A 121,896-nucleotide genomic window follows, 5' to 3' on the forward strand; every position below is an offset into this window, starting at 1 on the left:
ACTGCCACTTTGGAAGGGAGATTTTTCTGTATACAGATAATCTCTCCTCAGTAGAAGCCTTTCTGCTCTCACATCCATAGTGCAGTGTGACAAGTTTTTATTTTGCTCTCTGTAACAACAAAATATAGTCACAACATACTTCAGAATGTAGTTTTCTGGAGATGATACCTGTGGAGGGAAAAAACTACAAATGAAACAGAAGGAGCATCAGTTGTGAACAAACAAACAAACAAACAAAAAACCAGTGTGAGACCTGCAAAACACATATTAAAATATTAATAAGGGAAATTGAAAGAGGAAGGGAGCTGAAGGTGTAGTTTTGTCAGTATCTACATTGCCTGATATCATTCATCTAATTCTCAGGGTGTTTTACACCATTATGTGAAAGATGGACTGGACCAGTGATAGGAAGGTGGTTGTGGGAATTCATGTTGGGGAGACTTGAAGTTTTGGGTATTTTTTCCCCCCTTACACATTTTTTTCTTCCAAAATTATGAAACATTGGAAGAATTGTAGTCATAGAATTATAGAATTGTAGAGTTGGAAGGGACCTCAGGGTCATCTAGTCCAACCCCCTGCAATGCAGGAATCTCAACTAGATCATACATGGCAGGTGGCCATCCAGCCTTTACTTAAAAACTTCCAAGGAAGGGGAGTCCACCACCTCCCAAGGGAGTCCATTTCACTGTCAAGAGCCCTTACTGTCAATAATCCATATGCTTAGTTGGAATCTCTTTTCTTGTATCTTGAAGCCATTGGTTCGGGCCCTAGCCTCTGCAGCAGAAGAAAACAAGCCTGCTCCATCTTGCCTGTGGTAGCCCTTTAGATATTTGAAGATGGTTATTGTATTTTCTTTCAGTCTCCTCTTTTCCAAGCTAAACCTACCCAACTCCCTCAACTGTTCCTCATAAGGCTTGATCTTCAGATCATCTTGGTTGCCCTCCTCTTCACAGTGGTGAGAGCCAGTGTGGTGTAGTGGTTAAGAGTGGTGGACTCGTAATCTGGTGAACCGGGTTCGCGTCTCCGCTCCTCCACATGCAGCTGCTGGGTGACCTTGGGCTAGTCACACTTCTCTGAAGTCTCTCAGCATCACTCACCTCACAGAGTGTTTGTTGTGGGGGAGGAAGGGAAAGGAGAATGTTAGCCGCTTTGAGACTCCTTCGGGTAGTGATAAAGCGGGATATCAAATCCAAACTCCTCCTCCTCTTGTTCTTCACACGTTCCAACTTTAGATTCCTCCCCCCCCTTCATATTGTTAGCTTTCTGAGTCTTTGGAATGGGCTAAAATTAAAGTCTATATCAATAGATAAAGGGTGGTAGTCAGCTAAGTTGAAGACCAACCATAATTTTTACTTTTATACCTACATCTGAAATCTTCACGTCATCTGGGAGTAAGCCTTGTTTTATTTGGCAGGGCTTTCCTCTCAGTAGACATGATTAGAATTGCACTGTAAGTCTGTGATTGATGTTGATCAAGCAAAGCACCAGACAGTTGACTGCAAGCCAGGATACACTATTATTGCATGTGCCCAGTAGAATTTATGAATCTCTTCCTTCACTTGCAGCAACCTATCCCCATTCCAGCTCCCATGTTGCAAACAAGCTCTGTAAGCCAGGAAACAAAAGGAAAAGTCAAATCATGCCAGCCTTCAGAAAGGATAGACATGAATGAGCTCTTAGCATTCTGGCCTGTGGCTTTGAAGCACATAGGTGTGGGGGTGTATGAGTGTGAGTGACAGACATGTTTATTGATATATATATTTTTTCATTTCCCTCCCATTTCCTCCCTCGTCTCTTCCCCTCCTCCTCTCAATAAATTCTACAGATTAAAACAAAGACTGTGGCTCAGTGTGTGGAGTTCTATTATACATACAAAAAGCAAGTAAAAATAGGCCGGAACGGGGCGTTGATCTTTGGGGATGTTGATGGAGCCAGCGAAAAAGCGGTTAAAGATGAAGTGGAAGTAGATATCAAGGTAATTGTGATGGGACGATGAGCTGCTTGTGTGTAAAATCCTAGTCCCTCAGAGTTTGGTCAAGTTTGCAAACCTCTGTCTGTAACGGAGCCCCTTAAACATGGCTCCGTCAGTCGCTGGCAGATTCCGACAGTGGTTGCTCTCGGAATCGCTTCCAACATAAAAGCTCCTTAACGGAAACACGTCTTCTGGACTCTCTGCGTGACAGTTTCCGGCGAGGAGTGGGTGTCCCTACAGGAGGTCCTGAAACCTCCCCACTGTTTTCGCTGGAAGTGTCTCTGAGCCATCCCTCCAGCTCCCTTTCCCTCAGCTCAGCTCCTCTCCCCCTACTGGTTCCCTCTTCAGCTGCTGAGTCTCTCCCAACCTGTGTGAGCCCTTTCACTTCCCTTCCTTCCGATGGCAGTTCCCTGACATCCACCTCCCCTCCAGGGCCCCCTTCATCCCCTCTCGCCCCCTCCTCTACGGGCGGTGAGGAGGCAAAACCCCGGAATGAACTTCCTTCATCTTCCGATGTCCCGAACACTTCTCTCCACCTGTTGCGGTTCCTGGTCTCGAAGTACTCCTCCTCCTCAGAGTCCATCTCCCCTTCCCCTTCCGATTCCGAGAATCCTTCCAACTCCTCCTCCTCATCGGTGGTCCCAAAGTATTCCCTCCGGAACCTCTCCACAGGCTGAGGTTTCCTTGGGAACCTTTGATGGAACGTTTCTATCAATACCTCGTCATTGATATCTTCTGCCATTACCCAAGTGTTTTCTGACTCCGGTTCTCCTTCCCACGCTACCAAATACTCCACCTGATCCCCCTTCCATCTGGCGTCGAGGATTTCTGCCACATGGCTGCTGCATTCCCTTTCTTCTATGACCGGTCCCCGAGTGGCCATCCCTTCTCGTCCCCCCTCATACGGTGACAGTAACGACCTGTGAAATACTGGGTGCAGTTTCATGTGGTTGGGTAACCGGAGCCTGAAAGCCACTGGGTTGACCTGTTGAATGACCTCAAAGGGACCCAATCTCCTGGGTCTTAATTTCTTACAACCTCCTTTGAACGGCAACCCTTGGGTTGACAGCCACACCCTATCTCCCACCCTTATGGTTTCACCTTCCCTTCGGTTCTTGTCTGCCTGCCTCTTGTATTCTTCCTTCGCCCTTTCTAAGTTGAGTTGGAGCTGACGATGGATTGCTTCCATTTCTTCTACAAAATGCTCGGCTGCCGGGACACCCCATCTCTCCCCTTCTCCCCCTGGGAAAGCCCTGGGATGACACCCATAATTAGCCAAGAAGGGGCTCATCCCTGTGGACACATTCTCGGCATTGTTGTAGGCAAATTCCGCCAGCGCCAACTTTTCTACCCAGTCATTCTCTCTGTCATTGACATAACACCTCAGGTATTGCTGGAGGACCCCGTTTGCTCTTTCCGCCTGCCCGTTGGTTTCAGGGTGCCGGGCAGTCGAAAAGTTGACCTCCACCTGCAGTAAGCTCATGAGCTTCCTCCAGAACCTGGAAGTAAATTGTTTTCCTCGGTCTGAGACCACCCTCAATGGCACTCCGTGCAACCTAAAAATGTGTTCTACAAATAACTTCGCTGTCTCTTCCGCCGTGACTGCATGCGAGCAGGCTACAAAGTGGCACATCTTTGTTAGTAGGTCTACCACCACCATGATGGCTGTTTTCCCCTTGGACTTCGGCAGATCAGTCATAAAATCTATCGACACTGCCTCCCAAGGTCGTTCTGGGGTTGGTAAGGGTTCTAATAGCCCCGCCGGTGCCCGCCTCTCCCCTTTGGCTCGCTGGCATTGCTCACACCCTCTTACATACTCCCGTACATCTTCCCTCACCTTAGGCCACCAAAATTCCCTGGTGACCAACCACATGGTTTTGTGTTGTCCAAAATGCCCCGCCGTGGGGCTGTCGTGCAACTGCTTGAGTACCCTCCCCCTTAAGTCTCCTTCAGGGATATACAGTGCCCCTTTGTAATACAAAGCTCCATTTCTTTCCTCGAAACCCCCTGGTTCCTCTCCCTCACCCCTAAGACCTCTGAGCTTATTCTGGGCGTATTCATCATTCTCTGTTTCCTCTACCAGTTCTCTTTGTCCCACCAATGCCGCCCCACACACCCAGCGGTCCTCTGGAATGACATGTCTCTCTTCGGGTGCTCCCTCCCCCTCCAAATATTCAGGTTTGCGTGAGAGAGCGTCCGCCCTAATGTTCTCTGGGCCTGGCACGTAACAAATCTCAAAGTTAAATTTGGAGAACTCCTGGGCCCATCTCACTTGCCGTTGGTTGAGCACTCGTGCCGTCCTCCAATACTCTAGGTTCTTGTGGTCAGTGCACACTTGCACCTTATGTTGTGCGCCAATTAGCAGGTGCCTCCATCTCCGGAACGCCTCATGAATGGCTAGTAGTTCTCGGTCATACACCGTGTAGTTCCTCTCGGATTTGTTCAGCTTTCGCGAAAAAAAGGCACACGGTCTCCACTCTGACTCCTCCTTCCCTGGCTGCAGAAGCACCGCCCCAATAGCTCTGTCTGATGCGTCAGTTTCCACTCTCATCGGTTTTTGTAAATCCACATGCAGGAGTTGTTGTTCCGAGGCGAAGGCCCCTTTTAGTTCCTCAAATGCTCGCTCCGCCTCCTCAGTCCAAACGAACTTCTTCTTACTGCTGAGACAGTCCGTAATGGGCGCCGTCAGGTGGGCAAAGTTTCGGATGAACTTACGATAGAAGTTCCCAAATCCTAGGAACCTCTGCACATCCTTCCTTGTTTTGGGTGTTTTCCATTCCAGCACCGCCTGGACCTTGCCGGGATCCATGGCCAATCCCTTGTCTGACAGGCGATACCCCAGGAATTCCACCTCCTTGGTATGAAACTGACACTTCTCCAGTTTCACCCACAGCTGGTTGGCTTGCAGCCTGCTCAACACTTCTCTGACGTCTCTCACATGCTGCTCCTCATTCTCAGAATACACCAACACGTCGTCTAAGAAGGCCACACAATTCTTGTAAAGCAAAGGCCCCAGGACGTGGTTCATAAACGATTGAAAGCACGCGGAGCCTCCTTGTAGGCCGAAGGGCATAACTAAATATTCAAATGCCCCCAAAGGGGTGAACATGGTGGTTTTCCATTCATCCCCCTTCCTTATTCGTATCAGGTTGTACGCCCCCCTTAGGTCCAGTTTAGTAAAAATCTTTCCCTTCCTGACCCTTGTCAAAATGTCGTCAATCCTGGGCATAGGGAAAGCCACTGGTTCTGACACTGCATTTAAGGCCCTGAAGTCACACACAAGCCTCGGCTTGTTCGTGTTTTTTTTATCCACAAAAAACACTGGGCTGCCCCCCACCGCCCTGGACTCTCTGATGAACCCTCTCTTCAGGTTCTTGTCAATGAACTCTCTTAGCTCCTGCATCTCTCTGTCTGACATGGCGTACAGCTTGCCTACAGGGAGCTGTGCCCCAGGGAGTAAATTGATTTGACAGTCAAAGGGTCTATGCGGGGGTAGTTGGTCAGCTTCCCTTTCGCTGAAGACGTCGCGGAGATCTGCGTATTGTCGTGGTACCTTCACGTTCTCCGTTACTTCAGTCCCTGCTAGGGTGGCTTGGGCCCCTGCCAAACCCTTTCCCTCTTTGCAGTGTTCTAAGCAATGTGCTGAACCAAAAGAAACCACTCTCTGATGCCAGCCCACCAGCGGATCATGTAACGCTAGCCAGCTCATCCCCAATATAATGGGAGCTCCTCCCAAGGTGGCCACATTAAACGCTATCAGTTCGGTGTGCCTTGCCACCTTCATTATCATTGGGACGGTCTGCAAGCTGACTTCTCCTCCCAACAGCTCCCTGCCATCGATCGTGGTCACCTGCAGGGGGTTGCTTAAAGGGATCGTCTGTATCTGGTGTTCAGCTGCAAACTCTTTGCTCATGAAATTGCAGGAGCTGCCTGAGTCCAACAGCGCCTTTATCTTTAGAGGGTGTCCGTTTGGCAGCTCTAGCGCCACTTCTATCACTAGGGCGGGTTTAGGAGGTTCTGGCGTGGGCACTTTCACTGCTCTTTGGCCTGGCTGCTGTGCCCCGACGGTGGCAGCCAGGCGTTGGCTTTTACTTGCTTCGGTATTTCTTCCTCTCTTCCCTCCACAGCTCCTACCATCCCTTGCCATTCCTTCCTCTGGGGGCAGACTCTGGCAAAGTGACCTGGCTGTTGGCAGAGATAGCATTTCCGGGCGCCTTTTCCCTCCTTCTTTCCCCCCTCACTGGGCTTTGAAACTGCGCGCGCGCGCGCTGTTCCGATTTCCATCGGCTCTGCCGGCGGGAAAGTTGGCTCTGGAATGTCTGGAATGCGGAACTCCTTCCAACGTTCCCCCTTCCCTTCCCGCCTCTCCAATGCTCTCGCCTCCTGGCGCGCTCCTATGGTCAGCGCTGATTTGGTCAGCTGGTCCATAGACTCCGCCCTGGGCGCCCGGGAAAGTTCGTCTTTCACAGCCGAAGAAAGCCCTTCTTCAAAGAGCATTTGAATGGGTTCCGCCGATAGATCCCACCCCAATTTATGGATCAACATGGTGAACTCAGTCCAGTACTCACGGACAGATCGGCTCCCCTGTTTGCAAGCCATTAACTGTCTGCGGACCACTCCCTGTTCAATATCGCTGGAAAACATCAGATCCATGGCGCGAAAGAACTTCATCGTGTCCTTTAGGACGTCACTATTCGCTGCCATCAGGGGTCTAACCCAGTCTCTCGCCCCCTTTTCAAGATGCCCAATCACGAAAGCCACTCGTGATTCCTCGTCAGGGAATTCATCAAACTGCAGATTGAGGGCATATTGCATCTCTGTCCGAAAGCCATGATAGTCTTTGGGCTCCCCCCCAAACTTCTGCACCAATCCTGGTACCTTTCTGACGAGCTGGGTGTCTTTCCCCTTTTTGTCTGCATCCTGAGCCCTCCTCTCCTCAAGCCTCGCCGTCTGCAGCGCTAGCTGGACCTCCAACACCCGGTACCTTTCTTCCAGGCTTGGACCCGCTCCAGCTCCTGCTTCTCCGGTTCCGGCTGGGTTGCTCATGATGCCTTCTCCTGCACAAGCTGCTCACGAAGACTGTCGGAATGCTGTGATGGGACGATGAGCTGCTTGTGTGTAAAATCCTAGTCCCTCAGAGTTTGGTCAAGTTTGCAAACCTCTGTCTGTAACGGAGCCCCTTAAACATGGCTCCGTCAGTCGCTGGCAGATTCCGACAGTGGTTGCTCTCGGAATCGCTTCCAACATAAAAGCTCCTTAACGGAAACACGTCTTCTGGACTCTCTGCGTGACAGTTTCCGGCGAGGAGTGGGTGTCCCTACAGGAGGTCCTGAAACCTCCCCACTGTTTTCGCTGGAAGTGTCTCTGAGCCATCCCTCCAGCTCCCTTTCCCTCAGCTCAGCTCCTCTCCCCCTACTGGTTCCCTCTTCAGCTGCTGAGTCTCTCCCAACCTGTGTGAGCCCTTTCACTTCCCTTCCTTCCGATGGCAGTTCCCTGACAGTAATGTTCGGAATGTCAGCTTCACCCCACAAAATTATGCTGCCTACAGCTGTAACATTTTGTGTAAAATTGCACGAGATGACTATGCAGCCTGAGCACACAAGTAGTCTGTTGGGTTCTTTTGTTCATAATTTTTATTATTTTCATTAAACTTCGCAAACAACAAATATAACCACAAAAATCATGTCAGTCACAAGCTTCTGCTTAGCAAAGCACAGTAGAGAAGCAAGGAAGGTATCCAACAATGTAATTTATGAGCACTCCTGTCTTGTACATTCATTTTATCTTCAGGTAGGTGGCCGTGTTGGTCTGATGCAGTCGAAATAAATAAATTCTAAAATTGTCCAGTAGCACCTTAGAGACCAACTAAGTTTGTTCTGGGTGTAAGCTTTCGTGTGCATGCACACAAAATACCTGAAGAAGTGTGTCTGAAGAAGTGTGCATGCGCACGAGAGCTTATACCCAAAACAAACTTAGTTACTCTCTAAGGTGCTACTGGACAATTTTTAATTTTTTAAATTCATTTTATCCCAATGATTCTTTGCCTCATGTATTACCCCACTTTCAAATGAGCATTGCACGTAAGAATACAATTTAGTACAAGTAAAATATACAGCATCAACAAATTTAATGTACTTTTATACAAATCAAGTATAAGGAGCCTTTGCCAGTTTCCCAACACATTTATTAAAACTTGACGTGTTCTGTTGGAATGGTGCCGACTGGACTCCATTGGACTTCTTAAGATCCCCTTCCTGGATTCTGCCTTTGCATTGATTTTTCTTTTAAAAAACTAACTTGCTTCCCTTTTCCGCTTTTTTTTTTTTTTACTCTTATGAAGAGCTCCCATAGGCTTACGCGAACTCTTCCTCCCAGAACGTATAACGAAGACTATGAAAACACTGACGAAGAGGACGAGGAAGTAGAGGATCGGTTGGTTATAAAAGAGGAAGAAGTAGACACATATGAGTTTCATGAGAAGAACAGCAACACCGCATACCCCAAACCCACACAGACGCTACACACTGAGGACCAGGTAAGTGTAGAATGACTTGTTGCATGACATCTAGAGGGATCCTGTGTTACAACATGTTTTCCTATATTATTTGAAACTTTCTATTTTGTAATTTGTTTTTAAAAACCCCAAACTGTTAATACATTTAATTTTATATTTACATATTTAACCTCCTTGCCTTAGTCACTGGATTCATCCCACTGCCATATAGATTTGATTGGTAAAATCCTCATCTCAGGCCATTGTCCAGCATCCACTCCCATAGGATTCCTAGTTGTTCCATCTTGCAATAGTTTTTCCTTCCTCCGAAGGTTGGTAGTCTCCTCGTGGAAAAACAGCAGGAACCTGGTGCTCCAAGAGCAGCAGAAGCCAGAGGCAGAACTTCAAGGAGGACAAAGGAGACGCCCATTAAATATCGGAAGACTTCTCCACCTGCCCAAAAGAGAAAAAGAAAACCAAAGCCCAAACAGGACACCGTCAACAAAGCCCAGAACCAAGAGGAGGAATTTCCATGTAAAAAATGTGGAAGGTAAGAGTGGGAAAACTCAGAAACGAAAACAAGGGTTCCATTGTATCTTCTGTACAGGAGGAAGTAAAAAAAATTGTAGAACTAAAGAAGTGGTAGCCTATTTTCTGGGGTGGAGGCAGTGTTAATCAGAGTTTTAACAGCTCTGATAATTATGTTATTGTAGTTTTTCATTCAGTCTTGTTAACTTTTGAAATAAAATAACTTCCTTTTTTAAAAAAAACAAAAAAAGGCGCTTCCTGCAGTTGTAGAGATTCCTTAGTGTACATGTGCATCTTGCCAGAAAAATGCCATGGTCCATTTCAGAAGTTATGTACATTTTGCCGATATGAATGGTGTGATTCCTGCAGAGATGAGATGCTTCAGGGAGTGTTTTAGAGGAGCCTTTCAGTCGACACTGAAGTCGTCATATTTTCCTGTAACAACAGATGCTAGTTCAGGATTGAACATGTAGGCTTCTACTGGAGGTAGACTAAGAAAGAGAATGTTTGTTGCCTGCAGGCTTCATTGTGCTAGAAAGTGTTGTTCTCTGCCAGGTTTGCATAAACCCAGTGAACTGTGAGCCTTACCTAGCACAGTGGTACCTCGGGTTACATACACTTCAGTTTACATACGCTTCAGGTTACAGACTCCACTAACCCAGAAATAGTACCTCGGGTTAAGAACATGGCTTCAGGATGAGAACAGAAATTGTGCTCCGGCGGCGCGGCGGCGGCAGGAGGCCCCATTAGCTAAAGTGGTGCTTCAGGTTAAGAACAGTTTCAGGTTAAGAACGGACCTCCAGAACGAATTAAGTACTTAACCCGAGGTACCACTGTACTTAAAATGATGAAATGAAGAGAGTGAAATCACTATCCTTCTTTGGCGAGCACTATCCCTTATATTCACAATTGTGTTGGCTGGTGGTCAACACTGTTTTCCAGTCATTTCCCCAGATTCAAAAGAGGTGAAGGCTCACTAGCATTCCAAGTTCTGTCTTCTTGCACTTATTTCTGAAAGTGCCGTAGACATAATATTGAGGGTCAGCTGCGTCTATTTTAAGGATGATACCCTCCAGATGTTGTTGGACTGCAATTCTCATCATCCCTAGTTAGGGGCCGTGCTAGCTGGGACTCTGCAACAGCTGGAGGGCCACAGGTTCCCCAACCCTGAGGTGGATAGAAGATAGTCATGATTCTTGGATTTTCAAAAAGGGTTAGCCAAATCTCTTGTTGAAGCTTGCTAAGAAAATGAGCATCAAGTAAGTAACTAGAAGATCAGAAATGGAAGGACGTAAACCAACTATGAAGAGAGAAATCAGTGATTTTAAGATCAAATTACAATAGGGAACAAGGTGCAGATGATTTCTACCTACATTGGAGTAATGGTGTTACTTTCACTTTTTTGTAGCTTGTAAACTTGCAGGCACATTTGCATATGAGTAAAGCATCTAGCTGAAGCCTATTCAGTGCGTTAATCTGCTAGCAAGAGATTTTCTTTTTTAAAAAAATAGCTGCTCATATCAAGTTAAGGACCAGTTGGATGTTTCAAAAAAAATTTGACCCATGGGGAAGACCTATACAAAGGCGCCTGACCCTTTCTGTGTCCCAGCTAGGTTCCCATTGCTGTTTTCAGCATAGAGCTCATTTCTAGAAAGCAGGCAGCCACACAATCTAGACAATGTTTGGTGTAAAACCAGAGTGAAAATCGTAACAGTTCAACAGAGCTCTTACTAAGTGCCATGCTTTATGAGAGGCAGCTGGCATGTCTCACCTTGCTTATAAGATTAAATTTTCATTAGTCACCTTCATGACTTTTTATATTTCTGTAATGATGTTTCATACTGTACGCCACCTTGCTATTTGCTACGGTGGCATAGAAAATGCTTTCATAGACAAATAAGATCATAGTCTGTTTTGTGGGCCTGTTAAACCTAGGCCAGTCATGGATGATGATGTACACTGGTCCCAGGTGACAGGAGGGTTAGGCTGACTAGACAGTTAAAGAGCTACTATAGGTAGAGTCAGTGTCTTAAACATGCACCATGGAATTATTCAAGATGCCTATGCCATTGCATAAATTGCTTTTGAAACTTCATTTGGTGTTAGGCAGGAGGAAGTTGCTGTGCAAAAGATTTTTTTTTTTTTTAAGGCAAGTCCAAAGTTTCCTTGGGCATATGGAGCTAATTATGTGGTTGTTTGGATCCAGACCAGAACTCACATGCATATGCCCCCCCAACACACTTACCTCTTTCCTAGGAAGCCCTGGACAAGAGACAGGCCCTGTTCAGCAGACAGGATTAAACAAGGAGAGTGCAACATACATATATATTTATTTTGCTTGGTCTTGGAATGGAGTTCGGGCTTTGCAGAATGACAGGAGGCATGTCAGTCAAGCCAGGATAATCACAGAAGCAACTGGGTGTACTATTATTGGATATGATATACCTTGAGTGATTTCTCCCCTTATTGTATTTCGGTAACTGTGCATCTTATTCAGGGTTTGTTTTAGGTCTTAAGTTGTGCCTTTTTCTCTTTAAAGGCAGCTTACTGTAACAAAGATACATCAATAGTGGCTATTAGCATAAAGCTAAGATTGGAAACAACCATGTTTGTTGATCAGCAGGTGCCAGGGACAAACGGGAAAGCTCTTTCCACCAGGCCCTGTTTTTTTGTTATCCTTTTAGGGGCATCTGAGCAGCCCCTGCTGGAGACAGAATGCTGGACTAGACTCACCATTAATCTGTGTCCACAGCTGCCTGTACCTCAGATTAAGTTAGTATGTTGGCTAAGTACAAACACATAGCTAAAGGAAATCACAAGGGTTGAGTCCACAATCACTTCACAGAATCTGCGCTACAAGCACAATATGGTTTGCTACAGATATTGCAGCACATAATCATGGAAGACTCAAGTTTTTATCTAGGCCTCCCAGTTCACTTATCCTTCCCAATGGCCAACACTGAGCATACATTAAGAAAAACACGGGAGCAGTTTTGTTTACTGCAGTGCAGTTTCACTGGTGACCTTGCCCGGGCAAGTTAGCATCTTTTGGGGAGGATGTTGAATCTCTCAGATTCACGAGAGAAACCAAGGTGAGCTAGAGTAAGTAACGGCGCTGTTATGTGCTTTCCTCCAGAATCTTCTACAAGGTGAAAAGCCGCAGCGCTCACATGAAAAGTCACGCTGAGCAGGAGAAAAAGGCGGCGGCTCAGAAGCAGCGAGAGAAGGAAGAAGCAGAGGCGGCGGCGGCCGAGGCGGCGGCTCGCAGCCGAGCTCAGCAGGTGGAAAGCAGCGACAGCGGGAGCAGCAGTGGCAGTAGTAGCAGCGGCAGCAGTAGCTCAGATGAAGACGGAGAGGTGTAGCAGAGGGTCATGGGTGGAGGCTGCTGGAGCTGGGCTGGCCCTTTGAACCTGGGAAGAACTTTTCCACTTGCTGCACCTGTGTAGCTCCACATCTGAACAGACACCCAGCCCTCTTGCTTCCACTTCCTTCCTCGCCTCACCAGCACAGACTGGTGGATTTTGAAAAGAAAAGGAAACCATCACCTTGGAAGTTTCTACTTTTTAAAGAAAACCAAAATTTTATGAATCACTTTATTTATAAATTAACTGTTTCGGTACCTATTTGAACAAATGATCATGGCATGGAATTCAGGTTTCCTTCAGTTCAAATTACCCTTCCATGGGATCTCTGGGAGTCATGAGAGCAGTGCCGGGGTGAGGGTGGGGCGTCAGGGTGAGAAATCTGCTGGGGCATCAGTTCTTGTTCCCATACTGTTTTGTCCTTTTCCAACCTCCAAGTTTTACCTGCAGTACCACACTCATTAACTTTTTTCATCTACCTGGTTAGGGCTCCAGCCAATACATGTTTTACCTCCTCCATCCTTTGTTACGAGAATTTCTTTTCCAAAGATGTCCAGAAAAATCTGGTAGGGAGCAGCCTCTGTGGGATGACCTTTGAGAGTAAAAGACTTGTCTTTTCAAGCACAGGAAGCCACATATGTTGCTAGCATTAATTCAACCTCGCCCTTGGCTGTTGAATTTAGAAATGGCATGCAGGATTGACCATATATTTTGCACACACTTCTGGCGACTGGAGGCAGGGGCTGTTGCTGACACCTAAACTATTGGAATGGTCAGTAGTTTTGAGGGCAGAACACAGGCTTTTCTTACAGCTTCTGTCCCTGGGATTATGGATAAAAGGAGCTCAGGTTAATAGGATTGGGGATAGAGAATCTTAGAGAACCACTGACAATCTGAATAGATGAGATTGAGTTAGATGAACCAATGGTCTGATTTGGTGTAAGGCAGGTAAATAATACATTGCAGCTACTGTGGTATTTTTGCCAAAAAGTGGCAGAGAGGAAGCCTTTGGATTTCACCCTGAAGCTGCCTAATTAGATTGGGGATCATGTTGTTTATTTACCTGTTCAGTCCTTTTTCAATACCTCCACAAAAGACAAGCTACTATAAGAAAAAGATTAAGCATTGTATGTTTTCCTTCCTTCCTTTTAAAAAAGGCTTTGAAAATACCCTTATGAGAACACTTGACTGATATATTCATTCATTCCTAAGCATTTTGCAACCCACACTGCTGTGCTTATCATTTGCCAACCAAAGAAGAACCTTCATTCAGAACTTGCACAACTAGCACTCCATGGACCCAATACTTTAAAAAAAATAAAAATGCAAGATATCCAGCATATTGGGAGGGGGGAAACTAGACTTGCAGTGATAGTGTCCCAGGATCTCTCTCTTTGGAAGAAAACATTAGTAAAAGTGGTACCTCTAGTTGTGAACGTAATTTGTTCCAGAGGTCCATTCTTAACCTGAAACTGTTCTTAACTAGAGGCGTACTTTTGCTAATGGGGCCTCTTGCTGCCGCTGCACCGCCGGCACACGATTTCCGTTCTCATCCTGGGGCAAAGTTCTCAACTTGAGGTAACTCTTCCAGGTTAGCGTAGTTTGTAACCTGAGGTGTTTGTAACTCGAGATACCACTGTACTTTAATTGGTACCTGTGCTATCATTAACTGCAGTGTTTGCAGTTGTCATCTTACACTGTGCAGAGAGCTATCGCCACATATCAGCAGGTGAAAGTGTACTAGTTTTCCATCTTGCAGTGGAGGGAGAAGCAAAGCAGAAGGCATTTCTTTCCACCAAAAAAGATGCCCTGTCAAGAATTGGTATAGATATACGTAGAGCACTTTAACTGAAAGTGTTTAAGAACACTTAAACTGAAATGTTGCTGTCAGTAGTAGGGCTGGTTTATTTATTATAATGCTGAGGGACAGCTATGATGTGTGGCCACTGGGTAGCCCGAGGATTATGACTTTTTAGTGACTATATCTGTAAATTATATTCGGGAAGGTCTGGGACTCGGCACTAAAATTCCTGACTTCACAGATCTATAACCTCCTAGTTATGCAAATAAGAATTAATTTATTTGCCAGTTTCAGTTGTCAAACTTGGTGTTTTATTTGCTCCTAAAATAATGTTGATCTAAAATAAAGGGCTGTTAACTGTGGTGGAGGAGGAGGAAGTAAATCTTCATTAGCTGTTAGCAGATGCAAGCCACACAAATAGATTTTTTTTAGCCCTCTAAAACCGTGAGGAAAGTGAAAGCTAAGATGTTGAGAATTTTGTAAACTGCATTATTAACATTGTGCATCGGAAGTTGTGAGTGTGTCACAATGGGATTGTGTCTTTGTGGTTTTCTGGATCTCCTGAAAACTGCTGAAATCACAACTCTCTAGAAGTGTACATAGAAGTGATGGAAAAGGTTGCTATAAACTTCAGCTTTAAATCCTTATTTCCCATTGCCAGTGGCAATCTGATTGACAAGTGATTATTGAAATACTTCATCCCTCTGAATAAATTGGTTAATTTGATTAAAGCATAATAAGTTTCAATCTAACTCAGCTAGATTGCTGTTGACATTCTGAGAGTTGAGCTGCATGACCAGAGGAATCGTATATATTGTAGTTTTTACTGGATTAAAAGTGTAGCCTCATGATTGCATATTTTAATGCTGTCATCCATATTTTTTAAAAAATGCACAGACAGAGCAAATACCCTTTACTTCCAACTTGGAAAATGGTGGCCTTGGTTTTGCAAGCAGGAGCTCCCAGCTTTAACCCCTGGTATCTCCATTTAAGAGTTTACAAAGGCAGACCTAAGAAATGCATCTGCCTGAAGATTTTGGAGAACTGCTGCTAGTCAAAGGATACAGTAGTGTGCTAGATGGACCAATAGGCTTGATTCTGTATAAGGCAACTTAAAATGTGTTTAGTGCTTCATAATGGAAAAACTCGCAAGCACATAAAAATTACTGTCTGAACATTTTTCAACTAGTATAATGCAAATTCCACTAGATTTCTTATAGGAGTCCTTCCAGCACATCATAAAAACAGTCTTCAATGAGATGGGCCAAGTTTTGTGTTTCTTCCTTTTACTCTTTCTTTTCTTTTTTCTTTTTTGTCCCCTCCCCTTTTTTTTGGCAGTTTCAGAAATTTGTCAATGCAATCAGACTATTTTCTTCACTCCTTTGTTTTGATTTGAACCTTTGGCATTCAGATTATAAAAATTTGCACAATCATTTGTGATACACCATAGTAAAGAAGTATATTTTCCCCCTTTTAAACCTGGCTCATTCTGAGGTGTGTAGCTTTTAATTGCATCTTCTAGAAATGTCTTGTCTCAACTCTTATTTTCTTTTCTTTCTGCACTTAACCTAAGACTTATTCCTGCCCCGAGGCGCAAAAAGCTTTGTTAAGATATTCACTAGAAAACTGGACAGAAATCTGCCCCTTGGCCATGCATTAATGCTCTGGAAAAGAGGTCTAGATAAGAAACTGATATTTTTAATTTTTTAAAAAAATTGATGCTTTAAATGTGGGAATGAAATTAAAACAATGTTTTATGCTGAGAGAGACTATATTTTATAGAAGTGAACAAAGTAGCCAGTGGGCATTTTCTTGAAAGAAAAAGGTGGTGTGTGTGAATCGAAGTAGCAAATCTCTCTTCTTTGGGGTGGGGAATGTACATGTGATTGATCTGCTTCCTTCCCAAATACAATTTGCACAATCTAGCACAGAGCAGTTCGGACTTCCTTGTGTCCTGTCTTGTAGCTATGAAAGAAGAGGCTCCACAGATATGACTTCCAAATCTTATTTATAGTATATGCATAAGAAAGATCACGAGTCAGTCTGGAAAAAAAGTTAATTATCCCCATCTGTTAAACTTTGCAGGAGATAAATTTTTAATGGTCTATTTTTTATTGTAACAAAATGGAAAACACGTTTATATGGGAGTGGATTCTGCGTCATGTCTGTTTCAAAGGCATGGGACATAATCCAGTAGATTAGCCATGACTAAATCCAATTGAAATAAATGGCAATTCATAGCAAGCTCTGATTTTTATTTCCCATTCCATTGTTTTTGGATGGCCTTAGGCCAGGGGTAGGCAACCTAAGGCCCGGGGGCCGGATGCGGCCCAATCGCTTTCTAAATCCGGCCCACAGACAGTCCGGGAATCAGTATGTTTTTACATGAGTAGAATGTGTGCTTTTATTTAAAATGCATCTCTGGGTTATTTGTGGGGCATAGGAATTTGTTCATCCCCCCCCCCCCAAATATAGTCCGGCCCACCACATGGTCTGAGGGACGGTGGACTGGTCCACGGCTGAAAAAGGTTGCTGACCCCTGATTTGGCTATGGATGCAATTCAACAAATTAATATTGACTGTGCTCCTTTAAGCAAAAGCAGAACTGAATTGTCTTTATCCCCTGTTCTTAGCTTCCTTTTGATGTACATGGAGGGGCAGAGCACAATTATGCCAACTGATGCTAAACTCTGCATTTTTTTGCCTCAATCCTGTGGGAGCATCTTAAAATGAAAACAGTGGATGTACAAATGTATGTATGCAGGAGAAGTATGTGCAGAGGCATCTTTAGTGTGATCAGAGATCCACACATGCAAATTGTGGGAGGAGTTAGCAAATGCTGTCCCCTCCTTTATGAAACAGAGGCGAGAACAAAGTTCTTGTGTTCTATAACACTGGATTTCAAGTATTGGGTCACAGTCTAGCCTAAGGTGGATCTAAACAGCACCACTTCCATAAATCAAAATACACACTAAAAATTAAGTAGTTGTTCCCCAAATATGGCTCCCCCAAATTAACTAGTGTGTCCCAAATCCCAAAAGGTTGCTAACTGCTGTCTGAAAATGAATTTGCTTCAACACTGGGTGGGAAATCAGTGGTTATAAATGCTGGGTTTAGTGTGCTTGGTTCCAAAATGCTCAACGCCATCTTTAAATCATTGCAACTGTTACTCGCCTTGGATACCTGCTTCCATTATCTTGATTTTTCCCATATTACAGTGCATCTATAATTGACATTATTTTATGGCCAGTGGTCTTCATTTGGAGTTTGAGGTTATTTTAGAAACTAGCAATATCTCTGTTTTATGTCTTAGCCTGGTCAGTGGAAGTATTTTATAGTCCATAGCTATCAACTTTTTCCTTTTTTTAAGGGAAATCCTATTCGGAATAAGGGAATTTCCCTTTAAAAAAGGGAAACGTTGACAGCTATGTTATAGTTAGGTCCTAATAAACGAGAAAATCCTTACAAACAAGTTCACAAAATGTAGTTCCCACAATTTTTGACCAGTCCACTTACCCAGCCATCTTTGTTAATAATTTGTGGCTCCTTTTAATGACCTGAAGGGGTATGGGAAATCTTCCTGTTTCCAAATCCTTCCCTGCCTGGTTACCTTGCAGCTGTTTCCCTTCACCACAGACAGTCAAGTGTGTGGCTATCTACAAACCTGGATGTATGGCTCTTGATAACCACTCCTGCTATTGAGCTGCCAATGGTATGTGGAGAATCTGGCAGACTCCCCACTTGGTGCCTTTCTGTTGAGTAATAGTCAACATCCTGTGAGAGAGGATGTTTATGAAGACGCTTTCTTGAGGATTAGCTGCAGCTCTACAGTATGATGCAGTTTCACATTCAGCACAGCACTTTAAAAAGTTATTTTCAAGGCGGTCAGTGAATTTGGGAAACTGGCTTGGTGCTGCAGCAGACATTTCTGATTGCTGCGCATCCTTTTTTAATTGAAAAGGAACTGGACAGGCAAATAGTTTCCTGGCTGAACTGCATTCCTGTAATACCACTTTAGTCAAAATATGCATGTCTACTCAGTAGCCAGCCTTACTGAAGTGCAGATAAGTTGCTTAAGGCTGCAAGTCTAAGCCCAGTTATTAGGGAGTCAGACCTACTGGATTTTGTGGCATTCTTAGAAAACATGCTGCATATCCCAATTAACATAAGATGGTTGAAGCTTCAAATTAATGCCCTCTCACTCGCTGGGAAAACACCAGCTTGCCAGTCCATGCCCATGTTTTGTGGTAGCATAACCAAGCAAATCACTGGTGTAGAGAACCATAATTTCAGTTATCTCTTGCATTTAAGACAGTGAAGAGGTGGTGGGGTGTTTATCTGTATCCACCTGGCTTTGCTTCCATTTTTCCACCTGCTAGCAAGGGATCTTAAAAGTGTATCTCAAAGGGTATATTTTTAAGGCTTTTTCTGTTTGTCAGTCAATACTTGTGTCCCAAGACTTGCCCAAGCACTTACTTCCTCTACTGCAAGTTCACACAAATGGTCTTCTAGTGAGCACTTTCATAGGAGTTAATTCAGTATTTTTGGAGGATAGGGAAACAGCACAAACGCTTCTGCTTCCTTGGCTATGTCTCTTCCCCCACGCACCCCCCCCCAAGAACCCCAGATCTTAAACCCATCCACTGGGTTCAGCTGTTCCTTTAATCCCTTCTATATGCCGCTATGCTGGAGCTGAAATCCCCCCAGAACAGTGACTGTGCAACTTCGTTCATTTGAGGGGCTGCTCAGAATTCCTGCCCCAAGCTGTGTTGAAATGAGTGAAGGTTGCGCGACTGGCTGTGGTGCATGATAGGCTATGCCTCTAATCTCCAGCTGCTTACATTTTCTTTCTCTTCTGCCCCGACCCACCCCCTTTCTGGAATATGGGATATATATCAACAGCTGAACCTATAAAGATGCCCAGCTGCTTATCATGAGAAAGAGGTGAATATATATTTTTGTAAAATATAATTGTGGCTTTTGTTTTTAATACCACCTCTTTTTTTGCATCTTCCAAGTTTTATGGTTGTTCTGAAGCTCAGATTTGGTACAAATTCGCTTTCCTGAGTCTATGTTTTAATTCGTAATGCTAGAGTTTTTGTGGTGTACAGAAATAGTCTGTCTTTGTGTAATTATTGTATAAATGCTTTTTATCAAAAAATATAGAGCTTTTATTTTAACAAACATGCAGGAACTGCCTTTTGTGTATTTACTGCACCTTTTAAAAGACTGTTACATATTAAAATATTGTACATACAAAAATACTATATACCTCTTATGTACAGATGTGATAGACAATTTATTTTTGTGCTTTTGTTTTTTTACAAAACATTAATACACTAAGTCTTGCTGATGTGATTTAATGTACTCATGTAACTTATTTACTTCTGAATGTTCCATTGTATCTTTTCAAACCTTTTATTAAATAAGGTTTAAAAGCAACTTTTGTAACCCAAGTTTTTATTATTATTATTAAATGATCTGAGAGAGGGTGGTAAGCTCTCTCCAGCTACTAAGGTGCTTTTGGTTTGTTTTGACATAATTAAATATGATCCGTGTGCGCCAAGGAGTAGGTGTTGTTTTCCTGCTGGCAGTTTTGATTTTTGTGTATGATTATTGGCTCAGTCTGTCCTCATGTCAATAATAATAATAATAATAATATTCATTTCTTACATTTTGCCCTTCTCATGAGAGTTCAGGGCAGCTATCAGTAAGAGTACAGCATTAAACAAAAGTAGAACCAAAGTGCTAAATAGAACACACTTTCTGGAATAGGGCTGAAGCTGTTGGCTGTATTAACAGCATGGGGGGAATCTCACCTCTACAGGAAGAGTGCCTGTACAGAAGAATGTCCTGTCTCTTGTGGTTAAGCCCCTGGGCCATAATGATCAAGGGAAGTACAAGCACAATCCTTATAGATCAGTCTGCTGCTACTGGGAAAGGCGATCTTTCTCAATGTGTGGATCCTAACTTGTTTAGGGCTTTCTATGATAGTAACAAGACCTTCAGTTGTGCCCAGTCACTCACTGTTAGCCAGTGCAGTCCTTTGAAGATAGGTGGTGTTTGATCCCCTCCCTGCTTATGTTGGAAAAGGGTCTAGGGCAAGGTTGAAAACTCCACATAAGCTACCTTTATGGCAGTTTGCAGTAATCATGCTGGCTCTTTTAGACCTGTACACCTGTCAGTCAGATGACAGCCAGCTTTGCCAGCATTAATCAAGTTTCCTGTGCAATGGATAATGCATTGTCAAATATTGCCTCACTACATGTTTTGAGCATACATGTGCAGCCTGTGGGTTATGTGAACCTTTGTTCAGGTGCTTTTTTTTTATTCTGCTCTATAAGTGAATCTTATTTCAGGTTTCACAGACACTGGCTTTAATGTTAAAAGGTTTCTCCCCTGGGTATTGGAGCAATGATATTTATTCTGAGTAATTTCTTGCAGGGCACTGAAGTCATATTGTTTTTTGTTTTTAATAAATTTTTATTAACTTTCTTTTCTATCATTGCAAACATCTCATATCAATAACATATATATTATACTTCTTCACCCCTTCCCTCCCGGGCTTCCCTCAGCTTCCATTTCTGGTTTGTTACCCCCTTATTACATACATCAGAAAGTCGGCGGTTCGAATCCCTGCGATGGGGTGAGCTCCCGTTGCTCGATCCCTGCTCCTGCCAACCTAGCAGTTCAAAAGCACATAAAAGTGCAAGTAGATAAATACATAGATAAATACCTTCCGGCGGGAAGGTAAACGGCGTTTCCATGCGCTGCTCTGGTTCGCCAGAAGCGGCTTAGTCATGCTGGCCACATGACCCGGAAGCTGGGCGCCGGCTCCCTCGGCCGATAAAGCGAGTTGAGCGCCGCAACCCCAGAGTCAGTCACGACTGGACCTAATGGTCAGGGGTCCCTTTACCTTACTACCTTCAGCCTCACACCTCCAATACTCCTTTTCATTTTTATACATTTTTGCTAATTTGACCGGTGACAGATACCATCTATACATCATCTTCAAATAGTTCTCTCTCAGCAATATACAATCCATAAATTTCAAATTTATTTTCCAGTTTTGTCCAGTCTTCAAATTGTATATTGTGGCCTATATCTTGTGCCCATTTTATCAACACCGACTTTACTTCTTTACCGGGCTTGTTTCCCATTCCAAAAGGATATATGCCTTTTTAAATAATTTAGAATTTTCTTCTATCACTTCCTTTTGGAATTTAGAAACTGAATATGAAAAACCTCTCTTATTGTCCTCTTTAAAAATATCCTTTAGCTGTCTATGGTGCAACCAGCTTTGAAGATGTTCTTTTATTTCTTCATATTCTTTCAGTTTTAGTTTTCCTTCCAGTTCTACCAATAATTCTCTATATGTTGGCCATTCTCCCTTTCCCCCCAATGTTTTAAGTGACAATGCCTCAATAGGTGATAGCCACCAATGTGTCTTAGATTCTAATAAATCTTTATATTTTCCCCACACTTTGAACAGTGATCTTCTTATTATATGATTATGAAACCCTTTATGTATTTTCGCCTTTCCATACCATAGATAAGCATGCCATCCAAACCTGTTGTCATGTCCTTCCAGTTCTGTTATTTCCTCCTTATGTAATTTGATCCAATCCCGGATCCATATTAGGCATGCAGCTTCATAGTACAATTTTAAATCTGGAAGTGAGAATCTGCCTCTTTCTTTCACATCTGTAAGTATCTTATTTTATATCCTTGGCCTTTTCCCATTCCTGATAAAATCTTGAGATCTCTCTTTGCCATTCTTTTAAAGCATGCATGCCCTGTTATTACTGGAATGAAGTCATATTGCTGATGTGGAACAGGGGTCAGCAACCTAAGGTCCATGGGCCACAAGCGGCCCATGGGGGTCATTTAACCGGCCCATGGCCCCTGCTGCCCGCTCAGGGACCCCCCACCGCCCGCTTGGTTGGCTCCCATGCGCTGCGCTAAACCGGTGCGGAGCAGAGCGGTAACAGGCTTCCGCAATGCTGGCCAGCTTCCCATTGGTTGCAGGAAGCTCCTGCAGCCAATAGGAAGCTGTGCACGCCTCCTCTGCACCGGAAGTGGTGTTGGAAATAGCGTTTGCGCATGCATGCGCGCACGCACACTCCAGCCCACTGCAGCGTCTGCAGGACCGTGAACTGGCCCAAGCCACAAAAACTTTGCCGATCCCTGATGCGGAATATATTTTTATAATCATTTATACAAGAGGAGATGAAGCTAAAATGTATATTTTCCCTTTTCAGTTTTCAATAACTCAGTTTTAGGGATATTCTGGAATGCACCTCTCTTTATACTGGCTCCCTCACTGCAGAGTTATTACTGAACAATTTCACTGGTACAAATGAGAGCCAAGATCGTCCTTTGTATAAAACATTTATTTCTATTTTAAACAAGTTTCACAAACAGTTAAAACCAGATCTAAATAACTTGACAAAAAAGTTTGATAATATGATCATGCTATATAATTATACTGTATAAAAACCAATTATCATCATGGTAGGTGCTTAAAAATTGCTCTCCATAGAGTTTATTTTAGAAGCAGAGTCTTCTAATGGAGCCATAATGGTCAACAAGTGAGAGCTGCCAACTTCAAATGCCCTTTGACATGTTTGCATAAATGATTGTACACAGTAGCTAGACAGACTGGGAAGCAAATGAGCCCCTTTCCAGTTGATGCCAATATGTTTTATATTTGTATAAACCCCCATTAAATAAGATTAATGTATTAACCCCTATTTCCAATGAAGTTGGGGATTCAACATAGCTTACAGGTTTTCACATGGGTGCTCCTTTCATCCATGTTCAGTAACATAGGCTAAATAATCACAGGAAAGGCAAGATAGTTCAAGCAATGAAGGAAGGAAGCACTTTTAATTCTTTGCTGTACCACACAGCCCTTTTCTCTGAGCAACCACATACCTGCTAACCATTTGCTTTGCTTTTCACCAAAATCCAGTGCATAAATTTAAAGTGCAATTTTTTTTCAGAAACACTCATTTCAATTTTGGCAATTTGACTTTTGATTTGTTCCACAATAGTAAAGTAATCCATTCACCAAGACAAGAAATGGCAGCTATTTCTCACCAACACGTGACCTCTTTCAACCAGTAAAGATTCTTACATTAAATTAATTCCTTTGGAATAATTTGACAGCAATGTCAAATCAACCTGATGCTTGGACTTATGTAGAAAGGATCTTAAGACTACTTTCCTAACTCTGCCTATTAGATGATAATACCACCACCATCCTCTGCCGGACGATGTAGCTTTAATGGGTCTATGACCTTCATGAGATTGCAGACCACTATTGACACTCATTGTAAGGGCTGCTCCAGTCATTTGTCAAGATAGGAGTCCCGTCCTGGATTTCCACACCATGCTGGCCATGTTGTTTGTAAAGTTTAAGTAGTAGATGAGTGCATGCAGTTGGGAAATGAGGCTCCAGGCCACATTCTCTGGGTGCTTGCATGCATATGTCTCCCATTCAAGTGCTGTAGAAAAAAAGGCACAGGTGACAGACACACTGTGGAAACATGAGGGTCTATCTGTCTTGTTCTGCAATGTGGAACAGCCCTAAGGAAGCCAGGAAGCATGGGAAAGCTTTTTCTGCAAAACTGCTGATATTAAATGGCATGGCTACAATAGTGTTTCTCTGCCAGTTCTATGCTTATGCCTAACAGCTTTCCTTATGAAGGATATTAAACACTTGGCAAATTTCAGAAAAGTGCAGCACCCAAGTAACTTAAGAGTGACCTTTCATTGACCTTCTAGCCTTTAAATGAAAACCAGAAAACCCAAAATTCCTCCTGTTAAAATTCTCTAACCCCTCCTCCTGAAGGAAGTTGAACTGGTGTGCTTGACATTGATTAAATTTACCGTATTTTTCGCTCTATAAGACGCACCAGACCACAAGACGCACCTAGTTTTGGGAGGAGGAAAACAAGAAAAAAAATATTCTGAATCTCAGAAGACAGAACAGCAAGAGGGATCACTGTGCAGTGAAAGCAGCAATCCCTCTTGCTTTTCTGGCTTCTGTGATAGCTGTGCAGCCTGCATTCGCTCCATAAGACGCACACACATTTCCCCTTACTTTTTAGGAGGGAAAAAGTGAGTCTTATAGAGCAAAAAATACGGTAAATCACATTTGCACACAAGAAATTTCAACAGCAAGATGAAGGACAGGCAACTACTGTTTGCTGGCAACCTTGGGAACAGATTTCCATAGGGACAGATACTACTGATAACTGCTTACATTAAAAGAGCTGCTGCCATTTACACCACATGCTGTATTCTCAAACAGTTTCATGCACTACTTCCCACACATCCACTCACAAAAAGTTTGGATCTCTTTAGAAACCTTGCTTGACTTGAAGAAAAACCTCTTATCTGCCCCTCATCTTGCACTGTCAGTCTTTTCTGTCTTACTGCATGCTGAACTTGTGCCATCATCAAATGTCTTGCTAACTCCTGACAATTTTTAAGTAGCAGCTAATTGTGACACCATCTTTTGGGTTCTCCAATATTCCACCTTTTCCAACACATTGCACCAAATTGATGGTGATGTTTATACATGCATGAGCACAGCAGTGCAAATTCAGGACGAAGAATAATGTGCATAGAAATGCATTACAATTTTCTGCTTGAACAAAACTAAAATCAAGTAAAACGGGAGCTCCAGTTTGGATGTCCTAGCATCATTATTACTTAATTTTTCAGAATTATTAATGATGTTTCATAAATATCAATATACGGTAATCCATGATTTTTAACCCGAGTTACAAAACTGATCAATGGGAGTGAAAAAACCTTTTCTGCTCATTGTTTCAACCATGACCAAATGAGTAAAAAAAGGCATGTTTTTCTTAAAAGTTATATAAAAATAATGTAAACAGTTTTGGATTTCTATTTTTCCTCTCTTAAACCCCCTTGGCTTTTTTTCTAAATCCTTTATGTAAAAGTACACTGCAACAGTATTAAATTAACAGACCAGATGCAGACAGCTGGGCACTATGGACATCTTTTCTATAAACAACTGTAGCTTGAGCTTGAGCAATAATAATATGTGGACTGAGAACTAATCCATCCAGCTAATCTCTAGTGAGAAACAACACCAGCTGCTAGTAGGAGTTTAAGAATGTGTTACTTTGGGAAAGCTTAGCACCAAGACTTAAGAAACTCATTTTGCTAATTAAAGAGCAGATCTATTTGTTGGTCATCTGTTCCGCTTCTAGACCAAAAACTTACATCACACCACAAGATGTGCGTAAAGGTTTATCCAAAAGATTATTCCTTTGTAACTATTTTGTTTCTAATAACATTTGCAGAGGAACTTAAAGCAAAACACTGGCTTCAGAACAATCATATCTAAGGACATCACAGCTATTAACCCTATTGGCTTTAGCAAGAGCATATGATCTAAATGCTACCCATTATCCAAAATGTATTGCGTCTCATTCCTGAGTATATTTATGCACATTTAACAGTGCATATAATAACAACTGTGTAGTTTCAGGATGGCAGAAAATGTAGAATTCTGTAGCAGAGAGGATTGCTTACTAAAATATTTTATTTTAGAAAAAGGGTATTTTGGCTGCTAAGATTACCGTGTTCCCTGCATAGCTAGCACCACACCAGACAAAGTTTAAGCATCCTGCAGTTTCCTCACCTTAAAAATAGATCCATAAAGTTACTAGTCCACAAATCTTACTAACTACCCTGTTCACGTGGTCATCTAGGGCACACTGGTGATTTCAAAGGGGGGGGGGAGAGAGAACAGCCTCCTTTCCAATATACAAAAACTAGCCTGCCTGATCACCTGAAGGAAATTCTTACTTTGCCACAGGCTACCTGACAAGTGGCTTCTAACAGGCCTGCAGGATTTATTGCCAGCCCTGAATCCTGAGAGTGCACCCATGACATTGTGCAGAAATAGCATCTCCCACTCCAGTTTTGCAACACCCATTAGCCCACCACCTTCTTCTGTCTCCTTACCAGCAGAACCTGTTTGTGGGCTTCTCACAGGCATCTGGTTGGCCATTGTGAGTACAGATTGTTGGTCTACTACTCATGAGTTTAATCCAGCAGGGCTGTCCTTATGTTAGAACCAATCCTGGATTGCTACAGCGGCAAGGAGAGCAAGTAGGCAAATGAGCTATTCAAGCACAAGGGCGGAGAATGCTATCCCCACACAGTGCTTCACTGCTCTACGCTGTTAAAGAAACATGCGCTAGACTGGGAACTATCAACTTCACCCATCCATTCACAGAAGACTAACTGGTTTGTCCACCACTGGCCTGGGTCACTAAGCTGATGTACAGTCAAAAGTTTAGAACGAGGTCCGTACTGGGAAAAACAATGCCAATTAAGTCTGATTGGTGAATATGCATATTTTTAAAAATAATTTATTTGCTTACAAAGATTTATAGAAATAATTAGCATGAAATATAAATATACACTATGGAAATAAAAATGCTATGCTTCTTAGAAAAGAAAAATGTGTTTCTGGGGGAAAGGTTTTATTTATTGGTATAGTATATTGCAACTTTATTTTTATTTATTTTTAATCCCACCAATTATTATTCCAAATATCCTTATAGGGAACTAACTAATGTAACAATAGTAAAAAAAAATGATTCCATCACAACACTAATCAAATTCTAGATTGTTGAGGCTAACTGTTCTAGTATTATTATTTTAACTGAGAGCTGCATCCACTCTTTGCCAACACTTCAGGAGCCACAGGTCAGCAGCAGGTATGGCCAAACCTTTGTCATACACACAAATAATGCATAGTCTACACCTCCCCCCATGCAAATCAACTGAGGAGGGGGGTGTTATTGTCCCCTCTCCACCCATCAAATTATCAATCTGATGATAAGGGAGGAAACTATTTTAATCCTCACCAGGGCACTAGATTCCATTGACACTGTTGCCATCAACATTGGAGGGGGTGGGGAGGAGACAAATTTTGGTTTAGGGTGGATCAGGCCCCCCCACCAATTGAGCGTTAGCCACCTCTGTTCTACATTAAGAATCTAAATGGGATTACTTTTACAAGCCCAAAACTGGAGGAGCATTCTCTCACTTCAAAGGATGGTTAAAATCAGACATACTGTCTAATAAATCAGAGGACAGTGTAATAATTGGTTAATGCCTAATAAAAAACAGACAGATTTGGGACAGTTGGTAGAGTACCATATGATTAACCAGGTGCTATACAACTGCCATGTTCTACAGTTTGTTATGATCCAAAGGCTAAAGTGGCTGTTAAAATATATAACTGTTCTAGCTAATCCAACAAACAAGTTAGTTCTGGGGCAAATTTGCAGCCCATAGTAATGTCTGGAATTTACCAATCATACAAATCTAACATGGGACCGTATCTCTTTTCTATACACAGACTGAATGGACCTGCACTTATGAATGTATAAATGTGGCTTCTCCTTAACATCAGATGGTGATTTATGGACTACAAATATTACCAGACCTTTTACTTGTTTATTTCTTTTTAAAATAACCTGCATGTACGGCTTTGCTTGAAATCATTGGTTGATTTCAAAGAACACCCTTTGAGGTTGAACCACATTCGGGCATTTGATATATTTTCTTATATACATGCATCATACATCTTATCAGGTTTATCAGTGTTATTTATTGTATACTGATATGACAGCTTAGCATATATATTTAGTTTATTAAATTATTATTTTTTAAATCCTTTCTCCCTTCTTTGTTCATCTAGTTTGGTTACTGGTTAAGACTAGATTAGATTGGTTAATGGTTAAGACTAGACTAGATTATTTTTTATTTTACATATCCAAAGGCTAAATTATAGATATTATTGGGCTGGGGATTAGAGTATGTGGGAAATGATGATGTAATATGGACCACATTTTATGCTCCTATATCACATGTTAACAATGAAATTGATTGTCAGAGTCAAAATCATTTAGTAAGAAGAACTGGAGCAAGGGAAGAACAGACTGCAACATGCTATTACAGGTTAATCTCTGCATTCAGGTTAACTACTGTACTGCCTACAACAAACTGAAACACCCAGTTGCTCTCCTTTAAATCTTTTAGGACTGACTTTAGAAGTCCAATGGTATAAGCAAAATATCTATTGGTGAGGGAAGAAAGGAGTTCAGGGCTTTCTTGTTTCATGTAAAAATAGAGCGCATTTGAGCACATAGACTACATACAGCCTCATTCCCTTTCCCTTCTTTCCTCCTACAATTTCTTCAGCTGTCATTCACCATTGATTGAACCCTGAAACTGAAGCTTATTTTCAAATAAGCTGCAAGATTTGGGCCTCTTTAAACAGCTGCTGCCCCTCCTTACATTACTAAAATTCCAGACTGATGAATGATTCTGCCATTCAGTAACACACCAGCAGCCCAAGTCTTTAAACAAAGGATGCAAAATTCAGCCCATGAATCAAATCAAAGTGATGGTCAGGAAATTAGTGGTTCATCTACAACCACATATATTGCCTTCACTCTTCCAACTAATACGGTACATAAAAACAGTAAGTGGCTTCCAGAAACATTGACAATTAAGGTACCAACACAGCTCAATATGTTAAGTACTGGGCTCCTAGCAGCAACAAATTTTGTTTTTTTATCTACACCATCAGTTTCATTTTGTAAGAGGCAAAACCAACATTGTCACCAGTGTCCATATGACTATAATTAGCATAGCAAATAGGAAGAAAAAGATGAGACACTGTGACAAACATGTAGAGTTTCAGGTGCTTGCTTTTTAAAAAAGCAGATGGTATAAATAGTCTAATAAATGGTATAAATAGTCTAATAAAAAATGCTGCTTCTCCCCCCACCCCCAATTTTAAAATGATTAAAAACTCTGCTGAACAAACACATTAAACAAATGTGCCCATTACTAGGAAGACTGAATTGTGGTCCACCCCCCCCCAAAAAAAAACGTACTTGCAAGAATTACATTTAAATTAAACAAACAGTAAACGCTCATAGTAAAAATAAATTGAAAAAAGACAAATGCTTCACATAATTGGCATCCCCAGTTTTGGTAAATAAGTCTTTGGGTGAGAAAGGAGAACACAGAGATAAGCCAGTTTAAAATGTTGCCCAAGATTTTCTTCAAAGACATATTTATACAAAAGTTTCACATACTGTATAGAGCTGGAGCTACAGCAATAATTTAATAGGGAACAAGAAAAAAGTCACGCTGGGTTTTCCCCTTCTTCCCCTTCTTCTTGCTTAATAACTGGAATACCTAAAAACGAGAGTGGAGAACCGTTAAACATGTTTTTAACTAAAACTTGAGAGAAAAACAGTACAAACAGGAAAACTAACTAAAACTGCTGCCCAAGCCTGACTTAATAACATGCCAGCAATTAAGCACCTAGGAAAATGGACTGATCAATGCACCTGTGGAATATCATAGTACTCTAGGAGCACAGATATTAAAGGACTGAAGTGAAAGAATACAAGTGAGAAAGAGTTTCCAATGAGAAAGCTTCAATTCCACCATCACCATCTAATGGAAGAAAAACACAGTGATTCTAGCATGCTTAATAACTGCCTCCTTTCCCTGGGCTGACTACAAATTGTTCCAGAAGCCCAGAAAAGCCTTTTCCAAGGGATTTTCTATTGTCTGAGCAATACACCATAGTCCACCTACAATTTGTTGCCTGAACCCAATATTTGTATCTGATTGGAAAATGGAAATATGTGAACAATATAATTTTTCAAGGTGATGTATTAACTGCCAATCTCTAGGGAATACTGGATAATTTGGGCTACGTAGCAAAATAGATATTTTAAAGCACTAACTGACAGAAAAAATATATATGGGTCTGTTTTCTTAAAAAATTAAGATACCATTACATTAACCACCCAATATACAGAAATTCTGAACAGGAAAGAATTCAAATCTTTACCAAAATATATTTAATGGGGAAATGATGAGTTAATACTTTGCTTGTTTAACTGATGAAGCTATTCTTGCTGAAGAGCAAGCACGATTTAGACAAGGCAGATCCGCTATAGACCATTGCTTTGTCCTAGCCCATTTTATAGATAAGTATGTTAAGAAACCAAGTGGTGTGCTATATGCAGCTTTCATTGATTTAAAAGCTGCATTTGATTCAATCTCTCGAGTAAGATGAACTCTTCAAGTATAGATAAAAGATTATTGTTCTTGATTAAATGTCTATATAAAAACACTGTGCTGAAATTGCGTTGCCCTACAAATGGGTAGTTCACAGGATGCATACCAGCCACAAAGGGAGTTAAGCAGGGTTGTATCCTAGCTCCCGCACTGTTTAATTTCTATATAAATGATATTGTCCAGAGGTTAACATCCCCAGAGTATCATGCCCCTAAACTGGCCAAAAAAGCCATCTCTATATTATTATACGCAGATGATACGATACTTCTATCTCAAATAAAAGTGGACCTAAAAAGATTGATGAGAACATTCTCAGGATACTGCCAAAGAGAACATCTGGCTGTGAATTACAAGAAAACTAAAGTCATGGTGTTTTCAAGAAACTATAGGCCCGTAGATGGTGTATGGGTAATCAGTTGATTGAACAAGTTAAAAGTATTTAAATACCTTGGCCTTATTTTTCAGTCAACAGGGTCATGGGGAGCACATTAGAAATATACAAAGGAAAAAGCTTCTCAAAGTGCCAAAATTCTGACACGCTTTTTCCATACAAAAGGTGGCAATCACATACCATCAGCACTTGAAGTGTTTACAGGTAAACCTTTAGCACAGTTATTATATGGGGCTCAGATTTGGACAGGTGAACACCTTGGATCTACAGAAGCTGTTCAATCTAAGCTCCTAAGGCAATTCTTTTTCGGTTCCATTCTGTGTTCCAAATGCTTCACTGTGCTTGGATGCTAATCTCCCCTCTGTTGAATTACAGACTTGGTGTAGGACATTTAATTATTGGCTTTGGCTAAATTTAAACCCCACCGGTCTACTACCCTTAGTATCGCAAGATTGTCATGTTTTTAACACTGAGCTTCAGTAAAGCAAATAATAATGATATCGAGCGACAGAATAATTTGGCCACGATAAGGAAATTTTGTCCATGGTATGATTATTTTCTACCTAGTCATTTTGACACAATGGCACCCTATTTGCAAACCTATCTTCAGTTCACTTTATTTTATTTTATTTTATTTTATTTTATTCCTATGGCTAGTGGCTGATGCAACTAAAGATTCTTCTTCTACTTTGCTTTTTTCATCTGCTAAATGCCACCCTGCTCCTACCCAGCTCTCACCATCAAGTTTCTTGAGTTTGGGCACTCGTTTTGTTGCTTCCTCAACCCAGGCACTCTGCGAATCAGCGGAATATTTCTCTTCCAGTGGATTACCTACAAACACCAGATCCTCCAGTAATGGCAACTCTGCCAGCCTCTGAAACTCTGCTGCAACCACAGAAGGAAACAAAGTTGTATTATGAAGAACACAGAAACCTCAGAGTTGTATGAAGACTCCTCTCAAGACCAGAAGACTGCAGATGTGGGACCCAAACTGCCAGGTCCCACATAAACCTGCCTGCATGCTAAGGCCATCCTTGAAAGCTCTTCTTCAGGTGCCCAGTCCTTCATAGGTCAGATGGGTGGCTACCAGAGAAAGGGCCTTTCCATTGTGATCACCTGCCTTGGTGGAAATTCACCTGCCACCCAGTTGTATGTCTTTTCAGCACCAGGCAAAGTTTGTTCCCCAACACGTCTTTTAAAATCTTAGCTGAATTTGAACTTATTTTATTGTGATTTTATGCCTTTACTGTTCTGCTGTTTTCATCAATGCATGATTTCATTCCCCACCCCCTAATATAATTTAATATGATTTGTTAACTACCTTGGGAATAGAATTGCTGAAAGGCAGGCTATATACATTGTTGAAAATAACTACACATAGACACACATACTTACAACTTTAGGAATCAACTCATTTACCAACCTAAGTTACCTGCTATGAACTCATTATAAATTACCAATATATTTATTGAGAAACAACTCTGGCTTACCCCAGTCTTTTACCAGATTATTTGACATGTAGAGAATCTTCAGCTTCTTCATCACATGGAGCCCTTTCAATTTCTCAATCAGGTTGTATGAGATCCACAGCTCCTCTAAAGTATCCCCAACTGCCTCCTGAAAGATGATATTGCTTCAGAAAAGAATGCTCTGCATTCTCCTATTATCATGTATGTATGTATGAGCACATCAAAGAAATAAAAGTTTTCCTCTGGAGTCCCTACTTCCCCACTAGCAGGCTGAAAGTTGAGACAAGCCAACGAGAGGACAACATCGTAATTCAGAGAGAAACCAAGACCTTCAGCCTTGACATCAAGACAGAGGAGAATTGTATTCCAGACATCTGGACATGAAAGAAGACACAGAACTGTTTGCAGATACCTGCACATTAGATGACTAGTTTCTTAGTCAGCTCATTAAGTATAAAAGTAAGTCTTGCAGAGAACACGCAACATCCATCAAGAGGATAAATTGAATATACATCCACAGATTCCTACTGCAATATGTAACCACTGGGCTAGATCATTCAACTGTTGTCATTCCTCATCAATGAAAACTGGTCATGATCTGGGAAATGGAATGGGTGGAGTGTTGGCAGAAGGCTGTGCCTGCTTTATCTACACAGTTACTAGGGGAGTTTTCATTATTGGTGGGGAATTTGCACAGTTGCTACAAGTATTGATGATGTTCCTGCATCTACTATATTTTTGAACAGTGTTAGCATCATATCCTTGCACAGTAACATATGGCGAACTACTCTGCATTAGTATAAGCAGCAGTCGTCTTAAGAGGGTTACTTACCAGTCCATTCAGATTCTTTACGTTGTTTCTTCCCAGTGACAATATCCGTAAGTTTTCTGCAACGGAAACAAAGCAGGTATTTTTCTACAGTGCTATTTATTTAAGTAATGTGGAAACTTCATACAAGCCAATGCCAAGGAGCTATCTTTCATTGATCCAGCTGTGTCAAAGGGGAAAGTGTGTAGTCAAAGAATGGAAACAGATAGCCACTCACTGAATGGACACAGTTTAAAACTATCCTGCATGGATGCTCTAACCCAGGACTGAGGAATCTGTGGCCATCCAAAGGTATTTTGGATTATAACTCTCATCATCCCTAACCACTGCCCATGATAGATGGGGCTAATGGGTACTGGATTGGAACAGAATTTGCAGTGACACAAGTTCCTTAATCCTGCTCTAACCATATGGAGAGTCAGTCATCTATACAGTCTGGTCATTCAGGGAGCTGAGTTTCACTGCACCCCTCCCCTACTTCTGCACAGTAACATAAGAAAACAATAATCAGTTATTCATATGGATGGAGCTTATAGGCATCCAGCATCTCACCCATGCGTTTAGAATCACTATGTGAGATGTTTTCCAAAGCAACCATAATAGCCGGACATCTTTCCCAGCAAAAAGCATAATGAATGAGGTGTCTGAATATATTGGAAACAACCGCTTAATAGTGTCTCCCTTCCTCAATGCTCCTGGCAATATTACTGTCTTAATCTGCGGTTGCTGATCAGATACAAATGGATGCAACAGCGTTGATGAATTTTGCTCATAGAACTAAAAAAGCAGCAGCTTACAAGTATAACATGAACCTAGAATATACCTGCCCATGTGTTTGAGATATCCACACACATTCCTCAGTGGGACCTATACCAAGGAAGTGGTTCCCTTCTCTGGTGTGTATATGCATACACATGCATGCGTGTTAAGGGGGCTTAGAAGTCACTCACAACCCAAATCATGGCATGCAGATTTTCATCATCAAATCGGCAGTCAAACATAATTATTCAGTGCTTCCTAACACTCTACTGCTTATATTAATTTTCAAGTGAAATATTGATTTTCAAATTATCTGTTTTCTGCTGTAGTCAATGAGAAAAATTAATGCCAAATTCCTCTTTTTTAAAGATGGTATCAATTATTTAAAATCAGTCAGTAAATGTAAACTTAGTGTCTGTTCAAATGCTATTTTGAAAAAAAATATGATCTCCCTGATCCTACAATATATACTATACAGAGGATATCCTGATACAGATGTAACCTTCTAGGAAGGTGGGTGGCGAACTCAAAGCTGACTCCTGCTCCCAATTCCAGTGCTCATAAAAATTTGCAGCAGGAGAAGGATCTGAACAGACTCAAAGTATGAAATAAGTGAAGGTACATATAATGAAGCAGCTTCAAAAAACACATATTACTTACTTAACCCATTCAAGTTGGCAATTTTTTCAATGCAGTTTGTAGATAAGGACAGCTTTCTAAAATGGGGGACAAATCCAGAAATTGTACATGAAGAACACTAAAATTACCAAAGTAGTGGTTCTTTTACAAATAACAATTGCTCAGAATACTACATTTTGGCTTCCCAGAAGGAAGAACACCCCCACCCTCATTCTCTGTTCAAGGTGTTCTCCTGAATCCCACAAAGCCTATTTCTGGGGCATTGGGGGAAGAGAAGAGGAACATTGACCATTGTGCAAGCAGAAGTCCTTGATTAGGGCTTCCGCTGATGTGGAATCTTGGCCTATGTTTTTATATGTGCTTTTTTTACTGTCTATATTACAGATGGAGAACTCATGGTCCTCCCGGTATTCAAATTTGGTTTCAACTTCTGGTTAACCAGTTTCTAGTGTCATGCAACTAAAGTGACTATCAAATATTGTCAGTACTGTATCCTGTTAGAGAAGAATGTGGGAGAGTTGCTACAGATGTTAAATGCTGCATAATATTTTGTGCTGCATAACAATATTTATATTGTGTCTTTGTTACTATTTGTTAAAATAATATGGGTTAAAAAAAGAATTATGGTTAATTTAAAACAAGCCAACATCAATTCCTGATTTCTGAAGCTGAGTTGTTTAAAAACTAACAATTGTTAATGTTAATCAAAGTTTAGATGCCATAATGTTTAGACAAACACAGTAGTTAGAATGACACAAGCTGTGGTTAACCAAAAGCAAAAGTAAAATTTCCAAACTCCTCTTCCCAGCCACATAGGAGGAAGCACCTGGGAAGAGAGGGTGTCATAGTTTTGTGTGACATCCAAACATAACAATTAACAAGTCAAGAAATATGAAAATTGCTTTAAAAAAATGAACACTAAATTAAAACAAAAAAGCAGACGCAAAGAAGGCAGAAATAACTTAAAGTGGCTCCCACCAATATACAGAACGTACTCGCAGCTAACTAGAGTGGAAAGAGATGCATCCATTTTCTCTATAGGGGGAATCTGGGCATAAAGTTTCACTTCTTTGGCCTCCGACGGCTTCTGACCATTTTTTTCTTCCTAATTAAAAGAGAAACAGATAGAGGAAGACATCCTATTCAGTATATAATTATGAATGTTCAATTTAGTCTATTGTGGCTATTCAGCTGCATAATAACTTGCACTAAAGCTATAGTTAATGTTGACTGAGAATTGTTCATGCAACCTTGAATATGTGGTAAAATGCTTTTTTCTCAGTCTGGAATGCTGCTTCTTTACACAATCGATGACAAATTGATTGCACTGAGTTGGGGACATCACTGATGCAAAATATGGCTGTGTGTATTGCCACTACTAATTCATTACTGTTTAAGGTAGTGCACTCAAGAGCAATCAGGGCCTTGGTTGAACCCCAACAGAACCAGATTGTCATGAGCAAATTACATTCGGATAGGAATGAAAAGCTTCCTGGCCTTGTATTCAGTGATTGTATGAACTCCTCTGACTAAATTGTGAATTTACAAAGGAGTATCACAAAAAGTTTTAACAGAAGGGGCAACATTTTCTTAATATAAAACTGTAATCATTTCTTCTCAAAATGATACCGGAGCTTCTATATTCCACCTAGTCTATTTTTTTGCCTATCCATTCAGAGAAGACATTATTCTAATCATTTTATCTTCAACTCAGACATTTAAATATGCACTTCACTTAATGTAAGAACATGATCATACTCATGGTAGTTCAGTGGTACATACAACCCAGTGCCCCATGTCTGATTTGTGTCATGTTCCGTTACAACAGTAATTTGAAGACAACAAACAAACTACTCCATTTCCTGACAGCCCTTTCTACTCACCAGCCATTTAATATCAGGAAAAACTAGATCTTTACATTGTTAACTGGCATCCTGCATAATGGTGAATGAGTGTATATCAAGCATCTTCCAAATCTAGTTGTAATACTGATTGTTACTATTCTGTCTGTACTGAATAAATGCTAAATTGTACTAACAAGCAAATACTTTCAAAATGTGAAAAAAATTGTAGTAGTTAATTTAAAAGGGAAAATAAGTAAGAGAAATAATTGATAAAATTAATTTAAATCTACAAATTTAGAACATTTTCTTTATGAAGTGTAGTTGCACATGTCCTGTTTGTTTACTTGAAAAAGGGAATGACTTCCTGGTAATTAGACTGAAAGGCTAATTGTATGAGAAAGGCAGGACAGCTGGCAGAAGATCCATCAAATACCTAAGTAGGGGACTGAAGCAAACATATCTTCCCTAATTACATCAGCCTTTACACCCTGCACCAACCACAAGCTTGTAATCCCTGCTTTTAAAGCTTTCTACCTCTCTGCCCTTGACTAAGTCTCATCTCATTCCCTTGTCTCCCTTCTCTTCTCCCCCACTATTCTTCACCAGCTCATGTAGCTCCCTGCAGACTATAATTTTCAGCAAAGGGACAAATCAAACAACTATACAGTATGACAATAAACCTTAGGTGTTCTGGAGCATGCTGTAGTAACACTGTGTAATAATGTAACCTTTTGATTAAAATAATACTTAAAAATAAATTGAGGGTTAATTTTATAAACATTTCTACTATGCTCTACTAACTTATCAAAAGTTAAGAGTTTAATACTGAGATCCCAATAATAACTAGGTAGGCTGAGACCATCCTTTAAAAATAAAGCTGGCTAGGGGGGGCCGCTAGGGGCGCATTGGAAGATGGCCGACAATAACATCTCTCCGGCTCACACGAGGTAATTAAGAGTCTGATATGGGAGTATGCAGCCTCCCTTGTTCCTCAATGATATGGGGAACACTGCTTTGCCTGCTGTGGCCATAAATCACCCCCGGATTCGAAAGAAGGGGGTGAGGGCACTAGGCACAAAGCCCTTGTGTGGGTCCTGGCTCTTCCGGACGCTGTCTCTGATCGCGCACTAGTTGCAGCAACTCGAAATAAACAATGAGAGAGAGAAGCAAATGCACATATTTCAAGTGAAGAACGGGAGTGAAGACTGCTAATTAAAGTGACCTCTGTGAAAGTAGAGCGACGGGTTGGATTTAACAGGAATATATCTGAAGAAGATACATCAAAGATACATCAAAGGTTTGGTATGTCAGAGCGGGACTGGATGGGGGGGGGGACTTTTTTCTTTTCTTCTATGTGATTAACCAATAACCCCTCCCCAAGAAAGAACCGTCGCATAACTGACCTAAGCAGGATGATTAAAAACTGTGTGGAAATGAATTACGAACCAAAAGTTTGGTTTTATGGAGATTGAGAAAAGAACAAGGGCTCTTGGAATGACGCAGTAATAAAAAGGGAGTCGCCATCTTGGCAGGTTCTGTCAAAAGATTTATGATGATGATCGGGAGGAGGAAGAGTGACTAGTGGGGTGCCACAGAGTTCTGTCTTTTTCAACATCTTTATCAACGACTTGGATGATGGACTCAAGGGCATCCTGATCAAATTTGCAGATGACACCAAACTGGGAGGGGTGGCTAACATCCCAGAGGACAGGATCACACTTCAAAACTACCTTGACAGATTAGAGAACTGGGCCAAAACAAACAAGATGAATTTTAACAGGGAGAAATGTAAAGTATTGCACTTGGGCAAAAAAAATGAGAGGCACAAATACAAGATGGGGGACACCTGGCTTGAGAGCAGTACATGTGAAAAGGATCTAGGAGTCTTGGTTGACCACAAACTTGACATGAGCCAAAAGTGTGACGCGGCAGCTAAAAAAGCCAATGCAATTCTGGGCTGCATCAATAGGAGTATAGCATCTAGATCAAGGGAAGTAATAGTGCCACTGTATTCTGCTCTGGTCAGACCTCACCTGGAGTACTGTGTCCAGTTCTGGGCACCACAGTTCAAGAAGGACACTGACAAACTGGAACGTGTCCAGAGGAGGGCAACCAAAATGGCCAAAGGCCTGGAAACGATGCCTTATGAGGAACGGCTAAGGGAGCTGGGCATGTTTAGCCTGGAGAAGAGGAGGTTAAGGGGTGATATGATAGCCATGTTCAAATATATAAAAGGATGTCACATAGAGGAGGGAGAAAGGTTGTTTTCTGCTGCTCCAGAGAAGCGGACACGGTGCAATGGATCCAAACTACAAGAAAGAAGATTCCACCTAAACATTAGGAAGAACTTCCTGACAGTAAGAGCTGTTCAACAGTGGAATTTGCTGCCAAGGAGTGTGGTGGAGTCTCCTTCTTTGGAGGTCTTTAAGCAGAGGCTTGACAACCATATGTCAGGAGTGCTCTGATGGTGTTTCCTGCTTGGCAGGGGGTTGGACTCGATGGCCCTTGTGGTCTCTTCCAACTCTATGATTCTATGATTCTAGGAAGCTATGGACTGGCAGAATCTCAAAGGACTGAGAAAGAGAGGGACAGATCTGTGAAGATTAACGAGCAAAAACCCACAAAGGATTACAATTTGTTTTAACCCGCTTGTGGAGACTATCAGAGGTCACAAAGAGAAAGGAAAAATATATGAAAATAACAAGAAGAGATGTGGAAAATAACAAGAAAGGATTGGATAGAAGGGTGAACACTATTTGGACAGATTTGTGGACATTAAAGCAGCAGCAACAACAAGAGGATTGGATCCCTTTCGGAACAAAAAAATTTAAATTTCGGCTTTGTAATTTGGAATTTATGTGATTTGATTTGATTTGATTGGTCTGTTAATAAAAATTATTTTAAAAAAATAAATAATAAAGCTGGCTAGGCCTATCAAGCACTTTCATTCAATCCTGCCTTTGACCTCCTTCAATGCTTTTTATCATGTTGTGTCTTATCCTTGGATATGCATGCCCCTATTAATCAAACAGCTTTCATTTCCTCCTTCAGCAAAACCTTTCCCAAACCTACCTATCACTCTTAGCTTTTCCTCTGTTGGGTCATTCCATGTCATGTGATCCAATGACTATTACCGTACCATTTTATATTGCTTTCAGTTTCCTAAACACAGTATTAAAGAAGATCCCTGATCTCAGATTTTATTTTATCTCATCCTGTTTTTCACTTTGAGGGCTTGAAATTTCAAAAAATAGACAATTTTGGCTACACGAAACCTTAAAAGTTCAGCCCAGAATTAAGATACAGTATTTCAAAACTAAAAATACAAATCTCTTCAGAACTTCATCGGTTTTAATGTGACATGGCACATTATGAACTTACTTTAAAATTTAAAGTTAAGCTACAAAGTTTAAAAATGTTAAACGTGATTTTAAAAAAATCAATGATATAAATTCTCCTAAAGTCGTATTTATGATTTCATATTTCTAAGAACATCCTGCAAAATTTTATCTTGGGATCTCAACGTGATTACATTTTAAAAAACTATTTTGTACATACATGGGTTACTGGGTTCTATTTAGGATAAATGGGTTTTCTTGGAGTAAAATGTAACAGAATAAACAAGACTTCAAACCATAATATCAGTTACTTCAGGGATTTCTTTTAAAAGTTATTCAATTAAAAGGTACCAGTATCTGAAGCGGAAGTTGGATATCTATCATGAACGCATTAGCTGAGATTTCTGCACTGTAGAAGGATGGACTAGATGACCCTTGGGGTCCCTTCCAACCCTACAATTCTATGAAATCTTGATTTCTATCCTGCTTCTGCATCTTGCCCATCTAATGTAGATACTAAGCTCTCAAGCACTGACTATGTAAAGTTTGTGCACACATCAGTGTCTGCACATTGCTGAAGTTATATAAATATTAACTAGCATTAGTAGTAGCAGTATATATAGCAGCTGAAATAAATAAATAAAAAGAACTTCAGTGAGCTAAAAATATAAAGCTTTTTCTACAGAGGTATTCCAATCATGTATTCCTTGCAAAATGCTATTTCTACATCATTGCAAGAAAAATGACAAAAACTTATTCTTAACAGAGGAAATCCACACAACTACATAAGCACAACAAATCTACTTACCCATCTGGCTAGAGCTTCCTTAATAGTTGTTGCTTTTGCCTAACAAAAAAAAGGGTATGGAAATACATTTTAATTAATTTAGGAAGTCAACTAGTTAATTTTGTTTTGCTTTGATCAGTTATATTTAAATACATAGACATACTGTACAATATTATAAAGACATCCTTGTCAAGGCATGAGGGAAATTCAATGACTGATTTAATATGTAATCAAAGTAAGAGAACGTGTTAAGACAACACAAATTTTCATCTTATTTGGGAATATTGGCTATTCCTCAGTATATCAAAGCAAAAAGGGAAGAACCAGATTTAAAGGACACAGTAGCAGTAATTGCAGCTGACAATTCCATTTGCTTATTATTGGATTTGAAGTAATAGGTTAAACTTTGGTAACTTGGATATAAACTGGAAGGAAAGTACTACTTTAAATTTGTCAACAACTTTCGTACACGAAGGAAAGTATCAGTACAACTGTACACCCTGTACCATAGCAAATGAAATGGTATTTCCCATTTAAACACATTTCACATTAGTACTGTATTACAGTATTAGTTAATTCATTTCACTAGTCTATTAAAGTCTGCATATTTTGTTCAGCATTAGCTGAATCTCAAGATTATAAAAAGGGTGGGGTAGAAAACTGGATTCTAAAATATTTAATCCCCCCATTTGAAGATTAAAAAAACTTCTTTGGTTTTAAAATGACTTTAAAAGTACTGTACAATTATTTCTGTACCAGCATTAAAATAAAGCAATCCGGATTGTGTTATAATCTTCAGTCACATATATTCTTAGATATTTTTATACCAAACATAGAAAAGTCTCATTAGCAACATAACACCAAATATTAGTTCAGTAATTTAAAAAAAAACCTTATGTCCCAGTTGTCACATAATCAGTAAATTCAAATGCTACCAACTGATAGGATCAGCACAGCTATGTGTGTCACGTCTTCTCTATAAAACATGAGCATTGTTTTTCTTACATTGAAGCTTTAAGCAGGGCAGTGCTGCATGAAAGGGGCTTATGAGGCTTTTAAAGGCTCTGCTTTGCTTTGGATGCAGTTTTAGGTATTTTGCTTTTATTTTTAAACCCAAGACAGAGTCAGGCTCTTAGTTGCCTGAAAGAATACCCAACCAAAAGGGATACTTTACAGCTTTACAGAGATAGGCAGAGCACAGACGTAACAGATCTAATTTGTTTCTTTCTTATATCCTAAAATCTACCAACCAGATCCAGGTGCAAAAGACACACAGTAAGAATCAAGGGTGCCTCTGAATCTGGGAATTTGTTATCAGTATTTATTTATTTTTTTGAATAATCTTTATTAAAGTTTCAAAAGGTTACAAAAAAACAAAACAAAAACACACACAAAAATAACACAAAACACAACATAAAAAAAAAGAAAGAAAAAATTCCACCTTTTAAGTCTCATTTTCAATAACTTCTTTTCATGGCTTCCCCACGCCTCCCCTTATTGTATTCCAACTCCGATTGTTTATTCAAGCAAGTTTTTATCCTTAATGTCCTAATCATAATTTATTAATTTACTTAGCCATAAATTATTAATGTGATTCTTTATAATAATTTTAAACCTTAATTCATTATTATCCATTAATTTAGATTATTTAGCAATTTTTAGAATATATACCTTAATCATACATAAAAAGAGATAAAAAAAAAGAGATATAAAAACAAATAATAAAATACCTTCCCTAAGATTGTCCCTAATTCCCATCCACAGATTCCCCATTCTTATAATAATAAAGAGCATATAGTTTTACACTGTAAAATAAAAATCAGGCCCCCTTTGGACTTCTAAACCCCACCCTTCTCTTCCCGGTTTCAATCCCAAACCAAAGTCCAATTAGTCCATCTTTTTAGCCTGGTGACCTTACGTCCGAGGCTCTCGGATCTCTCTCAGTCCCTTTCCGCCGGCTTCTTCGAAAATCTTTCATATTGAACACCCCAGGTCGGGGAAGTACCTTCTCCATGTTAACCATATTTCTTCCAGCAAGGCCTACTTGTTTAGAGGTGGAGCTCCAACTCTTTTTCTTAAGTCTATATGTCCCAAATAATCCAGTTTTCATCTTAGTCAAATTGGAATTCTTCTTGGCAGGTCTCCGGCTCTCTTTTATCTTCTGTAACTTTTCAGCCACCCCTTCTTTCTGCTCCTCCTGTTCAGCTGATGTCTTAGTCTTTGGTTTCTTTTCTTGTCCAGCTGCCTGTGTTTTGAGCATCAAGTCCCTTTCCAACTCAGTAGGTATATTTTCTGTTGACTTCGGTTTCGTAGGACTTGTAGACAAAACATGGCCTTGCTCTATCCTCTCTTGCAGCTTTCCCATGAGAAAAATAAGCTCTTGCAAGTCAGCTCGTATTTCCCGACCTAGTTCCATTCTTGTAATATCCAAGAATCCCCTCTAGAGGGATTCTAGTTACTTAGTATTTCTTTTCCCTTCCGATCCAAAAATCAAGTTTATTTGTATCAGTCTTTCTTTACTTTCAATATTTTGTAGCAGTATAGCCGGTTAGAATTTAAGCTTTGATTTTTCCAGCTTTGACAGCTAATTTGACAGCTGTCAAAAGTTTTCTATAAATCCTCTGCAGGCTCTTTTCACGGGTTACTCCCGGGCTTGAGAAAGGTGGTACTTAGTCCAAATAATTAAACTTTTGTCCTCCGGCACATTAGCTTAGTCCTTTAAATCTGTGGAATTTATATCTTTTATCGAATTACCCCAATTCTTCACGCAACCTTAGTTGACAGCTCCTTGCTTCAAACTGTTTACAATAAGGGGGGGGCGGACTTCCCTTTTTTTCACCTCCCCCGCTCGTGCCAAATTCATAATCAAATTATTTGTAATCCAATTTCCCAATTACTCACGGGTTGTTGTTCTTGATTTTAAGTCCAAATTTTAATAGGAAGAAGTCAGCGCTCTCCGACAAATGGCATGCGGCTTCGCTCGGCAGGGGAAGCAGAAGACTCACAGCACCACGCCACTCCCCGGCACCCGTTCCGTAGCCTTTAAAAAGGCTCCTTCGCGAGTCGGGAGGGCGCTTAACGATGCCCGCCGAGTCACCATGTCCACGGGCTCCTATGCCCGTGGTTTTTGAGGGTCCCCGTGTCGCCGGCACGGCAAGACCCAGCCCCTGTCAAGCCGATTCCCTCCGGAGCTCGGAGGGAATCCGCCATTAGCCGATCGCGCTAACCCGGAAGTCCCGAATTTGTTATCAGTATTAACACTAAACTGAGTTCACAGTCTTTCCACACCTAGATAAGATAAGATAATACTTTATTCGGCTATAAGCCCACAAGGTAAAACAAATCAATAGATAAAAATCAATAGATAAAATCAATAGCATTTTACAATCTAAAATATCAACTAAAATATTTCAACGCATAATCTCTAAATGTATCGTGTTATGGCCTTGAAGATAAAGATGGTGCATAGAGTTTACTGAATTTTTAATAGTCATGCAGCATTCCATGAAGTCTTTTATATGACAGAACTGAGATCAGGAATCTAGCAACCTGTAAAGTTCTATAAGAGTCAATGTCCTGGAGTAGATAGGCTAGATGTAATTCAGGTGGTTTAGCAGCAATTTCCAGAATGATTGAACTCAGGATCCTTGATCGGGGAACATTGTATAAGGGGCAATTAAACAAGATATGATAAAGGGATTCTATCGATTTGTTGTCACATGCGCACAAAACAGAGATTTTACCGTTAGAAAATCTATTGCTCAGCACATTTGAGGGGAACACATTAAATCTGGCTCTAACAAATGCGAATCTATGCGACGCAGCCGATAAAGTAGACAGATATCGAGGTATCTGGGACATAGATGTAATGCCCTGATATATCGGGGAACATGTACCTCCACCTGTGGTAAGATTTTGTTGTAAATCTACCTCCTCCAGTCTTTGTTTGATGACCTTTTTAGCTGTAATTAGATCTAAATTAAGTATATCGGAAGGAGAGATTCCATAAGACAACAGTTTGGAATGGATTTTTGTTGCCCATGGGCTGGTGAATTCATCTCTCCAAAGGCACTGAATAAGATGGTAGTTTGGCAATTTATGCCAAAGGGACAGCCAATAATTAAAGGCATGTCTCCACATCAGAATCTCAAGGGAGGGGGTCTTAAGTTCTAAGCGAATGGCAGAGTTGCTTACACAGGAGGGTAGTTTCAAAAGGCGTCTTAGAAAAAGATTTTGCAATGTCACCAGAGGCAAGAGGTTTACAAAGGCGCCCCATAAAGGGACCGCATAGGCCATAGTTGCAACCACTTTTGCACTATAAACTTTTAAGGCGGATGGAACATGCATAGCCCCCTCAGTAAAGAAGAAGCGTATTAGAGCGTAGATAAGGGCTTTCACCTTGTTTTGTAAATATGTGATATGCGCTTTCCATCCCATATTATACTGGAAGTAAATTCCTAGATATTGAAATTTGTAAACTTGTTCAATTGGCTTCCCCTCAAGTTCCCATCTATACAGTTTACGACTCCTGGAAAAAATTAGGACTTTAGATTTGGAATGGTTGATAGTAAGTAAATTTGTTTGGCAATATGATGCAAAAATCTTAAGGGCCCTCCTCAAACCGATTCGAGAATAAGAGAGGATCACCGCATCGTCAGCGTACAATAATAAGGGGCAGCGATAGTCTGCAAGCCTGGGTGCATGAATGGAGGTTTGGGCCTCAGCTAGGGGCGTCCTCATGTCACTAATATAAAGGTTAAAAAGATAGGGGGCAAGGATACACCCTTGTCGTACCCCCTTGTTTATTGGAACTGAGTTTGTGAGATTGCCCTCAGGTGTTAACCTCACCCTAGCGGCCGTCCCTTCATGTAATTTAATCAATAGCCACAACAGCCTTTTTTCTATGCCCCACTTTGCCAGTTTTTCCCATAACAGCTCTCTAGAGATACTGTCAAAAGCCGCCTTCAGGTCTATAAAAGCGGCACATAGAAGACCATGAGTAGGGGAAGAATACTTCCGCGCCAAATGATATAGAATTATAGCATGGTCAATAGAAGCGCGATTTGGTCTAAACCCGACCTGTTCATGGCCTATCAGATTGGAATCTTCGGCCCATTGGGTTAGTCTGGTTAGCAAGAAGCGAGTGTAGATTTTTCCGATGATTGATAATAAACTGATATTACGATAGTTTCCTGGGTCCTCTGGTGGTCCTTTTTTATATATAGGAATTATGATGGACTCCTTCCATGATGTAGGTATCTGGCCCGTGGCATTGATTGCATCAAAGATTTTTGCAAGAATTTTAGCCCACCATATTGGGTGTTGTTTAATAGCTTCCGCCGGGATCAGATCGGGCCCTGGGGCTTTATCAGTTTTCAGTTTAGCAATTAAATCTACTATTTCCTCCGGGTCAGTATCTGGCCATATGGGCAAGTGACTTGAGAGAGTATCAGATTGGATGTTAGAGATGTCTGTCTGGGAGAAATATTTTCTTAGAAATTGTTCCCATGTCGGGGCTGGGATAACCGTCAATGGGTATTTCCTCGATCTTTTGTTGATTAAATTCCAAAAACCGCGAGAGCTGCGAAGCTTAGAGGCAGCAATCAGCGCTTGCCAACGTCTTAGCTGCCACTCGTGCTTGGCTGACTTCTGTGCCTGTTTGTAAGCAATTTTGGCCTGCAAGTACTCTGGGGGGAGAGTTTCAGCTCCAGAGGCTTTATATCTGTTGTAGATACAACAGAGAGAGAGTCTAGCTTGCTTACATTTGGCATCAAACCAAGGTGCACCGAACCTGGGTTGATCTCGGTTAGCCAGGTGAGCCGGCATTGTAAAGAAGCTAGTTAAATCTGCAGAGAAGTGGAAGAACCACTCCAGTATCCTATTTGGTTCAGACAGCTCCGCCAATGAAACAATAAGGGATTCGGAGCTATTCCTCTGGAAGAATTCTGCATATTTTTGGGCCTGTTTCATGGACCATTTAATGCCTCTTACTTGAGCTGTGGCATTTAAACCTACATGAATTGGGTGTGTTCCGCTAACCGGGTGCCAGTCAAGCGTTAGCTTGGCCGCTAGAGGTAGGTGATCACTGGATTGTACATTATCTACTTTGAGATAAAAGAAGTTTGAAAATAGGTCTTCTGAGACTAGAAGATAATCTAGGACACTATTTGATGTTGTGCCCAAATGAGTGAATTCACCTGGCACGTCCGGAGGGCAGTTGCCATTTAGAATGTTCAAATTCATACGAATGGCCAATTGATAAAGAAGGACTCCCGCCTCATTCACTCTGTTGTCCTTAGATCTTCTTGATGTGAAAGAGATTAAATCAGATTTTGGGTAGGGGGGAGATACCCACCACTTGGCCTTAATTATCCCATTCCAGTTGGCAGCTGTACGTGCATTGAAGTCACCACCCATTATCGATGGAATATTAGGGTACTTAACATAGCATGCCAATAAATGATCTTCCAGAGAATCCCATCTATAATGAAGGTCTGATATCAGACCACCTGGAGGAAGATAAACATTGGTGATTAATAGTGAGAATTTTTCACTTGAAATCAGACCAGTAAAAGCAAAAGGAGGAAAGGTATGAACTAGCGAGAGTTTAGCTCTCATTTTAAGCGATATGGCGATTGCAAGACCGCCTCTGGACCGGCCACCTTTCTGGGAGGGGATAGCTGGAAGTGATATCAGTTCAAAGCCATTTATATCTATTTTATCTTCTTCCCATGTTTCTTGCAAAAGGATTATCTGGAAAGAGTTTATATAGGACAGAAATTCGGGATCTAATCTTTTCCTTTTCCAGCCAGCAATGTTCCAACTTAGGACTGCTAGCTGGGGACTTCTATGTTGTTCTTTTAACAGTCAAAGCGGAGGGGGAGCAGACTCTCTGTTAAAGACAGAAGATGTAACAAAAAAGTCAGTTATTTTACTTTGGGAAGATGGTAACTGTGAGGCGCCCTGCAAATTAAAGTTTTTAACAATTTGGTTCGACTGTTGGCACACCGTGGATGATCCACTGAAAGTAGATCTCTGAACAGGAAGTCTCTTCATTTCGAAATTCTTGGTACAACTTGACAGAGAAATACCCAGGTAGGGGGAAATTGAGTCCGTCGGGGTAAACCCTCTCGCAGATTTATCATCCGACATTCGGATTATTTTATTGATGCGTCCCATCGGGTCTTCAATCGTTTCTGACGGCGGGTCCCGAGGTGTAACATTCGCAGTTTCCTTTGAAGGAGGTAATTGAGGGGGCATCACGGGGGTGGAAATTGCGGAAGACTCTCTCAGGGGCATCACTTGTGGACTACTTCTATATCTGGACGAAACTGGAGAAGACTCTAGCTCTGGCATAGATGAGTGAGTTAAAGAGGGATTTGAGTCAAGCAGGGAAATCAGAATTTCGTCCTTAGGTATGTTGGTTGATGAATATAGATGAAGGTTCAGTGAGGATGGCAGAGCCTGGTCGTCTCGTAATGTAGCGCACGCTGCAGAAGCAACTTGAAGATTTGAGTCTTGTCGGATGGTTTTTGAATTCAGAGTGGGACTGAGCTGAAGAAGGTCAACCACTTCTGTCCGGTGAGCCCAAGTGGGATTATTTGAGACATCGTTAGTATCTTCCCCTCTATGTTGGACTTGCAAAAGCTGAGATTTAAGCGTGTCAAATCTTTGCATCATCACCGACTGTTCTTTCGGAGGGAGGGCTCTGAATGAATCAATAAGTTCCCTTTCGTCGAGGGCAGTCTGCAGATTATCATCCTCATATATAGCAGTTTGAGAGGGTATCGAGTTTGGTCGCGGATGGCACGCTGCAGAGTCATCGCGGTTGGGCCTGACAGTATTTTGAAGTAAGGCAGAGTCTCTTGTCCTAATGTCCTCACCGCCAGGGCACCTATTTAGAAGGGGTTTGATCTTGCTGTCTGTAAAAACCCTCGTTGCTACAATGTCGGCCATGGACAAAAGCGTTTTCCTCCTAACAATAATAGATGGTATCTTTTCAGAGTGGAACGCAAGTATCACCTTCAAGAAGTTGGTCTGCCGGGGAAGGGGCATCACAGCATATAGGTCAATCTGATGTTTCTTAATTTTTAAAAGTTTGCTTAAGCAGTCTTTAGCTCCTTCTAGCGTTGACCATCTTCCTATTTCCGACCTGACAGAAAGGCAACTTTTCTTGGGTTGCAAAGTTAATATCTGATTGTTCAATTGGGAATTTAAGACGTATTTAGTTTTAGTCTCCAGTATTTTATCTGAATGGGGGTGAGGCAATAAGTTTTTGACCTCACAAACTGAAGATTGTGTTGTTGATTCAAGTTTTCCGATTTTCAGCAGGATATTGGATAATTGTGAAGATACCTCGTCCAGCCTTTTAAAAATACAGTGAAGGGTCTTAATTACTAAGTGTAACTGCTCACAACTGGGGAACTCCCCCATAACAGATGCCAAACCATCTTCCTGCGATGAGAGTTTTTCTTTCGTATTCTCCTTTACAGGCTTTACATTTGAAACATTTTGAGTCATCGGAATCGGAGTAGCTTCTAAATCAATTAGAGGTTGGAAGCGATTTTGGGTTTCCACTGCAAAGCATTGCTCGGCATGGTCACTCCCTCCTCCATTCCGGTGTGGCACCAACCTTGATAGTTTTGGTTTAGGGGATGATAGGGGCTCGTCAAAGTCTCTCAAGCGTTTTTTCTGACCCATGCTTTCCTCAGGCCAGAGATTGTACGATTCTTAAAATAACATAACACTTGACACGCAATTAAGATAATGGCGTTCTCAACTCCTTTAGCAGCTAAAACCAGCCCGCTGATACGAGAGAAACAAAGAGCAGCTTGCAGCAGTCTGGAGCAGGGCCAAATCTCTCAAAGAGTTTCCATAGTATGCGGCTGCAGCAATTATAAAATACTTCAAAAACTGACTGAGTCAGTTGAGATAAAAGTATAAAAGATTAAAAGAAGATTAAAAGAAGTCCGAAGAGCACCGGTAAGCGCGTCTTACCTCGGCGCCATGTTGGCTCCTCCTCCTTTTGGCTAAGATCAATGGCAACTCTTCCACACCTAGTTACTTTCCTTCATTTCAGCATTTAGATGGGATAAGTCATTTGGTTGTTGCTATTGTTGTGATATATGGGAATTAGAAACAAAAAAAAGCCCCTTGCTGCAAATTACTCAGAGATACTCCAGTAGATCCTGATCTTCCTTATGTCCACAACCACTTTACAGTAAAATGAAAAACTCCACAGCCGAAAGCAGAAAATTTAAGTATAAACAAATGCATTATGTCATGGAATTTATCATACTGAAAATTCTTTTAAAAATTCACGTGAATGTCAACTTTTAGCTCATTAATGCAGATTCAATTTGTACCAATCTCAAAAGTATTTATTTACCATTTTACTGAAGGCGACTTCCGATACTCAGACAACTCCTTGATGAAGAACAATTTATGTTGATCTCTCTTCAAATGAGCAGCCTTCCTATAAAAAAACCAAAAAAAACCCCGAAGTGTTAGGATGAGCTTCAATCACCATAGGGATAATCTCCAAATGAAAGACAAATGAAAAAGGTTCTATGTTGGCTTTATGGTTCTTTTATAAACAACAGCTAACATTTATATAGATTTTTTAAAGTGATTACAGCAATTCAAACACATTGTCTCTCATCTACTCCTAAGTAAAACTCGCCTTAATCTGTGCTGTGTGATGCAACAGTTATCCCTTGCACTCAAAAAAAACTTTTGACCCTCGCAGTATTTCTTTCTATACTCACTATATACCGTATATATTTTTTTCTGTCGAGACCACCACTTCATGCATCAGATGAACCAAGTGAGCGCTGGCTCATGAAACTTTATTGCACGCTGCAGATGAGGGGCTGGAACTGGTTTGCCTGACATACAACGTGAGCAAGCTCTAGGGGGGGTGAAAACACTGAAGGAAATAACCATTTCTCCGTGACACACACACCCCGGCCTCCCTGTTTCAATTTGCACGAAGGCTGAAGAACCATTCCCTCCCCTGAACTTTTCAAGGCACATCCTCGAGCATCCCCTGCTCCACAGACCCGTCTCACACCACGCACAGGTCCCTCTGGCATCCGCAAAAGGCTCCTCTCTCCAGCACCCGAGCCAAGAACTCTGTTCCCTCAGGTCGGGCACGTTCCTCCTCCCTCTCTCCCCTGCCTCGACAGCCACCGTCCCTTCTCCTCCTCCCAAAAACCGCGGCCAGCATTTCTCTCCCCGCCATACACAAACAGAGACGGGGGGGGGGGGGAGAGAGAGCCTGTCCCCGTTGTCCTCCGGCCCGTCCCCCGCGGGGGTCTTCCCTGCGCAAAACCATGGCGCTTCCCTCCGCCTCAGTCCAACTACCGCGCGTCCAGTCGCCTCCCCCCCCCAACTCCCCGCCGGCCTCCTTTCCTACTCCGGTTGCAGCCCTCGAGCCGACTTACCATTATTATGATTCTGGTTGCTACCGTCTGCCGCTCCGGTTGCTATGGCACGCCAAGCCCGTGCGCATGCTCACCTGCAGGGAGGGAGGGAGAAGAGGGCCGGGGCGGACGCCTCTGGGAAGAAGGGTGAAGTCAACAGTTGGGATCATAGAGACTCACCTGAAAAAAATAGAACGGCTTCGATTCCGGAACTCTTCACCATGACCATAGAAACGGGGAGGAGGTAGAAAGGTCGCTGCGAGACAGATCCGACGCCCCCTGGTTTCCGGTGTTGTTTGCTGTGTGCCCACGCCTGTCTGTACAAGGGAGGTTGGATGCTGCGTTTGGAGGGGTCGGTTTAAAGTAGTGTAATGCAACTTTTCTGAAAACCGAGGACGTATCTCAAGTGGTGTGTTCCTTTCCCTGACAGCCAAAAGAGTCGGCAACAGAAAGTGACCACAGGCAGGCAAAGGGGGCTCCCGTTGCAGCATTTTTAAAAGTACCCTTCCAACAGCCATGGGTCGCTTGCACAAAAGAGTGGCAATATATATATATTTGATGTTTCCAACTAATCTTCAGTGTTGTCTTGAATAGTCGTCACCTTCTGTGTCATGGCCCCATCGCTTCCATTATTTCATGTTGGCTAGATCATCATCACCATCCATTCATTTTAACTGTTATTGTTAACATAACCAGTCAACCCTGATTAATGCTCAAGAGACCTGCGCTTCAGATGGCCAGCAATGGAAACGTCTTTACAGCATTCAGAATGGATTATGTTAAAGCCAGTGCTTTTTCTCTCTAGGGTTACTCAAGGGTACTGTACGCAGTACTGGCACCCTTTTGTCTATAAGAAAAGCACTGGTTAAAGTTGTCATTATTCTCCAGTTGTTGTTTTTTAAATAAACCCTGTCCAGTGTTTACTATATTTTGGAAAGTCCTGCAGATATTACTAGATATTATAGTACCACATAAATGTAAGGTTGTATTGTTAAGTCATTTGTAAAATCTTATTCTGGCAGAAGATACAGGTTTCAAACCGTCAGCGAGTTCAGAACTTCTCTTGCATGCGAAGACAGGCTCCAGTGGATTGAGCAGATGAGACCAATAGTGAGTCCACTGGTCAAGGCAGTTACTGCACATTCTGTAGAGGGAAATGAGGGGCAGATGGGGCTTGTTAAACTGGGAAGGTAGCCCATCTAGAAGAAGGAAAACTCTTCAGGCGCTGTGATTCTTCAGAGGTTTGATGTCACCCCCGAAGTACACACCACTGACTCCTGAGACAGACAGGTGCCAACAACAGAGGCTATACACTCTTTTATATATATTATATAATATATTGAGTAAATTAAACAACAGTGGGTTGCGTCTATTGTTAGTGGTAAGCCAATGGATATGCAGTGGCGGAGGAAGGGGGGTGCAGTGGGTGTGGGTCACCCCAGGTGTCATTACTGAGGGGGGTGACAAAAATATGAGTTTGTTCAAAAACATTGGGCTCACGAAACTTTTTAGTTCAGTCAAGAAACGTATGGAATGCGTCTGGCACTGGGCGCCACACCACGGGGGCTGGCACTTACCACAGGGCCTGCAGTGTGCCTGAGCCACGCATCTCTCCTGGGCATGATGTGGTGGTTTCGGCGCCTACAGGCTCCATGCTGCTTGAAACAGGAGCGTGGGGCTTGTGTCTGCCCACCGCCTCTTCCTCAGCCACCCTATAGCTGAGGGGGAGGCATCGGAGAGGCTTCATGCAGCTCGCCCCACCCCCAGCTGCAGGACGCATGCTCGCACCCGAGCAGCTAGCTATGCCGTTGTGGATATGCCCAACTTAGTGAGTTTACTTACTGAACTTAATTGAATACAACCCTATATGTGTGTACATATACAGGCGATTCCCCATTTATGCAGGGGTTATGTTACATATGGTAATTTTACAAATCCAACATTTAAATACATAATACTTTATAAAAGAAAAATACCCAGGCGATGTATTTTTAAACTCAATGAACTACAGACAACAGACTAAGATCAAGACAAATTATTTATGTGTATATGTCAGACGAATGGCTGTCTGATCTCTCTCTGTTGTTACTATTATTATTGTTATAATTACCATGATTTGCATTTATGAGACAGTGTCTCAAGTGACTTGCTTATGTTTTTATAGTTGTAAAACAATTTTTGCATGACTTAGCATACATTTTAGTGTTACTTTTCTTTTGTTAACACAATACTTCCATTCCGTACATTTATAATATCAAAGAAAATAATTAAATCTGTGACATCACAAGGAGTAACATTAATCATAACCAAGTGCACAACAAAACTCTAGACATGAATCTGATAATTATAATACTAATATAAGGAAATTGTTGATCTATTCCTACTCAAAAAAGAAATCAAAGGAAAGAAAACTGACTTCACATTTCCAAATTTGAGTAATAGTCTTATAATAAAACAGACATACATATTTTTTCCAAAAATTCACTTCCCAAAATATAAATACATTGTAAAACCATCGGTCTTTATTGGTTTTAAACAATCTCTTAGTATAATCAACAATTTTCTCACATTTTGCTAAAACTTTATTTTGTCTCTGTCCTTTTTTTAAAAAAGGTCAGTTTAGCCATAATTGCTAAAGCCCATGATTTTCTGACTCATCATTTGATTTTTGTTATGGTTGGCAATCTCCAGTACTTTGTGTAAAGAATTCTGCCTGTTGTAATAATATAGGAAACTAATTAGCTGTAATTCCTGCACAGCGGAGCTTTTGACTAGATGACCGTTGGATCCCTTCCAACTCTACAATTCTGTGATTCTATGATTCTAATTATTTGTCTTCTGACTTCACTGATAGTTTAATGTAATGTAAAAAAACAACACAGGATGGAGTAGGACAAAAATAAAAATACATCAGAAAAATAAAAACATTATTGACTAAAGAGGTTCATGAAGCAGTAACATTAATGGACAAATCCATTAGGTAGAAAAATGTGGTGTTTAAGACAAGGAGTGTACAGTCCCATTGCAATCCTCATTTGCATAACTTTATGCTAGTCTCATTTTGCTTCATATCAAGGAGAGAGTAATACCACACCACATCCAAGAAAATTATGGCCAGGTATGGTTTTCGTTTTAAAATTAGAAGGTCAGGCTATGTGTGACTCTAGTCTTTTTATATCCATATGTTTTAAAGACCTCCTGGCTTTGTCTTCAAGTAGTAACATTGGCTGTGTTTGCTAAAGGTAGACTTATTCCAGAAATTTCAAGATAGCAGAAAGTAGTCATATTCTGGATATTTGATTTCAAAATGGCAGATTTTTTTTGCTGGTTTTGAAGAACAAGTTTGTTTGTTTACCTTTAAATTCATTATGGTTTGCTGCCTTTGATCTTTTAAGAGCTGGCCAGGGTTTACAGCTTCATATTTACACCCTCAACCAACTCATATACCTGCATGTTTTTATCGTTAGAGTTCTTCTTCCCAAACATATTTTATCATATACACTTTTGGATGTTCCGCTCTGAATCAGTCCAATCTTAACTTGTCATCAGTTTGGATAATAATTTACTCCAGCTAGGTCCATACAACACGTTTCATGTCTTTCCTTCCTCCTCAGGCCCTTTGGCACATTTACCCACAACTTCGGTTGCCGGTGTGCAGCTATTTGAGTGATCATCTCAAGTGGAACTGCAGAAACTCCAAAATCTTCCCCCAAGAATGTTCTTGGGCATGGGCATGAGCTCTCTTCTCTCCACCACCCAAAATAGGCACCCCTAAAACACGGTCTAAGGCTACCAGACAAACTGGGGTAAATACTGGATTAATTTGATGGCCTGCTCCAGAGTAACTCAAGAGTGTAAAGTTGTCCTTCCCGTGTTGGCACAGGCACCCAGTGGCTATCTCAGCATATAAAGAACTCTTCCAAATGCGGTCTTCTTCCCCGACTACAAAAAGGAAGTGCCCTTCTGCTTTTTCTATGGGGATGCGACTACGTGAATTAGCTGGGTCCATTGGGTCGTCCAAGGCTTCGTAAATGTCGAAAACACCATTCTCTGAAATACTGACTCTGCTCATATTAAAGCAAAGCCCAGGCAATGTAAGTTTGCCATAATGGAGGGCAGTGGCTGTGATGGAGCTGCAACCAGAAATGCAGACGGCAGCCACTACTTCTGGCAAGAAAGTCATCATTGAAGATGCCAATTCTGCTCCTTTGCCAGTCCCAATAACACCAATTCCTGGCCCTTTAACCTTCGGGATGAATGAAACAGCACGAGTGAGAATTGTAGAGGGGAAGAGAAGAAAGAACACATGTTAGAAGTCTGTGTTGTGGAGCATCCCTGATATATAGAGAAACCTGCCAAATTATTAACTTATTCTGTGAAAACAACACACATCAAACCTAAAAGCTGATACCAAAATATCAATTCAAATAGTCTAACCCATTAAAAAAATGTTATTTTATTAGCATGGAAAACTAGGTTTACAATATATTCACAATAAAACTATTTGTTAATTTCTTAAAATTACACAAAGTTTTTTAAATCCCTTCTCCAAAGCATATCCCAATAGAACCAGTCTTCTTCCAGAAAGGCAGATGATTTGATCTGACCTGATCCCATGATTTCTTCAGCTAGTAAGTACAAGATCTAAAAACAAACATTGGTATTTCCTCAAGGGATGAAGTGCCGTTTTTTCTCAAAACTGTCGTCCATACAGACTCTTTCAACTGCAGGAGAGCAAGGAGCTGTATGTATAGGTAAACAATCCTTACCATACTCACCTTTGGATGGCGCAGTAGAAACCTAGCTGCCTCTTCAAAGTATTCAAGGTGGAAATCCTCCATGGTTTTGGGAAGATCCTCAAAATTAAAATATGGCAGGGAAAGAGCAGCAAAGCCATGAGTAGCCAGAAGGCTGGATCGGTATTCAATTAACCCACCTTCATCACCAAACATATCTATCACTCCTGGAAAGGGGCCATTTCCTAATGAAAGCAGAGAGAAATGTTGTTAGGGCACAGAACATTGAAAGAAACGTTCATAAAATGCTAACCAGAATGACACTATTAAAACTACATTATTATCAAAATACAACAAAACACTGATACCACATTTTCAGCAAAGAAGAAGAGAAAATGCTTTGAATGACTTGCAGTGCAATTCTAGACATGTATACTCAGAAGTGGGATGCGGGTGGCGCTGTGGGTTAAACCACAGAGCCTAGGACTTGCTGATCAGAAGGTCGGCGGTTCGAATCCCCGCGACAGGGTGAGCTCCCGTTGCTCAGTCCCTGCTCCTGCCAACCTAGCAGTTCGAAAGAATGCCAAAGTGCAAGTAGATAAATAGGTACCACTCCGGTGGGAAGGTAAACGGCGTTTCCATGCGCTGCTCTGGCTCGCCAGAAGCAGCTTAGTCATGCTGGCCACATGACCTGGAAGCTGTACGCCGGCTCCCTTGGCCAATAAAGCGAGATGAGCGCCGCAACCCCAGAGTCGGCCACGACTGGACCTAATGGTCAGGGGTCCCTTTACCTTTACCTTATACTCAGAAGTAAGCCCCATTTAATTTGGTGGGACAGTGTGATGCAAGTTTTCCACTCTTTGACCTCTGTGTTAAAATAACCATATCTCTTTAATAACAGTATTATATTTTCATCCTATGATAGTATTATTTTATGTTGTATTTCTTTCCTTATTCAGTGGCCTCCTGTCTGTATTTAAAAACTGCAAATACCAACCACTAGGTTAGTACAGTGGTGCCTCGCAAGACGAAAAGAATCCGTTCCGCGAGTCTCTTCGTCTTGCGGTTTTTTCGTCTTGCGAAGCAAGCCCATTAGAGGTTTAGCGGCTTAGCGCTACAGTATTAGCGGCTTAGCCGGCTTAAAGATCAGCTGATAAGCGGCTTAACGATCAGCTGATAAGCGGCTTAGCATCAGCTGTTAAGCGGCTTAAAGATCAGCTGATAAGCGGCTTAGCATCAGCTGTTAAGCGGCTTAAAGATCAGCTGATAAGCGGCTTAGCCATCAGCTGATAAGCGGTTTAGCGGCTTGGGAAAAAGGGGGGGGGGGAAAGGGAAAAAACCCTGCAGGAACTCGCAAGACATTTTCGTCTTGCGAAGCAAGCACATAGGAAATTCGTTTTGCGAAGCACCTCCAAAACGGAAAACCCTTTCGTCTAGCGGGTTTTCCGTCTTGTGAGGCATTCGTCTTGCGGGGCACCACTGTAGATAGTTAAAAATTTGTATTCTTTATTACAGCACTCATTTTAGCAAAATTGAGACATTATACTGTAGTCATACCAGTATTGTTCAGGCCAGTATATATTGGACTCTTCTCTTTTTTATGTTTAATTTTCTATTTTCAATAGTTTAACAATTTAACATCCAAATTACTTACTTATTCATCCCTTCTAGACTTTCCCTCACCCCACCCCTGATTTCCAATTTCTCCCCTTTATTACCTTACACATCTTTGGTTTTCCATTCAGTTACAAGGCCATTGATAACCCTAATTCACATAGTGACCCCCAAAGATTTCAAACAAAGGATATTACAGTTTTGGTACGAATGCTAAGTACCTCACACAGAGAATCATGCATTTTCCTCTAAATCGTCAGGACAGCTCTGTTGCTCCCCTGAAAGGCAGTGCTGTGGTCCTCAAGCTGTAGAAAGGATATTAAGGCCGTCGTCCCATTGACACTTACCTGAGTAAATTCTATTGAACACACTGAAGCTTACATGCATAGGATCAGGTTGTTAAGGGAAATCTCAGGCATATGATAGGATTTAAGAACTCCTTTTGTACACCAGTGGTACATTAAAACATCACATCTGGGCTTGATCATTCAGCTCTAGCAGCTACTTATACCACTGTGTTCAAGGTTCAATCTTCAGCATCTTCAGGGATCTCAGGCAGCTGTGCTGGGAAAGACATCTGCTTGAGACTTTGGAGAACAGCCATTTCCATGGTGTCCTCCAGATGTTATGGACTACAATTCCCATCAGCTCCAACCACCATGGTTATGTTAGCTGGAGCTGCTAGGAGTTATAGTCCAAAACATTTGGAAGGCCACAGTTGATGAATGCTGACACAGCTACTAGATGGGCCAATTATATGATGTGGTATAAGGCAGTCTTGTAGGTTCACATAATGTACTGTGTTAAATATAACTTGTTTAATTATTTTATATTTTATAAAATCCCCAGTAATTGAAGGGATAAATAAACAAAATGAATATAAGTTTTAAGTTTTAAGCCCACTGAGTTGTGTCCAACTAACCTCAACTCAGAGTAGACATATTGAGATTAATGGAACCAAGTTATTCATTAATTTCAATGGGTCTACTCTATGAAGAAAACTTAGTTGGACATAACCCATTGTTGATACTAAATAAATGCAAGTAGTAAGTATTCCCCATCAAGCCAGGTTTTTTAAATTATTGAACTAACATGCAGCACTGAGGTGCCAAGTCAACCTGGTATCTTGGACATCACTGAGGCAGATGAATTAAAGAAGTCAAGCTCCTTCATCTCACTCAGTCACTCCTCCAGGTACATGCAATGTAAACAATTATTAAATTATGTTAGTATTATTATTATTATTAAATGTAAAATTCAGGAGGCGTGGCTAGCTGGAAAGCTAAACCGCGAAGTAATTCTGTGTCTCCATCACCCCAGGGCAAAATCTAAGCAGAGTGGATCCTACTAATATCTAAACACAAACTTTTGTACAGCCCCAGCGAGGTAATGATCCGGGGACTACAGGGACCAAAAAGCAAATCTGTGAGGTTAGATCTTCAGGAAGAAATAGCAGGAACCCTGTCTGAGGCTTCAGAGGAGGCGTCAGACACTGGTATGACCAAAGGCAACATGAGGGCACCAAAAGGCGGGAAAGTATCTGCCACAGTGGGAGAGGACAGAGACTCAGATGAGTACATTAATAAAAGAAGGTAGACACCAATCTTGGACAGGGGAGCAGCCCTAGTTCTTTCTGAGCAGAAATTAGAGATGCTATCTAAACAACTGTCAGATATTTCTAAAACAGCAAACGATGCGCACAATCTTGCTGTAACCAATCAGTCTGAGATGCAACTCTTACAAACAACGACTGAAGATTTATCTATGAAACTGGAGGAACAATCAGACAAGGAGGGAAGGAAAAAATTCTTCTCCATTATATCCACAGTTAAAAGCCAACCTTTCTCCAAATCCTGCCTTAGCCCTACTATCTTTAGACATAGACTTGGGCTTCACCCTGCAACACAGAGAATTAGTAGCCTTCTTACTGACTGCAGCATAATTAGTGATAGCTCAACAACAGACAAACCAGTCTGAAAGACCCCTGAATATATGGGGGGAAATATTTGGGATACAGCAATATTTGAGCATCTCACTGGACGCAGGAGAGCAAGTAAAGGCATAACAAAAAGAGGCAGCTTCCAAGAAATGTGGACCCCTTTCTATGTTAATGACCAAAATCAATAACTTGTTATACCAACCACTCTATTGTCTCAGTGGAGAGGTTACATTAAGTAATATATTTGAACACTGAATGTGTAAGCTTATGTGTAAAGTCAATGGATAGAACAAATACCATTAGAGGTAATGCTGAGCAAGTGTTAAAAGGTTATTGTTTTTGCATTTGTTTAAAAACCAATGTATAGACTCATGCGTCTTATAACTAAATCTTCCCATATGGCAAACATGTACAGTATTCATATTTGTGGACTGGTGGCTCTGGCTGAATTCAGTGCAGATACACTATGATTATTGCCAAAGTTTAAATCTGGCTTGTTAAGTACCGTATTTTTTGCACCATAACACTCACTTTTTTCCTCCTAGAAAGTAAGGGGAAATGTCTGTGCGTGTTATGGAGCGAATGCCTGCGGGTGGCGGGGGGGATCGGCTGCAGTCGTGAGCAGAGGATCCATGGTTCCCCTTCCTTCCCTCCTCCGTGGTTACAAAGCATGGATCCACATGGATCCTCAGGATTTTTGCATTGGGCTAATCCAAACTCACTGTCAGATCACATGTCTGTGGCCACAGCATGAACCACAAAAATCATATATCCACTATTTCGTTTAGAATATTTTTTTTCTTGTTTTCCTCCTCTAAAAACTATGTGCGTGTTATGGTCTGGTGCGTGTTATAGAGCGAAAAATATGGTATTTGTTTCTGAAATTACTTGCTGGTAAATGAGTGATGGCTACTCTTTGGGGAAAGTGTGCTAGTTGCAACCCTTATTGTTTTGGAATATTATCATTTGGATATTATCATCTCTACTGAAGGCCTGTCCTATTTGTGCCCTACCAAGCTGAACACAGCCCACCAGCCTTGCATAGCTGCCCACTAAGGATCTGAGCGTTACCCTGTTTTGCTGCCTGTCTGGGACTGCAAAAGCAAGGTGACTGTCAACTTTTGAGTTAACTAGGTTCCCTCAGGACAAATAAGCAGCCTGAGCCCCGTCCCACTGCCAAGTCTACCCAACTCACCTGGGGGAAGGAACAAGCTCCCTCTCACCGCACCGTCCTTCACTCTGATCCTTCTCACTTCGGGAAGAATGAACCGCCTTTCCACGTTCGTTTTGGCAAGCACCTGTCCAGGGATAGCACCGGGCTGGCTGTAACCCTGGTGCACTGACATCTCCAGTTTCATGGGACCCTTCACTTTTCTGGGCTCCAGCCTTTGGTAGGGGTTCTCCATTGCAGCAGGCGAGAGGCTCCAAAACAGCCCCATGGGCTCCAAGCCCGTGTAGTCTCCTCCCTTGGAGCGGTCTTTGGACAGATCTACCTGCCCTTGCTCATCCGCCTGGTAATGGGCACAGGAATCAAAGAGGATGCCCTCCTCGTTCACCGCCAGCGCCCTTAGGGTCACTTCCTGCAGAGGCGGCAGTCCCCAAACCGCAACCATCGCGGGCTGATCTGCCAAGCCTGCAGCGGGGTCAACCGAGACTGTCGCTACCCCTATTCTGCCGCAGCTTTTGAGGGAGGTCCTCCCGAAGGGGCGGCTCATACCCCCCAAGTGCTCCAGGTAGACGTCCCAAGCTTTGGCTGTGACCCGTCGCCACATGATGGGCTGTTGCTAATCCGATCCGTTTGCTATTGCTGTCTGCGCGCTGCTCGAACGGATTGCGGAGCAGAGGGAAGGAGACACAATCTGCAACTTCTGCTCTGCCTGGAAGTCCACGTGGGAGCACAAAAGGCAGCATCAATCGATCCCGGACCGCACTCTTCATAATGAGCGGTTGTAAGTCGCTGGCGCGTCCGGCGCTGCCAAAGTACAGACACTTGACTCGCGAGCAGCTGAACGCGCGAGAGAAGGCCTCCGACCCATAGGAGCCAACTGCTGGGGGCGAGGGGTCTGCAGTACCCCCCTAAAATATTTGAGGGGTCTGCCCCCCCCAAGTTGCTTGCCATTCAAACAGTGTGCATGCCCGCGTCGTGTGTTCGATTATGCAAGGCAGTGCTTGCTTGCCCCCTCCCCCCCGCAAATATTTTTTCCAAGTTGGCACCCCTGCTCCTACCACTTGCAATCACTAACAGGAAATGAGTTTCAAAGGAGCGGGGGAACCTGACAGGAAAGCAGCACCTCTCCTTCACTAAGATTCGTAATGGTAATCTGAGGTACAGCAGCCACAGGTTGGGTTTTCAATGAGTTTTACCGGACTCGGGTTAGCCCAGTAAACACAGCATGTGGCCTCACGTGAAATTCCAACTTTGTAATATTTCCTGCTGCAAACTTTAAACTTATATCCTAACAAAGGCTCAAAGGTAGAATTAATTATAGACTTGCTGGAGATTTTTGTTTTCTTCTACTTCACGGAGAACATAATAATATAAAAATACACCTGCTGGATCAAGGCAGTGACCCATCTAGTCCAGTGTCCTATTCTTACAGTGGCCAACCAGATGCCTGTGGGAAGTCGGTAAGCAGGATGTGAGCTCTCTCTCCTGCTGCAGTTTCCAGCAACTGGCATTCAGAAGAATGAATGCTGCCTCTGACTGTGAATGAAGGACTTAACCATTGGGGTTTGTTGCCTTATCCTCCATGAAGCTGTCTAATCCTCTTCAAAGCCATCACAAGTTGGCAGCCATCACTGCCTCTTGTGGGAGCAAAGTCCATACTTTCACTATGTGCTGTGTGAAGTGCTTTCTTCTGTTTGTCCTAAATCTTTCAAGGTTCAGCTTTATTGGATAGCCCCAAGTTCTTGTATTATGAGAGGAGAAAAACTCTACTCTACCCACTTTCACCTCTTACTCACTTTCTTCTCTAAACTAGAAAGAGCCAAATGTTGTAACCTAATGGAGTTTCTCCATCCCTTTGATCATTTTGGCTGCCCTTTCCCAACTCTACCATTTGCTTTATGAGGTGAGGTGACCAGAAGTCTACACAATATTCCAAATGTGGTTGCACCAGAGATTTGTATAATGTACACCATTTGTAGTTTATTTTTGTAGCTGGGAATTCTTAGATGTCCCTTATACAAAAGCTTTCTCATGTTTGAGAAAGCACTCTATCAACATAATGAGTCCCCTGTCTGCAGAATTGTTATATCAAACAGATTTATTGTTATATATAACAAAAAACAATCGGCCACACACCCATTATCTGATAAAACACCTCTTCCAAGCAACATTCTCACAGCTTGCTGTTTTCTTCACCTTGTTTTCCATCGAGGTGTTTGCGGAAGAAGGTTTGAATCTGACCCCATGCATCCACCTGTGCTGCGGCATGAGCCCTCGGCTCCCCTCCCCAGATCACTGGTCTGCCCACCAAGAGATGCATTGAAGCTGCGCACATAGGAAAATATGGAGGCTCAATATAATGTCCTGCTCCAGGATAGCAAATTATCTCAGGTTTTTCTTTTCCATGAGCCTGTAGCCGCTTGGAGGCTTCCACAGCAAAGAACTCGCTCTTAAAGTTGTGGTCATCTTGGCCTACGATGAAGAGGAAACGTCCTTCAGCCTTCTCCAGTGGAATAAAACTTTGGCGATCGGGGCCCTCAAGTGGGTTGTTCAGGACATCCAAAATGTCAGCAACACCAGACTTGTCTAATTTGAGCCGCTCTACACTGAAACCAAGAGGTGGAATGGTGATGTCCTTGTAGTGCAGTGGCACAGCTATATTGGCCACAGAGCTATTAATAGTGGCTGTAACAGTGACACCCTTTAAGAAAGAGGCCATAGAGATACACAGGTCACCACCTTTTGAGTGTCCCAGCAGTCCAACTCCTGGACCTTTAACCTAAAGAGAAAGAAAGAAAGAAAGAGGTGAAACGAAAACAAGATACATACAGTATGTGCCCCTCCCCCCCCACATGACTAAGCTGTGGGCAAAAGCTCATGCTGCTCACCCTTAGTTTGGCAAAAGAAAAAAAGCTGAGCTGAGAACCATTTCACATTTCTGAACAATTTATCACAGTGACTGCCCAAGGCTTGCCTGCTTTGGTTAATCTTTGCAGTCAAAAATGGAGAAAACTGTTGCTGTGGACTTTAACCTTTCAGTGTTTTTTTATTCCAGGAGCTTGGCACAAATAATGAATTTAAAATATTAGTGCAATACAAGTAAGCATGTGATGATCAGAGTTCAGCTCAGACAATACTCTCAAATCAGCAATTCAACAGCTCTCAGAATAAGAATACTATGGAATATATACTTCTGCATATACAGTGGTACCTTGGGATGTGAACGGGATCTGTTCCGGAGCCTTAGATGTGCTTCAAATGTATGGTGTGGTTCTACACACAAGACTTTCCAGTTTCAAATGTAGCACCCTCAGAAGCTTGCTATTTTTGTGAAGGCTGTCCACATATGGCCCTACCTTTGGATGTTTCAGCATATAGTTCAGAGCTTCTTCAAAATACTCCAGATGAAATTCCTTCATATTTCTGGGAAGATCTTCATAAGCATAATAGGCCAATGCTAATGTTACAAAGCCATAATTGGCCAACAGACAGGCTCGGTATTCCTGAAGTCCTCCTCCTGTTCCTGAAATATCAATGATTCCAGGAAAGGGACCATCACCTATAAAAGACAGAACGAAGTTGCATTATCTTTTTTAGACTTCTTTAGAATTCACCTTATTGAAAAGAAAGCCTAGCATGGAATCACATAATTTTAGTTTTGGAAGGGACCTTGGAGATAATTTAACTCTGACCACTTGGGTTGAAAAGACCCTTGTCGATGACCCACTTTAATGGCTGGATCCTTCATAATACACTTTTCAAACCTGTTCATATTAGCAGATCAAAAGCAGAGAATGAGAGAGTTTGGAGTCTGAGGTGCCAGTGAGGAGTTGTTGTTGAAACAAACCCACGTTTCCAGTGAGCAAGGCTTGCTACGAAATACAAAGGAATAGGCAAGGTACAGGGCTAGCTCAGCACCATCATTAGACACAGTAGGGCAAATAATCAATTCTCTCTCTTTACACCTTTTAGCGTGGCCCCGGCCGGGACAACTTCCGCCTCACTGTATTTGTGAAGTCTTTTAAGGTGCCACCAGACTTGTTTTGTTGCCAACAAACTTCTGCAGCTCTTCCTTAATTGTGGGTTTTTTTGTTTGCTTGCTGGGTGCCGTATCTTTCTCCCTTTCTGAGCAGGAAGAAGAGGAACCAGTTTACTACAGGATGGAGAAATCCAAGCTAGGGATGTGTGTGCCCTTCCAGAAGTCGTTCACCACAACCACTCCCATGATCTCTCTGAAACTAAGCTCCGCTGCCTGGGACTAACGAGCTCTTTGAAATGCAACAACACGTGGGGGAGCTGCAGCTCCTCCACTCTGGCGTTGCGTGTCAACGACACGAAGCGCAGGAGCGTCTAGAAGGCCTTAAGAAGGCCAGACACAAGAACTTCCCACGCTGGAGGAATGGCAGATGAAACTTATGGACTATATGGAATTGGCGGAAATGACTGGTAGAATCCGTGACCAGGGAGAAGAGTCGATGGAGGAAGATTGGAAGAAATTTAAAGACTATCTTCAGAAACATTGCAAAATTAAAGAATGTTAGAGTGATGTTGGACTGAAAATAAGCGGTTTCCAGCTGTACAGGTTAAAGTCAATGATAGACTAAGATTAAAAATTAGGATTAAAGATGTTTAATGAAATGGAAATTTGACATTAAGAGGAAAAATCTCAACGTTATACAATATTAAGACTAAAGATCTGGTTTAAAGAAGTTGAAGTTATATAATTTAATATTTTATTAAAGCTAAAGATTGGGATTAAAAAAGTGGAAAAGAAACTGCTGGACAAACAATTTGGATTGGAATACAAAAGGGGGAGGTATGAGGAAGTCCAGAAAATAAGTAACTAAAAAATGGAAATGGAAAAGAGATATTGTTTTTTTAATTGTTATGTTTTTTATTCTTTTATTGTTGAATTTTGCTTTGTGTGTGTGTGTGTTTTTGCTATATGTATTGTGTATGTTTTTTTTTCTCTCTCTCTTTGTTGTTCAAAACTTTAATAAAAAATTTTATTAAAAAAAAAAAAAGAAGGCCTTAAGAAGGCCAAGCGCGGGGCCACTCACCCGGGGGCAGGAAGAGGGTGGCGCGGACCCGCCCGTCCCGCACGGGGATCCTCCGGACGCCGGCGCGGAGGAAGCCCCTCTCGTGGGAGCCCTTGGCGAGGACGCCTCCCGCGAGGCCCTCTCCGTGTCCCTCGAGCACCTCCAGCTCCAGGCTGAAGGGGCGCTGCACGTCGCGCTTCACCAGCCGCCTGAAGGGCGTGCGCGGCTTCAGCGCCCACAGCAGCCCCATCGGCTCCAGGCCGGAGAAGCTGCCGCCCTCCAGCGCCGGCGAGCGGCTCAGGTCCAGCTGCCCGCTGCCGTCCGCCCGGTAGAGCGCGAGCGACTCGAAGAGCTCCCCGACCTCGTCCTGCAGCGACGCCCGGAGCGTGACCTCTTGCTGGGGCCGCAGCCCCGACACCGAGATGCCCAGCGGCTCGTCGAAGAGGCTCCGGCCGGCGGGGGAGAAGTCGATGCGGGCGTCCATGAGGGAAGCGCTAGTGGAGGCGGCGCTCTGAGCGGCTCGGCTTGGGCAGCTGCCGGGGCGGCGAAAGGCGCAGCAGGGTCTGGGACGCAGGCGGAGTCCCAGGCCGCGTCCCCAGAGCAGGCGCACAAATGAGGCCATGGCAGCGGGGCAGCGGAACGAGCTGTCAGCCTCAAGCAAATCAAGCGGCGGCGCCACGTCTCGTGGTTTCAAATTACACAACAATTGTTTGGAAAGGAAATTCGTTTGGGGCGGAGGGAGGAGGCTGCCCTTCGCACAAGGCCTTTCCCCCTTCTGCCAAATGGTCACCGTGTAGTCCGAATCCACCGTGTCCTCTAACTCCTTCATTTAATTCAGTGGGGTTCATGGGCGTAGCCAGGATTTATATTGCGGGTGAGGCAGGGTCGATGTCAGGGGGCCAGAACCAAGTTAGTTAAGTATTTCTATTTATTTATTTACTTGGTGGGGGGTGGCAGCTTGCACCCTGTGCCTCCCTTGGCTACGCCCATGGTGGGGTTTACCAGATTTAGATCCTGATCCTGAATCTGAATGGATATCCTAAAATTTAGAAAAAGTTGTTTATCCCTGAGGTGCAGGTGTAAGACTTATCTCTCTCTTTGTCTCTCGTTTGCTTTCCTGTTGATTGCCATATTATATGTTGAAAATTAACAAAATACTGTACTGGTTTCGGAGGAAAAGCAAAATGGCCCCTCGCTCCCCACAACCAGAGTGCTGCAGTAACTCGTGAGAAAAATAAAAAAATAAAGAGTAGGGAGCTCCAAATGTTAACATTCACGTTACAGGAAATTCATGTTGTAAACAGCCAGACGGACATATTCCCAGGACAAATGCCAGTGAGCAAAAGTTTGCCTTCTGTATTTATTTATTTCATGTAATGTATAATAAATGTCAGTTTGATGCACCCAACCTGAAGCATTCTGGAGATCTTCGACTAACTTGAATGCTGAAAACTTGTGCACTCTAAGGTAGTTCAATAAATGTTACTTCACTAGCTTTGTTTCTCTCCATGTTTAAAAAAACCAACAACAACTTGTGAAACAGCAGGTTTAATACCAAACAGCCAAAGGGGACTTAGCTTGGCAGCTCTATTTAAAATCAACAAATCAAAATTGACAGAATGTGAGTACATCATTTGTAGCCTGGCAACAACTGTACACAAGTAGAAGGGAGGTCTGAAGAGACAAGAATCTGATTTCTAATGTGCATGAATTTGCGATGTGCTCCTGCTCCTACAAGAGCAGATCTGTGAAAGCCATTCTGAAAGGTTAGTACAAACTTTTCAGTCTTCATAAAGAACAAGAAAAAGAAATACCCTGGAATCCAAAGAAGCAGGGATATGAAATTGGCTGAAGTTGGGAGTGGTTCACATAAAAACAGAGATTCTTGTACAATATTGCAATGTATATTTTCCAACTTAAACTTAACAAAAGATTGCAGAGAACAAAGAAGGTGACTGCCCACAGTGGCTTGTAGTAATTTAATGTAGAGACCTAAGTTCCTAATTATTGTAATCACAACATTTAAAAAAATGATTGTTGAAAACATTTCCATACAGTAGCAGGAATTAACGTAGCATATTGTATAAATATTACTGTATTTTCTCAAGTTTAACACTCACCTTTTCTGGCCAAATTACAATGTGAAAATTAAGGGTGTGCATTAGATTCGATGGCACATTTACATTGGCCAGCAAATACATTTTTTGGTTTCAAGGTTTTGAAAATTGAGGTGCGCATTAGATTCGATGGCACATTAGACTCACGTAAATGTGGTATGTTCTGAAACATGGATGTTACTTTAAGAGAAGACAGCAAAAACATTTTGGGGCACCTTAAAGATTTACAGACTGGCTGTATGATTAAGAAGTAAGCCCCATTAAGGCTAGTGGGGTTTCTTCTCAGGTATAGCTTGCAGCCTCATTGTGGCATAAGTGTTATGAGAGGGAGTGAGCACTAAAAGAGGAAAGAACAGGGTTATAAACTAGGATAAATGCATAATTTTAATCAATAAAATTAATATTTAATGTAGTTAAAAATTCCTAATAACTCATCATGAGCAAGTTTTCTTTGAACCATAGATCCTTAAATTATTCCAGCTCATGTATTCCAGGCAGAAACAAGTCCTGCAGGGTGCAAAGCTGACAGCAATAACATTTGCAAGTAAGAAATGTTAATAGCACTTAGGATTGGATTAGGGTACTGAAGGAAAAGCAATATTTGTGGACAAGAACTGACAATGTCAAGTGCACAATAATAGGATAGAAATCTTACCTCTTGATGCAGAAAGGGATAACTATTGTCAGCACAGTGAAAAATATTTTTTGTTTGTGTGCCAGGGCAAGTTATGCTTAGTTTAAGATCAGAGATTCACAGCAGCATCCTAATGACATTTACTTGGACTAGGACTTTTTTTTAAAGCTAATGCTGCTGTAGCTCCAGCAGCTTCAGCAGAGCAATGGTTTAAACACAGATAGGGTAATTTGTAGGTTGTACTGTAGAGTAATAGGCTATTGAAGCAGTACTCCTAGGATCCCAAGTGCCGACATGACATGAGTTTTAACCCATTCTGGAGCATGCCTTAGTGACAAAGAGGTGACACTAGAAGAAGAAGAGAAGAGTTTGGATTTGATATCCCGCTTTATCACTACCTGAAGGAGTCTCTTTTCCCTTCCTCCCCCACAACAAACACTCTGTGAGGTGAGTGGGGCTGAGAGACTTCAAAGAAGTGTGACTGGCCCAAGGTCACCCAGCAGCTGCATGTGGAGGAGCAGAGACGTGAACCCGGTTCCCCAGATTACAAGTCTACCGCTCTTAACCACTACACCACACTGGCTCTCTAGACTGGTGAAGCAATATGCTAACATAGTGAATGATAATTTCCCACTACTCTCTTTCTGCTTATAAAGAGCCAGAAGTAGAGAACAGCAGATGGGCTTCATTTTGTCCGTCTTGAACAAGCCTTTTCAGATGAGATCTTTCCCAGTTTGCATCTGTATTAGAATTGTGTTAAAATAGGTTTTTTATTGTTGTTTGATGCCCTGGGTTTCTTTGGTAGGAAGGGTAAGATATAAAATAAATCATGCATGATAGCATCTCCTCCTCCTTCCACATCACACTGCATCCACCATCAAAGGTAAATAGGTCATCATGGAGATTCAACGATACCAGCATTCTGCAGTGATAGCCTGTTTGGGGAAGAATTGTGGTGTTGGGTGTTTGCTTGAATCAGGCTTCCTCAACCTCGACCCTCCAGATGTTTTGAGACTACAGTTCCCATCATCCCTGACCACTGGTCCTGCTAGCTAGGGATCATGGGAGTTGTAGGCCAAAAACATCTGGAGGGCCGAGGTTGAGGAAGCCTGGCTTGAATCTTAAAAGAATGGTCTTTTACAATCTGTTAGGATTATTTATTTTCTCTCTGTGGTTTAGGAAAAGCTTGAGTGTCCCCTCAGAAAACAGTGGGATATCTGTTTCTTTACACAGCCGTTAAGTCTAACTTCTAAAGATTTATGAAAAGTTAGCCACTAGTGAGGAGCCTCACCAGTCTTGAAAGGATGGAAATACCAACTTTTTTCAAGAGCAAAAATCCCTTCCCCCTTGAGTCTAGTCTGAAGGCCAGAGTTGACAGACACAGCTTGCCATCTCGCAAGGCAATGCTGTCTGCAATGAGGGCAAAAATGCCTTTCATGTACCAGAGAGATGTTCGTCATGCTGAAGAGCACTATGCAGAATACCGGAAACAATGCCTCCAGAATGCAGCCAAGAACCTATATTTTTCTAAAGAAGCTGTTTACCACAGAGGGGCAATGCTTCAGTCCTTTAAGGACTATGACCCCAGGGGATTGTATGATTTTTCCAGTGTCATTCAGAGAAAAGAAAGTGAAAATGTTGTTGTCAAGAAGCAAAGGCGACCAAGTAGGCTCAAACCTTTGAAGAAATTACAGTCCCTGGAAATGAAGCCAGACACGCCTCCTTCCAAAGAAACCACCGCTGATGTTCCTGTCTGCATGGAAGAGCTTATCTGGAAAGCCAAGGTAGAAAGCACACTTTCAGAGCCAAGTCTCCTGGTACCTATTCCACCTCCTCCCCCTCCTCCTTCTTGTGAACCTCTTTACACACAGGCGTTCCTGACAGAACCTCATGAGATGTTAGGAGACTTGACAATCAAGAGGTCAAAAGCAAGACCCCAGGGCACCACAGTCCATGAGCCAGATCCTGGGGACCTGAGGTGGGAAGGAACAATGTTGGTGAAGTTAAACAAGGCTACAGCTCAATTCATTGTGAATAATCAGCCCACCTGGGGAGGCTGGGTTCAGGGTAAGCCACCAGGTTTCAAGAAGCAAAAATATAACTGGGAAAGCATCAGGTACGTGCTTCCTGATGAAAGCGATGTGGAATTACTGGATCAGATTCAGGCTGAGGATACAGTAGTGAAAGGTCAGATTCAAATTCAAATAGATGAAGAGAAGAAACCGGAGACACCTCTCTCTGCTTATTATTATAGGTAAGACAAATAAATACCTGTTTTACTGGAGCATCAAGGTGTGTTACATTTAGATGCTAAACTCATTATTTAGAAACATGCCTAATGGGATTGTGATCTTAGGTTTAGCCCTATACATTTTTGCTATAAAAGCTGCTCTTTCCCCTCACTTTCCAATCCTCATTTGAAGGATGATGGGACAAAATATGGGTTTCTGTGACACCCCCATGAGGGCCATTCTATGGGTAATTAGCTAAGTAAAATTACACAATATATGATAAAAACAGTTACAAAGCAGCCTAAAAATTAACAGATGAGTTTTTAAAAACGCAAAATGGACACATATGGCAGAAAGTTACTCATCCAGCTGGGAAAGCTGGTCAGAACAAAAATGCCTTCAGTTGCTACTAGATATTGCAAATATTTGTTGCCCTGCTCTGAGTTACTATGGAGCAGCTTTCTGAGATCTTTGGAGCTTGAAGAAGACTTCATTACCCTGTATCAATTTTTTCAAAGGGAACACAGAATCAGTTATTTGAGCACAGTCTGTTTTGTTCAAAACCACCATGGTGCTCTCAGAAACCTACTTAGCGTCCACCAAGGCCTCATAATGTTTTTATGCATTTTTTAATTGATGGTTGCCTTCTTGGTTGGGGAAGGTGCCTGTTTTTGGGGCGTGGGCGTTGCTTGCTTGTTTTACTGTGTTTTTTGTGGGAGGGTATTTTAGTTGAGGGGAATGTGTTGCTTGTTTTGGGTGGAGGTACTGAACATTACTAGTTTTTCTTCTGCGAAATTGGTGTTTTGTGGTACCACAACACTTTCTCAGGATTCCCAAAAGGCTGAGGAACCCCTGCATTAAAAGGATGACCTGGAATAGAAAAGAAACAAATAAATGGCCAGGATAACACTAGAAAACTATTGTATATATTTGTACCCCACCTTTTCCCCTGACGGGCTCAAGGCAGCTTACAGATAAAATAAGATCAGCCAAAAACATAGAAACAATTAAACATTAATAGAATCAAAACTATCAATAAATACAGCACAGCACCAGCCCTTTCATTAAAACAACCAGTTCCCAAAAGCCTGTTGGATTAAGAATGTGTTCACCTGCTGGCCTCAGGTTCTCCTTTTAATAAACAAAGGTAGAGTAAAGTAGGTCACAATTCAGTAAACTCTGTCCTATTTGCAAAAGATCTTACAGGAATTATACTCTGAAGGAGGAAGAGTGTCAGATAAAAGGGGCAGTAATTTCTAAATGAAGCATATACTACATTTGCTATGCTGTAACCCTCCCTGGGGAAAAAATAAGAAATGTAGTATTATCAACAATGCTGCTGGTGTAAGCTGAGGTTGCTGAGATCATGTACATAAAATGCTTTAAGCAACTTGGCAACAGCAGTTATTTTTGTATATATTGGGTCTATACAACTTGTGGCTCCCCAAGCCAAATGAGCCTGTATTGAGTGGTGTTTCTGCAAACCCTGGCAGACAGCAAAGGCATGTGATTCACTGAGGCTGGGGCTTCAGGGATGCTAACCAAGCAACCAAGCAACCAAACAGAAAAATAATTTTTGGTTTTTAGGGCAAGTGCCAAAAAAGCAAGAGGCTAGGCTGTTTCTCCACCATCACTCTAGATTCCCCCCCCCCTTTTTTAAAGATGGATTCTTTGCAGCTTTTACATATACTTGGCACTGGGCATGTTGGGGGGCAGAACTCTGTTTTCTGTCAGGTCACACTGAATTCTGTCCCCAAACTTGCCTGAGACCAGTGCTTTTTTTTCTAAAAAAAAATGTTTAGGGGTAGTCTCATTTTCCTACTCATATTGAAATACTGCCCCTCAGTGAGGCCAAACTTAGATTCACAAAATGTTGAGCGGTATGCTTACCCCTGCGTCCCCCCAGAAAAAAAGCACTGCTTGACACTGCAACCCTCAATGGCAGCGTGGTCCCCCTCTGGGCTTTGCCCAAGGGCCCTTCCCAGGTACCCAAATTCTTTACTTCAAGAATTGACAACCCTACCTGGTAGGCTTCCATATGTGTGTGATGACCTGTGTTCTTGTTCTGAGTGAATTGCAAATTGTACAGTGCTCTCAGCTGGAAGTATGCTTCTCATTTCGCAGGGGGCCATCTTTCCACATGAGAGGGCGTGGTGTGGAAGATTCAGTTGATATAAACAAAACTGCGGATGATATAGCAAAGAAGGATCTCAGACATCTGGCACGTACTAAACTTCGAGAACGGCTGAGTGCCCGAGTTGGAAAGTACTCATACACTACCCAGAATGTGTTTGAACAAGAGCTCTATTTTGGTAGGTAGAACTATAATTCCTTTTGCTTAGCATTGTATAGATATGAACGATCCAAGCATTATTTGGATCCAAGATTACTTGCACAAAGATCAACTGCATTGGATCAACTGTGGGATTCATACAATCACAGCTCAATACATTTCTGGTGATGCTTGGTAGCCTGTGCATATCCTGTCATTTTTCTGCCATCCCATCCTAAGTTGTTCCCTGTCACATTTTTAAATATTATACGTAGCTGAGTCCAGGAAAATTAGGAGAGAACTATTTGTATGCACTTATTTTGTGCGTTCTAATGGTCAGGGGTCCCTTTAAAAAGAGAAGGGATGCGGGTGGCGCTGTGGGTTAAACCACAGAGCCTAGGACTTGCCGATCAGAAGGTCAGTTCGAATCCCCGCGACAGGGTGAGCTCCCGTTGCTCGGTCCCTGCTCCTGCCAACCTAGCAGTTCAAAAGCACTTCAAAGTGCAGGTAGATAAATAGGTACCACTCCGGCGGGAAGGTAAACGGCGTTTCCGTGCACTGCTCTGGTTCGCCAGAAGCGGCTTGGTCATGCTGGCCACATGACCCGGAAGCTGTACGCCGGCTCCCTTGGCCAATAAAGCGACATGAGTGCCGCAACCCCAGAGTCGGTCATGACTGGACCTAATGGTCAGGGGTCCCTTTACCTTTACCTGTTTTGTGCGTTATTTCAGTTTTATTCTCATCTACCTCAGCAACCTTGGGAAGGCTGAATTATAATGATCAGAGTATGGCCTCCCAGTAAGCTTTGTGTCTGTGCTGTGATTTGAACTCCCCAGGACTCCCCCAAGTCTATTCTAGAGGTACAATGTGATGCACTCCAAATGTTGTGGACTACTTTTCCCATCACCTTGCCAACAAAGGTCCGTATAGTTAAAGCCATGGTTTTCCCAGTAGTGATGTATGGAAGTGAGAGCTGGACTATAAAGAAGGCTGATCGCTGAAGAATTGATGCTTTTGAATTATGGTGCTGGAGGAGACTCTTGAGAGTCCCATGGACTGCAAGAAGATCAAACCTATCCATTCTTAAGGAAATCAGCCCTGAGTGCTCACTGGAAGGACAGATCGTGAAGCTGAGGCTCCAATACTTTGGCCACCTCATGAGAAGACTCCCTTGAAAAGACCCTGATGTTGGGAAAGATGGAGGGCACAAGGAGAAGGGGACGACAGAGGACGAGATGGTTGGACAGTGTTCTCGAAGCTACAAACATGAGTCTGACCAAACTGCGGAAGGCAGTGGAATACAGGAGTGCCTGGCGTGCTCTGGTCCATGGGGTCACGAAGAGTCGGATACGGCTAAACAACTAAACAGCAACAACTTTTACCATAAGGTCCAGCCAGCATAGCCAGTGGTCAAGGATGATGGGAGTTGCAGTCCTCAACGTCTGGAGGGCATGACATTGACTATTCTTACTGTAACCCCTACACCACACTGCCTTTCATATGCCACCATAAAGTTCTGGGCAACAGGAACTGGATCATCCCTATCTAGTTGTGGTTTCTTTTGTCTTCTGTGTGTATTTAGGGTCAGCCAAAATTGTCCATCAAAAGACCAAGAAGGATCTTATTGTTATGGATAATCATTATGAATATTATAAACAGCTCCAGCAATGCTACCCAAGGCCTCCAGAGGTCTGGAGCTTCATGCCACCAAAAAAGACAGGTAAGAGGCGATTACGTACTTGTTCCATCCCACGGGTCCAAGTACAGACTGGGACAAAGAATTGACTGATGCACTGAAGCATCCATCTGTAGGGATTCCAAAGAAAGAGGCACAGAATACCAGAGTGATCACTTCTAGGGCTTTAGGATAAGAGACATGTCAAGAGACTTACATACAGCAATGCAGGATTCCTTGTCGTGCCTCTCCACTCTGTCTTTGGGTGACTAGGAAGGAAAGCAGCATGGGAAGGGGGGGGGAGGCAGACAGACGGACGGAGGGAAAAGGAGGGGAGGTGGAGCAGAGCAGGTGGACCCTGATGGCCACAGAGGAAGTCACCAACGGTGTGTGAAAGGCAATGAAAAGCAAACTTTTTGAGTTTCTGGTCTATGGTCTCTCCTGACTTTGGAGGTGTTGATACAGCTCCTTGCTAAGGGCACAAGGGAGCCAAGGTACACCTCCGCCTATTCAGTGTTTTCTGAGATGGATCACTCCTCCTGCTCTCTACACAGGGAGGGCCATGTTAATCTTTATACTGCATTCTTCTACCTTTCAGTGGGAAGCTCCCCTCCCCTCAGTTATCCCCTCCACCTCCATCGTTCTGCCTGGACACTGAAGTCCAGCGCCAAGGGCCTTCTGGTGGTTCCCTCGCTGCGAGAAGCCAGGTTACAGGGAACCAGGCAGAGGGCCTTCTCGGTAGTGGCGCCCGCCCTGTGGAACGCCCTCCCACCAGATGTCAAAGAGAAAAATAACCACCAAACTTTTAGAAGGCATCTAAAGGCCTTCCCTGTTTAGGGAAGCTTTTAATAGGTTATTGTATTTTAGTGTTTTGTTGGAAGCTGCCCAGAGTGGCTGGGGGGACCCAGCCAGATGGGCGGGGTATAAATAATAAATTATTATTATTATTTTATTATTATGATGGCAGTGGTGGGCCTTGGGGTCTCAAATTTCAGCATGCCCTGTGTGATGGCAAAATTCGGCACGCCCCACCCCTCACCTTCCGTAGCCTCCTGTGGTGCTCCTGAGGCTCCTTGCCCAGTACAACCAAACTGGTCACACTCCCCTAAATCCGCCTCTGGTTGTGGTCCTGTCTCCTCTGCAGGAACAGGACTTTTGGGGAGCTCTAGTTCCTTACAAAGCCAATTATTGTTCCTTCTGCTTTACTTTCCCTATACTAAATAGGATTGAAAGAGAGCCTGGCTGTTTTTTTTAAAAAACCTTAATTGATTTCACAAAGCGAATGAATTTTCCTAATAATAAAAATCCTTAATTGATTGGTCTGGTTTGACTTACTTGAATTAATTTATTGTTGGGCCATCAGCCATCTTTCTCAATTATTTTATAAGCTAGTGCTGCAAATCTCCACATGTGAGCTGGTAGTATTTTCAAGGTTGAAATAGTCTTGGTGTTTAACCCTGTTCCAGTTTTTCTTTCTGTGTCCATTCATGTCATTGTTGGCAAGGGTTAGTATGGATTGCTACTAACCAATTTCCACTGAAACACTGCTGGTTCAGTTCATAGGGTACAGAAGGGAGCCATCCATTGGGCAGCGCTTCCCTCTGTCATCGAACACTTCACCAAAGGGAGCGAAACCGAATCCCTTGAACCAGCTAAGAGAGAGAGAAGATATTTGTATGGAGAGACTGATCTGGATGTGTCTGAGGAAATCTGTATCCGTAAGACTATGCTGGAACAGTGGAAGGCTGCTTGGAAATATGGTGAGCATTTTATCGTCTATAGGCCATTAAAATAACGACTGTTTTCCTATTGATTATCATTGCTATGGCCAATAGTTGTTAGATGACATAACTAACGTGTTTCATTAGATCAGCTGATAAAAGCTTGCAAACTCACATATTTGCAATGGATAGTCACACCTATGGGTTTTATTGTGACATTTTTCTTCCCTCTTTTTTGTAAATATTTGTAAATCAGATCAAATCTTGCTACTTCATAAAACAAACATTAAAGCCAGTTATACATTCCAAATTTAAAAATTTCAAGGGGACTTCCCATGTTCTGGATGTCTGGAGAAAATCTCTTTTAGTTATTCCTGCATTCATCTCTCTTGTTTCCCCCCAGTTTAATAAGTCCTATCTTAACTCATTGTTTTATTTACAGATAGGTAGCCGTGTTGGTCTGCCATAGTCAAAAAAAAAAAAAAAAAATTATCATTGCTACTGGAAGGATTTTTTTATTTTCATTGTTTTATCTTCACAGTCCTGGTGCATGACTCTCTATCATGTCCAACAAATCTATATTTCTATTAACATGCAGGAGGCAGTTTATTCTGTGTTGTTTTCCTTCAATTGATTTTCAGCATAGTCCTCTCAGTGGCCCTATCTTTCATTTCAGTATTTTATCTTTCAGGCTCTGGGCTCTCTCCCAACTCTCTCCGTACATGCCAACTCTCCTTCTTTTGATCGGATTTATGGCACAGCAATCTTTGAGTTTTTAATGAGTTAGTATTCCAAATATGAGTCTCCCATGGTGTTCCAAATTAGTGTTCCAAGTTAGTGTTCCAAATGTGAATCTTCCATCAAAAAGCAATGTCGTGGGGTATATTTCAATAATTGTTTGGTGATTGTTAAGTTTAGCTCCTCTAAGATCCAGGTTTGCTCCCCTGGGCCCTAGGGAAGCCAGCCAAAATCAAAGATTCACTCTCTCTTTCACATTACACCATATATTAAAAAGAAAACTCCATGCAAGTAAATGCAGGTTTTTTTATGTGACATATTCCCCCAATTATGATCTGTCAAATGTCCTCAGCTCCCCCTGGGGGGAGGCTGTTTCTTTTTCTCCTGCTCCACAGCTGCCGTGTGACATTTTTCTTCTCAATGCTCAGGTCCACGATGGCATTCAGCAACTATAGAAGGATTAATCAGAGACTTGGCAGATGTGCACATTCAAAATCGGGTCAATGCTATACTTACCTGCGCAACTGCTGTGCTTGAGCGGCCCCATGAAGTCCACGATGCAAGTGATGAGTCAGGTATAAGCAGCTTCTACTGGAAACTGTTGTAACTTTTGTTGTGGTTTTTCTGGTATAGCAGGCTGGTAAGGTGGCACAACTGTTTAGGACTGGAATACAGACTATCATGGATCCAAGTACCTCTGGTTTATAGACAAAACAGCTAGGGTGTCATCCTACCCAAATTAAGGAGAATGCTTAATTTAACACAGTGAGACTTACTTTCCAGTAAAGATGTATATGATTGCACTATTAGGATTGTACAGTTGAAACCAACTAATCACACTGCTCCAAATATTTGGAACATATTGTCTGAATGACTAGGTGCCAACGTTGTAGGGTGAAAAGCACTGTCTTTTACTTTGGGTTCTTGGCCAAATCATAGAATTCCCCCCCCCCCCATGTTCCTCAGCAGTTATGCCTTCTTCTGTCAGAATGGGAAGGCTTTTTTTGGAATGAATACTTGAGAACCTTTCTGAAATCATCAGAGGACAGGGTCTTGAGAGTGCCATGCAATGGTACCTCAGGTTAAGAACTTAATTTGTTCTGGAGGTCCATTCTTAACCTGAAACTGTTCTTAACCTGAAGCACCACTTTAGCTAATGGGGTCTCCTGCCGCCACCGCGCCACCGCACGATTTCTGTTCTCATCCTGCAGCAAAGTTCTTAACCCGAGGTACCATTTCTGTTTTTGTTTTGTTTTTAAAAATAATTTTTTTATTGATTTTCATTAAACATACATTCATTATACAAATAAATCTCACATATATCTTTGGCTCTGCCGAGCTTCAGACTTCCCTCCACCCCTTCGGTAAGTATCGTACATTTTCTTACATCGCGTATTGTTTGTTTATCCGGTTGACCATATGCTGTTAGAGTTAGTCTAACCCTGCCAGTGTCTTTAAGGTTTTACAATTATCTCTTATATACACCAAATATTTACTCCAACTTTCATAAAACTTCTGTTCGTCCTGGTCTCGTATTTTCCCTGATAATTTGGCCAATTCTGCGTAATTCATCATTTTAACCTGCCATTCAATAATAGTAGGTATTACATCTGTTTTCCAATTCTGGGCCAACATATTGCACTGTTTTGAATGTCACCATTCCTTTTTCCGCTTCCCTCACTCCACCCACTCCAATTGTGCGCACTTTGGAAGCTAAGGATTAGCAAAGAATGAACGAACAATGTGAAAGACAGAAGGTCCAAAGGGCAAAAGTTCCAGCTATTTCTAGTTAACTGCTATCAGCATGATTTTATGATCCATCTCTACCAGGAAGGGTATCAGACAAAGTATACCAATCTAGCCATTTAGATTCCTGGATTTTTAGTACAGTGGTACCTCGGGTTACATACGCTTCAGGTTACAGAACTATGTTGGCCGAGGTACTATTTCTGGGTTAGCGGAGTCTGTAACCTGAAGTGTCTGTAACCCGAGGTACCATTGTACAGTTTTCATAGTGAGCATATTTATAAAATGAGTGCTTACTGACCATCAATAAAAGAAACATCTTATTTTTAAAAGCTGGCATAATTTCTGCATAGGAAGGCAAAAATATTTACATGTGAATGTTCTGCTCTTTCTTTCAGTAATAGGGATAGAAACTGGTGGCAAGAATTTAGAAGTTGAAGATATACCAAAGAAAATACAGCCTTTGCTTAGAAATACATTGTTTGATAAGGATGCTCATGTGAGAATGGCTGCTGCTGTGGGCTTCTACGCCATGGGGGAGTGGAATCCAGTGGCACGGTCCATCATGAAGGATGCTCTGATAAATGGTTAGCAAAATAACTTTCCTCTTCCTTCCATATAGGAACTGTTTTGTGGATATCAAGCATCTCCAAAGCCATGAAAACATTTTCTCTGACAAAGAATATTCAAAAAGAAGTCAGACTAGGGCCCAAATCCACCTATAGTTAGGCTATAAATCTACATGCATGTGCCTGGGAACTCAATGGGGCTTACTTCTGAGTATACACGTATAAGATTGCACTGTCAGTCACAGCTAAAGCTGCAATACAAAGCCCTGATCTGCCGGGCTAGAAGGCGTTTGGTTGAGGCAGAAGTGTCCCTCTGCACAGCCCAGACTGGCTCTGCTGGCCTTTGATGGGGCCACTGTGGAGTGTCTCAGTATACCTTCTTCTTCTTCTTTGGCAATCACTCGTAGTCAAGTAAGATTGTCTTCCATATACACGGTTTTAAAAGTGAGTCCGTAAGTGACTGTGGAGGCCAATTCTGGACCCACACGTCCTTCCACAGTGGGGACATAGGTTTCCGGGTGGGAGTTGATCATGGTGAGGGTTTGCCAAACGTGCCTTCCTCTTAGAGCGCATTTCTACCTTTCATCCTGAGTTCAAGCATCTTCAAAACCCATGACACCTTTGGTAAAGGCTGTTCTTCACTTAGAGCGCTCACAGGCCAGTGTTTCCCAGTTGTTGGTGTTTATACTACATTTTTTTATATATATATTTGCTTTGAGAGAGTCTTTGAACCTCTTTTGTTGACCACCAGCATTATGCTTACCATTTATAAGTTTGGAATAGAGTAGTTGCTTTGGAAGAGGATAATCAGGCTCAGTACACCAGCCCCACAGTGGTTCCTGGCAGAATGCCGCCTCCTCCTAAAAAGTGTAACTTTTTCAACAATCCTGCTGTGCTTACCAATCACTTTCTTAGACTGCAAACACTCTAATAATTAAAAGTGGTGTGTGTATTAAACTAAAAGTTTTATGTGTTCTTGCATCTGATCTGGGATGGCTAACCTGTGGCCCTTCAGATCTTATTGGACTCCAACTCCCACTGGCTCTAGTCAGCATGACCAGCCCCTAGGGATGATGGGAGCTGTAGTTCAGTGAGATCTGGAAAGTTCCAAGCTTCCCGCCACTGCATTAGACCAAGCTGGAATGAGAGTCTTTTTTATAGAGCGTCATATTATATACTAGTAATTCTTTTGCTATTAGGTAATAGTACAGACAGTTGGACTGCAGCTCAAGCCCTGGCAATGGAAGGCAATATAAGTTTCCATGTAGTGAAAAGGATCCTGACTCAAATTTTTGAGCAGAAGGATGATGCCACAGAAGACCAGGCTTGTCTTTTATTATCTCGACTCAGCCGACAAACAGTAAGTACCAAGGCTCAGGTGAAAGAACAAGCTGTAAACACACAACCATTGTGGCCTGCTGATATTTATTTTACTCAGGCTTGCCCCCCCCACTGTTGAATACAGATACTGGACACTCTTTGTAGCACAAGGCATGCATGTTGCAGAAAAGACAGGCATGAGACTTGTTCCACTTTGGTGGACTTGGGCCCAAGGGGCAGGTTCAGCTTCCTTGCACAGAATCCCACAGGGAACATTCACATCAAAAATTATTTTGCTTTCTGTCTGAATAAGTGGCCAGGCCAGTTGCTGTACTCAACAGATTTTTCCATTGGGATTAATGATAATCTTGTGAACTATGGCATTATTTCTCCCTGGATTCCAAGTAGATTAGTCAGATGACTCTGGTTATTTGCAGTATTCCAGTCCAGATTATCACAATGCCATGGACAATGGCTTCACACTGTGTTTTCTTTTTAAAGTGTGTGTGTGTGTGTGTGTGTGTGGTTAAAATCTGAATGGGAAATTCCTAATTTAACATTAATATATATGTATATTTAAAAAAATGGTTCCAGCAGGACATTTGTTTGTTATATACTATCACAAACAGGGATAGCTCACCCCTTTTCCCTGAGTGGTGAAGTTACAGCAGCAGTCTCTTTTCTTGTAATGAAAGAAAGCACAGAAACTGATGGTGTATTTGTAATTGTCTGGATATTAAGATCAACCTCCGAGGCCTTGCTCTGAGTTCCCCACATCATCTGAAGAAAGGTAGATGTTGATCAGAGATGGTGGCTTTCAGTTGTGGCATCCTTCAGAGAGGTTTGCTGGTGCCATATTTGTTTTATACTCAGTGCCAGGTGAAAACATGTTTATTTGCCCAGGCCTTAAGGATGTATGTGTTTTACAATGCTGAAATTGTTGTCTGCTTTGTTGATAGTATTTGTTACTATGGTTTATTATTTGTTTCATAACAAGCCACACTAAGAGTTTCAGCTGTAGAGTCAATCAGGTCAATTAGTACCAGTTCCTCAAAGCAAACAGCATGCTTTGAAGTTATCATATAATAATAATAATAATTTATTATTTATATCCCGCCCATCTGGCTGAGTTTCCCCAGCCACTCTGGGCGGCTCCCAATCAAGTGTTAAAAACGGTGTTGTGTATTGAGTCAAAGGATTTTATATCTGTATTATTATTGTCTGTATTTGCATTAGGGTAAAGTAACTGCCTTTTGGTTCCAGAGGGTACAGCTACTATTGGTTCATTTAAGCTGCTGTATTTGGATCCTCTGTCTTATTGGTTCCCTCCAAAAGGCAGGACTGTGATTGCCTGATATTGTTCCCTCCAAAATGTATCCTTTCTTGCTAGTTCCCTGTCCCTGTAAATGTAGCCTTCCTCTCCCCAGTCTTTAGTCTTGTTGCTTAAATAAAGAAGTGTTACTAGAGAACTGTCTCCAGCATGTTATATCAAGAGAGCTGAAATCACAAACCCCACGTCACAACAACTGGCGACGAGGATGGGATCCGGAATGCTGAGGAGCGGTTAAACGCAGCCCTGCCTCAGAGTCCGGATTGCAGCTAAGAACAAGACTCACTGGCCAGCTGAGAAGACGACCCTGCCACAGGACAATGGAGAGTCCAAGGGTATTGGAGCCCTTCCAGCCATCAGAGCCCCACACGTGGGAAGACTACGTCGAACGCTTCGAGTTCTTCGCAGAGGCTCAAGGGATCACCGATGCCAGCAAAAGAAGGGCCACATTCCTGAGCTACTGTGGGCCTGAGACCTTCAAGCTGGCCAAGGCATTGCTTGCTCCAGCGAAGCTAAGTGAGACATCTCTCAAAGATATTCTTGCCTGCCTAACAAGCCACTTGGCGCCTACTGAGACCAAGATGGCCCGGCGGATGGCGTTTCATAAGAGGCAGCAGCATGCTGGGGAGCCTGTATCTGCATTTCTGGCTGAACTGCGGAAGCTCGCTCAGCACTGCGACTTCCAAAATCTGGAAGAGACTCTCCTGGATCGGTTTATCGGTGGTCTGAGCAGCAAGAAAGCCAGAAGACGCATCGTGGCTAAAGAAGAGGTTACCCTTGCTTCAGCCTTGAAGGAGGCCACCGCCACGGAGAATTATGAAAGAGAGGAGCTTGATGCCAGTCGCAAGGCCCCTAAGCCACAGATAGAAGTTGCGCATGCCATGGACGAGCTAGAGGCTACTCCGAGCCAGAGCCCAGTCCGTGGGGTCGAGTCAGTGCGTCAGGCCTGCACAGTGCACAAAGATCACCGAGGCAGGTGCCCAGGTTGTGGCGGAAACCATGAGCGGAAGAGTTGTCGTTTCCGGGATGCTATGTGCCAGACGTGCGGGAAGACAGGTCACATCGCCAGGGTGTGTAGATCGGCGGCGTTGGGAGCGACAGGAGCACCTAGACCGGAGCATCGCAGACCGCCCACAGCAACCCATTTTCTAAAGGACTGCCACTACGTAACGGAGATCAACGGGAGGGTCGTGCAGTTCCCAGCGCAAGGCAAGGCACACATCAAGGTGAAGATTGAGGGTCAGCAGTGCGACATGGAGGTGGACTCCGGATCTGGATTCACTATCGTGTCGGACCAGACCGCGAGGGCATTCTTCCCCAGGGGTAAGTTGCCCCCTCTGGAGCCCTTCCCGGCAACCTTGCAGTCATACTCAGCGGGCCGCATCCATGTTATGGGAATGTGTGCCGTGAGAGTACAGTTCCGGGACAAACAGGCTGTACTCAAACTGGTGATTGCGAAGGGCAGTCGCCCCAGTCTCCTGGGCACTGACTGGTTCCCCGCCCTGGGACTGAGTATATCAGGGCTTAATTCAATCCAAACCTGCCCTGAGATGAGCGAGGCATTATGCAAAGAATTTGCTGGTCTCTTTAATGGAAAACTGGGTTGTTATAAAGGGCCCCCAGTTGACTTCGAGTTGGACCCTGGGGTGGCCCCAATCCGACTCAAACCAAGGCGAGTGCCATTTGCACTGCAACCCAAGATCGAAGCAGAGCTGGATAAATTGGTCAAGCAGGGAGTTCTCTCACCCGTGGACTCTGCTAAGTGGGAGACTCCAATCGTCACGCCCCTTAAAGCAAATGGGGAAGTCAGGATCTGTGCAGATTACAAATGCACTATCAATAAGGCACTCAGGGGAAACTCATACCCCATTCCAGTCGTATCACATCTGTTGGCTAAACTGGCTGGGGGCAAGGTGTTCGCCAAAATTGACCTGGCACAAGCTTACCAACAGCTGCCAGTAACCCCACAATCAGCGGAAGCACAGACTATTGTCACACATAAAGGGGCGTTCAGAGTTAACAGATTACAATTTGGAGTTTGTGTGGCCCCAGGGATTTTTCAAGGGCTCATGGAACGCCTGTTAAGAGGTCTGCCGGGGGTCTTGCCATTTTTTGATGATGTTTTGATTGCTGGAAAAGACCCACAGGAACTGGTTGCGCGTGTTCGTGCAGTGTTGCTCAAGTTCAAGGAGGTGGGGTTGCAACTGAAAAAGGAAAAATGCAGTTTTGGGGTGCCAACTGTGGATTTCTTGGGGTTTAAAATTGATGCATCAGGCATCCACCCCACAGATGCGAAGATTAAGGCCATCATCGAGGCGCCACGACCACAGAACAAGACGGAGTTGCAGTCATTCCTGGGACTTATTAACTTTTATCATTCATTCTTACCCCAGAAAGCTTCGGTAGCTGAACCATTACATAGACTGTTGCAGAAAAAGAATGTGTGGCGATGGGGGCAGGGGCAGCAGAAGGCTTTTGACTCCTTGCGAGGAATGCTGAGTAGCAGGAGCGTCCTTGCTCATTATGACGAGTCAAAGCCTCTGGTCCTGGCATGTGATGCCTCTCAATACGGCCTGGGGGCGGTGCTAAGTCATAGGGAACCGGATGGGTCGGAAAAGCCCATCTCTTTCTATTCCCGTACGTTGTCGCCCACGGAGCGCAACTATGCTCAAATTGACAAAGAGGCGCTTGCAATTGTGGCAGGAATCAAAAAGTTCCATGATTATGTGTACGGTCGCCATTTCTACATTGAAACGGACCACAAGCCACTGTTAGGGTTGTTCAACCCGAACAAACAAACGCCACAAATTCTCTCCCCCAGAATGTTACGTTGGTCTATATTCCTGAACGGGTTCCAGTACACCTTGACCCATGTGCCGGGGAAACGGTTGTGCCACGCTGATGCGCTGAGTCGATTGCCCCTTCCTGGCGGGAGCACTGAGGATCCTGCTCCAGCGGAGCACATAATGATGCTGGAAACACTTCCGGGGGCTCCTGTAACGGCTACTGATATAGCTGAGAAAACGAGGAAAGATGCTGTTCTCTCCCGTGTGCTCACTTGGGTGGGGAGGGGGTGGCCAGGTGGTCCGCATGAAGACAAATTCAGGCCTTATGCGACTAGGCAGCACGAGTTGTCCATGCATAAGGGTTGTCTCCTGTGGGGAGATAGGGTGATCATCCCAGCACCACTGAGAAACAGGGTTCTTGAGACGCTTCACATGGGACACCCGGGAATGGTCAGGATGAAGTCGCTAGCCCGATGTTATGTGTGGTGGCCTGGAATGGACCAGAACATAGAACAATGGGTACGAACATGCAAGGCATGCCAAGAGGTACGGCCAGAAGTGGCCAGAGCACCAGTCCACTGGTGGGAGCAGTCCAGATCTCCCTGGAGCCGGCTGCACTTAGATTTTGCTGGGCCATTCCAGGGGAAGGTCTTTTTGGTTATCGTCGATGCATATTCCAAATGGTTAGAAGTGGCGATGGTCCCTAGCATGGCATCAGCTGCCGTAATCAAGGTGTTGAGGCAGCTGTTTGCAACCCACGGGTTACCTGAGACCATTGTATCAGATAATGGGGCAGCTTTTGTATCCCAAGAATTCAGGGCATTCTTGGCTGATAACTTCATAAGAGGGGTCACATCCGCGCCCTTTCACCCATCCTCCAATGGGCAGGCTGAGCGCATGGTAAGAACAGCCAAAGAATCCATTGCGCGCTTAATGGAGGGTAACTGGTCAGCTCGCATCGCGCGAATGTTATTTTTGCAGCATGCGACGCCGTGTACCGCGACGGGCAAGTCGCCAGCTGAGCTGCTCTTGGGTAGGAGACTGGTAACGGTGCTGGATTATGTCCACCCGGATAAAATGCCAAACCGTAATTCAAGAGCAACCCCCCAGGCTGAGACTGACACAACAAGGTATCTCGCCCCTGAAGATCTGGTCTGGGTGAGGAACTATTCACGAGGTTCGCGGTGGGTGGCTGGTGTGGTCACCCGGGCTAGTGGACCTGTGTCCTATTATGTGACCTTGGAAAATGGGCAAGTGTGGAAGAGACATATAGATCAGCTGAGGCGCCGGGCGCTCAGCAGGGAGGAGCCAGATAATTCATCCCTGGCTAACGACGCAGAGCTGCAAGACCAGAGTGAAAATGGCCCAGAGGTGCAGTCACCAGGGGCTTTAACAAATGAACCAGGGTCTGCTAGTCCTCACGATGACGAGGTACAGATAGGGGACCCTGAGATGTCTGGGACTCCATCTGTTCCTGACGAAACCCCTAGAGCAGCCCCTCTACCACAGGTAACACCCAATCCGGAACCTGCAACACCTGTTGTCAGGAGATCAAGTAGAAGTTGTAGGACCCCACAGTACCTGAGAGATTACGTCTGCTGTGCTCACTAGGGGGGGAGGGGTGTTGTGTATTGAGTCAAAGGATTTTATATCTGTATTATTATTGTCTGTATTTGCATTAGGGTAAAGTAACTGCCTTTTGGTTCCAGAGGGTACAGCTACTATTGGTTCATTTAAGCTGCTGTATTTGGATCCTCTGTCTTATTGGTTCCCTCCAAAAGGCAGGACTGTGATTGCCTGATATTGTTCCCTCCAAAATGTATCCTTTCTTGCTAGTTCCCTGTCCCTATAAATGTAGCCTTCCTCTCCCCAGTCTTTAGTCTTGTTGCTTAAATAAAGAAGTGTTACTAGAGAACTGTCTCCAGCATGTTATATCAAGAGAGCTGAAATCACAAACCCTACGTCACAACAAACAGTACACATTGTTATCTCGCAGTCAGCTGCAAAAATGGTCATCGGTGGTCCTAACTCTTCTCCTTAAAATATTGGCAAGCCTCTCTGTCCCTCTTCTATACTTCAGTGCGTTCAGGCTTTCCACTGATTGGTTTAATCTTCCAGGGCTTGGTTCATTGCTTACTGGCATCCGAATTGAACAGCTACCAATGGAAGCATCGGGTTTTGGCCTGTAAAACATTTTCACGTATTCCTGGGAGCGTCAGCCAAGTAAGTTATGCCTCACGAACCTAACATACTATAACATCCATAAGAGAATATTGGTAGAGCCATTTTCATGACCGAAGCACTAGCAGATTCAAATATTCCTTCTGACGTGATTCAAGCTTACTAGAGATTCCATTGTTTGGCAGTTCAGAGTGAGGGAAAAACATGTTTCACTGATCTCTTCATTTGTGACATGCACCAACATACTCATAGTAATTAAGGGAGGGGGAATTGTTGCAGTGGTGATGCCACCGTTAAGCGTAAAAAAAAAAATCTGATTTATTTAAAATTGCTCCTAAATGGCACTGGTGGTGAAACAATGTGTAAAGACTGAGATGTGAATATATAGACAGAAAATTCTTTGGTTTGAATCCTAAACTAAATCAGCTGAAGGAAGCTCATGGAAGGAAAGTTTCCTCTTGCCTCCTCGCTACCCAGCCCTGTGTGTTCCCTGAAAAGCCTCACCTGAGACTCAGGAGGCCCTCCAAAACAGCAGAGGCTTGGGCTCAGGTGTATCCTGGGGATAAAAGGAGAAGGGAGGGAATCACAAAACTTTCCTTCTGCGGATTTTCTTAAGTTATTTAAGCCAGTGTGGTGTAGTGGTTAAGAGCGGTAGTCACGTAATCTGGAGAACCGGGTTCGCGTCTCCGCTCCTCCACCTGCAGCTGCTGGGTGACCTTGGGCCAGTCACACTTCTTTGAAGTCTCTCAGCCCCACTCACCTCACAGAGTGTTTGTTGTGGGGGAGGAAGGGAAAGGAGAATGTTAGCCGCTTTGAGACTCCTTAAAGGGAGTGAAAGGCGGGATATCAAATCCAAACTCTTCTTCTTCTTCTTCTTCTTCTTCTTATTTTATGATCCAAGTCTGATTTTGGAAGATCCCCTTGTCCACCAGCAGCCCACTGCATCCCAACCCACATTGCCTAGGAGGCCACTGGCCCCCCAGAGTAGGCTTTTTGGAGGGTTCAGGCGTCTCAGAGAGACAGAGGGAATGGGAGGCTTTCCTTTTATGAGCTTCTTAAATTAACTTACCTTGGAATCCAAGCCTGCATTATGTAGGACCACAGCTCTATATATGAGCACTGGGGTTGGGATGCACAGGTTAAGGTTTCTACAGCCGGCAGAAATCCTAGGCCTGCCAAAAAATATCCATTCCTTCCCAAAGGGCTACCCAGCGATGAAGCTTCCTTGATTCCTAGACTTTTCCAGGTGTTCAGGCTTTCTACATTGCTCCGCACAAAGATGCTGACATCAGAAACAGTTGTACTCTTTTAAAATGATGCCTTGTGAAGCAAGGTTGTGTTGCAGCAGTTCTGCTCCTACAGGGCTGCTTTCAGAGAGCAGCATTGGGAAACTATGGACCGGCTTCCTGCCAGTTGTGTTATGGGGAGATTTGGGGCTCTGTTTCTGTTACATCTCAATCAGGAGAGGGTGTGGCTGTTTCAAACCAATGCCTGGACACTCTTATACTACTGTTTTACTGGTTTTATGTTGCATTCTGTTTCAGTGACATTGCTTGTTGTCTTTATGTTGTACACTGCTTAGCATTTTTAAAAATATTAAGCCGTATATAAATGCTTTTTAATGATCATCTTCATCTTTGTCTTCTTCAGCGTCAGTTTATCTGTTGCCTAAAGTTACTCTTAGTTCTTCTATGTAGGACCTAAAAAACAAAATTGTCCAGCTCATGTGGACAGATTGGAAGTTTGATGTACGCCAGGCAGCTGCCAAGGCTTTGGGGCATTTGGAACTTGGGAAAGAAGTCCATGATCAACTCAGGTGAGAGCCGTGCAATGTGGTAAGACATCTCAGTCACTAGCAAAACATTTCCTCTGCAAAATTCTGAAATGCAGATAGGCAGTGCATTGGAAACAGAGGACCTCAATAATGTCTGATGGCATTTGAAATGAGACGCATAGAGATCCATATGCATGTTAGAAACATCATCTTCACTGATGGGCAGAGCAATCCTATAGTCACATTTGTGCCCAGTGCCACAGATATCCTGGCAAGAGTTTTCAGCCAACGTACTGGAGGTAGTTCCTTCAGGGTAAGTATCATTCTATTGACATAGCTCCATCTCTGCCAGCAGAGCATCATATATACTGCTTCCTAAGGCCACTTAGCTGGCCTAAGTCATTTACAGGATTTGTACCCTTAGTATGCTCTTAAGTAATGACAAAATAGGATAAAGTTAATAACAATTCTTGTTATGCTTTTAAATGCACAAAACTAAAGCTTGATTGATCCTCTGCTCCATAATGTGAACTGGTCTGATTGTCTGAAAGCAATGCACAGGGGCAACATGAGAGGCAAAATCCAGAATCAGTCCAAGGTCAAGACACTGGGGCCTGGACTCAAATCAGGCAACTGGTGCAATTACACTGGTGCATTTACTTTGGAACCCAGAGTGCAGCTGCAGGCCATCAAGGCTGCCTAAAGAGTTCGTCTGTTAATGAGGAGCATCCATTTTCTCTTGAGGAGGGCAGCAGTCTGACTGAGCCTGCACCCGTGGCCACCTGCATTCCCCCAGACTCAGTGGCTGATCAGCCTCTGCCTCTGATTCTGTGCAGGGGCCTCCTGTGTCCTGAGGAGGTTGTTGGAGGGCTGTGACCCCTGAAAGTTTTGGCTCTGTCTGACTGTTAATTGACACAACCTGCTGCTCCATTTGCCTTGGGGAGCTCCAGGTCCTCCTCCGAAGAGGATTTCTCCAGCAAGGGAGTGACAGTGGTGCCCTCCAGGTGTTGGTGAGATACAACTCCCATCATCCCTAACCATTGGCCATGCTGTCTGGTCCTTATGGGTCCAACAACATTTGGACAGCACCACAATGATTACCCTTGCAGTTCTTTATGCTAAACCAGGCATAGGCAAACTCGGCCCTCCAGATGTTTTGGGACTACAATTCCCATCATCCCCGACCACTGGTCCTGTTAGCTAGGGATCATAGGAGTTGTAGTCCCAAACATCTGGAGGGCCGTGTTTGCCTATGCCTGTGCTAAACACATCTAGCTCATGAACACAGGGGTTTTTGCTGTTGCTGATTCTATTAACGCTTGTTATAATTAATGGCCCTTCACTTCAAATGAAGTCTTTACACCCAAGACTTAATAACTGAGTTCAGCCATTGTTCATTAAGAACACACTTGTGCCCTCAGGGAGAAGCTAAAAAGAGGAGATGTCCGGATGAGGGTGGAAGCTCTTTCATTGATTGGGTGGCTGAAATTCATGACGGCCAGGCTGCTCCCTGGCTTCCTAAAGTGTTTCACTGATGACTTTGTAGCAGTTCGAAAAGAAGCCTGCTGGGCAGCTGGAGAACTTCAGATTAAAGAAGAGATGGTGAGTGTTCAAAATGTAGGGCCAGTGCACCCACGAGGCAAGGTGAGGTGACTGCCTCAGGTGGCGGGATCTGTAGGGACAGCAGATTCAGCCTCCAAACAATGCATCGCCTTCTGATGCTGCTGCAGTGGCAGAGACAGCTGGGGTGCTGTTCCTTGAAGGCCAGATCTGCTGCCTCCTTGGCAGCACCCCCTCCATGCCTCCTTTGCATCAGCCTCTTGGTGAATAGGAGGCGCTGCTGGTCTTCTCACACCCTTTGTTCCCAAAGTGGTCATTTATTTCCCGCTGATTCCTGATGTAGATCTTCACCCACCCCTTCTTCCCTGGGGGGATGCTATTTTGTGGTTTGCCTTAGGTGCCAAATGTTCTTGGGCCAGTCCCAGCAAAATGACTGGCAAAAGCCCTATATGTGGAGATAAATATAAGCTCCTTTCTTGAATGCAGCCTGGGTGGCTTCTTCAGAGACTTATTCTTCAGATGCTAGTCCAGGGCTGGAACAATACATCTTCCTCACTGATTATTTGGGGAGAACCAACCTTCTACATGCATAGTAGATATGGTATAAATGCAGATGCGCATCTGGATGTATAAAGCTACATCTACATTGTGATGCTTTTTCAGGCTGGGTTCTGCCTGGATGCATGATGTGGAGAAAATGGGTAAAGAGAAATTATTCTCCCTCTGCTCTAATACTAGAACCTGGGTCCCTCCAAAGAATCTGAATTAATGGGAGATTCAGGACAGACAAGATCCTTCTTCACGCAACACATAGTTAAACTATGAAACCACCCCCATAAGATGGTGGCCGACAACTTGGATGCTTTTCCAAGAGGATTAGAGAAATTCATGGAGAATAAGGCTGTCAGTGGCTGCTAGCCACGATACATGTGCCAGAGGCAGTGTGCCTCTGTATACCAGTTGCAGGGAATTGCAAGCGGGGAGAGTGCTGTTGTATTCAGGTAATGCTTCCAAGATTTTCATAGGCATCTGGTTGACCACTGTTAGTACAGGAAGCTGGACTAGATGGGCCTTTGGTTTGATTCAACCGGACTGTTCTTATTCCTTTTGATGTAGACTTCATTACATGCAATTTGAGCTGGATCAGGGACGCGGGTGGCGCTGTGGGTTAAACCACAGAGCCTAGGACTTGCTGATCAGAAGGTTGGCGGTTCGAATCCCCGTGACGGGGTGAGCTCCCGTTGCTCGGTCCCTACTCCTGCCAACCTAGCAGTTCGAAAGCACGTCAAAGTGCAAATAGATAAATAGGTACCGCTCCAGTGGGAAGGTAAATGGTGTTTCCATGCGCTGCTCTGGTTCACCAGAAGCGGCTTAGTCATGCTGGCCACATGACCTGGAAGCTGTACGCCGGCTCCCTCGGCCAATAAAGCGAGATGAGCGCCGCAACCCCAGAGTCGGTCACGACTGGACCTAATGGTCAGGGGTCCTAGGGCCAAGATCTATATTAAAGTCCCTTGTCCAGAGACAGAGAACCTGTGGCCCTCCAGATGTTGTTAGACTCCATCTCCTGTCGGTCCCAATCAGCATGGCTAATGATCAGAGGTGATGGACGTTGTACTCCAAGAGCATCTGGAGGGTCACAGGCTACGTATCCCAGCTCAATCCCATTTCATCCCAGGGAAACATTTCTGCTACATCTCCAAAGTATTTTTTGGTAGAGCCAGTGAATTCAGCTGAAGTTGCTTGGGGGCTTTGATCTGGTTTGTGGACTTTCTGTTAGCTGTCTCTGAAAGTCCACCCCGCCATAGACTGTATTTTCTGTGCTTAAAAATAATAAAATAATATAAGCTGTGTTTATTATTAATTCATTCCCATACTTTATTTTTTAAAAATATTATAGGCACAGTTTGCGAAGACCTTCTAAGCACCACTGAAAGTTAAAGGAATGTGATGAATAATAATAATGATTATAATTTGTACATTGCCCATCCGACTGGGTTGCCGTGGCCTCCAGCAGATAAAAAAACACAATAAAACATTAAATATTAAAAACTTCGCATAAATATTCCCTATTGAATATTAAAAACTTCACTTTCTGATGGGGTGAATGAAAGCAGAAATGTGCTATTGTGTTTCTCTCCTTCATTATTATGAGGCTTGGACAGGAAAAGAAAATACTGCACATAATGGAAAGATGGCTTTTTCAAGACAATGGAATTGAATGAGCTACCTGTCTGCCCTGCAAAAATGTTACAGTACACAACTGATGGGCGATGTTTGGCTTGGTGGGTTCCTCATCGTGCCTACCTGCTGATTTATATTACAGTCTGGAATTCCCTATTGGGGCAGTCTTGTAATTTATTTGGTGTGAACCATCCCGTTCAAAACAATATGCAAACTAGGTTCTGTCAACTAATACCTTTTTTCTTGTTGCTGTTCTTAGGTGCTCAGGTGCCTTTTTAAGATAATGCAGACTGACCCTCTCTGGAAAATCAAGACGCTCGCTATCAAAGGTATTGTACAGGCTAGGACCCTATCATTTCCTTCTCAGGTGCAGATGCAACCTGTAAAAAGATATGGGGATGTTCAAGTTCCACTAAAAATGCTGGTCCTCATTTGTGGATGTTTTGTTGTGGATCAGGACTGAAGCAGCCCCAAGACTAGTGATGATCCTACATTAGCATTTACATAGCATATTTAAAGCATTTAGTGCTTCATATTGTCTCATATTGTTTCCAGAGAAGTAGCTGTCTTTGCTGCAACAAGAACAGGAAAGAGTTCTGTGGCCTTTTATGGACTATCACATTATTATGGTATCTGCTTCCACGGACTAAAATCCAGTTTGTCACCAGTTATCTTTGTAACAGCCCTGTAGGATAAGTGAATATTTTAATCTCTCATGCTACAGATATATGTCTGATGTTGAGAGCAAAGCTTCTTGCTTAAGCCGCTTGAGATAACTGCTAAGTGATTTCAACCAGAGACTTCTTGGTACACTCTCTTGGGGCCAAGCTGGATATGCCATTAATTACAACCTTGCATTGAATATGTACACTTTAAAAACTGCAAATCAAAGCTGCAAGGGAAGGGATATGATGATCAGAATCACAACATGTCATGGTTGGCGAGTGTAACCATTTCCTCCCCTGTTGTGATCCTGAGGGAAATCCCTTCTCTGAAGCTAGTATTTGCACTGGGAGGAAATGCCTCCTGCTAGTATCAATTGGGGATTTCCTCTCAACGCAAATAGTGCAGCAACCGGGAACCTTGGACCCAGCAGCCAAATGTGGCTTGCCAAGCCTCTCTGTCTAATCCTTGGGACTCTCCCCAGAGCATAACCTCTCCCAAACACACTGTCTCTTCCCAGGCCAGTCCCTGCACTGGCCTTCTTTCCCACCCCCCTTGAATGTTTTCACTTGGCTGTAAAGTGTTCTTGACCTCTGATAGTGACTCCTGATTGAGAAGAGTGTCTGTAGAAAATAGTGTACTGTATAAAGGTGCAATTTACATTACCGTATTTTTTGCTCTATAGGACGCACTTTTTTCCCTTCAAAAATGAAGGGAAAATGTGTGTGCATCCTATGGAGCGAAGACGCCATAGCCCCGCGACCCTCTCCCGGCTGGAGAGGTGACGCGTGGCTATGGCAGGAGCCTCTCCGCTGCGCCTTTCCGCTGCTCCCTGACCTGCTCTTTGGGGCTGGTGGTGGGCTTCCCCCCGCCAGCCCCAAAGAGCAGGTCGAAAGGAACCTGAAGCCTGGAGAGCGAGAGGGGTCAGTGCACACCGACCCCTCTCGCTCTCCAGGCTTCCAAGGTAGCCGCCTGAACGCACCTTAAACGGCACCTTGTTTTAGAGCGGGAAAACAAGAGGGGGAAAGTTCTCCCCCTCTCTGCACAGCGCCTCCTGCCACTTCGCTGAAGGGGCGCTGGGCAGAGAGGGGGAGAATTTTTTTTCCCTTGTTCTCCCCCCTCTAAAACAAAGTGCGTCCTATTGTCCGGTGCGTCCTATGGTGCGAAAAATACGGTAATTTATCTACCCACTTTTGCCTCTATCCTGCCCAACACTGGTACGTGCCCCCTGGAAGATTGCTTAAAAAAAAAAAAGGGCTTCCCACCTCTGAAATAACACATTCAGGCAAAGGATTTTCCTCAGAACCGCAGCAAAGGAGGAAAGGTTTAATTATTAGCCCCAGAGACAGCTGCTGTTTGCGTGCAAAAATAACTAGCCATATTTAACATCCTATCTGATACCGCAACAGCTAGCATACTTACCGGTATTTAGTGAGCAGATACAACAAACTTTTTACATGCCTCAAGAGTCAGCATCAGAGTCAGCATCCTGCTTTCTAATTTAACACTTTGCCAAAAACGGTATGTCCAGGAGTACAATCCTGGACTGTCATTGCGTTAATAAGTCAACAGTGGCTTGATTTCCAAAAAAAGAGATGAGTAAGATCAGCAATAATACCTGCATCTACAAAAGATGATTTGGGTATAATCTGTTTTGTGCTGCAAGGAAGGTTGAAGCACAAAACAGATTCCCACGATAAGGCAATTCCTTCCTTCCACTTCAGGGAGAAGGGTAACATTTAGTTTCAGAGTGTAGGATGTAGAACTTGAGGTGATGGGGGTGCTTGGATCATTGCCTCATCTTCCTGGCATAAATGTTGAAATGAAACTCTTTTATTTTCTGTCAGCTCTGGGTCAGATAGGAGAGGCAAGTCCTTACCTGAAAGAACTTCTCCTCTGGGCCCTTCATTATGAAGAAGATCCCGGGGTGCGAAGGGAAGCCTGTCGTAGTCTCATCACCCTCAAGATGAAGGATGAAACAGTTCGGGCTACTTTGCTGGAGAGAATGATTATGGAGCCAAATGAGATGGTCAAAGAGTAAGTCCCTTGTTTCCTAAATAGAGAAAAACTTATGTATTTAGAAAACCACTTCCTTCTCCTGGGTTCTTCTTGGCAGATGTGCAATACCTTTACAGTGGTACCTCAGGTTACATACGATTCAGGTTACATACTCCGCTAACCCAGAAATAGTGCTTCAGGTTAAGAACTTTGCTTCAGGATGAGAACAGAAATCGTGCTTTGGCGGTGTGGCTGCAGCAGGAGGCCCCATTAGGTAAAGTGGTGCTTCAGGTTAAGAACAGTTTCAGGTTAAGAACGGACCTCCGGAACGAATTAAGTACTTAACCTGAGGTACCACTGTACTTCTTCAGGATAATGCTCCTGTGGAACACATTTACAGCATCTGATAATGAACTTTGAGCTTGGGGGAGGGGGGAAAGAAAGCTGAAGTCCTGAAACTAAGTTCTGTTTTTCACTGGTGTGATAGGAATTTTATGGTAATGTTCATAACCGCACATACATAGATCAGCACAGGAAGGCCAACCTGGAACCATTTTGATTCCTAAACTGACCAAATGTTTTCTCTGCAAGGTCAAAATGGAAAAGCCTCCCCATTGTCTTTCCTTCACAAACCCCGTCTTAAGGATATGTCTGTGTTTGTCTTAGGTTACACCCCTTCTGTGATGTATGTAGATGTTTCTGGGGGTGGTCTTGATCTACAGGATGGGAATTTCAAAAGTCTTTATAAGTCCTTGCACAGCATTTTTGTGGGTCCTCCTCCTTTCCTGCGAGTGAGGGGAGCACCCTGTTGCAACAGATCAATAAAGATCAGGCTTAATAGCTGCTTTGCTTCTCAATATTCTCTGATTGGCCTCTGTTATTTTCTCCTACCAACAGGGAACCTATGTAAGGACTCATATGGGCTCTTGGATACCCCATAAGGGAAAAGGCCAGCGGGTTATGTGTACAGTGGTACCTCAGGTTAAGTACTTAATTCGTTCCAGAGGTCCGTTCTTAACCTGAAACTGTTCTTAACCTGAAGCACCACTTTACCTAATGGGGCCTCCTGCTGCTGCCACGCCGCCGGAGCCCGATTTCTGATCTTATCCTGAAGCAAAGTTCCTAACCTGAAGCACTATTTCTGGGTTAGCGGAGTGTGTAACCCGAAGCGTATGTAACCTGAATCGTATGTAACCCGAGGTACCACTGTATAGATCTCCTCCACTTAAGAGTGGCCCCTGAGTGAGTCAGGATTTCCCCCTTACATGGAGGAACTACACTTATAAGTTGGTCCTCTTCTCTCACACACCAAACATGTAGCTAGGGGGTCAGGGCCTGTATGATCTGGCAACCCCGTCATGAGTTAATATTTAGCTTTTGCTTGTAATTCTGTTTCTTTCCTTACAGGTATTCCAATGAGCACATCTCAGATTAACACTAGAGTGGCTTCAGAATTAGCAGTCCAGAATAAGCTCTAGCTGTTCTTAAGTAACACAAACAGAATAAGCTTTGAGGGCATATTTGGCAGGGTATGATACAAGGCCTTGCAGATTTTTACCTTGTTCATAAACACCCCATGGCTATCTAACTTTGTATCAGATGTACCCCCAACCCACTTGTGCAGAATTTTGAGGGCATGTGGAAGGCTTCAGGGAGGAGTGTGATGTGAAGTTCTGCTGCAGAAGTCTGTTTCACTTGTGCACAGACAGCACTGGATAAAACTCATAGTCTAGACTATTAAAAAGTATCCAAACAGAGTTTTAAGAAACAGTAAAGCCTACTTTCATGATTAACTTGAGAACTGGAGTTGTGACCTTCAAGTGCCTTAGATGGGACTGAAACTTTCACTGTAAACATAAACATTACTTCTGAGAAGTACTATACTTAAACCTGATCCATTCCTCACCCCACTCCCCTCTTCTACATAGTCATGTGCTCCTTCCAAGCCTCAACCAACCAGAATTGCTAGCTACATCTGTTTTTTCAGTAGTTTAAAATTTTTACCACCTACCCTAATAACCTTCTCCCATGAACTTCTGCACAGGCCAAGCAGATCACAGGGTGGTACAGAAGAATGCAGTGTAAGGTTACAATTGGTGGCCTTTGCCAGCATGTCTGGACCAAGTGCCACTCCAGGTCTGTGGTACCAATACCCATATCTTCCCGAACCTGCCTAATATTCATGGCAAAGACAGATTTTAGTGTCTCTTACACCCACCTCCCCCTTGTATTGCATCACAAGGATTGCAGAGGGTGCAGCAGACATAAGGAGGCAAGTGGAAGCATGAACCAGCTTCAGATAAGCCCAAAGGACCGGTAGGGGAGGCCTTTTCTAGCTATACACTTGTACAGTGGTGCCTCGCAAGACGAAATTAATTCGTTCTGCGAGTTTTTTCGTCTTGCGAATTTTTCGTCTTGCGAAGCACGGTTTCCCATAGGAATGCATTGAAAATCAATTAATGCGTTCCTATGGTCAAAAAAAGTCCAAACCAAGCCAAATTTGGTACAAAAAGAGTTTATTAAGTGCTCGCTCTTTAAAGTCACACATACTGTAAAGAGCATTTCAAAAATTGAAGGAACAATAATTTAAGTTTCTAAACATGACAGAAAAGCATTTAAAAATCACCAAAGTGTACTGTACATACATTTTCTAAGACTCTGGGGGGACAACTCGAAGAAGGTTCCTCTTCCACTCTTTGCTTCTTGCTGAAGAACCTGTCCATGGTCTGCTGCTTCATCCGCCTTTTCAACACCTCCCTGAAAGACGACATGACCCTCGTATCAAAAGTGTTCGCAAGGTCACGTGTCAGGTCCTTGTCAGGGTGGTGCCGCTGTGCAAAAACCTGCACATCTTTCCACTTCTGGCAAATGTCCCTCAGTTCTTTGGAGGACAGCCGTTCCTCAGTTGCTTCCTCCTCTTCCAGCGAGGCCTGCTCCTGCGCAGCCTCTGCCTGCAGTTCGACCAGCTCCTGGGTGGTCAGCTCGTGGTCGTGCTCCTCCACCAGCTCGCTGACGTCCTCCTCTGTGACCTCCAGGCCCATGGTCCTCCCCAAGGAAACAATGTCCTGCACCACTGTTGACTCTGGTGCATCAGAGTCACTTGGTGCCACACAGTCCGGCCACAGGCTGCGCCAAGCGCAATTCAAATTTCTCTGGCTGATCCCGTCCAGCCAGAAGACCTGCTGTGGAACGTAGCCCTCCATCGTCACAACCTCCAGGAACTCCGCTGCAAAGTCTTCAGCCGCAGGAACAGAACTGGCAGCCTCTCCATGCCTGACCACGCTGTGGATTCCAGATCTCGTCTTGAACCGGTCAAACCAGCCTCTGCTTGCCTTGAAGACTTCTGGCTCGCCTGAGGTTCCTGGCTGTTGCCGGACGAGGTCTGCGTGCAAGGCCTTGGCCTTCTCACAAATGACGGCCTCAGTCACTGTGTCCCCTGCACGCTGCTTCTCTTCTAACCAGATGAGCAGCAACTTCTCCACCTCCTCCAGAACAGCTGGGCGGTTCTTCATGATCCTGGTGACTCCCTTGGCTACATCAGTCGCAAGGATCTTCTCCCTCATCTTCAGGATGGTCCCGATGGTCGATGGATTCCTCCTGTACTTCCTGGCGAGGTCTGTCACACGCATTCCACCGTCGTGCTTCCGGATGATCTCTTTCTTCATTTCCAGCGTAACCTTCTCCTTCTTCCTCTCGCCGGCCTCTGCAGCAGCAGTCTTCTTGGGCCCCATGGCAGCACAGCTCCTACCTTCGCAACCCCTCCCCCCCCCAAAAAATCAGTGCTTCACATCCAAAAAATTCAAAAGCACCAAACCTCCCAGAAAACACACAAGCTTCCAGATTCTTGAAAACCCCTTCTCAACAATTCCCTGACCCCCCCAGCCACCCACCACACAGAAATCCAAACCCAGAAATCTTTTTTTTTTAACAACAGCAGAGTGCCCCAATGGTCACAAAAAATCATAAAAATGCAGAAATAAAACACACAAGCTTCCAGATTCTTGCAAACCCCTCCCCAACACCAAGTCCTTGAATTCCAAACACCCCAACCCAAAATCCAACCCCCCCCCCCAAAAAAAGTTTTTAAAGTTTAACTTACCAAATGGCTGCAAAAGAAGTTTTGGAAAAGCTTCAAAAATCACCAAAGTCTTCAAAAACCTCAAAAAAGGCTACCACACCGCGTGCTATGAGTTGCTCCTCGAAGTCAAGTCGCAACTGCACCTCTTCAAGCAATGCACCCTGGGTATTAACGGTTTTAAGAAAAAGGAAACAAACTTGCAAGACGTTTTCGTCTTGCGAAGCAAGCCCATAGGGAAATTCGTCTTGCAAAGCAACTCAAAAAACCAAAAAACTCTTTCGTCTTGCGAGTTTTTCTTATAAGATATTTATTAAGCTTTTTAAAAGTATTACAATAAAAATGAAAAAAAAAATACAAAATAAAAATAGTTAAAAACACACAGATTTTCCATTGCTTGTTTTCCTTTAGCTTGTTTCCCGGACTTCCTCATACCTCCCTTTTTTGTATTTCAGTTCAATTTGTTGGTTCAGCAAATCCTTACCCTCTTTATTTATCCTAATCTTTAGTCTTAAAATAGTAACGTTAAATTTTTACCTATTAACAACCCATTTTTCATAATCCCTTAAAGCATTACAGCTGGAAACCACTTAATTTCTATCCAACATCATTCTAACATTCATTAATTTTACAATAATTCTGTAGATAGTCTTTGAATTTCTTCCAATCTTCTTCCACCGACTCTTCTCCCTGGTCTCGGATTCTGCCAGTCATTTCTGCCAGTTCCATATAGTCCATCAGCTTCATCTGCCATTCTTCCAGAGTGGGTAGAGCTTGTGTCTTCCAATACTTTGCAATGAGTATTCTTGCTGCTGTTGTGGCATACATAAAAAAGGCTCTATCCTTCTTTGGCACCAATTGGCCGACTATGCCCAGGAGAAAGGCCTCTGGTTTCTTCAAGAAGGTATATTTAAATACCTTTTTCAGTTCATTATATATCATTTCCCAGAAAGCCTTAATCCTTGGGCACGTCCACCAAAGGTGAAAGAATGTACCTTCAGTTTCTTTACATTTCCAACATTTGTTATCGGGCAAATGATAAATTTTTGCAAGCTTCACTGGGGTCATGTACCATCTGTATATCATTTTCATAATATTCTCTCTTAAAGCATTACATGCCGTAAACGTCATACTTGTGGTCCACAACTGTTCCCAGTCAGCAAACATAATGTTATGTCCAAAATCTTGTGCCCATTTAATCATAGCAGATTTCACCGTTTCATCCTGAGTATTCCATTTCAACAGCAAGTTATACATCTTTGACAAAATCTTAGTTTTGGGTTCTAACAGTTCTGTTTCTAATTTTGATTTTTCCACCTGGAAGCCAATTTTCTTGTCCAAATTATATGCCTCCATTATCTGATAATAATGAAGCCAGTCTCGCACTTTATTTTTTAGTTTCTGAAAACTCTGCAGTTTCAGTCTACCTCCATCTTGTTCCAAAATTTCCCAATATTTCGGCCAATTGGCCTCCATATTGAGCCTTTTCAGAGCTTTCGCTTCCATCGGTGACAGCCACCTTGGGGTTTTGTTTTCCAATAAATCCTTGTATCTTATCCAAACATTAAACAATGCTTTCCTGACAATATGGTTTTTAAATGCTTTATGCGCTTTGACCTTGTCATACCACAGATATGCATGCCATCCAAATACATTGTTAAAACCTTCTAAGTCCAAAATGTCTGTGTTTTCAAGAAGTAGCCATTCTTTCAACCAGCAAAAAGCTGCTGATTCATAGTAAAGTTTAAAGTCTGGCAGGGCAAATCCACCCCTTTCCTTTGCATCAGTTAATATCTTAAATTTTATTCTGGGCTTCTTACCCTGCCAGACAAATCTAGAAATATCTCTCTGCCACTTCTTGAAACAATCCATCTTGTCCACAATTTGCAATGTTTGAAACAAAAACAGCATTCTAGACAATACATTCATTTTTATCACAGCAATACGACCCAACAGTGAAAGCTTCAAATTTGACCAAATTTCTAAATCTTTTTTCACTTCCGTCCAACATTTTTCATAATTATCTTTAAATAAGTTCCCATTTTTGGCTGTCATATTAATCCCCAGGTATTTCACTTTCTTAACCACAGTCAAACCTGTCTCATTCTGAAACCTCTCTCTTTCAATCAGTGTTAAATTTTTCTCTAAAACCTTAGTTTTTAACTTGTTCAGTTTAAATCCTGCCACTTGACCAAATTCTTGAATTAGTTCTAAAACCCTTTTAGTACTAGATTCTGGCTCCTGTAACGTCAATACTAAGTCATCTGCAAATGCTCTCAGTTTGTACTGTTTGGCTCCGACCTGTATGCCTTTAACCAACCGGTCCCTTCTAATCATATTCAGCAGAACCTCCAGGACCGATATAAAAAGCAGTGGGGAGATTGGGCACCCCTGTCGTGTCCCTTTTTCTTGCGAGTTTTTCGTCTTGCGAGGCATTCGTCTTGCGAGGTACCACTGTACCTTGGTCTACGAAGGGTCCTGTTAATGAACACTTCGGACAGTGAACTCCGCAAAACCAGAAGTAGGCATTCCGGTTAGCGGACTTTGCCCTGGAAGCCAAACACCGGCGGTGGGAGGCCTCATTAGGGAAAGTGCGCACCTCGGTTTAAGAACGCTTTGGTCTAAGAATAGACCTCCAGAACAGATTGTTTGCAACCCGAGCACTGTGCACTGCTGCAGGGGCAGAAGGATCTACTTACACTGTTGCAGATATCTCACAGAATAAGGTGCTAGCTGTATGCACATAGGAAATATAGACTGAGAGAAGTTATTGGACTTCCGGGTTAGCGCCTCCGGCAATGGCGGAATTCCTCTGATCGGGAGGAATCCGGTCCGTGGAAATCAGGGTTTGGCCGCCACGGCGAAGGCGGAGACCCACTAAAAACCACAGGCGGGAGAAGCTTGTGGACGTGGGATTCGGCTGGCACCTTTTGCGCCTCCCCTACTCGCGGGGAAACCCGGTTTCGGAGATCCGGAGCGACGTGGGGTGAGTGGCATGGTGCTTCGAATCGACTGCTTCTTTCACGGAGTGAAGCCGCATTGCTGTTGCAGGAGAGCGCTGACTTTTTCCTGTGGACAATTTGATCTTAAAGCAACTACCCGTGAGTAGAACGGAAAATTGGATTCTTAAACGTCTTAATTTGGCATCGAAACGGGGAGGTTTCAAACAGGAAGTCCGCCTTCCCCTTTTGTAAATAGATTGAAGCAAAGTGGCTGCAAGCTAAAGCCTTGGAAAGTCTCTCATAAAAGATTAAACTTCCATCGGTTAAATTATCAAACCCCCCTTGGAAGCAGAAGAGGGGGGAAATTTTGCAGGAGAGAGTGAAGAAAGTCAAATTACCACCGCTCTGGACCTGGAAATGGGCTGCTAGTAAGCATTGAAGTTTTGGATATGCTCATTGACTGTGAATAGATCGTCAGCTGACAGTAAGTTAAAGAAGAGAAATACATTGTTTCCATTGTCTCCTTCTGCGTTTAAAAAGGAGTAAAAGTAACTGAAAATTGAAACTAACTTTATTGTTTGAACTGTGCTTAAAAGGATTGATACAAATAGAAATTGTTTCCCCCTAGAGGAAGCCTTTGAAATTGTTACAAGAGCTGAGCTGGGGGAATTTCCATTTCCACCTGCAAGATAAAACTGTGAGAATCTGGGATTGACCTTGAACCGTTAAGAATGTTGACAGAAGAAGCCTTAGTGGTTGCATTTTGTAAGATTAATGATTCACTGGAACAGCTTTATAAGAAGACGGATGCGAGGACTATAGAAATTGATAACTTGGAACAAAAAGTGACTAATTTGGCACAAAAAGTCAATATTAATACAGAAATTATTCAGGAATCGATACAGGGATCTATTTTGACATGGCAAATTGAGGAGAAGGCGGGGGAGAAAGTTTTTGCTGTGGAACTTAAAGTGGTACAAGTAGAGAGGGAGAGAGCCCCAGCCGTACAGTTGCAATTTGATGATTATAAGTTGATGCCTTTCAAGACTGAATTTAGAGAAAGTCAGACTTTTAGGATTGGAGCCCCGCTTAGACTGGAGAAAGAAAGTTGGATAGATCCCCTCATGCAGGGGTTTATTGACCTTTGGGACCTGGACTTGGGTCAGGAGGAGACTGGAGTTGTGGGGACTGCCAGACTTGGAGGAACTTTGAAACACGACTGGAAATATCTTTTGAATTTCAGTTCTAACTATGGAGATCTGGCTGACTTGTTGAGAAGGAATAAAAACATTGCTAGATGGGAATTTCCCGGAGATCTACTTTTCAGCATCAAAGGAAGGAAAATAAGAACAAGATTAGGAGAAGACAAAGTAAAGTGCATGTATAAACATGAAGAAGACTTGCAGAAGGGACCTGGAAAAGAGTTAAGAGCCTCGGACAGAAGATCACCAGGTTGATGGGCTATATGGAATTGACGGAAATGACTGGCAGAACCCGAGACCAGGGAGAAGAGACGGTGGAAGAATATTGGAAAAAGTTTAAAATCTATATATGGAAATAATGTAAAATTAATGAGTGTTAGAAAAATGTTGGAAGGGAATTATACGGCTTTAGTAGAAATATTTTAAGGAATTAAGTATAAATAAGTATTATAGTATTAATGGAAAATAAGGTTAAAATATGTTAAGATAATTACATGACAGAAAATAGAGAAAGATGGAAAGGATTTGCTGAAACAATTAATAGAAATGGAATACAAAAAGGGAGGTGAGAGGAGGTCGATGAAACAAGGGAATGAAAGAGAGGATATTGAGATGGTATGATGTGTGTTTTTTGAATTGTTTTTGCTTTGTTTTGTTTAATGTGTTAATGTTAATGTTGCGTTTTGTATTGTTTATATATTGTATTGTATTGTTTTTTCTTTTGTTTTTCTTCTTTTCTTTTTTCCTTTCTTTTCTTCTTTTTGTAAGGTTTAAAAGCAATAAATATTATTTTTTAAAAAATAGACTGAGAGAAGTTATTGTATTGTATTTATTGTTTTATTATGATGTTTTTGTATTGGATCAGATTATTGTAAGGTCTGTGTTCTTTGGTGTACCTTTTGTTGCTGTAAACTGCCTTGTGAATAATAATATAGAAAGGCAGCATACAAATTGAAAGTGAAATGAAAAAATGAAAATAGAAGATGGCTAGTGTACTGATTTGACAGAACTCCTTCCTCTGCCAGGCTTTCATCTGAGATCTCTGAAGCATGTAAATAACACACCGTCCGCTGTTTCCAATTTAGGGAAGTGAGCCGTGCTGTGAAGATTTTCAATTTTGAACAGGAAGAGGAACACGAAACGATTCAGATGATCAAGAATAAGGTGGGAGAAAACTGCAATTAGCAGAAAGAACTAGATTTTTTTTTGTAGGAGTAAAGAATTCAGAAATATATTATGAATACTCCCCCTGTCTAAGGATGTTCAATTATAGCTGATGGGGGGGGGCCTACTCCCCTCCCCCTAAAATCAGACTTTTTGCAGTAAGCAATGTAGGAAGTCTAAACTTGATAGCACTTGTGAGATACCACTTGCTTTGACACATCCTCTTATCTCCCTAAACAGATCATAATGAACATTAATTAAAATAGCCATTATCATCTAATCTTGCTGCAGACCGATCAGGACAAATGCTCAATAAATGGGTCATCTGGAAGTGCCCTTACTTTCACATAAAATCTTCATGTTCATTCTGGAGGTGGCATGGTTCTGTGAAAACTGGACCACATGGCTTCTTGCACTTAGATCCAGCAGCTTATAGAGCAATTAGCTGTAATGCCCCTTTTTGTCCCTCTACCCTTCTAGGAGGACTAGTGTGTTAGTTTCAGCTCTAGTCTTACATCCTGGAGGTTAAGGAAACTAGGAATCTTACTGAAGAGTTAAGCTCTGGCTTGTTAGGGCACACAGGACTCTGGGCAGCCTTAATGCAACTGTCTAGGCTCTCTGAAGCCCAGTCATACCATTACTAATTCTTCACATCACAACTGGCTCCTACCAGCCCCTGAAAAAGAAGTGGAGGCAATGTATGTGAATATATAAACCAGAAGGAATTGTGGAAAGCAGACACAGACATCAGTTATGAAAGTGAAAAACATTTAGCAGTCCTACTCTCCAAATACAGATCTGCCCCACTCTGTCCCTGTTTAGGTAAGAGCTTATTGTTTCGATCTGGTCAACTAGAATTAAGTTCTGCTGAATGGAGCACCTAGTGACAAGTGATCTACCCTTCTACAAGGGCTGGTGCATTAGTTTCACCTTTAGTCTTACATCCCCAAGACTACAGAATTTTAAACTTTGGGCTACTGATCGTTGTATTTTTTGTTTTAGTACATTGGATTTGGTTTGTTTCCATTGTGCACCACCTGCACAGGTTTTTACATCACAAGTGGCATGTAATTTCAATAAAAATAACTATTTCTGACGCAGGTTGCCACATTAAGCCAAAAAGACTTGGTAATTGAGAAAGTGCTCAAAATTAAGGAGATAACAAAGAACACGTGGCAGGAAGCCCACCGCATCTATCGAGAGAAGGGAGACGTCTTTGCGTACAGTTCAATAAGGGACATCTTCCTTGATGTTGTTCAAGATATTTTCACCGGTAAATCAGGGTGGTGGGGAAAGCAGTTTGGTAGAATGCTCATTTGCTTTTGCATATTTATTTTTTTCTTTTTTCAGAAAGGGTGTTCGGCACAAACTTTAAAGTAGGGGTGGGAAACTGGATCTGGCTGGCAGGCTGATTCCAGTACTGGTTCACCATCCAGAGAACACTCTTGGGAGGGACGGTCCACACAGCTGTCAAGTCATGTGACATATGACGTAAGGCAATTCCACTTCAAAGGAAGAATCAGGAGCATTCTCAGTTTAGTTCAAGGCACAGATACAAAAGATTCTTGCCAAAGGTGAGGCTTGTATTCTGCAATGCATTTAAATTCAGCTTTGGATGCAAACCTCATTTTTGGGAGGAATTTACTAAATTGTACATTTTTTTTGTTCCTGCAACTTGCTCTAGGGCTTTAGGATGAAGGATGGGTAATAACAACATTTCACAGAAAGTCAAGTGTAGCTGTAGGAGTAGGTCCTATAGATATGAAGTTGTCCACATAAGTGTATGAGGAATTGAAATTTGTCCATTTTGCTAAGGCTGCTTTGATCAGCTTTTTAAAAAATCCAGTGTTGATGTACTCATTGTGCTAAAACACTGCTTTTAATTGACAGCTTAGCTTCTATGTGTCATGTTGAAATGCTTATCTACACCAAAACAAAAAAGCATTCACTATCCTTGGTAGGTTTTGTTTTGCTTTACAGAAATAAGTGTTCCATATTCAAACAGTTTAGGATCCTGCACCTGTAAAATATGTAGGATTAGCTTCAATGAATTTATAGAAATGTTGTGTAATTAAACTGTCACCTAGTCATATTTCTGTGTGCACACAGATCAATGGCTACTAGTTGTATTAGATACAGTCACTGTATATTTTAATTTCTAATCAAACACACAATTTAAACATCCCTGTTAGAAATATTGTATTTATTATATTTAAATATTGGATGATCTTATTTTGCCAAAGGAAAAGAAACTTACCGTATTTTTCGCCCTATAGGACGCACTTTTTCCCTTCCAAAAATGAAGGGGAAATCTGGGTGCGTCCTATGGAACGAATGCAGGCTTTCGCTGAAGCTTGGACAGCGAGAGGGGTCGGTGCGCACTGACCCTTCTCGCTCTCCAGGCTTCAGGAAGACATCTGCAGCCTAGGCAGCCCTGCGGGAGTTCCCGCAGGGCTGTCTAGGCTGCGAATAGCAGCTAGTTTCCCGGAGCGCCGGGCGCACTGAAAGCAGAGCGCCCGGCGCTTTGGGAACACATCTGCAGCCTAGGCAGCCCTGCGGGAGTTCCCGCAGGGCTCCCTACGCTGCGGATAGCAGCCTGCCACCCGGGGCGCCCTGAAGCAGAGCGCCCCGCGCGCCAGACAGACATCAGCCAGCCCCACAAGCTCGGGGGACAACAAGGAGGTGCAGCGCCGCCATCCCGCTGTTCCTTGACCTGGTTCGGTTTCCCCGACCTGGTTTGGGGGGGGGGGAATAAAGGGAAAAAATTTCCTTTATTTCCCCCCCCCAAAAAACTAGGTGCGTCCTATGGGACGAAAAATGCGGTATTTACACTTCTGCAAACTTCATTGAAATGAAGGTCTTCCTCACCCTTAATTTGATCTACAAATAAAAAAGAGCTGGCTTACAAATTAACAGTGTTGTAGCCAATTTGATGGCATCCAAATGTCAGCAGAGTACACCCATCATCCCTGGGCATTGATTATGCCGGGTGGGGCAGAAGGGAGATGGTGCTTAGCAACATCTGGAGGGTGTCATGTTGGCTGAGTCTGGACCAGATGTACTATGTACACAATTCTGCATTTTAATAGGCAGATAGCATCAATCTGTTTGTAGTTAAACTAACAGGTTTTTTCTCTCTTTCTATTCAGAAAGCTTTCAGTGTCCAAGCAGGAAGTTCTCAGAGGTTTGGATTGCTATCTTAAATATTCTAGTAAGTACAATAGAAGAGTATTCTTCCAACACATTTATTTTGATCATACTTAACATGTTATACAGACAACAGAGGGTTCTTAGTAATCAACAATCCCTTCTCAAATAAGACTGTGGCCAAGGCAATTTTGTCATCCAGTGTAGCACAAGGAAGGTCTTCCACACTGACATACTTTGGGTAGGAAGAAAGCAAAAATTCAATACCATCTGCATATTCAGGCTCTATTTCACAGTATTTGGGCTCCTCCTTGTGGTACACCCTTGAATTTTCTGCAGTATAATACAGCAATGTGGCATCTCCTTCATTGCACAATCTGACAATTCCATACTGAAGCAGCCGTACCTGTGTCTTTTTCTTCAACTGGACATCAAGATTTTGGACATTTCCGTTTTCCCACCGTGCTGGATGTCCATACACACTCAATGCCTTTTCGCTCTCAGTCAGCACTGGCGGGAGGCAGTCATGAAGAAAAGCCTTGGCTTTTTGATCCACAGCAGCATCAACTGGTGCAAAATCTATTAGTTTGGTTATTAGTGTTCTGATCTTTTGCATAAAGGCATCTCGGCGAGGATCAACAACATCCGAGTTCAGGACTCCCATGTATTCCAGGTAGTCTGTGGGTAGCCCACGGCGATAGTCCACATCCTCTTCAATGGCCATCTGCAGTGCTGCAGGAAGGAGCTTTTCTAACAGGTCTCCCCAGGAGTTTCGCTGGTATGAAGATACTGTTATATGGAGTGAATGTGCATCTGGGAGACAGTCGCCTTGGTGGATAAACCCCCGGGGGAAATAGAGCAGGTCTCCAGCTTCTAATACAGTCTCCAGAATGGGTTCTCCAATCTCCTCCTGGCTAAAGTTGCTACTCGAAAACTGAGGCAACACCTCCGCCTCTTTCCTCGGGCTGTAAACCCTCCAATGCTTCTTTCCTTCCAGCTGGATCACAAAGGCTTCAATGTCATCATAGTGAGGAGCAAAGCCCTGTGTACCAGCAGGGGTCAAGTAAGTGTTTGCTCCCACCATGCTGTTGAACCGCTCCTGCAGGATGGAGAGGAACTGCCAGAGGGTGAAAGAAAAAGCCTGGGGATTTAGCATCCTGAGGGAACAGCCATTCCTGAAGAAATCCCACACCACAGCTGGCAGCGCCCTGCCCTCCGGATTGTGCGTCTCCCTCTTCCCATCTTCGTAGCTGGTCACGTCCAAGTTGACACCGAACCGAACATCGCTGTCACGCAAGATGGCATCAAACTCTGCTGTAGAGAAGAGGCCCTGGTAATAACCTGGATTGTGCCTCTGGAGCAAGAGGGGTTTCTTCTCCCAGTACCGGTCAAAGAAGTGACGAGGCGAAGTGGGAGCGATGAGCCACTCGAAGAGTTTGGCGGCTCGCTGCCGGCTATGCTGAACTTGCCCCAGCTCTTGGAGGAGGCGCTGGAGTGGGCAGCCCATAAAAGGAGGCTGTGGGGAAGGCGCCTCCTTCTCCTTATGGGGTACTGGAGCGGGGCTTTCTCCGCTTGCCAGGCCGCGCTCACGCTTGGAGGCCGCCGCATTCCTGGAGTTCGCATTCATTCTCCGTCTCTTCGCAAGTTTCACGGCCGCATCCGGGACAGGGCGAGCATCCCTGGGCGGCTCCCCGTTCGCGGCCCCTGGTGCCTCCGCGCAGTCCTCGGCGGCCAGCGCCCTCTTAGAGAGCCGATTCTTGGCCTTCCGGCGCCTCAGCGAGACGGACAGCCCGTGCCTCGGGCGCTGCGGCAGCTCCCGGTCCCCGAGTTGCACGGCGGAGCGGTAGGCCGAGAGCGCGGACACACGTGGCGGGTGAAGCCGCTCCATGCCTGCCCCCGGGATGGGGAAGCGCCGACCAACACGTGCCGACGGCTTCCGGCTTAGGAGCGAGGCTTTTCGACCTCTTCTTCCGGTGCCGCTTCGTACGTAGCTCCGCCCTGGGATTCCCGCACGGCCAACGAGCGACGGGTCAGAGAGACTCGGCGAGAGAAAGCGCCGCTCTAGCCCTAGTGGGCTTTTCCGGTCTGAAACGGAAGTTGGGTCCTTGTTCTCTAACAAGTATCTAGGATATTATAGAGATACGAAGGGATAGAATGATTTTACGTGCTAGTGTAAATCGTATTCTTATTGTTATTATATTTATCCTCTGCCTTTGACCCTAACAGGGACTCAGGGCAACTCGCCCATAAAATAAGAACACCTAAAAACATAGGGGGAAAACAATCGTTAAAAACAATTGAACGTTAATAGAATTAAAAATCTAAAAGCTCTATTAAAAACATAACATACAATCGCAATAAAGCAGCAGGGCACCACGGGATCCAATAATGTATCATCACACACGCACCCCCGATTTGAAATTTAGGCTGTACGCGACTCTTAACTTTTTGCAAAGATACCACGGTGGAGCAGGTTGCTACTCCTGCATCGTAAATCAGATTTAAAGGTAAAGGACCCCTGACAGTTAAGTCCAGTCACAGATGACTCTCCGGTTTTGGAGCTCATCTCGCTTTATAGGCCGAGGCTTGGGAGTAATTATTTTGAATTCAAGATACCTTACCTCCGGGCAAACAGCCATAGGCTGGAGCTCACCTCAGCATGCCTTACTCTTGAGTAACTATGTTTAGTGCATTAGGTCGGAATTCTAAACCCATATTTATTTACTTGGAGATAAATCCTATTAGTCAAAAGAGGTTCAATTTGGGCTTCAAGCCACATAGGTGTCTCAAGATGCTGTTTTGCCATATTAACAAATCATATACAGCCAGATTTAACATAGATAATGGCAATGACATAAAAGTAACTACAGCTGCTCAACAAATAATAAATACTAATGCTATTTAAAATATATCCAGTGAAATATCTACAGCAAAATTATTTAATCATATGATAATAGCAGAATAAACAGTCACTCTTATATGAAAGAGTAATTCCCATGAGGTGTTTTTGAGGCTTCCCTAGATTGCAGACACAGACCTCAGAAGGACAGGCACTTACCAACAAATAATTTAAGCCACTATAAATACATTTTAGCTATGTGCACTTATTTAGAAGTAAATCCTGTGTTTGTAAGCATGCACAGAATTGCTGCCTAAATCACCAACTTGTGCAGTTTGCGCTATTCAAATGCAAGTAGCTCAGTTTGTGACTTTTACTGGAATCCTAAACATGTTTACTAAAGTAAGTCCTTTAGGGGCAAGTAGGACATGCCAAGTATCATGTTGCGCAGCCTTTTGCATTTAGAGGGTTAGGAGAAATCAATGGAAAGTTCGTTTTTCATGTAATGTGAATTGCATTGCTAATTTGTGCATATTACTGATACTGATTTTAAAAACAGCAATATTAGATGTTATTATATACTGTATGTGTACATTACATAATATATGTGAAAATTGACAGCAAATATTAAAAATGAACAAGTTAAGCCTTTCTCTAGTTTAATTATTATTTGCAAAGAAAGAGATAAGATGAATCTGTATATGGCTTTGCAAAGTCAAATCTTATTTTGCTACTTGTATTTCAGCCTTGGTTGGGAATCCCTCCAACCCCATGGACACAAAGAGCCTTCTTAGAAGCACTGAAAATACGCAATGCTGAGAAGGCAGAATGTGCCAAGAAACCAAAAGCACCCACAGAGAAGTGGAAAAAATCCAGGGTCAAGAAAACAAAAACAAAAAAACCTGCTCAGAGTCCATTTACTAGTCAGCCACTCAGCTGACTCTTCTGCTGTGGGAAACAAGGTACAAAAGTCATGGACAGAAAATAGCTTTTCAGATATTTGGAAGCAGAATAATCATAATACAGTTGTTAATTGGTGTATGTGTTCCACCATGGTCTCTAGTCAAACCAGCTCTGCAGGATTTTGAATCATTGAGCTTACTTCTGCATCTAGTTTCAGCTCTCTCAGGGTGTATCTCCAGCATTGCTAGTATTGCCACACATCTATTACATTACTGGTAATACTTCTGCATTAGATGGGTACCTATTATGGGATAGTGGCCAGGCAAAGCAATATATTTCATCACTAAGGAGCTGCGTTTTTTTAATTTAAAAAAAAACCTAAAGTTTTATGGTGTATTTATTGCATGACCTACAGGTCATGTCCACATGTGCTCATGTAGCCCTTCAGAAATAAAAATAAATGGGCAAAGCTACCACACCCTGTGTGTAATGCCCACATTTCCCCCTTTTTAAAAGGAGAGAAGGGCAGAAGTTGCTAGCAACTTGGGTTCAGTTTTACCACTATGTTCACTGAGTGTTTACCAGGCTTCCTGTTTCCTGCATACTAGTGGGAGTTTCCCCTCAGTTTAATTCTATTTGCATAATTACCAAGTTTTTGATGCTGGATGAGAGGTACAGTCATACCTCATGTTATGTTTGCTTCATGTTACATTCTTTCAGGTTACGTCCCGCGGCAACCTGGAAGTACTGGAAAGGACTACTTCCGGGTTTTGCTGCTTGCGCATGCACAGAAGTGCTAAATCATGCTTTGCGCATGTGCACAAGCACCAAATCGCACCGCGCACCTGCGCAGATACAATGCTTCAGGTTGCGCTCTTTTCATGTTGCGAATGGGCCTCCGGAATGGATCCCGTTCGCAACCAGAGGTACCACTGTACTTAAGCCTGTAATTCTAAGCACACTTTTACGAAGAGAATTATTGGAAATTGCAGTCAAACATAACTAGCAAGCATAGAGCTAGTGGCAAGCACAGGGTTATTTACTGCATGAAGGGATTTAGGAAAAGAGAGCTGTGTTCCTAGACTCAGCTAGGTCACTCCACCTCTCCTCTGGAGAGGGAGGAAGTGAGGCTTTCTTCTTCTTCTTCTTCTTCTTCTTCTTCTTCTTCTTCTCCTCTCTCTCTCTCTCTCTCTCTCTCTCTGCACCATGTAACCAACAAAGGAGGATGTGTGTAAGCTTGCTCTCAAGCTTAGAGCATGTGTTTGAAACTACTAGCTGTATTTTCTACCCAATAATATTTTGCCTGTGTCCTCCTTACAACTGCATGGAGCAATGCATGTACCAGACCTTTGAATCTGTAAGTAACGCATTTAAAACTTACTTAGCAGTGTGTGGTCTGTTCTTTGCAAAAGAGGTAGAAAGAGTGGGAGCATTGTAAATGAGATAAGAGGGGTCTAACAACCTATATTCCTAATGCTACACTGCTGCTTGACTTTTGTGCTTTAAACTCTCTTGGGGCTTTCTGTGTGCTTTTTGAATCTAGGCACCCAGCTGATTCTTTTGTTGTTTACCCACACATGTGGGCCCACAGGGATTTATATATTTAATTCCCCAGCAAGAATAAGGCCCATTGATTTCAGTGAAGCTCACATCTGAGTACAAATGCTTAGGGATGTGCTGTAAGTCACTTCCAGTGCTCCATTGAAATGCAGTCCATCTACATTTAAAGCCCCATGGCAATTATTAGTCTTAAGGTGCATTTTCAGTTTCACGTTTCAGAAATGACATGGACTAAATTGATCCATATTGCAACCCACCATGAAAATACAAGGAAGACATAATAGGTTCAATCATATACAATACTGATGTTTCCAGTGAATGTGTACGGAGACAATTAATATGCTGCACTTTCTGTTAGCAGTTACAGATAGGTAGCCGTGTTGGTCTGCCATAGTCAAAACAAAAAAATTCCTTCCAGTAGCACCTTAAAGACCAACTAAGTTAGTTCTTGGTATGAGCTTTCGTGTGCAAGCACACTTCTTCAGATACACTGAAACAGAAGTTGCCAGACCCTTCTATATAGTGAGAAGGTGGGGAGGGGTATTACTCAGAAGGGTGGTGGGAATGGGTGATTGGCAGATAGCTGAGAAGAGCCTGTTGACGACTCTTAACGACTGCAATAGGTCTTACAGGAAAAAGCAAGGGGTGAGAAGGTGAGAAATGGCTTTGTCATGTATAATGAGATAAGAATCCAATGTCTTTGTTCAGGCCAGGTCTCTCCATGGTTTTAAGTTTGGTAATGAGTTGTAATTCAGCAGCTTCCCTTTCCAGTCTATTTCTGAAATTCCTTTGTAGTAAAACAGCTACTTTGAGATCTTGTATAGAATGTCCTGGGAGATTGAAGTGTTCTCCTACTGGTTTCTCTGTCTTGTGATTCTTGATGTCAGATTTGTGTCCGTTTATTCTTTGGCATAAGGTTTGGCCTGTTTGTCCAATATAGAGAGCTGAAGGACACTGTTGGCATTTGATGGCATACACAATGTTAGACGATGAGCAATTAAACAGTCCCGAGATGGTATGTGTGATGTTGTTGGGGCCAGTAATGGTGTTGTCCGGGTGTATGTGACAGCAAAGTTGGCATCTGGGTTTATTGCAGGCTCTGGTGCCAGTGTCCGTGTTAGGTCTGGTTGTAGTATTATTGTGGGTTAGGAGTTGTTTAAGATTGGGTGGCTGTCTGTAGGCAATGAAAGGTCTTCCTCCCAGAGCTTGAGAAAGAGAACTGTCATTGTCCAGGAGAGGTTGTAGATCTCTGATGATGCGTTGTACTGTTTTAACTTGGGAGCTGTATGTGATGACTAGAGGTGTTCTGTTATTTTCTTTTTTGGGTCTGTCTTGCAGCAAGTTCTCTCTGGGTATCAGTCTGGCTCTGTTGATCTGTTGTCTAACTTCATCTGCTGGGTATTTTAGTTCTAAAAAGGTTTGTTGTAGATCTCTTAGGTGAGAGTCTCTGTCTGTAGAATTGGAACAGATACGGCTGTAACGTAGTGCCTGGCTATATACAATGGACTGTTTGGTATGTTTGGGATGGTAGCTAGAGGCATGTAGATATGTTTGTTGGTCAGTTGGTTTACGGTATAAGGTGGTGTCTATGCGCCCATCCTGTATTTTTATAGTAGTGTCCAAAAAATGTATTTCTTGTATAGATTGATTCATAGTTAGGTTGATTGTGGGGTGAAAATCATTAAATTTCTGGTGGAAGGTGTCCAGGGTCTGTTGACCATGTGTCCAGATGATAAAAATATCGTCAATGTATCGCAGGTACAAGAGAGGTTTGAGTGGGTAGGAGTTTAGGAAACGTTGTTCTAAATCTGCCATGAAGATGTTGGCATACTGTGGGGCCATGCGGGTGCCCATTGCTGTGCCGCTGATCTGAAGGAACAGGTCATCACCGAATTTGAAGTTGTTGTGGGTAAGGACAAATTGGCAGAGTTTGGTGGCAAAGTCCGCTGTGGTTTTATCTGAAATGGTGTTCCTTATAGCTTGTAAACCATCGTTGTGTGGGATGTTGGTATACAGAGATTCCACATCCATAGTAGCTAGTATAGTATTGTTGGGAAGATTATTTAAAGATTGTATTTTCCTCAGAAAATCTGTGGTGTCACGTACATAGCTGGGAGCACTGATGGCATATGGTTTCAGAACAGAGTCCATATAACCGGAGACACCCACTGTAATAGTGCCAATACCTGAAATGATGGGGCGTCCTGGATTTCCTGGTTTGTGTATTTTAGGTAGAAGATAGAAAGTTCCTGGTCGAGGTTCTGTTGGTGTGTTGGTGAGGATCTGTTCTTGGATGTGTGGGGGTAGCTCCTTAACAATCTTGTTCAGTTCTTTTTTGTATTCTTGTGTGGGGTCTGAGTCCAATTTTATGTAAAAGGCGGTATTGGAAAGTTGTCTGTGAGCCTCCTGAATGTAGTCAGTTTTGTTCATGATGACGACAGCTCCACCTTTGTCTGCTTCTTTAATTATAATGTCTGGGTTGTTTCTGAGATTATCTATGGCTCTCCTTTCAGCATGGTTTAGATTTTGTTGTAAGCGATGGTGTTTTCTGGTCACATCTGTTTGGATTCTGTGGCGGAAGCAGTCAATGTACAAGTCCAGTGTGGTATTGCGTCCATCAGGAGGGGTCCATGTGGAGTCCCTTTTTGTGTAACACTTTTTCGGTGGTAGTTGGTGGTCAGTGTTCTGTTGGGAGGGTGGTTGTTGTTCTCCAGTGGGTTGAGAGGTGTTGTGTTGTGAAGTTGTTGTTTGTTCTGATTTGTCCTGTTGTTGTGTGTGTTGAAAATACTCCTTCAGGCGTAAACGGCGGAAAAATGCTTCCAAGTCCCCGTAGAACTGAATCATGTGTGGGGATTTGGCAGGGCAGAATGACAGTCCACGTGAAAGGACTGATTCCTCAGCTGGGCTGAGTGCTTGCTGTGAGAGATTGACAATATTGTTGATCTTGTTTTGATTAGTAGCCTGTAGGTTGGAAAGGTTAGAGAGTTTCTTGTTTTTCTGTTTTTTCAGTAGCTCCAGTTGAGAGTGGTAAATGTTTTGTTTTTCCTTTTGGAACTCTTGCCAAGTTTGGTGGTTCCTGATAGAGTTGTCTAGTACAAGGAGTTCCTCCTTTATTAGCTTCTGTTTAGAGTAAAGAACGCTGATCAGATGTTTGAGCAGCTTCTTAGAGAAAGTGTTGCATAGTTTTCTTGCATATTCAGTGGGATACGTGGATAGTAGAGGGTTCTTAATTCTAAGACCCTTGGGTATAATGTCCAGGTTCTTGCATTTAGTAAGAAAGAAGATATCAGTCTGTACCTGTGCAAGTTTCTTGGTGAGGTTGATGGACTTCCATTTCATGCGGCTCAATGTGGTGCCTTCCATAGTTCCAGTTACAGATAGGTAGCCGTGTTGGTCTGCCATAGTCAAAACAAAAAAATTCCTTCCAGTAGCACCTTAAAGACCAGCTAAGTTAGTTCTTGGTATGAGCTTTCGTGTGCAAGCACACTTCTTCAGATACACTGAAACAGAAGTTGCCAGACCCTTCTATATAGTGAGAAGGTGGGGAGGGGTATTACTCAGAAGCAATGAGGGAAGAACTACATTCAGATGGGGTCAGAAGAATTTATTTGAGTCAGTCTAGATTTCAGGTCTGTTTCATATGCACTTTCATTAGAAAAGAGTACAAACACTTACTTCTGCTTGCTCTTAATTGTCTAGCTCAGAGTAAACCCATTGAAAGTAAATATAGTTGTACCTTGGATCCTGAATGCCTTGCAAGTTGAATGTTTTGGCACCCAAACGCTGCAAACCCGGAAGTGAGTGTTCCGGTTTGCAAACATTCTTTGGAACCTGAACATCTGATGCAGGTTCCACTTGGCTGCAGGAGCTTCCTGCAACCAATTGGAAGCCACGACTTGGTTTCCGAATGTTTTGGAAATTGAACGGACTTCCAGAATGGATTCCGTTCGGCTTTCGAGGTACAACTGTAGCTTATTTCAGTGGGTCTAACCTGAACATGACCAATATTGGTTATCACTCTTAGTATCAGTTTTAGATTAAAATACATACACATAAATATGAATAAAATATTTCTGTACAATATTCCCATTTGTATTGTTGGAATCAGGGCTTCACGGATTTACTTTTTGTATAGTGATGTAACCTGAACCATTCTTTACTTAAGACCATGAAATTGTTGTCATTGTTGATTCAAATATCAACTATGCCAGCTTTAGAACTAAGTACATAGTTTTAAAAAACTATTTTGGCCTGAAAAACAGGATATTAGGGTAATAGAAACCCAGGGTAATAGAAACTTTATTGTCCACCTTGGACACTTTACTGGATGATCAACCATGCAGTCAGAGTGATATTTTCTGCATAGCCTCTCATTTCAAAAACAAAGGTGACCTTGGAGGAGCTTACCGATCAATCCTATGCAGAGTAGGTATGGTGTTTGGTTAAAATAAGTTTAGGCATGCTGAACAGTGTAAAATCAGGGTGGCTAGCATCCATCACTGCCCCTAAAAAAGGAATTGTTATTAAAATTTCTATACTGCCCTTCAGCCGAGGGTCACACGGTGGTTTACAATATAAAAACACAAAAATGCATAACATAGTAACAAATGAAACAATATCCCCCACATTGTTTATTAAATTTCAAGGGATCATATTATTGTAAACCATGCTGGGAGTCTTTTCCAGCTTAAAAATGGTAAAAATATTTTAACTAACTAACTAAATCCCTTTCTACCTTTCCTTCAGAAATTCTTAACTGTCACTTCAGTTCTTCCTGTCTTTTCATGCAACCCCTTTTCATATTAGTCATGGGTATTAAGAAAATGCTTTCTAGAGTATGGTCCTGTTGTCAAGCTGGATTTATTGTTTTACATCACACTGTGTGGTTTTATGGCTCTTGATAGATACTATCAAGTGGTAGAAATCCCATAAATAAAATAAAAACAGTGGATTCATATTATCGGTTTTCCTGCAGTGGTGTGATTTTTCCCTGTTTCTTTTTTTCTTGCAAAGAGACTTTATAGTGAGAACTGCACAGAACTACCTAAGATGAAAAACAAACAAACTGTAGTATGAAACCAGTTTTGGCCTCACCGGGCACAGCTGAATAAGCTCAGCTAAACAACACTATTAAGCCTAAGAAAACGAAGCTTCAGGAATATACTATTAGCATCGTATAGGAGACCTGGCAGTTTTAGCGAGTGTGTCTGCAGTGTTCAGTGGCGTTTATTCACTGCCAACAATAAGGTCTGGCACAAGTGTTTTGCCTTAAGTCTCTAGAAACCTTGCTATAGCTCCGTTCATATATCCTAAGCATCACACTGTTTATTTTGTCTCCAGATGCAGAGGGACATTACTGTACATCTCTGTCATTCTCAAATACTTTGGGAGCTTCATCTGATTGACTAGCAGAAGTGCACTCTTGAAGAAAATTAATGGATCAGAGGGATGGCTAGATAAAGTTACAACAAGAATATATTTGTTAATGAATTTCTATGCTTTTTTAAGTTGTAGTAATTTACTGGCTTTGATTTTTTACACCTGTGCAACAGTATTCTTCAATTAAATTAAAAGTTAAAATGAAAGCAAATATTTTTGTGTACCACGGTTCCCTGCCTTCACCCTTCCATTACTCCCCTTCTTGAATGAATAATCTGCACAAGTGTGAGTGTTACTGAATGGGATTATCAGAACAACATCAGATGAATGCAGTGGTTAGGTAATAATATTGTTGCATGATCCAAGCAGTTCAAGATTCCAGGGCTTCCAGGTGCTTGCCCAGGATTCGGTTTCCTTGAAATGAGGGGCTGTGGTCTCTTTATGATATATGGTTTATTTACACATACATACAACCTGAGCCTATGATTGAGGGGCTCACAGCATTAACAACCCAGAAAGTCTTGCTTCTCCCAAAGTCACAACATTGGATTCAAGCAGAAATCAGGCATAGCTCCCACTCTCAGGCTTCTTCCTGCTATCTGCTTCTAGCCCAGCTCTTGCACACAACCAATCTTCCTTTGTTCTTCTCACTACCAGTCAGGTGATGGAGGAAGCCCAACCATTTGCCCTCTGAAACGGAGCAGCTTCCTTTCTTATACTAATACTTAGGGCACATTAACTCACCAAGAAACTTGCATGGCTCCTTCAGTGGAATCCCCAAATTCACAGCGATATATTAAACATTGCTCAGCACTTAATATAGAAAAGCAACATAACATATGTAAGTAGCATGCTTTGCACAGAGTTATGCAACCAGAACCTGCAACAGCATGCAGGAATTGTTCAATAGGAATGTTTAGCATCCAGGAAATTTACTACTATATAGCGCTGGGATAACATAAAAGTAATGCAAGACGGTTAATATTCAGGAAGGTAGAAGCAGAATTGTTATTATTTATTAAAATTATTAGTCACTTTTTTGCCACAGCAACTCAAAGCAACTTACAATGTTTTAGGCAATAAACAAACACATTACAACAAAACAAAAATGGTGGGAAATTTTCTGACAGCACATCATTCACCAGGAAGCTCCCCTTGGTTAATCTGCTCCACAGAACTACTTAAGATAGGGTATTTGGATTTGAGTCAATACAAGTCACTCAGACCAGACTCATGTGGGGTTAGGAGTGCCTAAGCCCCTTGATTTTAATTGGCTTGGGGGCATCTAATTCTGCATAGGATCAGGCTGTATATTGGCTTAAATATATGTACTTTGTGCTTAGCTGATTTGTGCTTTATCTTGTACACAGGGCATCTGCTACCATATCACTTTCCTGGAAGCATTGCTGCTGTCAAACACATGCTGGAGCTATCTAAACAGAAACATTAATTCCATGTAGGGACACTACAGCCATTATGCCAGTTGTTATGCCAAGTGAGCTGAAAGCAGAAAAAGTAAGAGTAGGGGCATATGTGAACAAATTGTTTCATTGCTTATCACAATTGTGACAGACACCACTGTAGAAATGGCTTGTTCCAGTAGGTGGTAGTAGGGTACAGAAAAACATTTTACTTGAGATGGTCTAACTTTTCCAACATGCAATAATGGGGAGCTGGATATTTTACCTGCACCATTTCACTGTTTGATAAATGTAAGAACACTATCCCCAAACCAGCACAAATGTGTGTGTGTGTGTGTGTGTGTGTGTGAGAGAGAGAGAGAGAGAGAGAGAGAAAAGATAAGTTTTACATGTGCACCTCAGGGATAAACAACTAAGAGCTTAGCGGAAAGCTATTTCAAAATATTTGAGAAATGAGACTTTTTTGAAAAATGTGTCTTTTCCAAATACACATATTTTTGCACATGTGAATGCATGCATCAATACATGTGCATCATGTATATCTAATTCTCCTGTATTTGTTTTTTCCAGGGGCTAGTTATTCAGCTGGGTGCAGCACTTGGGTCTGTTCCTGAGGTGCCCACACACTTTTTTTATAATCAGAAAGCCCTTCCTAGCAGTGAAGGATTGAGGTCTCTCTAGTAGCCAGAAAGGCTTCTGTTCCTTCTTTCTAGAACTATCAACCTCTCAATGTCATGTAAGAGATGCATGTAAGACCTTTGCCCCTCTATAAATCCCATCCAGAAGTTGCGATAATTGAGCTCCACATATCTCCGCTGCAGTGGTGAGGATTTTGTTGTGCACAGGCTCTCAGATATCCAAGCTTAGCATTTCTCTTTCTGGGGAAATTAGGTTCAGCTTGCTGTTATCAGGAGGGGAAACAAGAGCTTCCTATCTATTCGGGATATTGTGTTGCCAGAAGCAGTTTGTGAATCAGCCTTCATTTAAAGCAGATGCCTACCCACAGTGAGTCTCTTGCGAGGAGGAACTCTCTCAGGCCTACAGCCTTCCTCTTCCTTTCCAGTGTATCTACTTGCCATTATAAAAGGTAGAGAAATGACACTTTCTCTTATTCTACACAACATTCAGCAGCGAAGGGAAATCATTCACTGGGGACTTTTGCAGCTTGGGAGCTCTCTGGCCCTGGGTCTTGTACTTATTATTATATTATGGTCTGGAAGCACATGAGGCAATCACCCCAAAACAAGGAGATCAGCCAGGACTTCTATGGCAGAAGCTTTGCCTCTGTCCAAACATACGGCATGTTTTAAAGCAGTGAGGCTTTTCCACTTTGGCTACAAAAAGGGTCATCCAGTGTAAACAGAGTTTAAGACAGCTGGGATCCTTGCAAAGTGTAGGTGTGTATCAAGACACTCTGACTGACAAGAGGGAGTATCTGAGTAAACCAAGTACATAGGGTGGGATAGGGGAGAGAGGAACAGGCAGAATAAACAACAACAACAACAACAACAATTTATACCCTGCCCACCTGGCTGGGTTTCCCCAGCCACTCTGGGCAGCTCCCAACAGAATATTAAAAACATGATAAAACATCAAACACTAAAGACTTCACTAAACAGGGCTGCCTTCAGATGTCTTTTAAAAGTAAGATACCGGTAGTTGCTTATTTCCTTGACATCTGATGGGAGGGCGTTCCACAGGGCAGGTGCTCCTACCAAGAAGGCCCTCTGCCTGGCTCCCTGTAACCTCACATCTCACAGTGAGGGAACTGCGAGAAGGCCCTCAGAGCTGAACAATGGGGATGGAGAAGCTCCTTCAGATATACTGGGCCGAGGCTGTTTAGGGCTTTAAAGGTCAGCCTAGGGGACATCACATAGGTGGGCTGGGATAGTGATGCAGAAGACCAGACTGCTCTCCTTAGTCCAGCACAGAGAGACACACAGTGGAGAAATCCAGAGGTCAATGTAGGGCTCCTGACTAGAGTTAGGAGGCCAAATCATACCTTCTGTACCCAACTAAAAAATGAGTTGCTCCCCTGTAACTCGAGCAAAGCTCAATATCTTATAGTTTCAGTATATGGCAGTGGGGGGCTGCAGCCCTCTAGATGTTGCTAGTCTATCATTAGCCCTAACCACAGGCCATGTTGGCTGGGGCTTATGGAGTCCAATCACATCTGGAAGTCTACAGATTCTTCACCCATGTCATAGCGGTTCATGTAGTGAAATGCATGGAGACCGTGCAAGTGCTGACAATTTTTCTACTGTACAGAACTGAGTCCTAGAGCAGAGAACAGATTAATCTACATCACATTCTTTGAAGTCTGGGACAAAAGTAAGAACTTAAGAGGAGCCTGTTGGATCAGGCCAATGGCCTATCTAATCCAGCATCACAGTGGCCAACCAGATGCCTGTGGAAGTAATATGTCCTATTGGGTCCATAAGAGGAGATTCTCTGCTTAGGAAAGCT

At 42.8% G+C, this 121,896-nt stretch overlaps 6 protein-coding genes and 1 long non-coding RNA gene across 17 annotated transcripts in view; 2 read left to right on the plus strand and 5 right to left on the minus strand.

Moving 5' to 3' along the window:
- The window catches only part of MIDEAS (mitotic deacetylase associated SANT domain protein), an 84,242-nt gene extending 64,644 nt beyond the window's left edge, over positions 1 to 19,598 (plus strand). For 3 of the 4 annotated variants that reach the window (XM_081013221.1, XM_081013218.1, XM_081013220.1), the window contains 4 exons: positions 1,826 to 1,975; positions 8,313 to 8,507; positions 8,798 to 9,015; positions 12,130 to 16,626. In XM_081013221.1, coding sequence (XP_080869347.1) covers positions 1,826 to 1,975; positions 8,313 to 8,507; positions 8,798 to 9,015; positions 12,130 to 12,355 — 789 coding nt within the window. In that variant the 3' untranslated portion in view covers positions 12,356 to 16,626. Of the gene's footprint in view, positions 1 to 1,825; positions 1,976 to 8,312; positions 8,508 to 8,797; positions 9,016 to 12,129 lie in introns of all 4 variants that reach the window. The other variant, XM_081013219.1, reaches the window with a different exon arrangement.
- Positions 19,599 to 29,265: 9,667 nt separating this feature from the next.
- DNAL1 (dynein axonemal light chain 1) lies at positions 29,266 to 60,959 on the minus strand. Of its 5 annotated transcripts, XM_080997279.1 has the most exons (10): positions 60,288 to 60,959; positions 55,582 to 55,784; positions 54,597 to 55,049; positions 40,401 to 40,439; positions 35,406 to 35,515; positions 34,432 to 34,487; positions 33,016 to 33,071; positions 32,205 to 32,331; positions 31,453 to 31,599; positions 29,266 to 29,426 (listed from the first exon to the last, which is right to left on the minus strand). In XM_080997279.1, the coding sequence occupies exons 1-10, from the start codon at positions 60,862 to 60,864 to the stop codon at positions 29,374 to 29,376; spliced, it is 1,821 nt and encodes a 606-aa protein (XP_080853405.1). In that variant the 5' UTR covers positions 60,865 to 60,959; the 3' UTR covers positions 29,266 to 29,373. The 5 variants fall into 5 exon arrangements, with proteins under 5 accessions (XP_080853405.1, XP_080853401.1, XP_080853402.1 ...); XM_080997275.1 differs by lacking the exons at positions 54,597 to 55,049; positions 55,582 to 55,784; positions 60,288 to 60,959 and adding exons at positions 49,768 to 49,854; positions 50,825 to 50,974; XM_080997276.1 differs by lacking the exons at positions 54,597 to 55,049; positions 55,582 to 55,784; positions 60,288 to 60,959 and adding exons at positions 49,768 to 49,854; positions 50,625 to 50,780.
- Positions 60,960 to 62,340: 1,381 nt separating this feature from the next.
- On the minus strand, positions 62,341 to 66,735 carry LOC308470342 (acyl-coenzyme A thioesterase 1-like). Its single transcript, XM_080993500.1, has 3 exons — positions 65,321 to 66,735; positions 63,617 to 63,819; positions 62,341 to 63,039 (listed from the first exon to the last, which is right to left on the minus strand). The coding sequence occupies exons 1-3, from the start codon at positions 66,126 to 66,128 to the stop codon at positions 62,434 to 62,436; spliced, it is 1,617 nt and encodes a 538-aa protein (XP_080849626.1). The 5' UTR covers positions 66,129 to 66,735; the 3' UTR covers positions 62,341 to 62,433.
- A 228-nt stretch (positions 66,736 to 66,963) lies between these two features.
- On the plus strand, positions 66,964 to 118,220 carry HEATR4 (HEAT repeat containing 4). Of its 4 annotated transcripts, none has more exons than XM_081021851.1 (19): positions 66,970 to 67,065; positions 67,879 to 67,960; positions 69,230 to 70,304; positions 72,406 to 72,593; positions 74,136 to 74,273; positions 75,785 to 75,988; positions 77,116 to 77,262; positions 78,832 to 79,020; positions 80,202 to 80,362; positions 86,557 to 86,661; positions 88,317 to 88,435; positions 89,815 to 89,995; positions 92,397 to 92,466; positions 94,648 to 94,837; positions 104,103 to 104,181; positions 105,283 to 105,454; positions 107,331 to 107,392; positions 110,913 to 111,129; positions 117,971 to 118,220. In XM_081021851.1, the coding sequence occupies exons 3-18, from the start codon at positions 69,355 to 69,357 to the stop codon at positions 111,105 to 111,107; spliced, it is 3,150 nt and encodes a 1,049-aa protein (XP_080877977.1). In that variant the 5' UTR covers positions 66,970 to 67,065; positions 67,879 to 67,960; positions 69,230 to 69,354; the 3' UTR covers positions 111,108 to 111,129; positions 117,971 to 118,220. The 4 variants fall into 4 exon arrangements, with proteins under 4 accessions (XP_080877980.1, XP_080877978.1, XP_080877977.1 ...); XM_081021853.1 differs by having other exon boundaries at positions 67,897 to 67,960; XM_081021854.1 differs by lacking the exon at positions 67,879 to 67,960 and having other exon boundaries at positions 66,964 to 67,065; positions 69,284 to 70,304.
- Positions 97,414 to 99,144, minus strand: LOC308463179 (jerky protein homolog-like; the record flags this gene model as incomplete). Its single annotated transcript, XM_080981361.1, has 2 exons — positions 98,898 to 99,144; positions 97,414 to 98,546 (listed from the first exon to the last, which is right to left on the minus strand). The coding sequence occupies exon 2, from the start codon at positions 98,527 to 98,529 to the stop codon at positions 97,414 to 97,416; it is 1,116 nt and encodes a 371-aa protein (XP_080837487.1). The 5' UTR covers positions 98,530 to 98,546; positions 98,898 to 99,144.
- RIOX1 (ribosomal oxygenase 1) lies at positions 107,411 to 109,348 on the minus strand. The gene has a single exon (XM_080992839.1). The coding sequence runs from the start codon at positions 109,214 to 109,216 to the stop codon at positions 107,450 to 107,452; it is 1,767 nt and encodes a 588-aa protein (XP_080848965.1). The 5' UTR covers positions 109,217 to 109,348; the 3' UTR covers positions 107,411 to 107,449.
- On the minus strand, positions 112,202 to 117,964 carry LOC308474280. The gene is made up of 2 exons (XR_013984640.1): positions 116,188 to 117,964; positions 112,202 to 112,981 (listed from the first exon to the last, which is right to left on the minus strand). It is a non-coding gene; the product is annotated as an uncharacterized lncRNA (long non-coding RNA).
- Positions 118,221 to 121,896: the final 3,676 nt, after the last annotated feature.

This window comes from Podarcis pityusensis, assembly GCF_964106645.2.
Source record: "Podarcis pityusensis genome assembly, chromosome: 1".
Taxonomy (NCBI): domain Eukaryota; kingdom Metazoa; phylum Chordata; class Lepidosauria; order Squamata; family Lacertidae; genus Podarcis; species Podarcis pityusensis.

What these genes read in the sequence shown, in the direction of transcription:
- DNAL1 (XM_080997279.1), bottom strand. Translation starts at nt 60,864, where the DNA reads ATGTGGCGACGGGTCACAGCCAAAGCTTGGGACGTCTACCTGGAGCAC. An exon ending in TAAAGAATCTGAATGGACTG is followed by an intron (nt 32,332 to 33,015) that starts GTAAGTAACCCT and finishes ATCATCTTTCAG; the next exon opens with GAGGCAGTTGGGGATACTTT. An exon ending in CAAACTCAAGAAACTTGATG is followed by an intron (nt 29,427 to 31,452) that starts GTGAGAGCTGGG and finishes TCTCGTTTTTAG; the next exon opens with GTATTCCAGTTATTAAGCAA.
- HEATR4 (XM_081021854.1), top strand. Translation starts at nt 69,355, where the DNA reads ATGGAAATACCAACTTTTTTCAAGAGCAAAAATCCCTTCCCCCTTGAG. An exon ending in TTCCTGGGAGCGTCAGCCAA is followed by an intron (nt 86,662 to 88,316) that starts GTAAGTTATGCC and finishes TCTTCTATGTAG; the next exon opens with GACCTAAAAAACAAAATTGT. An exon ending in TTCAGATTAAAGAAGAGATG is followed by an intron (nt 89,996 to 92,396) that starts GTGAGTGTTCAA and finishes TGCTGTTCTTAG; the next exon opens with GTGCTCAGGTGCCTTTTTAA.
- LOC308470342 (XM_080993500.1), bottom strand. Translation starts at nt 66,128, where the DNA reads ATGAAGGAGTTAGAGGACACGGTGGATTCGGACTACACGGTGACCATT. An exon ending in CACCCTCTTCCTGCCCCCGG is followed by an intron (nt 63,820 to 65,320) that starts GTGAGTGGCCCC and finishes TGTCTTTTATAG; the next exon opens with GTGATGGTCCCTTTCCTGGA. An exon ending in ATATGCTGAAACATCCAAAG is followed by an intron (nt 63,040 to 63,616) that starts GTAGGGCCATAT and finishes CTTTCTCTTTAG; the next exon opens with GTTAAAGGTCCAGGAGTTGG.
- RIOX1 (XM_080992839.1), bottom strand. Translation starts at nt 109,216, where the DNA reads ATGGAGCGGCTTCACCCGCCACGTGTGTCCGCGCTCTCGGCCTACCGC.